Here is a 137,029-nt window from a genome sequence, read left to right as displayed (position 1 = left end):
CAGTAGGTTATTTCATCCATCTCTAAGAAGGCTGTATTTAACTGCAGCAAAAGTTAAAGGGAAGCAAAGCTTTGAGAGATTCAGGATTCTTGGCTCAGTAAGAAGGTGGAAGGAATTTAGTTTTATGCTGATTGTAACAATCCCAAGCACTTGTATGATGCCCTGAAGGCAGTGTAAATTGTCCTTCATTCTCAAAGAGGACCATGGCATCAGGAAGATGATGCCATGACTTGTATTTGAATTGGAATTGAGTGAAGGAGAGCTGTGAAAACTCACCAATCTCACTTTCTCCTCCAGAGCCATTTGAGTCCAGTGGCCAGATGTAGATTAAGATAACTGTAGTAGGGACATCTTGTTTGTTTTTAAGCCAAGGTCTTTTCAGTTTCTCACTTTGACTGAGGAAATGAAGATTCAGTGATTAGGACTGTTTAATTAGTGAGTCAAGTGATGGTCCCTTCAATAAAAAAAAAAAAATCAAACTTTGTTGGGAAGACCTTCAAGTCACTGGCCTGAGGAGAAACCATTGCTATTTACGTTCACTCAGTCATCAGTCACCCCATCCCGTGCCCCCCCCCCAAAACAGAGTGCTGCTTGGACAGAGACTTCTTGTTGACCAATAAATGAGAGCCAGAGTGAATTTAAGGTTGAATGGTTATGGTTTGTCTTTTGTTCTGGAAGAGGACCCTGACATCAGGAAGATGATGCCAAGACTTGCAGCTGAACTGGATTTAAGAGCTGGAAGGATGTACCAGATCACCAGCCTAACATTCTCCTCCAGAGCCATCTGGGTCCAGGGTCCAGATAGACATCAGAAAAACTGAAGATAGCCAAGCACCCTAAAGACTATTTATGAGCCAAAGACCTATCCACCTATGGTACACCTCAACTACTCAGGGCTGATGGAACCACATGCATCAGTGACAAGGACACTTCTCAAATAGATGGTAACTCTATTTATTTGCTACTCTATCTAAACTGTACATCTACTCTGTTCCATTGATCTGCTTTTCTATTCCTAAGCCAGTACCAGAGAGGGTATTGATAATTACTGCCTTATACTACAGCTGAAGATCAGGTTCTGCCAAATTTCTTTCCTTCATATTATTTTTTCTTTATTTCCTTTCATATTCTTGACTCTTTGTTCTTCCAAATGAGTTTTTTATTATTTTTTCTAACTCAGTAAAATTAATAAGTTTTTGGTGATTTCACTGGGATGGCATTGAAGGTATGAATTAGTTGAGACCAAGGTTTGGGAAACTAATCTTCTAGGTCCTTGGGGACTGTGTTTTGACTGCATCCAAATTTTATATTATAAATCCTTTTATTAAGCGGATTTCTTTTGGGAAGTTTGGATCAATGAAAGAGCTGCACTTGAGGGCTCTAGGGCCACAATGGGCCTCAAGATCAGATTCCCTAACTCCTGGTCCAAATTTATTTTAATTAAGGTACCTCTTATTTTATTTGGTGACATAAAGTAATGCTGATCCTTTACAGGAATTAACATCATATTCTGCCACTTTGCTAATGTAATTGTTTCAAATAATTTTTTAATTGAGTCTTTGGGATTTTCCATGGATTTTATCACATCATCTGCAAAGAGATAGTTTTATAATCTCATTGCCTAGTCTCATTCCTTCTATTTCTTTTTTTTTCTTATTGCTATTCTATGATTTTCACTACAATTGTTGACAACGGCCATCCTGGGAAAGCTGCTAACTTCTCCAAATTATAAGTAACTCTTGCTGACAGTTGTAGGTATGTGGGGGTTTTTTAATCAGTGTAAAGAAAAATCCATTTCCCCTATAGTTTCAAGTTTTGCTAATAGAAATGTATATTCTCTTTGATCAAAAGCTTGTCTTCAGCTATTGATATATTCATATGATTTTTGTTATTAATGTAACAGATCATGTATTCCTTGGGTAAAACCATTCCTGCCTTCCTGGTATAAATCCCAGTTGGTCACAATGTAAAATCTCTGCATTTGGCATCCACAGACATTAATGAAATTGTTATACAATGTTCTTTTTTATTTTTCCAGACCTGACTACTAATATCATATTTGTTTCTTAAAAGGAGTTTGGTAGTTCCCTTTCTTCCCCTATTTTTCTAAATCATTTATTAAATACCTGAATTACCTGACTTCTAAAGGTTTGCTTGGATAGAATTCCCTTGAAAATCCTTCTGGTCAGTTGCTTAAACCTTAGGAAGCTCATTTGTAGCCAGTTCAATTTCTTTTTCTAAAACAAGATAATTTAGGTACTTTTTTTCCTGTTAATTTCATGGGAATAAAGTAACAGCATAAGTAGCCACCCCCTCTCATCTGCTCCTTCTATTTTACTTCTTCCTTGCAGGATGTGTTACTGTGTAATAACTTCTCCATTGTACCTGTACCTAGCCAACATTATTTTTTTGGAATCAACCCATCATACTCAACCCACATTAAACTTTTCTTTTAAACTACCCAAGAAATGATGGCATTATTAAAGGTACTCATAACATTTTCACACATAAAAAGTAAACAGTTTGACCTTGTTGAGTACCTTATAATGGATGTTTAATGTTCATCTTATGTTTCTCCTGGACCTTCCATGTTCAATTTTCCATTGAGTTGTGCTCTTTTACTCATAAATACCTGAATGTCTTTAACTTCATTAAATATCCTTTTTTTTAAATTCAGGATTATACTCAGCTTTGCTGAGTGATTTTTAGTTACAACCCCAGCTCCCTTTACCTGTGAAATATAATATGATTAGCCCTATGGTCTTTTAATGTAGAAACTTCTATTCTTATGTTATCTTGATTTTAGCTCCACAGTATTCACATTGTGATTTTCTTGCTGTGTCTAGTATTTTCTATTTAACTTGGGAGCTTTAAAACTTGGCCATAATGTGCCTGTAAGTTTTCATTTTGTTATCTCTTTCAGGAGGTGAATAGTGAGTTTTTTCCTATTTTTATTTTACTTCTTTGTTCTAGAATGAGGTCAATTTTCCTTCATAATGTCTTGAAATATTGTACCTAGACTCTTTAATCATACCATTCAGGTAGTGTAAAAATTCTTATATTATATTTCCTTGAAGTATTCTCTACAGCTTTTGTTTTTCAAATGAGATATTTCATATTCCCTTCTACTTTTTACATTGTTTTGATTTTGAGTATTTCTGGGTATTTTATAATATCAATAGATATTATACCCAATTCTAGTTTTTAAGTTATTCTTTCTCAAGATTTTGGATCTGTCTTTTTAACTGGTTTTTTCAAAATTTTGTTGATTTTCTAGACTGTCTAGCTTTTCCCTTAATTTGTCCTCAGGCCCTCATTAGATTTTTGAAGTCCTTTTAAAGTTCTTCCAAGAACGCTTTTTGGCCTTGTGACCAATTGAAATTTCTCTATTAAGTAGGAGTTTTGTTTTTAAAATTTCACTTTCTTCCAGTGAGAATGAATCCAGATCTGATGGTAAGTCATTTAACTTGGAAATGCTGAAAGTGGATAGAGAACTGGTGTACACAGTTGACTGTGCACTCAAGGCAGCATCTGAGGCTGAGATATAAGAGTATGAATCCATTCTCTGCCATTTGTGCTCAATTTGTCCTGACAACACAAAGAAATGAAAAGTAATGTCCTTACCCAGGGAAAGCAGATTCTGGATATTCTCCAGCATGACCTCCTTGTACAGCTCTTTCTGAGAATGGTCCAAGAGGCACCACTCCTTCTCAGTGAAGACCACAATCACATCCTTCAATGTCACCAGCTCCTAAATCATCAGAAATCACATGATTTAGAACCCAAAGAGGCTTCACAATTCATCTAGTAAAAGCCTTTTCAACTTAGAAGAGGAAACTGCAGCCCAGAGAAGGACTCTGCCTACAACCCATGTAACCTTTATGACTATCAGAGGCAATAGTTGAAACCAATTGAATATTAAGAAAAGCATTTTCTATTTGAAATGAGAATCCTGATGGAATCATGAAAGCTGGAAAATGTCTTGCTATACAATGCTTAGCCCAATGGAATTAGGAAAAAGGCAAGTACTCCATCAGTGAGGTATAAGACTATGTGGAGGAGGTCTGAGCCAAATAGTTGAGTTAAAGCAGGAATTCACCTGAGCTGTCCCCCAAATCCTTCAAAATAACTCTAAAAAGTGATTCTAGGAGGGCGGAGCCAAGATAGGGGAGTAGAAGGACAGATCTGTAGAAGCTCATAGCCCATAGCCCATAAAATACCAGTAAAAAATGACTCTGAACAAATTCTAGAGCAGAAGCCACAAAACACAGCAAAAGTGATTTCCAGCCCAAGGCAGCCTCCAACGCTGACAGGAAAGGTCTATTGCACTGAGTGAGGAGTTGAGGGCAGTCAGGTCTTAGCTAAGCAGCAGGGACAGAACCAGAGCAGGCCTCAGGGCACACAGAATCCGCAGCTGCAGCTGCAGTTCCCTGATCCCTCAATCCACAGATGCCAAAGACAGCTTCAAAGGTCAGTGATAAAGTTCTTTCACCTGGGGGAGAACAGAATGCGATCTGGCCCCACTCAAAGCAGGAAGCCTCGGCTTAAAAACCGTGGGGGAATTGAGCCACTGATCTGGATCTCAGCCCTGAGTGGCGGCCCTGGGGTGAGGAGCACTGGCTGGAGTAGTAGAGCTAATGGAAGCTCTACAGAAGGAATTCCACTCAGATTCTGGGCAGAAAAGCTTGCAGTATCTCCCAGACCAGAGAACAGGCCAGGAGAGGAGTAAACTCCTCCCATTTGGTTGTGCCACCTTGGATGAAGTGAGAACTTACAGGTCCCCTGAGTAGACTCTCCTCTTGACAAAGAACTCAAAAGTCAAGTAACAGGCTGGGAAAATGTCCAAAAAAGGGGAAAAAAATAAGACTATAGAAGGTTACTTTCTTGGTGAACAGGTATTTTCTTCCATCCTTTCAGATGAGGAAGAACAATACATATCATCAGAGGAAGACATAAAAGTCAAGGTTTCTGCATTCAAAATCTCCAAAATGAATATGCAATGATCTCAGGTCATGGAAGACCTCAAAAAGGATTTTGAAAATCAAGTAAGATAGGTGGAGGAAAAATTGGGAAGAGAAATAAGAGCAATGCAAGAAAATTATGAAAAGCAACTCAATAGCTTGCTAAAGGAGACTCAAAAAAAATGCTGAAGAAAATAATACCTTTAAAAATAGGCTAACTCAATTGGCAAGAGGTTCAAAAAGCCACCAAGGAGAATGCTTTAAAAATTAGCCAAATGGAAAAGGAGGTTCAAAAGCTCACTAAAAATTACAATGGAGCAGATGGAAGCTAATGACTTTATGAGAAACCAAGAAATTACAAAACAAAACCAAAAGAATGAAAAAATAGAAGATAATGTGAAATATCTCATTGGAAAAACAACTGACCTGGAAAATAGATCCAGGAGATGCAATTTAAAAATTATGCCATTACCTGAAAGCCATGATCAAAAAAAAGAGCCTTAGATATCATCTTACATGAAATTATGAAGGAAAACTGCCTTGACATTCTAGAACCAGAGGGTAAAATAAATACTGAAAGAAGCCCCGATCACCTCCTGAAAGAGATCCGAAAAGAGATACTTCTAGGAATATTGTAGCCAGAGTTCCCAGGTCAAGGAGAAAATATTTCAAGCAGCTAGAAAGAAACAATTCAAGTACTGTGGAAATACAATCAGGATAACACAAGGTCTGGCAGCTTCTACATTAAGGGATCGAAGGGCATGGAATAGGATATTCCAGAAGTCAAAGGAACTAGGACTAACACCAAGAATCACCTACCCAGCAAAACTGAGTACAATATTTCAGGAGAAAAAGTGGTCATTCTATAGAATAGAGGACTTTCAAGCATTCTTGATGAAAAGACCAGAACTGAATAGAAAATTTGACTTTCAAAGACAAGAATCAAGAGAAGCATGAAAAGGTAAACAGGAAAGAGAAATAAGGGATTTACTAAAGTTGAACTGCTTACATTCCTACATGGAAAGATAGTATTTGTAACTCTTGAAACTTTTCTCAGTATTTGGGTAGTTGGAGGGATCATATACATTAAAGACAGAGAGCACAAGGTGAGCTGAATAGGAAGGGATGATATCTAAAAAAATAAAATTAAGGGGTGAGAAAGGAATATATTGGGAGGAGAAAGGGAGAAATGGAATGGGGCAAATTATCTCATGAAAGAGATAAGATAAAGCTTTTTCAATGGAGGGGAAAAGCGGGAAGGTGAAAGATAAAAAGTGAAGCTTACTCTCATCACATTTGGCTAAAGGAGGGAATAACATGCAGACTCAATTTGGTATGAAAATCTATTTTACACTAGAGTAAAGTTGGATAGAAAGGGATAAGTGGGGTGGGGGGAATGATAAAATAAGGGCAAATGGCATTAGAAGTAAACACTTTTAGGGATGGGCAACATCAAAGGAGCATAGAGTAAATGGGGGCAGGATAGGATGGAGGGAAATATAGTTAGTCTTGAACAACCTATTATGGAAGTCTTCTGCAAAACTACACATATATAGCCTATACTGAATTGCTTGCCTTCTCAGTGGGGATGGGTGGGGAGGGAGGAAGGGAGAGAAGTTGGAATTCAAAGTATTAGAAATGAATGTTGAGAATTGTTCCTACATACAACTGAGAAACAAGAAATACAGGTAATGGGGTATAAAAATCTATCTCTCCCTACAAGAAAAGAAAGAAGATAGGCATAAGAGAAGCGAGGGTGTGACAGAAAGGAGGGCAAATTGAGGGAAGGGATAATCAAAATGCATGGCTTTTGGGGATGGGGGAGGGGAGAGATGGGGAAAAAATTTGGAACTCAAAATTTTGTGGAAATGAATGTTGAAAACTAAAAATAGATAAATAAAATGTAAAAAAAAGAAAGTGATTCTGAACAAATTCTGAAGTAGCAGAACCCACAATGAGACCGAGTACAGTCCAAGACAACCTGGAAGACTGTTGTAGGTTTGTTGTCTGGGGGTCTGTTGTACTGGGCTGAGAGAGGAGAGCAGTCCATAGGAGCATAGAACTGGCCCCAGGAAACCTGGAGCAGACCTTATTTTCCAGCATCACCAACAGCAGTGGCTGTTTCTAGACTTCTCAGCCCACAGATGACAGATGTTACTAGAAGGTCAGCAGGAGGGGTGTACAGGAACTGGGTAAGAAACAAGTGCAATCCAGCACAGGTAGTGCCAGTACACCTGACAGGAGCAGGCCTTGGGAGTGACTGAATCAGCTGTGGTAGCAGCAACAGTGGCTACTCCTGAAGTTATTGACCCACAAATGGCACTTTTGACAGTCACCTTTTTCAACTTCCAGGAACCAAGATGGTGGAGTAAGCAGTAAGTTGCTCTCACCCTCCCTGACTGACCATGAAAAACCCAGAGAAATATTTGCCCCAGGAAAAATCCTGGAATAATGGAGCGAGCAGAAAGATGAGGTGGAGCAGTGCTCCAGAGACTAGAGGGATTAATGGGAAATATCCCTCTTGCTGTGGTTGAAGGGGGACCAGAAAGGGATGGGAAGTGTTCCAACAGCCAGTGGCAAGCCCCACCTCAGGGAAATGGGGAGATCCTGAGCCCCAGGATGGTGGAGCAGGTAAGTGCCAACACCAGGCACATACCAGCCACTACCAGCAGCTATAGCTCAGCACCAGGTAAACTATCAGATTACTAGAGTTTGCAACTGCCAGTACCTGAGGCCCCAGCACACAAAACCTATAACCAGGCCCCTAGCCCCTGACAGAAGAAGCCTGGGTCAGTGCCCTCTGAAAAGAAAAAAAAAAGCAAACAGCATGAGAAAAAGCAACAAGAAAAGCAGTGACCATAAATACATAAGTACCTTGGTGACAGGGAAGATCAAAACACAAATTCAGGAGAGGACAACACTGACAATACACCCACTTCTGAATCCTTAAAGGGGAGTATGAACTGATCTCAAGAACAAAAAGCCTTCTTGGAACAGCTCAGGAAGGATTTCAAAAGTCAAGTATGAGAGGTAGAAAATAACTGAATGATTCCTTTTCAAACACATTTGCCAAAACGGAAAGAAAGTACACTGAAGAAAACAACCCCTTCAAAAAGAGAATTGGTCAAATGGAAAAGGAGGTACTTAAAAGATAGCTGGAGAAAACAATTCATTAAAAATTAGAATTGGGTAAGTGGGAGCTAATGGCTCTATGAATCATCAATAATCAGTTAGCCAAAAAAATTAAAGGAATGAAAAAAATAGAAGAAAATTTATAAATACCTCAGTGGAAAAACAAATGACCATGGAAATGGAAAACAGATCCAGGAGAGATAATTTAAAAATTGTTGGTTTACCTAAAAGTTGTGATAAAAAAAAAAACACTTGGACAGCATCTTTCAAGAAATCAAGGATAGTTTTTCTAATAGTGAACCAGCCCTGCATTCCTGGTATAAATACTACCTGGTCACAATGTATTATTCTTGTGAGAAGTTGCTGTATTCTCTTTGCTAGTATCCTATTTAAAATTTTTGCATCTATATTCATTAGAGAAACTGATCTATAATTTTCTTTCTCTGTTTTGGCTCTTCCTGGTTTACATATCAGAACCACATTTCTATCATAAAAAGAATTTGGTAGGACTCCTTCTTCAGTAGTTTTCTCAAATAGTCTATATAGTATTGGAATTAACTGTTCTTTAAATGTTTGATAAAATTCACTTATAAATCCATCTGGCCCAGGAGATTTTTTCCTAGGGAGTTCACTGATTGCTAATTCAATTTCCTTTTCTGAGATGGGATTATTTAAGTACTCAACTACCTCTCTGGTTAATCTGGGCAATTTCAAAATAATGATCCATCTCATTTAAATTGTCTAATTTATGGGGAAATAGTTGGGCAAAGTAACTGTTGATCATATCAACAACAAAAGTAACAAAAAACCACATGATTATCTCAATAGATGCAGAAAAAGATTCTGACAAAATACAACACCCATTCCTACTGAAAACAATGGAAAGTACAGGAATAAATGGAACTTTCCGGGGGCGGCGGAGCCAAGATGGCGGAGTAGAAAGACGCACATACACATAGCTCTGAACCCACAACCCACAGAACAGCGACAGGGAAGTAACTCACGGCGAATTCTGCACCCAGAGGCCACAGAACATTGGAGCGAGGGAGATTTCTGTTCCAGAGAGACCTGCAGACCTCTCGCAGGGGGTCCTTCGCGCTGCGGACTGGGCGCCGGGACTGGGAGCTGAGTGCAGCCCTGCCACAGCCGCAGCACCGAGAGGAAAAGATCCGAGCGGGCTACAGGGACGGGATCTCCAGCGGCCACGCGGGTTCCTCTACCCACAGAGGGACCTGCAAACCTCTCGCAAAAGGTCTGTCGCGCTGCAGATGCGGAGCCCAGCCCAGACCTGCGGCGGCCGCGGCTCCAAGAGGTACAGACCCGAGCAGGTTTCAGGGACGGGATCTCCAGCGGCGGCACAAGCCCCTCCACCCACAGGTGACGGGGGTTGGTGAGAGAGTCTCTTTGGCGGGTCGAGAGGGGAGTGGGGTGCCCCCATGGCTCGGGCCCCCCCGGGAGATAGAAGCTGAGAGGCGGCTGCAGACAGGGGCTCCCCAAGAGGGCGGAAGCCTGGATCCATTGTGGAAGGTCTGTACATAAACCCCCTGAGGGAACTGAGCCTGAGAGGCGGCCCTGCCCCGACCTGACCATCTGAACTTAATTCTCACACTGAATAGCAGCCCTGCCCCCGCCAAAAGCCCTAAGGTGGGAAGCAGCATTTGAATCTCAGTCCCCAAACGCTGGTTGGGAGGACCAGGAGGCGAGGTGGGTGTGAGGAGAATATCCAGAGGTCAAGTCACTGGCTGGGGAGAATGCCCAGAAAAGGGAAAAGAAATAAGACTATTGAAGGTTACTTTCTGGGAGAACAGACATTTCCTCCCTTCCTTTCTGATGAGGAAGAACAATGCTTACCATCAGGCAAAGACACAGAAATCAAGGCTTCTGTGTCCCAGCCCACCCAATGGGCTCAGGCCATGGAAGAGCTCAAAAAGAATTTTGAAAATCAAGTGAGAGAGGTGGAGGAAAAACTGGGAAGAGAAATGAGAGGGATGAAAGAGAAGCATGAAAAGCAGATCAGCTCCCTGCTAAAGGAGAACCAAAAAAATGTTGAAGAAATTAACACCTTGAAAACTAGCCTAACTCAATTGGCAAAAGAGGTTCAAAAAGCCAATGAGGAGAAGAATGCTTTCAAAAGCAGAATTAGCCAAATGGAAAAGGAGATTCAAAAGCTCACTGAAGAAAATAGTTCTTTCAAAACTAGAATGGCACAGATGGACACTAAGGACTTTATGAGAAAGACAGATATCACAGAACATAGCGAGAAGATTGGAAAAATGGAAGATAATGTGAAATATCTTATTGGAAAAACAACTGACCTGGAAAATAGATTCAGGAGAGACAATGTAAAAATTCTGGGACTACCTGAAAACCATGATCAAAAGAAGAGCCTAGACATCATCTTCCATGAAATTATCAAGGAAAACTGCCCTGAGATTCTAGAACCAGAGGGCAAAATAAATATTCAAGGAATCCACAGAACACTGCCTGAAAGAGATCCAAAAAGAGAAACTCCTAGCAACATTGTGGCCAAATTCCAGAATTCCCAGGTGAAAGAGAAAATATTGCAAGCAGCTAGAAAGAAACAATTCAAGTATTGTAGAAATACAATCAGGATAACACAAGATCTAGCACCCTCTACATTAAGGGATCGAAGGGCATGGAATAGGATATTCCAGAAGTCAAAGGAACTAGGACTAAAACCAAGAATCACCTACCCAGCAAAACTGAGTATAATACTTCAGGAGAAAAAATGGTCTTTCAATGAAATGGAGGATTTTCAGGTTTTCTTGATGAAAAGACCAGAGCTGAAAAGAAAATTTGACTTTCAAACACAAGAATGAAGAGGACCATGAAAAGGTGAACAGCAAAGAGAAGTCATAAGGGACTTACTAAAGTTGAACTGTTTACATTCCTACATGGAAAGACAATATTTGTAACTCTTGAAACATTTCAGTATCTGGGTACTGGGTGGGAGTACACACACACACATGCACACACGCACACATACATAGAGACAGAGTGCACAGAGTGATTTGAAGAGGATGGGATCATATCTTAAAAAAAAAAATGAAATCAAGCAGTGAGAGAGAAATATTGGGAGGAGAAAGGGTGAAATTGAATGGGGCAAATTATCTCTCATAAAAGAGGCAAGCAAAAGACTTATTAGTGGAGGGATAAAGAGGGGAGGCGAGAGAAAAACATGAGGTCTACTCTCATCACATTCCACTAAAGGAAAGAATAAAATGCACACTCATTTTGATAGGAAAACCTATCTCACAATACAGGAGAGTGGGGGACAAGGGCACAAGCAGGGTTGGGGGGAGGATAGAGGGGAGGGCATGGGGAGGAGAATGCAATCCGAGGTCGACAGTCATGGGGAGGGAAAGGATCATAAGAGAATAGAAGTAATGGGGGACAGGATAGGATGGAGGGAAATATAGTTAGTCCTATACAACACAACTAGTATGGAAATCATTTGCAAAACTACACAGATTTGGCCTATATTGAATTGCTTGTCCTCCAAAGGGAAGGGGTGGAGAGGGAGGGAGCTAAAGAAGTTGGAACTCAAAGTGTTAGGATCAACTGTAATGTTCTTACCACTAGGAAATAAAAAATACAGGTTAAGGGGTAAAGAAAGCTATCTGGCCCTACAGGACAGAAGAGAAGACGGAGACAAGGGCAGAGAGGGAGGATAGAAGAGAGAGCAGATTGGTCACAGGGGCAATTAGAATGCTTGGGTTTGGGGGGGGAGGGGATAAAAGGGGAGAAAATTTGTAACCCAAAATTTTGTGAAAATGAATGTTAAAAGCTAAATAAAAATTAAAAAAAAATGAAATCAAGCAGTGAGAGAGAAATATATTGGGAGGAGAAAGGGAGAAATTGAATGGGGCAAATTATCTCTCATAAAAGAGGCAAGCAAAAGACTCATTAGTGGAGGGATAAAGAGAGGAGGTAAGAGAAAAACATGAAGTCTACTCTCATCACATTCCACTAAAGGAAAGAATAAAATGCACACTCATTTTGATAGGAAAACCTATCTCACAATACAGGAAAGTGGGGGATAAGGGGACAAGCAGGGTGGGGGGGATGATAGAAGGGAGAGCATGGGGAGGAGAGTGCAATTCGAGGTCGACACTCATGGGGAGGGATAGGATCAAAAGAGAATAGAAGTAATGGGGGACAGGATAGGATGGAGGGAAATATAGTTAGTCCTATACAACACAACTATTATGGAAGTCATTTGCAAAACTACACAGATTTGGCCTATGTTGAATTGCTTGCTTTCCAAAGGGAAGGGGTGGAGAGGGAGGGAGGTAAAGAAGGTGGAACTCAAAGTGGTAGGATCAACTGTCGAGTAATGTTCTTGCCACTAGGAAATAAGAAATACAGGTAAGGGGGTATAGAAAGCTATCTGGCCCTACAGGACAAAAGAGAAGATGGAGACAAGGGCAGAGAGGGATGATAGAAGAGAGAGCAGATTGGTCATAGGGGCAATTAGAATGCTTGGTGTTTGGGAGGGGGAGGGGATAAAAGGGGAGAAAATTTGTAACCCAAAATTTTGTGAAAATGAATGTTAAAAGCTAAATAAATAAATTTAATTTAAAAAAAAAATGGAACTTTCCATAAAATAATAAGCAGTATCTACCCAAAACCACCAGCAAGCATTATATGCAATGAGGACAAACTAGATGCATTTCCAGTAAGATCAAGGGTGAAACAAGGATGTCCATTATCACCACTGTTATTTAATATGGTATTAAAAATGCTAGCTTTAGCAATAAGAGAAGAAATTGAAGGAATTAGAATAGGCAAAGAAGAAAGTAAGTTAGCACTCTTTGTAGATGATATGATGATATACTTAGAGAATCTCAGAGAATCAAGTAAAAAACTATTTGAAAAAAAACTATTTGCCCAACAGCAAGAGATAGAAAGAGAAATTTCATTTAAAGCTATGGTAGACACTATAAAATATCTGGGAGTTTACCTGCCAAAACAAACTCAAGGACTACATGAACACAATTACAAAACACTTTTTGCACAAATGAAGTCAGATCTAAGTAAGTGGAAAAACATCAGTTGCTCGGGGGAAGGCTGAGCTAATATAATAAAAATGACAATTCTACCTAAAGTAATTTACTTATTCAGTGCCACGCCAATCAAACTACCAGATAATTATTTTCTAGAGCAAGAAAAAATAATATCAAAATTCATCTGGCAGAACAAAAGGTCCAGAATATCAAGGGAAATAAGGAAAAGAAATGCTAGGGAAGGTGGCCTAGCCCTACCAGATCTCAAACTGTATTATAAAACAGCAATCATCAAAACCATTTGGTACTGGCTAAGAAACCAGCAGGGGTAGACCAGTGGAATAGGTTAGGCACTCAAGTCACAGTAGTCCATGAATATATCAATCTACTGTTCGATAAATCCAAGGACCCCAGCTTCTGGGATAAGAATTTTTGTCACTGTTTGACAAAAACTGCTGAGAAAAATGAATAACAGTGTGGCAGAAACTGATCATAGACCAATGCCTGACACCGAACACAAGAATAAAGTTCAAATAGATACACGATCTAGGTATAAAGATTGATACTATTAACAAATTAGCAGAGCAAGGAATAGTGTATTTGTCAGATTTACGGAGAATGGAGAAATTACGACGCAACAAGAAATAGAGAACATTATGAAGTGCAAAATGGATAATTTTGATTACATTAAATTGAAAAGTTTTTGCACAAATAAACCCAATGCAACCAAGATTAGGAAGGGAGCAGAAAACTGGGAAAGAATTTTTGCAACTAGTGTCTGTGATAAAGGCTTCATTTCTAAAATATATAGAGAACTGAGTCAAATGTACAAGAATACAAGTGAATCCCCAATTGATAAATGGTCAAAGGATACGAATAGGCAGTTTTCAGAGGAGGAAATAAAATCTATCTCTAATCATATTAAAAAATGCTCCAAATCACTACTGATTAGAGAGTTGCAAATTCAAACAACTCTGAGGTACCATATCACACCTATCAAATTTGCTAATATGACAAAACAGAAAGATGATAAATGTTGGAGAAGATGTGGGAGAGCTGGAACACTAATTCATTGTTGCTGGAGCTATGAGCTGATCCAACCATTCTGGATAGCAATTTGGAACTATGCCCAAAGGACTCCAAAAATGTGCATACTCTTTGACCCAGTAATATCACTTCTGGGACTCTATCCCAAAGAGATCAAAGAAATGAGAAAGGGTCCCACATGTACAAAAATATTTATAGCACCTCTCTTAGTGTTGGCGAAAAACTGGAAATCAAGGAGATGCCCATCAATTGGAGAATGGCTGAACAAGCTGTGGTATATGAATGTAATGGAATACTACTGTGATATGAGAAATTATGAACAGGAAGACTTCAGAGGAGCCTGAAAAGACTTACATGAACTGATGCTGAGTGAAAGGAGCAGAACCAGGAGAACTTTGTACACCACAGTGTGAGAGGAATTCTTCTGGTAGACTTAGTACTTAGTACTTCATTCAAATGCATGAATTTAAAAATTTCCAATGAACTCTTGAAGCAAAACACCTTCCACATCCAGGGAAAGAACTATGGAATTGGATCACAGATGGAAACAGACCATTTTCTTTTGTATTATGTTCTGTTTTATGGTTTCTCCCATTCCTTTTAATTCTTCTATGCAACATGCATTTAATAGGAACGTACATGTGGAATCTATACAAGGTTGTATGCCATCTCAGGGAGTGAGTGGGGAGGAAGTGGGGACTGAGTGGGAGGGAGAGGAAAAAATCTAAGAAGTATGGAAGTGGTTGTCGAACACTCAAAACAAATAAAAGAATTCAATTAAAAAAAAAGAAATCTGAGGAACGTGGAAAAAAAATCATCAAGGGAAATTGCCCAGAAGTGGAAGGTAAAATTGTCATCAAAAGTATGCATCAATCACCTCTTGAATGGATCCCAAGTTGAAAACCATAAAGAATATGGTATCCAAATTCCCGAGTTAACAGGTCAAGGAGAAAATACTGCAAGCAGCCAAAAAAACAATTCAAATATCATGAAACCACAGTCAGGATTACATAGGACCTAGCACCTTCCACATTAAAAGATAAGAGGAATTGGAACTTGATATTCCATCAGGCAAAAAAGCCTGGATTACAATCAAGAATCAACTACCCAGCAAAACTGAGCATCATTGTTCAGGGGAGGAATTTTGTATATTCAATAAAATAGAGGACTTCCAGACTTTCCTGATCAAATGACAAGGGCTCAATGGAAAATATGATTTTGAAATACAAAACTGAGAGGCATGCAAAGGTAAACAGAAAAGGGGGAAAAAAATCATGTTATTCAATGAGGACAAACTGCATCCTTATATGCAAAGATGATACTTAAAACTCTTGAGAACTATATCTTTATTAAGACATTTAGAAGGGATCTAGATAGATAGATAGATACATAGATAAATACATTGGTAGATAGATAAAGGGGATGAGTTTAGGTTGACTTTGATGTAATGATAAAAACCAAATTAAGGAGTTTTAATGGGAGCAGAGGAAAGGAAAGAGGCAGAAAATGGTAAATTACATCACACGATGAGCCAGCAGTATCTATTACAGTAGAAAAGAAAGGAGGGAGATGAGCATATAGCTCAAGGAAGGAATAACATACTCAGGTATAAAAATCTAACATCCTATAGGCAGTAAAAGAGGAAAGGAGAAAGAGAAAGGAGGAGCAGGAAAAAAGGTAGGGAAGAAATAGGAAAGGAAAAGGGAAAGAAAAGGGAGGGCAGACTGAGGTGGGTTTTGGTCAAAAGCAAAACTCTAGTGAGGAGAATGGAGAAAGGAAAGTGTAAGGGGAGGGAATAGGATGGAGAGACTCAGAAAGTAATCATAACTGTGAATGTGAATGGGATCAACTCTCCCACAAAATGGAAGAGGAAAGCAGAAAAAATTAAAAACTATTATCCCACAATATGTTGTTTGTAAAAAACACATTTGTAACACAGGGATATAAATATTTTTGTACACATGAATCCTTTCCTCATTTTTATGATCTCTTTGGGATGGTATCTCTGAGGTATCCCATTACACCTATCAGATTGGCTAACATGACAAAACAGGAACACGATGTTGGAGATGTCACAAAGCTGGAACACTCATTCATTGTTGGTAGAGCTGTGAGCTGATCAAAGCATTCTGGAAAGCAATTTGGAACTCAGCCCCAAGGGCTATAAAAATGTACATACCCTTTGACCCAGCAATACTGCTTCCTGGACTGTATGCTAAAAAGATCATACAAGTAGGAAAAAGAACAAAATGTACAAAAATATTTATAGCAGCCCTTTTTGTGGGGGCCAACAACTGGAAATTGAGGGGATGCCCCTCACTTGGGGAATGGCTGAACAAGTTGCAGTATATGAAAGCAATGGAATACTATTGTTTTATAAGAAATGATGAGTAGGCGCACTTTAGAAAATCCTGGAAAGACTTATATGAACTGATGCATAGGGAAGTGTGCAGAACTGGGAGAACACTGGACCCAGAAACAGCCACAGTGTGGGATGACTGATTTTGATAGACTTAGCCCTTCTTGGAAATGCAAGGGCCTAAAACAATTCCAAAGGATTCATGATAGTAAATGCCACCCACACCCAGAGAAGGAACTATGGACTCTAAATGTAGATTATAGCACAATACTAGTTCTTTTTTGTTTTGTTTTTTCTTTCTCATGGCTCCTCCCATCCATTTTAATTCTTCTATGCAATATGACTAATGTGAAAATGTGAATAGGAATATGTGTGTGAAACCATACAATATTGCAAGTCGTCTTGAGGACGGAGGGGAAGATAATTTAAAACTTATGGAAGTGCATATAGAAAACTAAAAAAAAAAATTTAATTTTTAAAAAAGAGAAGGTGCTAGTAGCCTTTACCCCTCTTTTGCCCAGCAGAGAAACCGAGGCCCAGGGGGAGGAGGAGGAAGGGGAGGGCAATAGTGTGTCCTGGCCTTGCTTTTGCACTTAGGTCACCCCCATGGACTTTGGTTTGATTGTCCATAAGATGGGGGTCCTCATATCTTACCAGGTTGCGAGCACATGAAAACCAGCCTGACCCGAGCCTGTATTAGGTGGCATGAGAAGCCGACCTCAGGCAAGGGAGCCCTATGTGCCCCGAGCCTCTGAGCTGTGGGCCAATGAAGCTCCACCAACTTGGATGGGAGTTGGCCATGGGGCGTTTAAGGGGGTCAGAGGGCGGTCCCTGCCCAGAGGGTAGAGCTAGCTCCTGCTCTATTCTGCACCCCTAGTGCCAGACTCAGGACCTGGCACACAGTCACACTGGACCCAAATTTGACATTGACCTGCTTGTGTCTCACTTGAAGCAATAAAGTACAAAAGATACTTGTGTGATCCAGGTTTCTCCAGAACTGAAATATACGGAATGCTTTGTGGTAGTGAGTGGAACCTCCCTGAGACACAGGTGTGTTCTCCATTAGAGTCCAAAAGAGAATAAAGAGCTGTGAAGCAACTAGAAGCAGGCAATGTTACCATGGTGTTTTCTGTTTGGATTTAAAGTGAATTAATCCACTAGGACAGTGCAGCCTATGGGCCAAGCACAATGTCACATGCACTTGATGTGAAGAACTCATGGAAAACAGAAACCTTTGGAAACTGTGCAGTGGCAGCACTTCAGAGAATGGCAAGATGGGCCTTTCAGAGAAGTTCCCTCAAACAACAAGCTTCAACATTTCTCCTGCTCCCTAATCAGAGTCTTGTGGAGTCATTAGCCTGGTTTGATTTCTCACCCTGAAGTTTCTCTTATCATGTAAAGATTTCAGCTAAAACGTTTAGCACAGGGCAGAAACATCCTTTAAGGACTGGCTTCCCTGGGGATCTCTACACTGAGTCTTCATTTTTATTTTTATTTCTGGTGAGAAAAGAAAAGTTTATGGACTCTTTCTAGATTTGATATTGAAGGGAAATTTTAAAAATTAACTAAAAAAAGAAACAAAGGGATACACACAGGGTATAGAATATATTGTGCTTCAGCTGAAGAACAAAAAAGGGTAGCATCCTAATCTCAAAGAAAATAAAAGCAAAAATAGATCTAATTAAAAGAGAAAAGTGAGAAAACTCCATCCTGTTAAAAGGCAACATAGACAATGAAGGAATATCATTACTAAACATCAACATTAAACATTAGTAAACATAAACTAAACATTACTAAGCATCAAGTGGTATAGAATCTAGATTCTTAGAGAAGTTAAGAGAGTTACAGGAACACAAAACAAAAATATTCTAGTGGGGTACCTCAATATCCCCCTCTCAGAAGTGGATGCATTTAACCACAAAATAAACTGAAAAGAAGTTAGGGAGGTGAACAGAATTAGCAAAGTTAGACAGGGTAGACCTCCAGAGAAAACTGAATGGGGATACAATGGAATATACTTTTTCTCAGCAGTACTTGGCACCCACACAAAAATTGATCATACACTAGGGGATAAAAGCCTCACAATCCAATGCAGAAAGGCAGAAATATGAATTGCATCTTTTTCTCAGGTCATGAAGGAATAAAAATTATATGTAATGAGACTAAAAATCAATTGGAAATGAAACAATCTAATCCTAAAAAATGAGTGGGTCAAACAACAAAGCATAGAAATGATGAATAACTTCATACAAGAAAATTACAATAATGAGACAATGTAATGCAAAACTGAAGCAGTTCTTAGGAGAAATTTTATATCTCTAAATGCTTACATGATAAATAGAAAAAGAATTCAATGAATTCGGCATGCAACTAAAATAGCCAGAAAAAGAACACATTAAAAATCCCCAATTAAATAACAATTGAGAAATAGTTATGACCAAAAAAGATTACTAAAATTAAAATTAAGAAAACTGTTGAAGTAGTAAATAAAACTAAGAGCTGGCTTTATGGAAAAACCAATAAAATAGATGAAGTTTTGGTTAATTTAATTTAAAAAAAAGAAAACCAAATTGTCAGTATCAAAAATGACTGGCCGTGGAGACAGGAAGACCTGAGTTCAAATCTGGCCTCAGATACTTGATACACTTAGTAGCAGTTTGACCCAGGGCTAGTCACTTAACCCCAATTGCTTTACCTGCCCTCCTGCAAAAAAAAAAAAAAAATTGAAAAGGGTAAATTTATCACCAATGAAGAAGAAATTTAAAAAATAATCAGGAACTATTTTGCCCAACTGTATCCCAGCATTAGAAATATTGCTGTTAGCAATAACATAAGAAAAAGAAAGTAAAAGAATTAGAATAGGTAAAAAAGAAACAAAGCTATCACTCTTTGCAGATGATAGGATGATATACTTAGAGAATCAAGGAAAAAACTACTTGAAATAATAAACAACTTCAGCAAAGTTTCAAGATATAAACCCACATAAATCACTGGCATTTCTATATATTACTAGCAAAACCCAACAGCAAGAGATAGAAAGTAAAATTCCATTGAAAGTTACCACAGACATCATGAAATATTTGGGAATTGACCTGCCAAAACAAACCCAGAACTATATGAACACAATTACAAAACACTTTTCACACAAACAAGTCATTTCTAATAACTGAGAAAATATCACTTCTTATGGGTAGGCTGAACTAATATAACAACAGTGATAATTCTACATAAATTATTTATTCAGTGTCATACCAATCAAATGACCAAAATTTGTTTTGCAGAGCTATTAAAAATATTACAATTCACCTGGAAGAACAAAAGGTTCAAAATATGAAGTGAATTAATGAAAAGAAATGCTAGGGAAGGTGGCCTAGCCATACCAGATCTCAAATTGTATTATAAAGCAGCAATCATCAAAACTACTTGGTACTGGCCAAGAAACAGAGCAGTAGATAAGCAGAATAGGCTAGGTACACAAGACAAAGTAGTCAGTGACTGTAGTAATCTTACTGTTTGATAAACCCAAAGATCCATTTCAGGGATAAAAAATCACTATTTGAAAAAACTGCTGAGAAAACTGGAAAAGAGGATGGCAGGAACTGGGCATAGACTAACATCTTAAAGCATATACCAAAATAAAATCCAAATGGGTACATGATTTAGATACAAAGGCTATTACTATACGCAAATTAAGAGAGCAAGGAATAATTTATCCCTCAGATTTATGGAGAAAGTGATGACCAAACAAGAGATAGAGAAGCCTATGAGACACAAAATGGGCAATTTTGATTACATTAGATTAAAAAGATTTTGCACAAACAAAAGCACCACAGCCAAAGTTAGGAAGGAAGCAGAAAGACAGGAAACAATTTTTACAGTAAGTATTTCTGATAAAGGCCTCATTTCTAAAATACATACTGAGTCAAATTTATCAGAATATAAATCATTTCCCAGTTCATAAATGGTCAAAGGAGATGAACAGGCAGTTTTCAGAGGAAGAAACTAAAACTATCAACAGTCATATGAAAAAATGTTCTAAATCACTGTTGATTAGAGAAATGCAAATTAAAACAACTCAGGTCCCACATCACACCGCTAACATGACAAAACAGGAAAATTGTAAATGCTGGCAATGTTGGAAAATTGGAACACTAATTCATTTTTGGTGGAGTCATGAATTCATGTAATAATTTTGGAGATAAAAAAGTGTATACCCTTTGATTCAGCAATGTCACTTCTAGGGCTGTATCCCAAAGATTTCAGGCAAATGGGAAAAGGCCAGAGATGTACAAACATATTTATAGCAGCCCTTTTTGTGATGGTCAAGAACTGAAAACTGGGGGGATGCCCATCAACTGGGGAATAACTGAACAAGTTGTGGTATATGAATGTAATGAAATACTATTGTACTCTAACAAATGATGAGCAGGAAGACTTCAGAAAAATCTGGAAAGACTTCTATGCACTGATACTGAGTGATGTGAGCAGGACCAGGAGAACATTGGAAACATAAAACGCAATATTGTATAATGGCCAACTTTGGGAGACTTAGCTCTTCTCACCACAGCAAGGAATTAAGACAATTCCAAAAGACTCATGATACAAAATACTATTCATATCCACAGAAAAGAGTATGACTGCAGATCACAGCCTGCTATTTGCTTGTTTTTTCTTTTATTTTGTTTCTTCTTTCTTCTGGTTCCTCCCATTCATTCTAATACTTCTTGTCAACATGACTAATGTAAAAATGTTTAATAAGAATATATATGTAATATATGTAGAGCACATATCATATCCCACAGCATCTTAGGGAAGGAGGAGAGAAGTAGAGAAAAATGACTCAAAAAGTTATGAAAGTGAATGCTGAAAACCAAAAACAAATAAAATAATTAAAAAAAAAGAATCTGTGGAGAAGAGATAAGGTCATCTGAAATTCCTCCCCACAAGTGTCCAGAGTAACACATTAAGAAAATTCAATGAAGACTTTGTGAGAAGCTGGGAAGTAGTGTGTACTCTTGTATACGTGTATGTATGTGGGGGTGGGAGGACAATGGATGGTAATTACTGAGGAAAAACAAAGAAAAAGGAATGATCTAGTAAATTTCCTAGAAGTTTGAAATAAATTTTTAACTAGATAAAAGTATGAATAGGATTCTAAAGAGAGATCACTCACAAACTAGCCTCAAGTGAGTGGAATGAAACTGTTCCCAACCAAGTGAAGAAGAGTTCTCTATTTTCATACCGAGGGGTTCAGAAAACACTGGCTATGATTTGTCAGTCAAAAGCATCTGCTGCCATTGTTTTATCAATGTTTGCAATTGTTCAAGGAATATATTCATTCATTATATTACTTAATTATAGAGAAATAAAAGTAACCATGTGGGGAAGGAGGGTTCCTTGATTCAGTAAAAATATAATGTTTTATGAGCTGGTGTTGGAGACTGAGCTCATGCATAAGAGACACTGACACTATTAATGAAAAATGAATTATTTCAACACGCCACTGGAACGCAAGAACACTGGGGATCAGGAGTCAAGAGACAGACAGAGGGATATCATACAAGAGAGTGTCCATATCTGTAAAGCCTTTGATAGTTGGGAGGGCTCATCTATTTGTCCAATCTGCTACATGTAGAACACATGTTCTGCCAACGAACTTGGCATTCCATGTTCTTCCATCTCATTTTCTTCCATTTCCAGCAGAAGGATGTCACTTTTTCAGTTTTTTTATTATTTTAGACCAATTCTCTCTCATGTGAGTAAAAATCTCTTTTCACTTTTGTCATTTTGATTTTGTTGAATTTACCTTCTATTCATAACCTATATTTTACTTTTATTTCCTTTGTGTCAGTAATTGAACTTTTGAGCAATTATACATAACTGTCTCCTTTTCCTAAAAAGGTACCCTTTCTTCTCTCTGTCCCCTGACCTGATGTTACCCAGCACTTCTTTGTAAGCTTGCCTACAAAACCTCACAGATCCTATCCAAAGGATGGGTCCTAATAGCTCAGGAGGAGAGTGTCTCTGTGTTTAATGTGGAACTGTGAGACACATATGTCCATCACCTACTCCTGGAGTGTCTCACAGTCTTGAGTGGATAAATGAACTACTGTTCATTGTCTGTCTGGGACCTGTGCTCCCTTTATTCTGGCTGTCCCCAGCAAGAGCCCTGACAATTCTCACAACAGGATCATAGGAAGAAATAGTTATATGGCTGCTGGTACATAGCAGACACCATAGAACCAGCCTACTAACCCTTTCCAGTTTTCTTATACCTTGGTCCTCTTCTCCTCTCTGACCCAGGAACACTGGTCCGCTGGGTGATTCCAGACCAAGACCCTCCATCGCCTGACCCTGTGCCTTCCCAAGGGTTATCTCTCATGCAGGGAATGTCCTCCCCCTGACCTGAGCCTCCTGGCTTCCTTCTTAACCCAGGTAACATCTCACCTGAAACAAGCAAGCTTTTCCTAGTTGCTGACTCTGCTTCCTCTCAGAGCACCTCCCACCCATACTGTACAGAGCTTGTTTGGACACAGGTGCTGATATATTCTCTGCCCCATGAGACTGTGAGATCCTTGAGAGCAGGGACTGTTCTTTTGTAAAACTTCCTTTGCATCCCCAGGAAGTTGGCACAGTGGCTGGCACAGAGGAGTCACTTTCTAAATAATTATTGACTTAGCCTAAAAAACGATAAATGAGAGGGGTTCAGAGAGACATAGGAAGATTTGTGTGGCCTGAGGCAGGAGGACATGAGCAGAACCAGGAGGAAAATTTCTGCTCTGCTTACAGCACTGCATAGGACAACCTACATGTAAAAGGATAAGGCTTCCTTGGTTCTCTTGGATTCCAGGTTTGTTGATGCTGGTGAGATCTGTGGACGGACTGCACTCACCTGGGATGAGGGTCTCTGGGTGTCAGGAGCCATTCCCTTTGGTTCTACACTCTGTCGTAGGAAAAGGCTTTGGTCTTTGCAAGCTGCCCTGGGGAGGGTGAAGAAAGTCAGACTGGAAGAAACATAGTCTTTGCCTCCTCTTCCCAGGGTGGATGCTGACCTGTCAGGAATGAAAAAGGGTAAGCTCTCAGAGCAGTTACGAAGGCTCTGCTCTGTCCTCAGGGGAGAGACTCCATCTCAGGAGAAGGGCAGCAGGGAGGCTGAGACTTGGAAGTGACCTTGGTCTGAGCAGGAAGAAGACTTGCCACCTTCTCTCTTTCCCTTTGATCTCATGTCCCTCCCCCATCCTTCTGCAGAAACCAGAAGGGGCTTGGATTCCAGATGAGATGAGACCAGGTAGAGCCTCAAGGACCAGACCAAAAGCTCTGCCTCTAAGTGGTACTATAGGTGAGATATGTTGGTCAGGCAACTGTGACCCATTGGCCAAACTGGGAATCGCACCCTAGAATCTTTGGGATGTGACAGGGAGCCTAGAGAGGTAACAGAAGCAACCCTCAGAGCCAGGATTTGGCGGGGTTTGCCCTGTTCTCCAGCTGAGAAAACTGTACCTAAACAGGGTAAAGTGATTCAGGGTCACACAGCTAGGAGGTGAGTGAGGACAGATTTTAATTCAGGAAGATGTGTCTTCCTGACTTCAGGCCAGGTGCTCTACCTACTAGTACCACCTAATTACCCAGGATTTATTGGTGAATAAATGCATGCACCCAAAGGGTGAATTTCATACTGGTCATTAAGTCATGTCCTTTATGGCACTGGTTGATGGTCCCTATGCACTTTCCAAGGAAAGGACCAGATCAACTGGGCATCCTGACTCACCTTCCAGGGGAACATCAGAGACAGAGACAGGGAGAGGGGGATGGGGGAGAGAAAGAGAGAGAGAGAGGGAGAGAGAGAGAGACAGAGAGAGAGAGAGACAGACAGAGAGAGACAGAGAGAGACAGAGAGAGAGACAGAGACAGAGACATAGAGAGACAGAGACAGAGACAGAGAGAGAGAGACAGAGACAGAGAGAGAGACAGAGAGACAGAGAGAGAGAGAGAAAGAGAGTGTGTATGTGTGTCTGTGTCTGTGTGTGTCTGTGTGTGGAGTGTGGAACAGGGCCAGTGGATGACAGGTCAGGTTTTCTGCCTGTCCCAGGATCTTCATCTCGTTTTCTACCTATCTACTTTCAGTTAACATACTTTCACGGAAGCAGTGCCTTGTAGCAAGGACTGCTCCAGCACACTTATGTAGTATCCTTCCACACAGCCAGTGTTGTTTCTACTTGCTGGGGGCTTTCTGGTGGGGCTGAGGAAACACATTCCTGTTTGACCTTTCCCATAAGCTCCACTGTAGGTCCACTTTGGCCAAAAGGTTACTAGATTGTAACCCTGGTGGCAACTTGGGCAGGCCTCCCTGACAATGAGGACTGTCAAATAGTCATCCCTGGTACACTGTGCCTTCCCTCAGAGGGCACCATGACCCTCAGACCTAGTACCTGGGCTGCAACACCAGCAGTGCTCATGGTAGCTCATCCTCCCTCAGACCAGTTGCCCTCCAGTAAATTAAAACTTTCCTACAAGGAGGATGTCTCCCCCTTCTAGAACCCTGCCTGGTGACCCCCTTGTCTTCTGCTCATCATCTCCCCTCAACAGGTGGCCTCTCCTTAACAGTTTTTGAAGCAGATGCCTGCAGTCACGGTGAACCTACCCCAACTCTCTCTGCATTCCCAAAGCTGTTCACTCCTAACTTCCACCACTCACTGTTATGGCCCCTGGGCTTGGCCTCCCTCCTGCTTCTCTACCCATCAGAATCCTCTTCATGAACTGTGTTGCTATTGAGTGTGAGCCTGGCCTAGACCACCAAAGGAGAAGGCTTCCCTAGCACCTGGGTACAGTGGGCCAGCAGGCCCAGCCTGGGCCTGGTCTGTGGCTCAGGAATCTCAGGGGCAGAATGGAGGGAGGGTTCCCTGTGGCTGAGGCCTGGGGTTCAGACCCTAGCCCTTGCTCTCTTCAGTGACAGCAGGGAGCCCTGACAATTAAGGGATGGCTTCCAGAAGACCTACTCACAGCACTGGTCAGTACTCATGGATCTAAAAGGAATTCCCTGCCTCTGAGGCATGGCCTAAGCTCCTCCACCCTTGAGTTCAAGTCTTGAATCAGTGCCAACTTCTCAGGAAGACTAGGGTAGCTGCCTGGTTTTGGCAACAGAGATCTAAGAGGGAGATGAGTAAGTGTTCCCTCTCATGGAAACAGTGACCTCATGGCTGCCAGCAACCTTAAGGATCAGCTTTGTTCAGTGGCTAAGAACCAAAGGGAGGTACCTGGGGTCTACCTTAGCTTGTTACTAATCCAGCTGGCTCAGTCACATTCTGTCAAGAAGGGACAGTTCTAGGAGTCCTTACAGGAAGCTTGATTAGTGAGTGCATGGCACAGCACTGACACTTGGTGGATAGGATGCTCTGGTCTGGAGGCAGTTGGGGCATAGAAGGAGCAAAACATCAATGGAGACAGGGAAAAGGAAAGGAAGGGTTGAGGCAGAGGCTAGGTGCATCCCATATGGGGGTTAGATGAGCCCTGTAGGACAAAGGAGAAGCTCTCTGAGCATCAGATGGGAGGGGCAGACAGTCCAACAAGGCACAAGTGTTGGTAAACACTGTACCCACTGGGCCCCAGCAAAACCAACTACCTTTCCCCATGACAAGAACAAGATGACTTATGAAGAGATTCTCTTCTAAAAACAGGACTATCTTGTAACCACAGAATTATCATATTCCCAAAGTTATCATATTCAATCCAGAGGTCAAGCTATAGACATCAAATCTCAAAGCTATCTTGCTACAGAGGCAACAGAAGAAAAATACACCCCTGAGAAACCCCTGAGCCTGGTTTCCAGGAGTGAATGACACCCCTGACCAAAGTTGTAAGTTATCATCTATCCCATTCAATCCAGAGGTCAAGCTATAGACATCAAATCTCAAAGCTATCTTGCTACAGAGGCAACAGAAGAAAAATACACTCCTGAGCCTGGTTTCCAGGAGTGAATGACACCTGTGAACAAAGTTGTAAGCTATCACCTAATTAGCATAAGTGCCAGATAATCCACTGCTTTTCCTATATAAGCTTTAGCATCACCTAGTTAACTTGCAAGCTCCTAAAAGAATCCAAGCACCTTAAAGAGCTCTGCCCACTACACTGGTGTTAAAACAAATCTTTGCCGCCTTGACTTAAACAATGTTGAGTCCCTAAATTCATTCCAGAGGATTCTCTCTTGTACTGGAGTGTTTGGGGAGGAGGGGTCCATGAACCTCTTAAACTGCATCAGGGTGATGCCCTCCTGATGTGGACAGAGAAGGCATTCCCACTCAGCCCTGAAGGGAAGATGGGGGATTCCCTCCTGTCTTCAGTGGGGGGAGGGCATTCCCTCCCAAGCATCTGAGCTGAGCTAAGTGGTATCTGCAGATTGACGATGGGTGAAAGCACTGGCCCAATGTTCTAACCTTAGACCATCTTGACAGTGACATCCTGACGCCCAGGGTAAAGCAGGGTACTATATCCAAATACACTGTCAGGGGAGGCTAAGGCATGAAAGACTGCAGCAAGTGATCTAGCAAAATGCCACAACAAATTAAAATTTTCACATAACAGTTGCAAGATGGGCCCCAAAAGCAAACGTGGAGAAAGCAAGGTCCACACAGCAACATGTTTCAACTGTACGTACTCAAACCAGTTTCAGTCTTTTCCACCACTTTGAAAACAGGCAGAATTACAGCAACTGTAATTCAAGGAGGCAAACAACAAAGATCTAGCAAATGCTTGTTGATTTCCTGACCAACTGGGTACCAGGCACTAAGCTAGGCCCTGGTGGTGCTATGTTGTGAACCTGGTTAAGGAAAAGGCTGGTGGTGCCCTTGAAGGCCGCTAGGTGGCAGAGTGGACTTAGCGCTCACCCTGGAATCAGGAAGACTCATCTTCCTGAGTTCAAATATAGCCTCAGACACTCAGCTGTGGGATTACACAGGCAGGTAGTGTCTAAAGCTGGATTTGAACTCGCATCTTCCTGACTCCAAAGCCAGCACTCTGTTCACTGAACCCCCTCATTGCCCCTGACAGCCAAGCATTTTAAGGATAATTGCACAGTCATCGGAGAGAAAAGTTACCCCAGATGGCAATCCTTAGAACTTTAGGAGCATTCCTCAGGAAATTCAAGCTAGACCACCCAGTAGGAAGACTTTCTCATCTCTAATAAAAGAGAGGATCCCAATTAGGACAAACCAAGGGAAGTTCAAATTCCCACAACTTAGAGACCCCCACTCTATTTCCATCTGGCTTCAGGGAGGTAGGTGAGATGGCTTGTCTTCACTAGAGATCACACTTCCTTGTCCAGCCCCCTCCCCCACCCCCAGGAGCCAAAACAAGGGATAGGAGAGCAATGGGGCCTTGAAGGCAGAAGGATGTCTTTCTTGGGAACATCCTAGAAATGGCAACATGGGCATGGATTCCTCAGAACTCACTGCTCCAGGCCCCTCCAACCTCATTTACACTAGTCACCCTATTACACAGGATTCCCAGGAGTATCTGCCAGGTGGGAGGGGGTGTGTGTGTGTGAAGGGTGGTTGTTAAAGAAACTCCTCAGAACTGGTTTCATTTCCTTGCTCTGCAGAAGTTCCCAATTACAACTAATATGAAAGTCCTCTTCATGTTGGCCATTAAATCAGAGAGAGAGACACACACACACACACAGAGGCAGAGAGGGCTTTTTGTGCAGACTGTGTGTGTGTGAGAGACACAGACAGAGAAACAGACAAAGGCACAGACAGAGACACAGAAAAAGACACAGAGAGAGAATTAGAGTCTGTACCTGTGGCAGTCAGGGGAAAACTCTAAAGCAAGTGCTTATAAATCCTAGCTGTTTGACTCTGGAAAAGTCACTAGACCTGTTTGTCTCAGTTTCCTCAATTATAAAGTGGTGAGCATTCAGTCAGGTGGAGACTGAGACACCTCTGGAAGAACCATCGCGATGGCCGCCCAAGGAGACCCCCAAGTGTAATTCAAACTTGTATTAGTTGGAGAGGGAGGTACTGGGAAAACCACATTTGTAAAACATCACTTGACTGGTGAATTTGAGAAGTATGTAGCCACCCTGGGTGTTGAGGTCCATGCTCTTGTGTTTCATACTAACAGAGGTCCTATTAAATTCAACGTATGGGATACAGTTGGCCAAAAGAAATTTGGTGGTCTCCAAGCTCAGGGTGCCAATATAACATTGGATGTAACATCAAGAGTTACTTACAAGAATATACCTAACTGGCATAGAGATCTGGTACTGAGACAATGTCCCTATAATGTTGTGTGGCAACAAAGTGGATATTAAGGACAGAAAAGTCAAGGCGAAATCAATTGTCTTCCATAGGAAGAAGAATCTCCAGTACTATGACATCTCAGTCAAAAATAACTACAACTTTGAGATGCCCTTCCTTAGGCTTGCTAGAAAACTTATTGGAGACCTCAATTTGGAGTTTATTGCCATGCCCACTATTACACCTCCAGAGGTTGTCATGGATCCAGCAGTGGCCGCGCAGTATGAGTAGGACTTACAGATTGCTCAGACAACTGCGCTCCCTGAAGGTGATGACCCGTAAGGGAATGAAGCTAGAGTCCAGTGTCAAGAGGTCCAGTTTTATAGGCACCTGTCCTGTGATGTCACTGGTGTAACGTGTTTGCCACTTTATTAATATACCTGAGCAGAACCTATGCTTAATCTTTGGGATGCTGAAGAAAATGAATGGGCTTCGGAGTGAATGTGGCAGTTTCAAAAATATCTAATTCATATTTTAGTCCGTATTTAGCTGTTTTGAGCCACAATGATCCCCTTGAGTTTCAAATATAAGACTGCTACAGTTCTATCACAATATTCAGTGCTGAATCTCATTCTTTACTGCCATTTTCATTCTTTTCCTGTTTAGATCATAAAGTTGTATTTCAAATATCTAAGCAAGTGAGCTCTTATCCCTTGTTTACAATAAGCATTTTAAAATCTGTTCTGTACGGTCTGTGGTAGATGTGTATCATGTTACTGTTTAAATGGCCTTCACGTTTTTATGTCTGGTTGTTTTAAAAATGCATTTCAAACATGCCAGTAAGATACATCTGAGTCATACCTTTCCCGCAATAAAGCTACAGGCTAGACAGGTTAAAAACTTTGTGCTACTGTTAGATAACTGGTCACTGCCCCGACCTGCAGGGCCAGTATGAATGGGAAGATCGAGGAGAATGCCTACATGAAGGGGATGGGTGAAAAGAGGAGTGAGACCAAAAGGGTGGTAAGCAAGGTCTGATTTTATTATTAGGGCTGCAAGCTTTTATAGGACAGAGAGGGGATAGGTATAGGAGGAACTGGCCCCAGGGGCTTTCCAGGGCGGTACTAAAACATTCTGTAGTCAGGACATCTGCTGGCAGGAACGTCTTGTGGTTCAGCTTGTCCCAGAACAGGCTACTGGGGGTGTGGCTTTCTCATGGGGTGAGGGGGCCCAGGCTAAAGTACTGGTCTCCAACATGTCCCCCGTTTTATTTAAGTAATGCAGGTGAGAGGCCTGTCTTAGGCTATGAGGCCGGCTTCCATGCTCAGGGTGCGTTAAGGCAGCATCCCTGTCTTAGGCCAGGCGAGGGGACCCCGCAGTGGTCATACCACAGCGGCCTCGCTCTACTCCCGTCATGGGGAACCACTGCAGCTGCACCTATCTTCCTGATGCATGGGGCCTCAATATTCCCGTCATGGGCTTTCTCACAGCTGCTGCCCTACGCTTTTCCCTGAAAGCCTTCCACCACTGCATGCAGCGGGACTCCGACTGCACAAGTTTGGAGAACTGAAGTCCGTCCTCCTCGTTGTCCGCAGGGTCCCCCAGAGATGCCAGGCGATGATAATGGATATTGATAGGGCTTTTAAGAGAAGCCTCAATCTGCGTTTTAATGAAAGAGGTTAGTCTACTAAAAGCCCAGGGCCCAAAAGAAAGAAGTAGGAGAAGACCAATCAAGGGTCCAAGGAGAGGGAGGAGGTATGGGAGGACTCCATTCAAGCCACTCCAGAGGGGATTTTCGAAAAGTTCTTTACGTCTTCTAACCAGATCCTCCTGTAGTTTTTTGATTTTATCCCGAACTATCCCAGATTTATTTGCATAGAAGCAACACCTTTCTTGTAAGGCTAAACAAATTCCCCCTTGTTCTGCCGTTAGTAAATCTAGGCCTCTCCTATTTTGAAGAACAACTCCTGCCAGAGAATCAATCTGGTCTTGAAGGTCATTTATAGTCCCTGAGAGGGTATGCACATCATTAATCAATTGATGGGACAATTTTGTATAGGAGTCTACGTCGACACTCAGACCGGCAGTGCCGGTGGCAAGCGCCCCCGTTATTCCAAGTCCCACAAGAAGGGGGATAAATACCACGGCCCTTTTAGGTCTCCCAGCAATGTAATCTAGACTGGGCAGTGGGACAGGTTCATCCCCTGGAATAATGTCAATATCGGGGAGGATTGATATTTGTGCGCAGAGTCCTGTCCAATTCTGGGGGAGGGCAGAGTAGGCCATATTGCCCCCGCAGACAAAGAGTTGACCTGTTAGTGGGCAGAGGGGTTCCTGAGAAGTGTGATTAAGGATTTCAGAGCAGTTGGCAAAGGTCGCGAAGCCAACATCAATATCGAAGGTAGAGTTCCGGAATGGGGCTTGAATACAGGGGGAGGGAAGGAGATCTACGGGCTGAATCCTAAAAGGCGGGCTGAGGGTGCAATTTGTAGAAGTAGTACCATTTTTAGACAAAATAGCTAGGGGCATAGGCATACCAAGGGCCATGCACAGCCAACAATTTGCTGCTAATTTGGGATTAGAATAATTAAGAGCCTTGAGCGTAGCTTTAAGAATTTCCGAGGTCTGGACATCAAGGTCCGTCCCCCTGGATTTTGGCAATGCGAGCGGGTGATAATGAATAGGGGGGTACATGCTTCTAATAATCTCGTTTATACGTTCCCTTACCTCAAATTCTCTAATCTGGTCCGTGGGGCCACCCCCATCAGAAATATGGGTGGGTGCACGGGGGGGCCAACAGACATTCTTTCCAATATTTTCCTTGCCGCAAGAAGCCTGAGCATGTTTGTTAGTGGTACCACGAGAGCTGGGGCTCATCCCTAATTCACCTCCAAAAGTGCCAGCATATTCCCTCTCCTGCAATGCAGTAAGATATACTGTCCCTGAGGCACTACTGCACTGCTGGGTGGAGCTGTAGCATGTAGAGTGCAAGGCCTCAAGGTACTTGCAATCAGTGGGGCAGGGCCCAGGCTGGTCACCATTTGGAGGGATGACTCGGGGTTTTCTTACGCATTTCCAGGTTTGTTTGGAGATGCCTGTGGCCGTATGACGGTAAGCGAGGTAGGCCGTCCTGTCCGTACAATCGATCATTCGCGTATAGGTGTTAGGGCGGACAGTGACCGTACCCCCGCCGCAGTCACAAGGGCTCCCAAAGAGGGTACGGCTAAGAGCTTCTGGGTCAGGAGATTGAAAACCGCCGTGGCTTCCATGGAGCAGGAGGAGAAATGCTAGAATTGTCATCTCCTGAAAAACAGGAAAAGAAAAACAGATGTGTCTCAGGGAGGTGTAGTCCCCTGCACGGTATTGTAAACATCTGGCTTGTCCATCAACTTGATCAGCCTTTCAGGCAACCATCTAGCATTTTGGCACTTTGAATCATAAATACAAGCATGGCCTTTGCCCCAGATTAACATAGGATCAGGGCCCTGCCATTTGCCAAGAAGGGGATCTTTCCATTTTGCCTGAGCGTAGGTTTGGGCCGTAGAGGAATGCCAAAGGCGGTCTGCTGCACTCTTTGCCGCAGCGTCAAGGGTGAGAAAATTTAAAACAAAAAGGGCGTGATTGAGCAACGTTTTGGCATTGCCAGCTCTGGCATAAAGAACTTCCCCCCCTGACTGTAATTTCAGGACCATGTTTTTCAATGTCTGATGGGCCCTTTCCACAATTCCTTGCCCCTGAGGGTTATAGGGTATGCCAGTTACATGCTTAATATGTAGTTGTGTACAAAAGGATCTGAAAGAAGAGCTGGTGTAGCCGGGGCCATTATCTGTCTTAAGAATTTTGGGCTGCGGGAGGACTGCCAAGGCACTAATGAGGTGATTAATGACATGTTTGGTGGCCTCTCCAGGTTGCAAGGTGGCAAAGATGAAACCACTGAAGGTATCAATGGGCACATGAATATATTTAAGCCGACCAAAAGGGAGGTAATGAGTGACATCCATTTGCCAAAGCTCCCCGGGAATGAGACCTCGGGGATTGATGCCAGTATGAGGTTCAGGGAGAAGAGTCAGGCAGCCAGGGCACTGTTTCACGATCTGTCTGGCTTGTTCCCGGGTGATAGGGAACTTGAGACGAAGTGTACGGGCATTAAGGTGATGCAGCTTATGGGCTTGCGTGGCAGCAGCAACAGGAGAGGTAGACAGAGCAAGTAAAATGCGACGAGTTGCCTGATCAACCTGATCATTCCCTTCAGAAAGGGGCCCGGGGAGGTCGGAGTGGGCACGAATATGTCCAATGAAAAAGGGATGCTTACGGGAGAGGATTAGCAGCTGAAGAGTGGCAAAAAGAGGAGACGCATTAGTGGAGGGAAGAATATACGGGACAGTTTCCAATAGAGGGACCGAATGTGCGATGTAGGAGCTATCAGTATAAATATTGAGAGGACCCGGAACAGATTCAAAAACCTTGATGACTGCTGCAAGTTCCACCAGCTGCGCAGAGATGAAGGGTGTGTCAAAAGAGGTGGCCTTCCCATCAACACTGAAGGCTGCCTTCCCTGTGGCGGATCCATCAGTGAACGCCAAATGGGCGCCTCGGATGGGCTCCGCCTTGGTAATCCTTGGGAAGACAACGGGTGTTTTCTGAAAGAACTGGACAAGCTTGTCTGAGGGATAATGATTGTCTATAATCCCTGGGTAGGAAATGCAGTTAACTGCCCAATCGTCATCATTCTGAAGCAGCCATTGAATCTGCCAAGCGGTGTAGGGGCAGACAATATGATCTGGTTCCCGACCAAAAAGCCGAAGGGCTGCCTCTCGCCCTAGGCGCAGGAGGCCAGCCGTTAAATGCGGGTAGGAGGGGAGGATCTTTGTAGGTGTAGCTGACATATGAATCCAAAACAACGGATGCTCCTGCCACAATAATCCAGTGGGGGAAAAGGCGGTAGAAAAAATTAAGAGCCAAAGAGGTTTTAGAGGAGCGTAATACCCAATATGTTGATCATGAATAGCTTGCTCAATTAAGGCAAGGGCCTTACGGGCCTCCGGCGTGAGAGAACGGGGTGAATTTGGGTCGGAGTCTCCTTTTAGAATATCAAACAAGGGTCTCAATTCCCCCGTAGTGAGCTTAAGATAAGGCCTGAGCCAATTCAATTCCCCCAGAAGCTTTTGGAAATCATTAAGGGAGCAAAGGTGACTTACTCGCAAGCGAACCTTCTGGGAGAGAATGCGATTAGCTAAAAGTTCAAACCCCAAGAAGAGCTGCGGGGGGTAGGTTTGTATTTTATCGGGGGAAATTTTAAGGCCCCGATTTTCCAATGCCCTAATGAGCTCCTGTGATACCTGGGTCAATTCCTCATCATCTGAACCTGCAAGGACGATATCATCCATATAATGGATGATATAAAGCTTGGGATACTGCAAGCGAAAAGGGTCAATTATTTGTGCTACATATTTTTGGCACAGCGTAGGGCTATTAGCCATGCCTTGTGGCAAGACTTTCCACTGAAAACGCGGGGAAGGGCCCACACAATTGGTAATTGGAACACTGAAAGCGAAGCGCTGGCAATCGGAGGGGTGGAGGGGAATGGAAAAGAAGCAATCCTTAAGGTCAATTGTAATCTTAGAGAAACCTTGTGGTATGGCTACAGGGGCGGGGAGCCCAGGTTGAAGGGCCCCCATAGGAACCATTGTGATCATGAAAGAGCCGCCACTTACCTGACCTTTTCTGGATAACAAAAATGGGCGTGTTCCACGGGGATGTGGACGGTTCTATGTGCCCTGCAGCTAATTGCTCCTGCACTAAAGCGAATGCTGCTTCCAGTTTTATCTTCGGTAAGGGCCACTGGTCAACCCAGATGGGTAGGTCATTTTTCCACGAGATCCTATCTGCCTGGAGTGCAGGAGGACCCGTGGCCCTCACGAAAAATGGTTCTGATTATCTGGGCATTCAAGGCCAAGGCCTGCTCGCCCTTTCCTTCCTTCAGCAACAATTGGGGACGGTCGTCCTTGCCCTCTTTTGCCTAGCCCTTGCCCTGGGAGAAATCCCTGGGAGAGCATCTGACGGGTCACAACCGTATTTGGACTGCACATAATTACCCCCATCTGAGAAAGAATATCCCTCCCCCATAAGTTGACAGGTAGGCCGGGAACCACAAAAGGCCGGACAGTCCCTTTATTTCCCTCCTTGTCTTGCCAGGGCAACCATTGGGAACTCTGTAGAGTATAATGGGACTGGCCTATGCCCTGCAAGTGCGTCATGGATGGTTGAAGGGGCCAAGAAGGCGGCCAGCTATCTTTTGAAATAACAGTTGAGTCAGCTCCGGAATCTAATATTCCTTCAAAAGATCTGCCTTGAATGGTAAGCGTAAGCATGGGGCGATCCTGGGAAATGGCCTGAACCCAATAGATGTCTGAGGACCCGGGCTTGGAGTGGCCTCTAACGGTGGTGAGGGCAGGGTACGGGGTTTGTAGGGGGAGCGGGAGAGCCTGCGCAAGGCGTTGCCCCTGATAGACAGTGAGGGGTCCCTGTAGGGTTGAAGCAAGTATCTGGATTTCCCCCATATAATCACTGTCAACAATGGAGGGGTGGGTTAGAAGGCCATTAATAGTAGTGGAAGCGCGACCAAGAATAAAAAAATAAAAATTGGGGGGCGGGGGGCCAAAGATGCCTGTAGAAATTACATGCACCCCACCTTCAGGGGTCAATATTGTGGTGGAGGCGGCACACAGGTCCACCCCTGCGCTTCCTGCAGTGGCTCTGTAGAGTTGGGTGTGGGCGGGCTGGTCCCCGAGGCCCGCAGGACGGGCCCGGGGCTGGCCCCTCCGGCCGTTTCCCTGCAGGGGGCGGCCATTGACATCTGTGGCTGAGCGACAGGTGTTCGCCCAGTGCTTCCCTTTCCTGCATCTGGGGCAGAGGGTGGGAGGTTGAGAACCCCTATTTTGGGTTGGAGGAGGAGGGGTATCCGGCGAGCTGGGGCACTGCCGGGCAAAGTGACCGGGTTGCCCACAGCGGAAACACCCCTTCTGGGAGTCCCCCGGCTGGAGAGCCGCCCCGATAGCTAAATGTACAGCCTGGGACATTTTTGTAGTAAAAGGATCTATGTCTCTGCAGAGGCGGATCATCTCCTCTAGGGTTTTATCCCTCCATTTCCCGCGCAAGGCACAGCGACAAGCAGTATTGGAGTTCTCATATGCCAGGCGCCTCACAAGCTGATCATTAGAGGCCTCCTGACCCAGGGTACGCTCAGTGGCCTCCAGGAGCCTGCTAACGTATTCAGAAAAGTCCTCCTGAGTCCCTTGTATTATTTTATTAAGCGGGGCAAGAGGAGAACCAAAGGTTGGTAAAGCGCGCCAAGAGACCTATGGGAAGGCGGCGTTGCTTGGCCTCACCTGCATATTTGCCTTGACCACTCAGCTTTTCATAGGTCCATTTTGAAGCGGGGGAGTTGGGGGACTTTTGATTGGCCGTCGCTGTGGATTGGCAGCGATTGTAAAAATCGGCCTTCCATGTTAAAAATTGCCCCCGTGAGAGAACTGCCTGAACCACATGGAGCCACTCCACCGGCAAAAGATGCCCTCCACGGGACATGGCTTCGAGGGCGGAGAGGGTGAAAGGGGCATTGGGGCCATATGCCTTAACGGCGGCATTGAGATCTTTAAGCCCCTTAAAATGCAATTTCCGTATTCCGGCCGTTCCCGTTCCGCCTTCCTACTGCTCTGCCCTTCTTCTCCCTCCTCTTCCTCCTCCTCCTCCTCCTTCTTTTCCTCTTCCTCCTCCTCTCCCTCACTCGCGGAGGAGTCTGTAAGTTCACCCGCCCCAGGGGTTTGTGGGGGCCCAAGTCGGCGGGACCGAGTTATAACGGGGAACATCATGGGCTGCGCTTGTTTTGAGTTTTTAGTCTTAGCGCCAGTCCTGTTGGACGGGTCCTTGGTCGACTGGGGCTTACTGGGAGAAAGAATGACTGAGCTCTGGAGGGAGTGCTGCAGGGAACTCAACTCCGAAGAGAGCTGTACATATTGCTTTTGTAGGTCTAAGACTTCTCGGAGCTCCTTAACCTGGGTGGAAAGTTGGTGTCTAGCATTAGTAAGGACCGAGGGAGTGGGAACAGGGGGCAAAAGTACAGGGGCGCAGGTTTGGGATAAGTAAGGAGGAGGCAGATGTTGAAGAGCGGGCCAATCGGGATCATTATATCAGGCAGCCTCATCCTCAAGTTCCGCTTCATCCCCGGGATCTAACGTATCAGGGTCAGGCTTCTTTAAGGGAGGGGTCTTGTGTTTAGTAATAATAGGGAAAGTTAGGGACTCGGTTGTAGGGCGGGGCCCTGTAGGGAGGGGAGGATAAATGGGCTTTGGTGGCTCTGGCGGAATGTCAATGACCACAGACGGGGGCCTTGGGGGACTTTTGGCTATTGAAGCTAGTGATTTTACAGAAGCCGCCCATGGTAAGGGGCGCTCTAGTGACTAAACAGAGGCGGCCCGTGACAAAGGGCGCAAGCAAAACTCTGCCAACGAAAGAAGCTGTCGCTCACCCGGATCTCCGGAGGCGGACTCCACTATGTCTCTAATGATTCCCCAATAGGAAAAGGCAGAAGGGGTCCGAGACGGCCTCCGGGCCCTCAGTTTGCAATTTCTTATTAAGCTCTCTCCCAGCCTTTTGCCACTTGCCCGGATGGATGTCCGGCCCGTTAACAATAAACCAGGGACAGACCTCATCGACAAAAAGAAAGAAGTTCACTAAGTCCTTTTTCTTAACCTTAACTCCTCTATCTTTAAGGGCATGCTTAAGGTCATGGATAAAGACCTGTTCCTTGGAAAGGTTGGAACCCATGATTAGAATGAGGCGGACGAAACTCAACTTACCAAAACGCAGGGGCTCTTCATGAGCGATGAGAAGGAAGGGGTCGCGACGAATCGTCTCTCAATGTTGGTCCGCCTGGCAGAAGTCCGGACCTCGAGCCCCACGTCTGGGCGCCACTTGCCCCGACCTGCAGGGCCAGTATGAGTGGGGAGATCGAGGAGAATGCCTACCTGAAGGGGATGGGTGAAAAGAGGAGTGAGACCAAAAGGATGGTAAGCAAGGTCTGATTTTATTATTAGGGCTGCAAGCTTTTATAGGACAGAGGGGGGATAGGTATAGGAGGAACTGGCCCCAGGGGCTTTCCGGGGCGGTACTAAAACATTCTGTAGTCAGGACATCTGCTGGCAGGAACGTCTTGTGGTTCAGCTTGTCCCGGAACAGGCTAATGGGGGTGGGGCTTTCTCGTGGGGTGAGGGGGCCCAGGCTAAAGTACTGGTCTCCAACAGGTCACAACTTGGTAATACAGTTAAAAGGTGTGAGTATATAGAATTTAGACAGTTAAGGTAAAAGTTTTCATATTAGCTAAGTAGTTTACCTTCCTTAAGGTAGCTTGTGGAAGAAGAGGTAAAGCTGAAAAAACAAAATCACATGGAGTGCTGTCCATTTTTTCTGCATATGAGCTGTCAATGGAATAAAATTTGAATTTATGTGAACTGAGGATCAATTCAACGCTGCTTTTAAAAGACTATATTGCTTAACATACATGGGAATGGCAATCATGCTTTAAAAGGGTGGCTTAAATGGATTGTACAAAAAAGCTAGATTCTGTTAATTTCCACTTCGATAAGCTTTTAAATCCACTGTAGGCAAAGTATTCTTGTTGGGAAAAGTCAGTAAGTCAATACTCAGGTAATGCTGTGATGACCACCACCAGAAAGAGTGAGAAAATGGACCACATTCAGGACTGTCAACCTAAATTGAAGCCTTGGAATGAGTTTTCTATTTTGGGTTCTATAATAAAAGTAAACCATTTAAAAATTCAACGAATTAAATAAATTAAGGGGCTAGAATAATGGCACCTCCTCCCAAAGACTGCTCTGAGAATTGCACTGGCCAAGTGCCTAGCAATGCCAGGCACATGGGTGTGATATAAATGCTAGCTTTTATTGTTTTCATTTCTCTCCAGGAGGTTCTTAGGAACTCTGGGCTAAGGATTTCCCGACAGTAACCTCAACTTGCTTCAGGTGAGACACTGCTTCTCCCTTCTGCCCCAGTGCACTGTTTGGAACCCATACAGGAGGAAACTGAAGCTAACAGATCAAGTGACCTGACACAGCTGATGGGTATCTGAGGCAGGGTTTGAATTCGGGTCTAGCTGACTGAGGTCCACGACTACCCACTGCACCACCCAGCTATGTCCCTTCATGGAGATGACAGCGTTAGCTACAAAAAAGCAGGGCCAGGACTGAGGGAGAGTTAACCCCACAGGGAAGGAAGTGGGAGGGGAGAAAAGGAGACCAAGTCAGATCAGAGGAAGGACTTTCTAAGGACCTATGGATCCCTTGGTTATCAGTCCAATAGGCAGGAGGAGATTCAGGAAAAGAGAGAATCTTCCAGAACAAGTGTTTGTTGAACAAGCAGTGATGGCTGAACATAACAATAGCTACAGGGAAGTCAGGAAAAAGCCAAAGAAGGGGCTAGGGTCTTCAGCAATAAGGAAACCATGGCTTTCAGCTGTCTGAATGACACCTGATTTGCAGGAGGTGGAGAAGGGAGGGAAGGGGGTGGGAATAGGAGAGACCATCCATACTGGGACTTGTTCTTTTACTTTTTTTTTGAGGAAAACAATGGTTAAGTCACTAGCTCAAGGTCACAAGTAGTGTCTGAGGCCATCTTTAAACTCAGATGCCCCTGGCACTAAGCCCTTGCTGTGGTCACTGCCCTACCAGCTGCCTCACACAGAGGTCAAGGCTTTCTGGTTAAGTATTTGCCTTTGAAAGGGAGGAAAAAGGATAAGCTTAGGGATGAAAGGGCTAAAGGAAGTGTTTTAAAGATGGGGGAGATGTGGGCATTTCATATTTTGAGTTAGCTCTTCAGTCAACTGAGTGCTACAAACGACCACTTTAACTTTTCTGGGCAGAGACACTGGAGTGCCTTGGCATTTCCTTCTCCAGTTCCTTTTGCAGATGAGGAAACTAAAGAAAACAGAGTTAGGTGACTTGCCCAGGGTCACACAACCAGTAAGTGTTCTTCCACTAGATTTGAACTCAGGATGGTGAGTCTTCCACACAAGGGCCTCTGTCCATTTCTCTATCAACTTGCCCAGCTGGAAAAAAGACCCGAGTTCACATTCGACCAAGGTATTGCACTCCTCTATAGCAATACAGCCTTTGTAACAGAGAACAAGACTTTTGCAAACCCTATGCCCTGTACAAATGAGATAGTATGTCATCTAATCTAAGCCCTTAATTCCTCAGATTGGAAAATGAGAACCCTTGAGATGGAATACAAGTGAGCTGCAGACCTCTCAATCCTTTTATTATTCCCCTTTCAGACACAAGACTCCTAAAATGCCAGCCTTTCTAGCCCTTCTCCACACTGAGACAAAACAGAAAACTATCCCCAGGTTCTGCTCCCTACAGCCAGAAAGGCTCCTCCCTTCCCCCTCAACATTAGCATCCTTCAGGATGGCGCTCAAATCCTCCTTTCTTCAGGCTTGCCCTGGTTTTCTTCCTCCATCCCCAGCTGCTAGAGCCTTCCTCACAGATTACCTTCCATGTGTCTCCTCTGTCTCTACAGGCTTCATTAAAGCAATTCTTCAATTGTTATGAGTGGAGAGCCAGAGTCCAAGTCAGGAGGGCCAGGATCTAAGCCCTGCCTCAGACCCGGCTGGCAGAGACACCTTCAGCAAGTCACTGATGTTGACCTGAAAACTTGGTTAGAGAAAAGGCAACATGGCTAAATGCATACATTTTATGATTTAATTAATTAATTGATCAATTCCCCATAAAGAAAACAGTTACATAGCGCTATGGAGTCAGAGGTGACTCTGACTACCTAGTACAGAAATCATCTGTCTTAAGTACATTTTGCCATGAGAAGGAAACTCTCCTAATTAAGCAAATCATAAATTCAGTAAGGCAGGACAATTAACAAAGCAATGTTAGTCAGGCCTTGAGATTTCAGGCTGGGTAAGCATATGTCTCGGTGATAAGGAAAGAAACCCCACCACTAGTAAGTGGCAGGCTTCCTCCCCTAAACACATAATTGACATAGGAAAGGGTAAACAATGTTCAATAGAAATTACGACCTAAGATGTCTATATTTTCTTTACCATTAATATGCCATAACATAGTATATGTCTACAGATAATAAGATTCAAAGGAAAGTCTCATTATTCAAGATATAGTGTCTTAGGTTAAAGGTCTCCTTAAGGAGTGTAGAGTCGGCCTTGGCTGGCTTTTGCTGACATAGGAAGAGGCACTCTCTGAGTTTGCTTCAGAGAGAACAAAGAGATTATTCCAAAATTTTATATTAAACATTATCACTGAGAAGAGATAAATGATCTGCAATATTTCCAAGATCCAGGCCATCTCTGATATTCAGACATCTGGGATCATCTCCCAGAAGACAGGCACTCCACCCCACAGAGCTCCGAATATGCATAAATTATGTAGCAACCCCCACAGCATTCCTATAGAGGGTAAACTCCCCCAGGACATTTTTCTCTCCCCAGAAATTAACTGGCAGACCAAGGAACTTTGTAAGAAAAGTGGGAGGAGGAACGGATCATGGAGCTATGGACCACACAAAAGAACAAAAACTCAGGGCTGGGGGTGGGTGGGATGCACTCGAGAGAAGGAGGGATTTGGACAAAACTGGGGAGAACCATTAGCATTTCCTTGTCCCAGCAGAACTCCAACAAAGGCCAGAAGGCAACAGGGAGGCTCCAGTGTATTTTACATATGAAAACAAAGAGACCTCAGGGGATCTGGGCTTTCAAAATTAAAAAAACTAGAATGGTAGGGCAGGGGGAGTCTGAATGAACAGCAGCCCCAAGCCCCTTCTAATCAATCCATTCTCAAGAGAAGGGGGGGGTTGAGAAATGTGGATGGATGTGAGGATTCAGTAATGAAGGCCAAGAGAAATGAGGGAGGAGAAAAGGGAATTCCAGAATCTGGGGGAGTGGGAAGGGGGTGTGAATTGTAACAACAATAAAAGCTAATCCAACGGAATGGGGGAAGGGTCTGAGGTGGGAGGAGGGGCGATTCCCCAACCCCCACACTCCCATTCCCTCTGCAGTCCCGGGCTCAGCAAAGGAAAAGACCTGGATTGTCAGGAAAGGCTTTCCAAAGGCCAGCTCCAGTAATGGGGTAGGCTAATGGGGGGCAGATCTTTGCTCTGGTGCTAGAGTCTATATCTGCTACTGCAGATACGGGCGTGGATTAAGGACAAGCTGAATAAATGACTTTTCATTCAGTCAGTCATTCACTGGGAGAGGGAGAGGAATTGAGAGCCAACTTCCAGGTCCACAGTCATTTAAGAGGCAGTCACAGATTCCTTGGCTCTGAGGATCCCAGTCCCTGCCCACTGGGCACTTAGAAGTAAAGCTGAGCTTGGTCAGAAAGGGCTCACAGCACCAAGGCTCCTAAGATCTAAGATAAGGACGACCTTCAGGGATCACCAACTTCCATGCCCCCCTCAGACAATAAGGCTGAACAGCCAATCAATCAAAAAAACATCAATTAAGCACCTATTAGGTGTTAACCTGGACAGAGTGCCTGGTCCAGAGTCAGACTTAAGAAAATATTCCAATCTCAAACGCTAGCTGTGTGACCCTGGGTAAGACCCTTAACCCTATTTGCCTCCGTTTCCTCATGGCAAAGCTCAGAGAGGTCACTGATTTCTCAAGGGTCACAGGGGCATTGAGGAACAGCCAGGAGTCCAGCCTGGGTCATAGATCTATTCGGGAATTTCAAGATCATTTTCTCAAATCCTTCCAATTCTCAACATTCCTCAGTTGGGAGTTTTTTCTGTTTACTTTTTTCCGAGGAAATGCATGTATATCTGACACCTGAAAGGGGCTTAGTTAGAGATCACCAAGTCTACCCCACGTTTTATGGAGGACACTGAGGTTCAGTGACTTACCAGCCAAGGCTAAGTGGAGAGTCTGGAACCAGAACTGAGAGAATCCTCCCTCAGACAGATCCTGGCTAAGACTGATAAAGTCACTGCCCCTCTCAAGCTCAGTGTCCTCATCTGCGAATGGGGAGAACAGCCCGTCTGGCAGGGCTTTTGTGAAGGTCAAAGAGATGTCACATGTAAAGCACTGCCTAGCCTAGTACTGGGACCTGGGAAGCTGGATTCGAACCCAGGTCCTGATCCCAAATGCAGAGCTCTTCCCCAACTCTACCAGGCAGCCTCCCAACCTAGGGATGGGGGCAGACTGCAGGACGGTTCTCTCTAGGGAGAAAGGGTGGATTTCTTGGGGAGGGGGGACCAAAAACTAAATGCTTCAGTTACTGGTCCCGAAGTGGGGGGACAGCGGACCCTGCAGGGCTGCGAATACCAGGGGGTGAGGGGGGGGGCACCTAAACCCCAGACTTACTTTCTCTGGCCAAAGACTCCGGGTTGTTGGACGTCTCCTGGGTCCTGCTACAGAGCGGGGGGAAGGAAGAGACTGGAGTCCCCAGAATTTATATCCCTCCTCCCTCCGCCCCTTTGCCTCCCCAGCCAGGCCAGGTAAATCTTGGCTCCTCCTAGCCCGGGGTTGGGGGGGGGGGTGGATTAAAGGGGGCGGGCGCAACATCCAAGGCTCTCTGGGTCAGTTGAGTGGCCTGGGTTCAGAGCTGCCGTCCCCGCCCCAATAATGCAGAGCTGCCTCCAAGCAAAGACCCCTTCTCCTTTTGAGGTGGGGAATCTGACCCCAGACCCGCCCCCGCCCCTGATGCCTCTTTGTATCCCTGTGCTTAGTACTGTGCCTGGGACCTGGTTCTCCTTCAGTCTCCTTTGACTCTCCCTTACCCTGGGTGGTGCAGCTACAAACAGTGCCCTGAGGGCTAAAAAGAATATTAAGAGTGGCTTTTCCAGTACTTTGTGTAGCCCCTAGTTTATTCTGTAACCTGAAGGAGCCCTAAAATCCTTCCCCCATTATGTTGAACCAGTATCAAAAGACATGCCTTTGTCTCCCATATCCTGTGTCCCCTGCCTCCTTTATTCTTTAACCTGTATCCTCCTGCCTTGTCCTTAAATCCTTAAACCATAATATTTCCCCTGATAACATTTAATATCATTTTTGACTTTTAATAAGGGTCAAAGCCTGAACTAATCAATCAGATTGCTTTGTTTTGCTTTAAAAATGCCCTTTCCTGTGTCAGCAACTTCAAAGACCTGTTTATGACAGGATGCCTACAACCAGAATGGTGGGATTTTTATTATCTAGATATGCTGAGATGGAGGAAAACAGATATCCTAGAATATAAATTTCCCACTGACTATACCTTGTTAATTGTCTGCTCTCATTGAATGTATAACTTATACAACTAAGAAAATCCCTGTCTCATGGAAAAGCGTATTTAAGCCTGCTCATTCTTCCATTTGGCAGTCAGAGGGGTTCCTTCTGACTGCATGGCCATGTAACCGCTAGCTTTAAGGGAATAAACTATATGTATTTGCCTGTTGCCTCTTCTAACCAAATTTTCAGTTCAACATGCCTTATTCTGACCTTGGCTCCTCTTATCCTGGGTCATAAAATTTCCTTTGGTTCCCTTATTTTGCCTCTCCTATCCAGTCATCCATATTCCTCATCCTGTGCCTCAGCTTTAACCTCCATGAAAATCTCTAGAGTTCCATCCCCTCTCTGAAACCTCTATAAAAGCATAACCCCCCCAAATATCAGGGTCTCACTTAGCTTTCTTGCTGGGAGACCAGTGCTGCTTTCTCACCTAAAATAAACCCCTCAATGGCGCCACACAGAGGAGGTCTAAGTGAATCCTTTCACACCTGCACCTGCTCTATCGACTCTAAACGTTGTCAAGGGGAACCACAGCACCCCAAGATTGTATACAGGGTTTACCAGGTAACTATTACAAGTGAATTCTCTCAAACATTTAAAGAATCGTCATCAAACTATAAATGAAAACTAGATGCACCCTCCAAAAGAAAGGGGTATTCAAAACATTCCTAGAAAGAAAACCAGGCTGAGAGAAATTCTTTGCTTCTCAAACCACTGAGACAACAGAAGCACAGAACACAAGAGAAACCAAGTACAAGAAAACCAACAAAATAAAAGAGTAGGGATTAGGAGAATTGTTTCTCAATGCATATGTGGACACCAAGGTGAAAGCCACAATGAAAAAGAGAAAGTGGGAGAAAGAGAATCCTTTTAGATGGATATTGCGTATCCTCCAGATGAACTGAGGTTTTTCTGGAACTAAATTACAGAAAGTGAAGAGGCATGAATAAGAGGGAAAGAAACTCAGAGGGGGATATGGGATGTACCTGAATCAAGCCAAAGGCTAACAAGGAAAAGAAATTTGATCCTATAGTCTGCTAGGAATAAGAGGACCTAAAGGAGAATAGAAAAAGTGAAAAAGGGAAGGATGGAAAATGGGAAACGAGATAAATCTTGCTTCAGTGTTTGAATGGGATGCCACTGATTAATGCACCCATGGAACAAGATAGCTCTTATTTACTTTTAAATAGTATTGTTTTTCCCCAAAACATGTAGACAGTTTCTTTTTACAACAGATCAGGAATTTATTTATCATTTTATCCCCAAAAAAGGTTCCAATTGAAACTGAACACACACACCTCCCAATCAATACGCATGCATGCATACCTATGTCTGTTCCACAATCCCTCTCTTTATGCCCTCCCTCCCACCCTTTCTCCTTCCTGTTGTTTCTTTCTGAATTTAAAAGACTTTCATAGCCCTCCAAATGGTATTCCCCCTTCATCCCACGGTTGTTTATCTAGAAACCCTTCTATACATCCCCCATCTTATTCCCTTATCTTGTTTTTATACAAATTGAGACTTGTATTCCTTTCTAAATGTATGTATATTGGTCTTTCCTTACCCCAGACAGGCTGTGTAGGGTTCCCTCTAAAATTTCCTCCTTTATCCTCTCCCTCCTCCTCATCCCCTTAGCCTCCTATTTCTTTCTGAACTTAAAAGACCCTTCTGGATAGGTATCCATTGTTCTCTCTTTAATGCATTCCCAATAAGTGAGGCTGGTGACCTTGCATAGACCTCCCATCATTTCTCGATGTCATGGTCCTCCTTGAAAAGGAAGGAGGAACACAACCTGTGAGTAAACAAAGCTGCCTAAATGGGGACCGAGCTAGCAGGGTAACTCCCTTTTCCTCCCCTCCCTTCCCTTCCCTTCTTGTCTCCCCTAAAGCCTTGCACCCCATGCACTCTGAAGCTCCTGGACTGAACAGGGAAGGATCGCTCCCCAACCTCCACTCAACAGCTGGTTTTGGACCCAACTGGCTTAGAGTGAATGTCAATAGTAACAGTTTCTCTTCCAAACAACAACCCTCAGGCACCAGCCCTCCCAGAGTGATTTATCTATTTATTTCTTCTTTTCTATTAAAGGGGCCACCCCCTACTCCTTTTTAAAGAGGCCTATTAAATGAATGGGCTTTACCTCACTTTAAGTGACTACCTGAAGAGGCCTTAGCCTAAAAGGCCAAGCACTCCCATTGCATCCTGGGCCATCTCCAGTCATCCTGATGTCTATCAGGCCACTGGACCCAGATGACTCTGGAGGAGAGAGTGAGGCTGGTGAAGTTGCACAGCCCTCCCTCACTCAAAACCAACTCAAGTGCAAGTCATGTCATCCTATCTCTGATGTCATGGTCCTCTTCAAAAATGAAGGATGAACACAAGGCTAACACATGTAAGTGACATGCCTGGGGTCACACAGCTAGTAAGGATGGGAAAGAAAAGAGATGTGCAAGGACTTCTGAGAAGAGCAAGTTAGGGATCCAAGACATAAATTATCAGTGAAGAAAAGCATGGCCTTCCTCTAGTGACTCTTCATCCCATGAATACATGCGGTGCAGTCAAGAATCCTGACTCAGAACACCTATTGAAGAGATAATTTTGTAAATTCTGGGGAATCTAAAACATCAGGGAAAGTCTAATAGATTCTGTAATTGGCCCCAAAGTTCAATATCAGAAAAAAGGAAGCTAAAACTGAGACACAAATTATGAAAAGATAAATCAGGTCTTAAAATGACAAATGAGATTTTTATCTACATGAGACTCTAAAATAATAGAACTTCTAAAGAAGTCAAGGTGAAAAGAATTTAAATATGGTGGTGCCACAATTAGACTCACACAAGACCTAGCAGGACATTAAAGGACTGCATGTCTTGGAACATAATACATGAAAAAGAAAAAGAACTGGGGTTCTGACCAAAAATATCATACCCTGCAAGGTTAAGTATTATTCTGAATGGAAAGAAAATGGACATTTGACAAATTCTCAGACTTACAAGAGTTTCTTTTTTAAAAATTCCAAACTTAATAGAAGATTTGACATACAAGACCCAAGAGAAATATAAGGTACATATCAAAGACTGATTATAAGGGATCCATTAGGACAGTTTATTTTTTATGTATATAAAATCTATGTCTAAGATTCTTATTAATAATTGGGTAGCTGATAAGATTGGGGAAAACCTAATTGGATAGGAATTTGAAAAGTAAAACCTTTTAGGAAAAGCTAAAAAGAGTATTTTATACCAATGATGTTTAAGAGGAAGAAACGATACAGAAGAATTGGATGGGGGATGAGGGCTAATACTTGTGGGAACACACACACACACGGAAGAGTATAAAAATCTTCAAAATTCAGAAAAAATAGAATGGTAGGGTCATAGGGAAGGGAGAGAGGCCAAGGGAGGGATCTATAGAGGGGAAGGGAATAGGTAAAAGGAGTGTTTAGATTTATGTGAATGCGAGGATAGGGGAGGGAATCCATGGAGGGGCTAGGCAAGTAATAGGAGGGCAACCTAGTGGGAAGAAGTAAAATACAGGAGGCAGGAGGGATAGAAAGCAAAGATATCCACAAATATAAAAAACAAAGATCAGGAGTATAATATATTTTGGAAAGTATACGTCTCTATATATGTATATATCTACAGCTATAAACATATCTAAACTTGATTGTGGGTTCCTGGAAGGTTAGGGGGAGGGGAAGAGGAACACAATTTTAAACGTGCACAGCAGAGAACCAAAGAACTCACAAGGAAGCAAAGAAAAGATGGAGAATTTTCAACACAAGGATTATTTATTTATAATACCGGCTTTCTCGAAATGAAAATTTTGTACATAACTCAATCCTCTTTTGTGTTCTGTTAGGCCCATGACATGCTTTTTTTTCTTAACGTTGTATTTAAGTTCCCATATTTAAGTTTGATATGTTTTTGGTTATTTTTTTCTAATCTGTATTTGTATTCTGGCATTTGGGCCTAAAATAAAATTTACAATAAAATTAAAAAAGAATGCAAAATAATTAACCAAATAAAATGAGAACTTTCCTGGTTTCACAACAAATATCGTTCTGTGTAAAGTGGGTATGGTTCTCATAGTGTGTGTCTATGTGTGTATATATATGTATGTATTATGTATGTATATACATATATATATTCCTTCTTTTGCCTTCATTTTCACCCCCAAACTTTCCTTCTCCTTTCTAATTCAGCTAACAAAAATCAAGATCAATACAAACTCTGCTCCAGGACCTGGTTGATGGGTGTCAAACTGTGCTCTAAGGCCCCAGTGCCCAAGTAAATTTTAATGAAGATACTAATGATAATGATAAGTAACTGTGGGGAGAAAAGCAGAGAAAAATCCTCTGAAGAAGTTTCTGTCTGTGAGGTTCCTTTGGCCTTCTTACTTAACCTCTGAAAAGATCTCCTCAGGCCTGCTGACAGTGTTCAGAGATTCTGTGAGAGGGCCTGTGCCAGCCAAAGTAATGAAACTTATGCATTAAATTTTAAAGAAGTGAGTTTCATCTGCCAATATTTAGGAAATCATGAAATTTTATCTGTTAATAATTAGCAAATAGTGAAGTTACATTTTTGAAGCAACTATTCACTGGTTGTAAACTAGAGCTCACTGTATTCACGTAAGCCTCCAGAATGTAGTATTTGTGCTGACTGTCAACCTTACCCAACATTCCACCAGCTTGCCTCCCCAACATTTCCTGGTAGTTGCTCTGTTCTACTTAGTGGATTAAAGCTTTTTAATTCCTATTAGCAATCTGTCCTCTAAATCCCACCTACAAGTGGCCAGATGTACTGCCCCTTCCTCTGGCCTCCCTATAGACAAGACCAAGGGGAAGGTTGAAAACCTATCAAATACATATTTGGATATAATTGAGAACATATGTGCATGTGATGAATTTTGATTCCAATGACTGTATTGAATGAATGGAAAGGTTAATGAATACTGCATAAAATTGAACCAATTCTGTTGAATATTATTGTCACATAAACACATTAAGCATACTCTGCCATAATATGTGATGAAGGAAGTTCCTAGGGTTTCTCCCCAGTATGAATTCTCTGATGTTTAGCAAGACTGATGCTCTGTATAAAAGCCTTTCCACATTGATTACATCCATAAGGCTTCTCTCCAGTGTGGATTCTCTGATGTTTAACAAGATGGAAGTGCATTACGAAAGTCTTTCTGCACTGATTACATCTATAAGGTTTCTCTCCAGAATGGAATTTTTGATGTGCAGCAAGATGGCCCTTGTATGTAAAAGCCTTTTCACATTGATTACATCTATAAAGTTTCTCTCCAGAATGGACTTTCTGATGTGTGGCAAGATGGCCCTTCTGTGTAAAAGCCTTTCCACATTGATTACATCTATAAGGCTTCTCTCCAGTATGGATTCTGTGATGTCTGGCAAGACTGCCGCTCTGGGTGAAAGCCTTTCCACATTGATTACATCTATAAGGTTTCTCTCCAGAATGGACTCTGTGATGTGAAGCAGCATGGACCTTCTGTGCAAAAGTCTTTCCACACTGATTACATCCATAAGGCTTCTCTCCACTGTGGATACTCTGATGTGCAATAAGCAAGTAGTTCTGTGTGAAAGCCTTTCCACATTGATTACATCTATAAGGCTTCTCTCCAGTGTGGATTCTCTGATGTACAGTGAGATAGGAGCTCACTGTGAAAGCCTTCCCACATTGATTACATCTATAAGGCTTCTCTCCAGTGTGGATTCTCTGATGTACAGTGAGATTGGAGCTCACTGTGAAAGCCTTCCCACATTGATTACATCTATAAGGCTTCTCTCCACTGTGGATTCTTTGATGTGTAATAAGTAAGGAGTTCTGTGTGAAAGCCCTTCCACATTGGTTACATTGATAAGGATTCTCTCCACTGTGGATTCTCTGATGTGCAATAAGCAAGTAGTTCTGTGTGAAAGCCTTTCTACACTGATTACATCTATAAGGTTTCTCTCCAGTGTGGAGTTTTTGATGTGCAACAAGCGAGCACTTCTGTGTGAAAGCCCTTCCACACTGGTTACATTGATAAGGATTCTCTCCACTGTGGATTCTCTGATGTGCAATAAGCAAGTAGTTCTGTGTGAAAGCCTTTCCACACTGATTACATCTATAAGGTTTCTCTCCAGTGTGCAGTTTTTGATGTGTAGCCAGATGGCCCTTCTGTGTGAAAGTCTTTCCACATTGATTACATTCATAAGGCTTCTCTCCAGTGTGGATTCTCTGATGTGCAATAAGCAAGGAGTTGTGTGTGAAAGCCCTTCCACACTGATTACATCTATAAGGTTTCTCTACAGTGTGGATTTTTTGATGTGGAGCAAGAAGGCCCTTCTGTGTGAAAATCTTTCCACACTGATTATATCCATAAGGTTTCACTCCAGTGTGGATTCCCTTCCCATGGGACTGAAAAAGCTTTCCCTCTTCAGGAAGGCATTTGCTATAATCACTATCTGGAACACAGTGATTTCCTGAGGTCATTTTCTTACAGTGATACAGCATGCAAGACTCTCTGAATTTCTTTGCAATTTCAAATTCACAGTCACTCTTTGGATTTTTAGCTAGTTTGAGAATAAAATCATGAATGTCACTCCAACTGAAGTCCCTGGGACCATCACTCATGAATCTTTGCTGGTCATGTTCTTTCAAAAAAATTCCCAGCATTGTAGTTATTTCATTTGCTTCAAAACTGGTCTCTACAACCAAAGAAAACAATTAGACACATGAAGAGGAAAAAGATATACACACATAAATACATGTAATAGCAATGGTTACTGAAAATGTTAACAGCTCATGACCCCATCACCAACAAAAATGCAACAGAACTTCATGGATGTACTCTTGGAGTAAACATGGGCGTTACATAGACTATGTCACTTTAAGGAGAAGAAACAGACAGGATGTGAAAGTGACAAAGGTGATGTGCACCACTGAGTGCTGGGCCCATCAGAGCCTAAACATTCACATTCAAGGTACGGTCACTATCAGAAGACTTGATGGCAACAGCTAAGAGTGACTATCCATAGGAGAACACTTTCTAGCTAACTTGGGAGAGAAGGCTGAGCCAAAACATAGTTTGTAACATTCCAGCATGGAAGGAGTGGTCATCTTTCAGGGACTTATCGTATAATACCATATAAACTCATCTGGGTTCTCAGAACACAAATTAAAATCAAAATTGGTTTTGATGAAAGCGGTGGGAAAATTCAGAAGGTAGTAAATAAAAAATGAGAACTTGACAGGCCTATCAGTAGGTTATTTCATCCATCTCTAAGAAGGCTGTATTTAACTCCAGCAAAAGTTAAAGGCAAGCAAAGCTTTGAGAGATTCAGGATTCCTGGCTCACTAAGAAGGCAGAAGGAATTTAGTTTTATGCTGATTCTAACAATCCAAAGCACTTTTATCATGCCCTAAAGGTAGTGTGAATTGTCCTTCATTCTCAAAGAAGACCATGCCATCAGGAAGATGACACCAAGATGTGAATTGGATTTAAGAGCTGGAAGGATGTGCCACGTCACCAGTCTGACCAGCCTCTTTCTCCTCCAGAACCATCTGGGTCCAGGGGCCAGACAGAGATCAGGACAAATGGAGATGGCTAAGACCCCTAAAGGCTATTTATGGATCAAAGACCTATCCACCTATGGTGCACCTCAACTACTCAGGGCTGATGGAACCACATGGATAAGTGATAAGGACATGATCCTGGAAAGCTGGGCTGAACATTTCCATAGCATACCCAAGAGAACATCTTTAAACCCTGCTGAAGCCACAGACCATCTACTCCATGGTTCTCAAGCTATTCCCCAACTGATGGGAAGTCCAAAAATTTACATTTCTTGTTAACAAAAAGAGAGCTACTCTATTTTAAAACAGGCATTTTTTTTTCTGTTTTCCTTAATCATCTTGCAGAACAGACCTAAGAACAGTATTACTGGACCAATGGGTAGACAGAATTTAACATCTCTTGGGGCATAATTACAGGTTGTTCTGCAAAATAGATAGATCAGGTTCTGCCAAGAATGACTAATTGTCCCAGATTTTTAATATCTCCTCCAAGATTTGTCCCTTCCCCCATCTATCTTTGTAGCCTGACAGGTATAAGAAGATATCTCAAGATTATTTTAATTAGCATTTTTATGATGAATGATTTTGAGAATTTTTCTCATATGACTGTAAATAGTGATTTCTTCAGTAAGAAACTGTCTGTTCCTAGCCCTTGACCAATTAGAGTTGGGGAATGACTCTTATTTTTTTAGATTTGACCAAATTCTTTACATATGAGATATGTAAAGACCTTTATATGAGTAACTATCCATAAATTCCCCCTCCCCCACGTGCCAAAATTTCTTCTTTCTTTCTGATTTTGGCTACATTGGTTTTGATTGTACTAAACCTTTGTAATTTAATGTAATTGAAAATTATTCATTTTGCACCTCACCATGCTATCTCGTTTATTCATAGTTTATCTCTTCCTAAGTCTGAATGGTAAGATAAGCCATCACGATCTTTAAATTTCCTGTATCTTCCTTTATATTTGGATTATATACACATTTAGGCCTTATTTTGGTAAGTGGAGTATGATATTCATCTCTGTCCAATTTCTGACAGACTACTTTCCAGCTCTCCTCCCAATTTTCACCAAATCAGTGATACTTATCACAAAAATTTATCTTCACATTTTTAAACACAAAGTTAATAATCTATTCTACTCAACGACCTTTCTATCTCCTAGGCAGCACCAGGCACTTTTAAAAATTGTCAATAATTTTTTAAAATTTCTTTCTTTTGTTTTTAACTCATGGAATAAAATAAGCATTTCTGTAACATGATATAATAAAAAAAAAAAGATCATTGCACATGAAGGAGCAAATCAATTATGTAAAACTTCCTATTCCAATAATCATTATCATGTAAATTTCTTTTTATTTCATTTCCCTCCTTCCTTTGCACTAAAGATGGCTACCATCAGATACAAACATGTACATACATGTAAAATCATTCCAAACATACTTCTATTCATCAGTTCTTTCTCTAGAGGCAGATAGCATCTTCCTTCATATGTCCTCTGTATTTTGAAGGTGTTTATAATAGCCAAAATGGCTAATTCACTCAAAGTTGTTGTTAAAAAACATTTTACTGTTACTGTATATAACATTCTCTTGGTACTGCTTTCTGTCTTCAATATTTTGTTCAAGTCTTTCCATGTTTCTTCTAAAATCATCAAGGTTATCATTTTTTGTAGCACAGTATTACTTCATCACAAATATCTACTACAACTTGGTCAGTCATTCCCCAAATGAAGGGGATCCAGTTCATTGCCAAGACAAAAAGAGCTGCTATAAATATTTGAGAATATATAGGTTTTTCACCTTTTTCCCTAATCATCTACGTAAATACAGACCCAGCAGGGGTATTGCTGGGTCACAGGATATAGGCAGTTTAATCACATTTTGGGCATAATTCCAGATTACTCTGCAAAATGGTTAAGTTCACAATTCCACCAACAATTAATTAGTATCCCAAATCCTCTCCAACATTTATCAGTGTCCCTTTCAATCATTTTAGCCAATTTGGTAGGTATAAAATGATAACTTAAGATTCCTTTAATTTATATTTCTCTACTCAATACTGATTTAGAGTATTTTTTTTTGTATGACTATAAATTATTTGAATTTTTCCATTAGAAAACTGCTTGTCCAAACACTTTGACCATTGATCAATTAGGGAATGACTTAAAATCTTATAGATTTTTACCAAGATCTTTGTATATTTTGTATATTTGAGATATGAAAACATTTTCTGAGAAACCTTACCTAATATTCTCCCCTCACCCCATTTTTCTATTATCCTTCTGATCTTGGTTACACTGCTCTTATGTGTACAAAACATTTTTAATTTATTGTAATCATATATCCATGTCACATCTAATTATCTTTTAGTTCTCATTTATTCATAAATTGTTCACCTGTCCAATAAGGCTGATAGGTAACATGTTCCATGATCTTCAAATTTCCTTACAATATCTCTCTTGCAATTTAGATCATGTATCCATTTTGACCTTATCTTGATAAATTCTAAAATGTTAGTGGGTGCCCAATTTCTGTCACACTTCTTTCCAGCTTTCCCAACAAATTTCCCTAAATAATGAATTCTTGCTTCAAAATCTTGTCTTTACACTTCTCAAATAGATGGTAACTATTTATTTCCTACTGTATGTAAATTGTACATCTCCTCTGTTCTAATACACTACTTTTCTAGAGAGCTTTGATAATTACTGCCTTATAATACAGTTGAAGATCAAGTTCTACCAAATTTCTTTCCTTCACATTATTTTTTCTTCCTTTCATAGTTTTGACTTTTTGTTGTTTCAAATGAGTTTTTTTTAATTATCTTTTCTAACTAAGTAAAATAAGGTTTTGGTCATTTCACTGGGATGGCACTGAAGGGTATGAATTAATTTAGAGCAGGGGTGGAGAACCTATGGTCTTCTAGGTATTTGAGTAAATTTGACTGCATCCAAATTTTATATAAATCCTTTAATTAAGGATATTTGTTTTGTGAAGTTGGATCAGTGAAAGGGCTACACTCGAGGGAGGACCCCAGGGACACATTGGGCCTTAAGGTCACAGATTCCTTACTCCTGGTCTAGATTTATTTTAATTAAGGTATCTTTTACTTTGCTAATATAATTGTTTCAACTAATTTTTTAATTGAGTCTTCAGGATTTTCCATGGATTTCACCATATCATCTACAAAGAGATATTTTTATTATCTCATTGCCTAATCTCATTCCATCTGTTTCTTTTCTTATTTCTATTCAAGGATTTTCAATATAATATTGGTGACAATGGCCATTCTCATTGATCACTGGATCTTACTGGGAAAGCTGCTAACTTCTCCAAATTATAAGTAACTCTTGCTGACAGTTAATATGTGAGTTTTTTAAATCAATTTAAGGAAAAAAATCCATTTCCCCTAATAGAAATGAACACTTCCTTTGATCAAAAGCTTATTCTTCAGCTATTGATATATTCATGATTCTTATTAATGATGTAACAGATCATGTGTATAATTTTCCTTAGGTAAAACCATTCCTGCCTTCCCTGTATAAGTTCCAGTTGGTAACAATGTAAATTCTTTGCGTTTGGCATCCATAGACGTTAATGAAATTGCTCTATAACGATCTCTTTTTTATTCTTCCAGATTTGATTATTAATATCATATTTGTTTCATGAAATGAGTTTGGTAGTTTTTTTCCAAATCATTTATTTAATACCTGAATTACCTGACTTTTAAAGGTTTGGTTGGATAGAATTCCCTTGCAAATCCTTCTGCTCTGCTTCTTAAATCTTAGGAAGCTCATTTGTGACCAGTTCAATCTCTTTTTCTAAAAGAAGATGATTTAGATATTTTATTTTTTTCCTGTTAATTCCATGAGAATAAAGTTGCAGCATGAGTAGCCATCCCCTCTCATCTGCTCCCTCTGTCTTACATCTTCCCTTTAGGACTTGTTAGTATGTACTAACTTCTCCATTTTACCTGTACCTAGCCAACTTTGTTTTTTAGAATCAACCCATCATACTCAACACAGATGAAACTTTTCTTTCAAACTCCCTAAGGAATGATGGCATTATTAAAGTTACTGATAACATTTTCACATGTAAAAAGTAAACAGTTTGACCTTGCTGAGAGCCTTATAATGGATCTTTAAAGTTTATCTTATGTTTCTCCTGGATTTTCCACGTCCAATAATCCACTGACTTCTGCTCTTCTACTCAAATACCTGAATGTCTTTTACTTCATTAAATGTCCTTTTTTTTTCCATTCAGGATTATATTCAGCTGTGCTGTGCTTTTGGTTACTACTCCAGCTCCCTTACTCTATGAAATACAACGTGCCTAGCCCTATGGTCTTTTAATGTAGAAAATCTATTCTTGTGTTATCTAGCTGTTGATAACTAGTGTTGATTCTAGCTCCACAGTACCTACATTGTGATTTTCTTGTTGCTTCTAGCATTTTCTATTTAACTTGGGAGCTTTGAAACTTGGCTATAATGTGCCTGTAAGTTTTCATTTTGGTATCTCTTTCAGGGGGTGAACAGTAAATTTCTTCCTGTTTTTACTTTATTTCTTATTCTTTAACTTGAGGTGCATTTTCCTTAAATGTCACTTTTTTCCAGTAAAAATAAATTCAAATCTTAATCTACAGGTATCTGACTGATAGTAAGTAATTTAACTTGAAAATGCTGAAAGCCATGTATGAACTATAGAGAACTGGTATACACAGATGACTATGTACTCAAGGCAGCTTCTGAGGCTGAGATGTAAGAGTATGAATCCATTCTCTGCCACTTGTTGCTCATTTTGTACTGACAACACCAAGAAAAGAAAGAAAATGTCCTCACCCAGGGACAGCTGGTTCTGGATATTCTCCAGCATGACCTCCTTGTATAGCTCTTTCTGAGACTGGTCCAAGAGGCACCACTCCTCCTCAGTGAAGTCCACAACCACATCCTTGAATGTCACCAGCTCCTAAATCATCAGAAGTCACATGATTAAGAGCTCAAAGAAAGACTCAACAATTCATCTAGCCCAAACCTCCTCAACTTGGAAGAGGAAAATGCAGCCCAGAGAAGGACTTTGCCAGAAAAGGACAATTCATGTAACCCTTATGATTGTCAGAGACAATATTTGAGACCAGTCATTAAGAGCCCAATTAAATATTAAGAAAAGCATTTTCTATTTGAAATAAGAATCATGATGGAATCATAAAAGCTAGAAAATCTCTTGCTATACAATTCTTAGCCCAATGGAATTAGGAAAAAGGCAAGTACTCCATCAGTGAGGTATAAGATTATGTGGAGAAGGTCTGAGCCAAATAATTGAGTCAAATCAGAAATTCACCTGAGCTCTCCCCCAAACCCTTTAAATACCTCTAAAAAGTGACTGAACAAATTCTAGAGCAGCAGCACCCACAAAGAGACAGAGTGAAGCAGATGTCCAGCCCAAGACAACATGGAAGATCAACAGGAAGGGTCTGTTGTACTGGACTAAGAGAGGAGAGCAGCCTATCCTAGGCCATACCAGCACAAAACTGGCCTCAGGAAAGCTGGAACAGGCCTTGGTTACCTGCATCACTGGGAGCAGTGACAATTTCTTGACTTACCAGCCCAGGTTCCAGAGACGAGTAGAAGGTCAGCAGAAGGCATGTGTGGGAACTGGGTCAGAGAGAAGTGCAATCCAGCACAGGTTGTCCAGTATACCTGGTAGGAGCAAGCCTTGGGAGTGACTGAATCAGCTGTGGAAGCAGCAACAGTGGCTACTCCTTTAGTTATCAGCCCATAGATGGAATGTTTGAAAGTCACTTTTTTCAGCTTCCAAGAGCCAAGATGATGGAGTAAGCAATAAGATGCTCTCACCCTCCCTGACTGAACATGAAAAGCCCAGAGAATATTGCCCCAGGAAAGATCGTGGAATAGTGGAGCCAGCAGAAAGATGAGGTGCAGCAGGCTTTTTGTACCGTAGACTAGGGGGATTAATGGGAAATATCCCTCCTGCTGTGGGTGAAGAGAACCAAAAAAGGATGGGAAGTGTCCCAGCAGACAGTGGCAAGCCCTCCTTAGGGAAACAGGGGAGAGATCCTAAGCCCCAGGATTGTGGAACAAGTAAGTGCCAACACCAGGCACACACCAGCCACTACCAGCAGCTCCAACTTAGCACCAGGTAAACTATCAAATCACTAGAGTTTGCAACTACCAGCACCTGAGACCCCAGCACACAAAACCTGTAACCAGGCCCCTAGCCCCTGACAGAAGAAGCCTGGGACAGTGCCCCCTATGCCGCAAAAGCAGAGGTGAACTTACCAAGCCAGAAAAAGGCAAACAACATGAACAAAAAGCAACAAGAAAAGCAATGATTGTAAATAAAGAAGTACCTTGGTGACAGGGAAGATCAAAGAATAAATTTAGGAGAGGACAACACTGATAATTCACCCACATCTGAACCTTTAAAGGGGAGTATGTACTGATCTCAAGACCAAAAAGCCTTCTTGGAACAACTCAGGAAGGATTTCAAAAGTCAACTAAGAGAGGTAGAAAATAACTGAATGATTCCATTTACAATACAGTTGACAAAATGGAAAGAAAGTACACTGAAGATAACAACCCCTTCAAAAGGAGAACTGGCCAAATGGAAAAGGAGGTACTTAAACACTAGCTGGAGAAAACAATTCATTAAAAATTAGAATTGGGTAAGTGGGAGCTAATGGCTCTATGAGTCATCAATAATCAGTCAGCCAAAAAAATTAAAGGAATGAAAAAAGTAGAAGAAAATGTAAAATTTCTCATTGGAAAAACAATGGACCTGGAAAATAGATCCGGGAGAGATAATTTAAGAATTGTTGGTCTACCTAAAAGTCATGATTAAAAAAAAAAAGGCCTGGACAGCATCTTTCAAGAAATGGAGAAGGAAAACTGTCCTGTGGTCTGAGAAGTAGAAGGTAAAATCATCATCAAAAGAATGCATCAATTGCCTCCTGAAGGAGATCCCAGGCTGAAAATCACAAAGAATATTGTACCCAAATTCCAGAATTAACAGGTCAAGTAGAAAATATTGCAAGCAGCCAGAAACAATTCAAATATCATGCAAACACAGTCAGGATTACACAGGACCTAGCACCTTCTACATTGAAAGATAAGAGGAATTGGAATATGGTATTCCATCAGGCAAAAGAGCTTGGATTACAACCAAGAATCAACTACCCAGCAAAAATGAGCATACTGGTTTAAGGGAGTAATTTTGCAAATTCAATAAAATAGAGGACTTCCAGACTTTCCTGGTGAAATGACCAGAGCTCAATGGAAAATATGACACTCAAATACAAAACTAAAGAGAGACACCAAAAGTACACAGAAAAGGAAGAAGAAAACATGTTATCCAATGAGGACAAACTGCATCCTTCCATGGAAAGATGATACATAAAACTCTTGAGAACTGTATCTTTATTAAGACATTTAGAAGGGATACATATAGATAGAGGGGATGGGTTTAAGTTGACTTTAAACTAATGATAAAAAATCAAATTAAGGAGTTTTAATGGGAGAAGAGGAAAGGAAAGAGACAAAAAAAGGATAAATTACATCACACGATGAGGCAGGAAGGGAGATGCGCATTGTTTGAACCATACTCTGATCAGATACGACTCAAGGAGGGAATAACATACTCAGATATAGAAATCTAACTTATCCTATAGGCAGTAAGAGGGGAAAGGGAAGGAAAGTGAGGAAAAAGTTAGGGAAGAAATAGTGAAGGAAAAGGGAAAGAAATGGGAGGGGGACTGACAGAAGGAAGGAGATTGAAGTGGGTGAGATTAATATATTGGGAGGAGAAAGGGAGAGATGGAATGGGGCAAATTATCTCTCAAAAAAGAGGCAGGAAAAAGTTTTTCAATGGAGGGGAAAAAGGGGAGGGTGGGAGGGAAAAAGTGAAGCTTACTCTCATCACATTTGGTTTAAGGAGGGAATAACATGCACACTCAATTTGGTATGGAAATGTATTTCAGAGTACAGGAAAGTAGGGGAGAACATGGTAAGTGGGGTGGGGGGGTGACAGAAGGGAGGGCAAATGGGATGAGGGAGTAATTAGAAGTAAACATTTTTGGGGAGAGGTAAGATCTAAAGAGAGAACAGAATAAATAGGGGGCAGAATAAGATGGAGGGAAATATAATTAATCTTTCATAACATGACTATTATGGAAGTCTTTTGCAAAACTACACATGTATAGCCTATGTTGAATTGCTTGCCTTCTCAGTGGAGAAGGATGGGGAGAGAGGAAGGGAGAGAAGTTGGAACTCAAAAGTTTTGGGAATAAGTGTTGAGAATTTTATTTGCATGCAACTGGGAAATAAGAAATACAGGTAATGGGGTACAGAAATCTATCTTGCCCTACAAGAAAAGACAGAAGATGGGGATAAGGAAGGAAGGGGTGTGATAGAAGGGAGGGCAGATTGGGGAAAGGGGTAATCAATGCATGGTGCTGTGGGGTGGGGGCAGGGGAAAGATAGGGAGAAAATTTGGAACTCAAAATCTTGTGGAAAGGAATGTGGAAAACAAAAAATAAATAAATTAGAAAAAAAAATTGTGCCCATAAGCACAAAGCTTTGAGTCAACTGTGTGGTATCTACAGTAGCTATTATTATGATGAAGTATCTAAGAATGTACTGCATATCCAGGTACGCCACAGTTTTTGAAATGTAACACATTGATTCAGTATTCACTTACCTTCCTAAAGGCATCAAAAATGAACACATCCAATTGTAAAAATATTTGTTGCATCTGTAACTTTCTTTCTTTACAAATATTAAGATTTCTCTGATGATAAAAATAGAAAAGTAGGCCTCATGTCATACAAATTTATTTTCTGTATTTCTCACTATGATCATAGAACAAAGAAATGTGCTCTACATTGTTTTCAAATATTTTGTCCACATGGAAACTTACAAGGGATGAGGAGAATAGGAGAATCAGGTAAAATTAGAAATGAAAGGTGTTAACAACAATGAAATGGCCTTATTTTGCTGTAGCAATATAATTACCAAGTGCAATGATTTGGTTTAATAAAACCATCTTCCAAAAACTGGTGATGTGTATTTTTAGCCATAATATGTCCTAAACTAATGCATTCCTCCCTTTTCTGCTGTTGTGTATTGCATTGGGTCAGATAAGGATTCCAACATTTCAAAATGTACCAATCAGTATAAACATATTGATGTCTTAACAGATAATAAAAAATGCATTTTTCCCTGAAAAGAAAAAAAAATTCAAATTAAATTAAAGTACTGCTGTAAACAAAAAAAAGAAGGTAAGGAGGTGAACAGAATTTTAGAAAAGTTAGGTATGTCAGACCTCTGGAGAAAATTGAATGGGGATATAATGCAATATAATTTTCCTCAGCAGTATTTGGCACCTACACAAAAACTGATCATATAGTACAGAATAAAAACCTCACAATCCAATGAAGAAAGGCAGAAATATGAAATGCACCTTTCTCAGGTCATGATGGAATAAAAATTATATGTAATGAGACTAAAAATTAATGGGAAACTAAATAATCTAATCAAAAAATGAGTGGATCAATCAACAAAGCATAGAAACAATGAATAATTTCATACAAGAAAATTACAATAATGAGACAATGTAGCAAAACTTAAGGGATACAGTGAAAGGAGTTCTTAGAACTTCTTTTATATCTCTAAATGCTTACAAAACTAAAATAGAAAAAGAATTCTATAGCCAGAAAAAGAACAAATTAAAAATCTCCAACTAAATACCAATTGAGAAATATTTATAACCCAAAGAGATGACTAAAATTAAAATCAAGAAAACTGTTGAACCAGTAATAAAACTAAGAGCTGGTTTTATGGAAAAATCAATAAAATACAAGAACCTTTGGTGAATTTGATTTAAAAAAAGATACCTAGGTGACACAATGAACAGAGCACTGGCCCTGGAGTCAGGAAGACCTGAATTCAAACGTGGCCTCAGACACTTGACACACTTACTAGCAGTGTGACCCTGAGCAAGTCACTTAACCCCATTTGCCTTGCCTGCCCCCCTCCAAAAAAAAAAAGGAAAAGGATAAATTTAACACTAATGAAGAGGAAATTAAAAAAATAATTAGGAACTATTTTGCTCAACTGCAAGCCAGCACTAGAAATACTAGTTTTAGCAATAAGACAAGAATTAGTTGAATTAATTGAAGGAATTAGAATAGGCAAAGAAACAAAGCTATCACTCTTTGCAGATGATAGGATGATATACTTAGAGAAGCATAGGGAATCAAGTACAAAACTACTTGAAATAATAAACAGCTTTAGCAAAGTTTCAAGATATAAACCGACATAAATCAATGGCATTTCTGTATATTACTAGCAAAACCCAAGAGCAAGAGATAGAAAGAAAAATTCCATTGAAAGTTACCATAGACATCATGAAATATTTGGGAGTCGACCTGCCAAACCCAGAACTATATGAACACAATTACAAAACACTTTTCACGCAAACAAGTCATTTCTAATAACTGAGAAAATATCACTTCTTATGGGTAGGCTGAACTAATATAACAACAATGATAATTCTATGTAATTTATTTATTCAGTGTCATACCAATCAAATGACCAAAACTTATTTTACAGAGCTATCAAAAATATTACAATTCACCTGGAAGAACAAAAGGTTCAGAACATGAAGTGAATTAATGAAAAGAAATGCTAAGGAAGGTGGCCTAGCCATACCAGATATGAAATTGTATTATAAAGCAGCAACCATCAAAACTACTTGGTACTGGCCAAGAAATAGAGCGGTAGATAAGCAGAATAGGTTAGGTACACAAGACAAAGTAGTCAGTGACTGTAGTAATCTACTGTTTGATAAACCCAAAGATCCATTTCAGGGATAAAAAAATCACTATTTGACAAAAAACTGCTGAGAAAACTGGAAAAGAGGATGGCAGGAACTGGGCATAGACTAACATCTTAAAGCATATACCAAAATAAAATCCAAATGGGTACATGATTTCGATGTAAAGGCTCATACTATAAGCAAATTAGGAGAGCATGGAATAGTTTATGTGTCAGACTTATGGAGAATGGAGAAAGTGATGACCAAACAAGAAATAGAGAAGATTATGAAATGCAAAATGGATAATTTTGATTACATTAAATTAAAAAGGTTTTGCACAAACAAAAGCACCACAGACAAAATTAGGAGGGAAGCAGAAAGGGAAACAATTTTTACAATAAGTATTTCTGATAAAGGCCTCATTTCTAAAATATATACTAAAGTGAGTCAAATTTATCAGAATACAAGTCATTCCCCAATTCATAAATGGTCAAAGGTATGAAGAGGCAGTTTTTGGAGGAAGAAATTAAAACTATCTACAGTCATATGAAAAAATGCTCTAAATCACTATTGATTAGAGAAATGCAAATTAAAACAACTCTTAGGTACTACATCCCACCTCTCACATTGCTAACATGACAAAACAGGAAAACTGTAAATACTAGCAATGTTGGAAAATGGTAACACTAATGCATTTTTGGTGGAGTTGTTAACTGATGCCACAATTCTGGATCTAAAAAAGTGCACATCCTTTGACCTAGCAATGCCACTTCTAGAGCTGTATCCCAAAAATATCAGCCTAATGGGAAAAGGCCTAACATACTGAAAATTGAAGGGATGCCCATCAACTGGGGAATAACTGAACAAGTTGTGGTATATGAATGTAATGAAATACTATTGTGCTCTAACAAATGATAAGCAGGCAGACTTCAGAAAAATCTGGAAAGACTTCTATGCACTGATACTGAGTGATATGAGCAGAACCAGGAGAACACTGGAAACATTACAAGCAATATTGTATAATAGCTAGCTTTGGGAGACTTAACTCTTCTCACCACAGCAAAGAACTAAGACAATCCCCAAAGACTCATGATGCAAAATGCTTTTCATATCCATAGAAAGAACTATGGAGTCTGACTGCAGATGGAAGCAGACTATTTGCTCCTTTTTTCTTTTGTTGTTTTGTTTCTTCTTTCTTCTGGTTCCTCCCATTCATTCTAATACATCTTGTTAACATAACTAATGTAAAAATGTTTAATATGAATATGTATGTAGTATATGTAGAGGATACATCAGATCCCACAGCATCTTAGGGAAGGAGGAGAGGAGGGAAGTAGAGAAAAATAACTCAAAAAGTTATGAAAGGGAATGGTGAAGACCAAAAATAAATAAAATAATTTAAAAAAAGAATCTGGAGAAGAGATAATGTCATCTGAAATTCCTCCCCACAAGTGTCCATACCAACACATCAAGAAAATTCAATGAAGACTTTGTGAGAAGCTGGGAAGTAGTGTGTATTCTTGTGTACGTGTGTGTATGTGGGGGTGGACAATGGACAGCAATTACTGAGGAAAAACAAGGAAAAAGGAATGATCTGGTAAATTTCCTAACTGAAAAACATTCTTAACTAGATGAAAGTATGAATAGGATTCTAAAGAGAGATCACTCACAAACTAGCCTCAAGTGAGTGGAATGAAACTGTTCCCAACCAAGTGAAGAAGAGTTCTCTATTTTTATACTGAGGGGTTGAGAGGACACTGGCTATGACTTGTCAGTCAAAAGCATCTGCTGCCATTGCTTTATCAATGCTTGCAATTGTTCAAGGAATATATTCATTCATTATATTATTTAATTATAGAGAAATAAAAGTAACCATGTGGGGAAGGAGGCTTCCTTGATTCAGTAAAAATATAATGTTTTATGAGCTGGTGTTGGAGACTGAGCTCATGCATAAGAGACACTGACACTATTAATGAAAAATGATTTCAACACACCACTGGAATGCAAGAACGCTGGGGAACAAGAGTCAAGAGGCAGACAGAGGGATATCATACAAGAGAGTGGCCATATCTGTAAAGCCTTTGATAGTTGGGAGGGCTCATCTATTTGTCCCATCTGTTACATGTAAAACACATGTTCAGCCAATGAACATGGCATTCCACGTTCTTCCATCTCACTTCCATTTCCAGCAGAAGGATGAGTCACTTTTTCAGCTTTTCTATTATTTTAGACCAATTCTCTCTCATGTGGATAAAAATCTCTTTTCACTTTTGTCATTTTGATTTTGTTGAAAACATTTACCTTCTATTCATAACCTATATTTTACTTTTATTTCCTTTGTGTCAATAATTGAACTTTTGAGCCATTAAAGATAAACTGTCTCCTTTTCCTAAAAAGGTACCCTTTCCTCTCTCTGTTCCCTGACCTGATCTTACCCAGCACTTCTTTGTAAGCCTGCTCACAAGACCCCACAGATTCTACCCAAAGGATGAGTCCTACAGCTCAGGAGAAGTGTATCTCCATGTCCTCTGTGGAACTCTTGAGACACACATGTCCATCACCTACTCCTGGAGTGTCTCACAGTCTTGAGTGGATAAATGAACCACTGTTCACTGTCTGTCTGTGACCTGTGCTCCCTTATTCTGTCTATCCCTAGCAAGAACCCGGACAATTCTCACAACAGGATCTAAGGAGATAAAATTTATATCACATAGCACACACCATAGAACCAGCCTCTTAACGCTTTCCAGTCTTCTTATACCTTGGTCCTCTTCTCCTCTCTGACCCAGGAACACTGGTCTGCTGGGTGATTCCAGACCATGACCCTCCATCCCCTGACCCTGCGTCTTCCCAAGGGATGTCTCTCCCCCTGACCTGAGCCTCCTGGCTTCCTTCTTAACTCAGGTAACATCTCACCTGAAAACAAGGAAGCTTTTCCTAGTCACTGACTCTGTGAGAACTTTCCCTCTCAGGGTGCCTCCCACTCATACTGTACAGAGCTTGTTTGGACACAGGTGCTGATATATTCTCTGCCCCATGAGACTGTGAGATCCTTGAGAGCAGGGACTGTGATTTTGTAAAACTTCCTTTGCATCCCCAGGAAGCTGGCACAGTGGCTGGCACAGAGGATCCACTTCCTAAATAATTATTGACTTGACCTAAGAAATGATAAATGGGAGGGATTCAGAGAGACCTGGGAAGATTTGCGTAGCCTGAGGCAGGAGGTCATGAGCAAAACCAGGAGGACAATTTCTCCTCTGTTGACAGCACTGCCAAGGACAACCTGTGTCTAACAGGATAAAGCTTCCTTGACTCTCTTGGATTCCAGGTTTGTTGATGCTGGTCAGGTCTCTGGAAGGACTGTACTCACCTGGGATGAAGATCTCTGGGTGCCAGGAGCCATTTCCTCTGGGTCTGGGCTCAGTCCTAGGAAAAGGCTTTGGTGTCTGCAAGCTGACCTAAGGAGGAAGAAGAATCTCAGAGGAGGATAGGCAGTGTCTTTGCCTTCTCTTCCCAGGGTGGATGCTGACCTGCCAGGAATGACACAGGGTGAGCTCCCAGAGCAGTTACAAAGGCCCTGCTCTGCCCTCAGGGGAGAGACTCCACCTCAGGAGGAGGGCAGCAGGGAGGCTGAGGCTTGGAAATGACCTTGGTCTGAGCAGAAAGAAGACTTGCCACCCTCTCTTTCCCTTTGCCATCCTTCTTATGTCCCTCTGCCATCCTTCTGCAGAGACTAGAAGGGGCTTGGGATCCCAGATGGGATGAGACCAGGCAGAGCTTCAGTGATCCGTGTAAGAGCTTTGCCTCTAAATGATACTATAGGTCAGATATGGGGTCAGACAACTGTAACCCATTGGTGTAACTGGGGATCGCACCCTAGAATCTTTGGGATGTGACAGGGAGCCTGGAGAAGTAGCAGAGGCAACCCTCAGAGCCAGGATTTTGAGGGTTTTCTTAGAAGAAATACTGAAGGGGTTTGCCCTGTTCTCCAGCTGAGGAAACTACACCTAAACAGGGTGAAGTGACTCCTCCATGATCATCCAGCGAGGAGGTATTTGAAGACAGATTTGAATTCAGGAAGATGTGTCTTCCTGACTTCAGGCTAGGTGCTCTATCTACTAGTACCACCTAATTACCCAGGATTTATTGGTGAATAAATGCATGCAGCCAAAGGATGAATTTCATACTAGCCATGGGTACAAGTCATGTCCTTTATGGCACTGGCTGATGGTCTCTATCTCCTTTACAAGGAGAGGACCATAATACCAGAAGGTTCTGAAGAAGATCAACTAGGCAACCTGACTGACCTTCCCAGGGACCTCCCTTTTGTCACTCTAGTGACACTGCCATCAGTGTGTGTGTGTGGGGGGGGTCTGAGACCCCAGACTCAAAACTCTTGTCCCGCAAGAGTCTCGATCTAGTGAGTAATGAATGAGGTGGGAGGCAAGGTGGCAATCAACTCCATTTATTCCAGCTAGCTCACACAGTTTTATAGCCTTGGTTACACAAGTATACATTGCAAGCCTATTACATAACTGATTCCCTTATACGGATAGCTTCTTCACTCTATACCTGGAACTGCCACATTGTCAACACGGGCAAGACCCTTCCTCCTAGCACCATCCTGTTCCACCCCTACCGACAAGCCCCTAGTTCACCTAGGCAGGCTCGCAGTGTGGCATCCAGAAATGGGCAGTGGTCGGCTCTAACTCGCCGTGTCACGTGCGTGTCACAGAATTAGAGAGAATGAGATAGACAGAGTTACAGTCTGTGCCTGGGCCTTCTGACAGTCTGTTGAAGACTGTAAATCAAGTGCTCATAAATCCTGCCTGTGTGACTCTGGACATGTCGCTAGACTTACTGGTCTCACTTTCCTCAGATATCAAGTGGGGAGAATAATGGCACCTCCCCCCAAAGGTTGCTGTGACGATTCCATTGGTCAAGTGCTTGGTAGTGCCAGGCCCATGAGTATAATCTAAATGCTACCTTTTATTATTTGTATTTCTCTCCAGGAGGTTCATGGGAACTCTGAGCTAAAGAATTCCCCAACACTAACCTCAACTTGCATCTCCTTTCCACCCCAGTGCAGTGTTTGGAACCTACACAGGAAGACACTGAGGCTAAAAGATCAAGTGACCAAGGTATCTGAGGAAGTGTTTGAACTCAGGTCTAGCTGACTAAGGTCCAGCACTACCCACTGCACCACGTGGCTACTTCCCTTCATGGAGATGACAGAGTAGGTTACAAAAAAGCAGGGCCAGGGAGGGAGAGTTAACTCCATGTGGAAGGAGGTGGGAGAGGAGAAAAGGAGACCAGATCAGACCACAGGAAGGACTTTCTAAGGACATATGGATCCCTTAGTTATCAAACAGGCAGGAGGAGATTCAGGAAAAGAGAATCTCCCAGAACAAGTGTTTATTCAACGTAGTGATGGCTGAGCATAACAATAGCTACAGGGAAGTCAGGAAAAAGCCAAAGAAAGGGAGAGGGTCTTTAGTAATAAGGAGACCATGACTTTCAGAAGAGTGAATGAGACCTGATTTGCAGGAGGTGGAGAAGGGAGGGAAGGGGGTGGGAAAAGGAGAGACCATCCATACTAGGAACTTGTTCTTTTACTTTTTTTGAGGAACACAATGGTTAAGTCACTAGCTCAAGGTCACAAGTAGTGTCTGAGGCCATCTTTGAACTCAGATGCCCCTGGCACTAAGCCCTTGCTGTGGTCACTGCCCTACCAGCTGCCTCACACACGGAGGTTGAGGCTTTCTGGTTAAGCATTTGCCAGTGAAAGGAAGGAAAAAGCATAAGCTTAGGGATGAGAGGGCTAAAGGAAGTGTTTTAAAGATGGGGGAGATGTGGGCATTTCATATTTTGAGTTAGCTCTTCAGTCAACTGAGTGCTACAAACCACCACTTTAACTTTTCTGGGCAGAGACACTGGAGTGCCTTGGCATTTCCTTCTCCAGTTCCTTTTGCAGATGAGGAAACTAAAGAAAACAGAGTTAGGTGACTTGCCCAGGGTCACACAACCAGTAAGTGTTCTTCCACTAGATTTGAACTCAGGACAGTGAGTCTTCCACACAAGGGCCTCTGTCCATTTCTCTATCAACTTGCCCAGCAGGAAAAAAGACCCGAGTTCAAATTCCACCAAGGTATTGCACTCCTCTATAGCAATACAGCCTTTGTAACAGAGAACAAGACTTTTGCAAACCCTATGCCCTGTACAAATGAGATAGTATGTCATCTAATCTAAGCCCTTAATTCCTCAGATTGGAAAATGAGAACCCTTGAGATGGAATACAAGTGAGCTGCAGACCTCTCAATCCTTTTATTATTCCCCTTTCAGACACAAGACTCCTAAAACGCCAGCCTTTCTAGCCCTTCTCCACACTAAGACAAAACAGAAAACTATCCCCAGGTTCTGCTCCCTACAGCCAGAAAGGCTCCTCCCTTCCCCCTCAACATTAGCATCCTTCAGGATGGCGCTCAAATCCTCCTTTCTTCAGGCTTGCCCTGGTTTTCTTCCTCCATCCCCAGCTGCTAGAGCCTTCCTCAGAGATTACCTTCCATGTGTCTCCTCTGTCTCTACAGGCTTCATTAAAGCAATTCTTCAATTGTTATGAGTGGAGCCAGAGTCCAAGTCAGGAGGGCCAGGATCCAAGCCCTGCCTCAGCCCAGGCTGGCAGAGACACCTTCAGCAAGTCACTGAGAAGAGATTAATGACCTGCAATATTTCCAAGATCCAGGCCAGTTCTGATATTCAGACATCTGGGATCATCTCCCAGAAGACAGGCACTCCACCCCCAGAGATCTCCCAATATTCATAAATTATGTAGCAACCCCCACAGCATTCCTATAGAGGGTTAACTCCCCCAGGGCATTTTTCTCTCCCCAGAAATTAACTGGCAGACCAAGGAACTTTGTAAGAAAAGTGGGAGGAGGAACGGATCATGGAGCTATGGACCACACAAAAGAGCAAAAACTCAGGGCTGGGGGTGGGTGGGATGCACTCAGAGAGAAGGAGGGATTTGGACAAAACTGGGGAGAACCATTAGCATTTCCTTGTCCCAGCAGATCTCCAACAAAGGCCAGAAGGCAACAGGGAGGCTCCAATGTATTTTACATATGAAAACAAAGAGACCTCAGCGGATCTGGGCTTTCAAAACTAAAAAAACTAGAATGGTAGGGCAGGGGGAGTCTGAATGAACGGCAGCCCCAAGCTCCTCCTAATCAATCCATTCTCAAGAGAAGGGGGGGTTGAGAAATGTGGATGGATGTGAGGATTCAGTAATGAAGGCCAAGAGAAATGAGGGAGGAGAAAAGGGAATTCCAGAATCTGGGGGAGTGGGAAGGGGTGTGAATTGTAACAACAATAAAAGCTAATCCAACGGAATGGGGGAAGGGTCTGAGGTGGGAGATGGGGCGATTCCCCAACCCCCACACTCCCATTCCCTCTGCAGTCCAAGGTTCAGCAAAGGAAAACATGTGGATTGTCAGGAAAGGCTTTCCAAAGGCCAGCTCCTGTAATGGGGTAGGCTAATGGGGGGCAGATCTTTGCTCTGGTGCTAGAGTCTATATCTCCTACTGCAGATACGGGCGTGGATTAAGGACAAGCTGAATAAATGACTTTTCATTCAGTCAGTCATTCACTGGGAGAGGGAGAGGAATTGAGAGCCAACTTCCAGGTCCACAGTCATTTAAGAGGCAGTCACAGATTCCTTGGCTCTGAGGATCCCAGTCCCTGCCCACTGGGCACTTAGAAGTAAAGCTGAGCTTGGTCAGAAAGGGCTCACAGCACCAAGGCTCCTAAGATCTAAGATAAGGAGGACCTTCAGGGATCACCAACTTCCATGCCCCCCTCAGACAATAAGGCTGAACAGCCAATCAATCAAAAAACATCAATTAAGCACCTATTAGGTGTTAACCTGGACAGAGTGCCTGGTCCAGAGTCAGACTTAAGAAAATATTCCAACCTCAAATACTAGCTGTGTGACCCTGGGTAAGTCCCTTAACGCTATTTGCCTCAGTTTCCTCACGGCAAAGCTCAGAGAGGTCATTGATCTCTCAAGGGTCACAGGGGCATTGAGGAACAGCCAGGAGTCCAACCTGGGTCATAGATCTATTCGGGAATTCCAAGATCATTTTCTCAAATCCTTCCAATTCTCAACATTCCTCAGTTGGGAGTTTTTTCTGTTTACTTTTTTCCGAGGAAATGCATGTATATCTGACACCTGAAAGGGGCTTAGTTAGAGATCACCAAGTCTACCCCACGTTTTATGGAGGACACTGAGGTTCAGTGACTTACCAGCCAAGGCTAAGTGGAGAGTCTGGAACCAGAACTGAGAGAATCCTCCCTCAGACAGGTCCTGGCTAAGACTGATAAAGTCACTGCCCCTCTCAAGCTCAGTGTCCTCATCTGTGAATGGGGAGAACAGCCCCTGTCTGGCAGGGCTTTTGTGAAGGTCAAAGAGATGTCACATGTAAAGCACTGCCTACCCTAGTACTGGGACCTGGGAAGCTGGATTCGAACCCAGGTCCTGATCCCAAATGCAGAGCTCTTCCCCAACTCTACCAGGCAGCCTCCCAACCTAGGGATGGGGGCAGATTGCCGGACAGTTCACTCTAGGGAGAAAGGGCGGATTTCTTGGGGAGGGGGGACCAAAAACTAAATGCTTCAGTTCCTGGTCCCGAAGTGGGGGGACAGCAGACCCTGTAGGGCTGCAAAAACCAGGGGGTGAGGGGGGGGGCACTTGAGCCCCAGACTTACTTTCTCTGGCCAAAGACTCCGGGTTGTTGGACGTCTCCTGGGTCTTGCTACGGAGCGGGGGGAAGGGAGAGACTGGCGTCCCCAGAATTTATATCCCTCCTCCCTCCGCCCCTTTGCCTCCCCAGCCAGGCCAGGTAAATATTGGCTCCTCCTAGCCCGGGGTTGGGGGGGGTGGATTAAAGGGGGAGGGCGCAAGGTCCAAGGCTCTCTGGGTCAGTTGAGTGGCCTGGGTTCAGAGCTGCCGTCCCCGCCCCAATAATGCAGAGCTGCCTCCAAGCAAAGACCCCTTCTCCTTTTGAGGTGGGGAATCTGACCCCAGACCCGCCCCCGCCCCCGACTGAGTCAGATTGAGGACTCCCCGGACCTCGGTCTGCCTCCAGCCCCTCGCCCATCTGGTCCGGCCCCAAAGGTCTGACTATGTCCTCCGCCCCACACTCAGTAAACTCCAGTGGCTCCCTATTGCTTCCAGGAACAAACACAAAATGCTCTGCTTGGCATCCAGGGCCCAGCCTAGCTTGGCTCTCTCCCACCTTACCGGTCTTCTTACACCTTTCTCCCCCACATTTCCTCCTGCAGGTTTCACTCCCAAGACCTCCCAGCTCCCGGCATTCTCTCTGGCTGTCCCCCAAAGCCTGGGACACTCTCCCTCCTCTGCTCTGACCACTGACCTCCCTGGCTCCCTTTAAGTCCCACCTTAAAATCCCTCCATCTACAGGAACCTTCTCCAACCCTCTTCTTTCCAATGTTAGTTACGTCCTATTTATCCTCTAAATAGTTCACATTGTAACCATTTGCACGTGGTTTCTCCTCCTGCTAGTGAGCTGCCTGGGGGCAGGGACGGTCTTTTGCCTCTTTGTATCCCTGTGCTTAGCACTGTGCCTGGGACCTGGTTATCCTTCAGTCTCCTTTGACTCTCCCTTACCCTGGGTGGTGCAGCTACAAACAGTGCCCTGAGGGCTAAAAAGAATATTAAGAATGGCTTTTCCAGTACTTTGTGTAGCCCCTAGTTTATTCTGTAACCTGAAGGTGCCCTAAAGTCCTTCCCCCATTATGTTGAACCAGTATCAAAAGAATTGCTTTTAACTCCCTTATCCTGTGTCCCCTGCCTCCTTTGTTCTTTCACCTGTATCCTCCTGCCCTGTCCTTAAATCCTTAAACTGTAACACTTCTCCTTTATCCTCATCCTGGGTCATAAAATTTCCCTTGTTTCCCTTATCTTGCCTCTCCTATCCAGTCATCCATATTCCTCATCCTGTGCCTCAGTTTTAACATCCATAAAAATCTCTGGCGTTCCATCCCTTTCTGAAATTTCCATAAAAGCATAACCCCCCCCCCCCCCCAAATATCAGGGTCTCACTTACCTTTCTTGCTGGGAGACCCTTACTGCTTTTGCATGTAAAATAAAGCTCCCAATGGCTACAGAGGAGGTCTAAGTGAATTCTTTTACACCTAGACCCACTGTACCAACTCTACACCTTGTCAGGGGGACCACAGCAGCCAATATTGTACATGGGGTTTACCAGGCAGTTATTCTCCTGTGGTTTGCCATTTGGATTAAGGCCAACACACTTAACCGACCTGCCCAAGGTCACACAGCTATTATGGATGGGAAAGGAAAAAGATGTGCAAGGGCTTCTGAAAACAAGTTAGGGATTCTGTTGAGGTCTGAGGAACCATATGAGGTTTGGAGTGCTCAGGATCCCTACCAGCACTTGGTGTCCTGCCGACTGAATTCGACTCAAGACTTCTTCCAGCCAAAGTAAAACAAAGTTTATTAAAGAATCGCCATATTCGGTTGACTCTTAAGGAGCCTAAGCATTTGTGATGCTTTGGCTGACAAGCCTGGATTTAATCTGAGCACCTTCATGGAGGAGAGATGGAACTTATATACAGATAGTCCATGGGAAAGATGTAGAGGTGGTCTAGTAGTCTGGGAGGAGGATCTAAGGAGGATCTTCATGAGACTGGGGTAACTAGTAATGTAATCAAGGGTGGGAAACAGTTGGAGCCAATTGGGAGTATCAGGCAATGCAGGGCTTGGGTGGGAAGCAAGAGATAACAGACAATGGAAGGCCAGGCCAGGCCATGGGCAACAGGTTTGAGTATGAAAGGCCAGATTAAAGGGGGAAGATTCAAGGTGAGTTCAGGGAGGTTCCCAGAGTCTGAACCCCCTCAATCCAAGACAGAAATTATCAGTGAAGAAAAGCATGGTCTTCCTCTAATGATTGTTCATCCTAAGAATAAATACAGTGCCGTCAAGAATCATGACTCAGAACACCTAATGAAAAAGTTTTGTAAATTCTTGGGAATTTAAAAAATCAGGAAAAGTTTAATAAATACTTTAATTGCTCCAAAGTTCAATACCAGAAAAAAGGAAACTAAACTGAAATGCAAATTATAAATAGAAGATAAATCAGGAGTTTTAAATCAAAATGACAAATAAGTGAAATGAGATTTTTATCTACGTAAGAGACTTTAAATCAATACAATTTCTAAAAAAAGTCAATCATGTCATTCTGCTCAAAATGGAAAAAATGAAATGGAAGAGCACTGAATGCCAAGTGCATTGGCTGAATATCTGTTCTTCACGTATTAGGTGAATAAATAGATGAGCCCTCCCATGTATCCAAATATTTAGAGATGTCTCCCCTCTCTTGTATATCCATCAGTCTGCCTCCTGACCCCTGATGCTCAGTGTTCTCAGATTCTAGCAGCACGTTGAAATCATTGATTTTTCATTAATAGTGTCAGTATCTCTCTTATGCATTAGCTCAACCTCCAACCCCAGGTCATAAAATGTGACATTTTTGCTGAACAAAGATCCCTCCTTTCCCTACATAATTACTTTTGTATTTCTATCATTAAATAATACAGTGAAGGAATTTGCAAGCAATCATAAAGCAATGGTAGCAGCTGTTTTTAACCATAATACTTGTCAACCTGGAAGTTTGGTTAAAAATGGCAAACAGGCTAAATGTATATTGTTTATTCCCTTAAAGCTAGTGTTTACATGGCCATGGAGCCAGAAGGAAAACCTCTGACTGTCTGATGGAAGAATGACCAGGCTTAAATACACTTTACTATGAGAAAGGAATTTCCTTTCACTTTATATTATTTGCTGTTTCCATCTTTACCTAGATCCTGTACCTGGAATTTAGAATCTTTTCAAATATGAGGGTTCAACCATAAAATGAACTCATCTCCCCTTTAAAATTATTGGACAGTTTGATTGATATGGCACTAAGTAAGTAAATTAATTTAGGTGGAATTGTCATTTTTGTTATATTAGCTCAGCCTACCCATGAGCAACTGATGTTTTTCTACTTTCTTAGATCTGACTATATTTGTGCAAGAAGTGTTTTGTAATTGTGTTCATACAGTCCCTGGATTTATTTTGGCAGGTAGGCTCTCAAATATTTTATAATCTAGATTAAATGGGATTTCTCTTTATTTCTCTTGCTGTTGGGCTTTGTTAGTAATATATAGAAATGTAGAAGATTTGTGTGGGTTTATTTTGTTTTATGGGAGTTCATCCCATTCACATTCAGTTATGATTACAATTTGTCTTTCACTCCATTCCCTTTCCTACTCCTCCTCGTTTCTCCCTTTTCCCTTCCCCTTTCCCCTCCACAAGTTTTAATTGACCACTGCCTCCCTCAGTCTTCCCTCCCTTCTTTCAGCTCCCCTCCCTTTTAATTCCTTTTCCTTTACTACTTCATACCTCCCCTTTTGTCCTCCCCTCCCTTTTCTTTCCCCCTTCCCCTCCTACTGCCTATTGAACTAGTTGTATTTCTATATTAACTGAGTTTGCTGTTCCCTCCTTGAACCCAGTCAGATGAGAGTAACTTTCAAACAATGCTTATGTCCCTCCCCTCTTTCCCTCAACTGTAAGATATTTTGTGATCAGGTAGGATTTATCCCAGGAATGCAGGGCTGGTTCAATATTAAGAAAACTATTAGCATGATTGATCATATCAACAACAAAACTAACAGAAACCACATGATTATCTCAATAGATGCAGAAAAAGATTTTGACAAAATACAGTACCCATTCCTATTGGAAACAATGGAGAACATAGAATAAATGGAATCTTCCATAAAATAATAAGCAGTATCTACCTAAAACCTTCAGCAAGCATTACATGCAATGGAGATAAGCTAGATGAATTTCCAATAAGATCAGGGGTGAAACAAGGGTGTCCATTATCACCACTGTTATTCAATATGGTACTACAAATGTTAGCTACAGCAATAAGGGAAGAAAAAGAAATGGAAGGAATTAGAATAGGCAAAGAAGACACTAAGTTATCACTCTGCAGATGATATGATGATATACTTAGAGAATCACAGAGAATCAAATAAAAAACTACTTGAAATAATAAACAACTTTGGCAAAGTTGCAGGTTACAAAATAAACCCACACAAATCTTCTGCATTTCTATATATTACTAACAAAGCCCAACAGCAAGAGATAGAAAGAGAAATGGCCATTTAAAGATAGGGTAGACACTATAAAATATTTGGGAGTCTACCTGCCAAAACAAACCCAGGGACTATACAAACACAACTATAAAACACTTTTCACACAAATCAAGTCAGATCTAACTAAGTGGAAAAACATCAGTTGCTTGTAGGTGGGCTGAGCCAATATAATAAAAAAGACAATTCTACCTAAATTAATTTACTTATTCAGTACCATACCAAACTATCAGATATTTATTTTGTAGAGCTAGAAAAAATAGTATTAAAATTCATCCGCAACAACAAAAGTCTAGAATATCAAGGGAACTTATGAAAAGAAATGAAATGCTAGGGAAGGTGGTCTAGCTCTACCAGATCTCAAATTGTATTATAAAGTGGCAATTATCAAAACCACTTGATACTGGCTGAGAAACAGAAGGGTAGACCAATGGAATAGGTTAGGCACTCAAGACACAGTAATCCATGAATACATCAATTTGCTGTTTGATAAACCCAAGGATCCCAGCTTCTGGGACAAGAACTCACTGCTTGACAAAAATTGCTGGGAAAATTGGTTGAGTGTGGCAGAAACTAGGCATAGACCAACTCCTGACACTATACACAAGAATAAAGTCCAAATGGGTACATGGCCTAGGTATCAAGATTGTTACTATAAACAAATTAGTGGAGCAAGTGTATCTATCACAGTTATGGAGAAGGGAAGAACTTTTGACTAAAGAAGAGATAGAAGGCATTATGAACTGCAAAACAGATAATTTTGATTGCATTAAATTGAAAAGTTTTTGCACAAACAAATCCAAATGCAATCATAATTAGCAGGGAAGCAGAAAACTGGGAAAGAATTTTTGCAACATGTCTGTGATAAAGGCCTCATTTCTAAAATATATAGAGAACTGAGTCAAACGTACAAGAATACAAGTCATCCCCCAACTGATAAATGATCCAAAGATATGTATGAACAGTTTTCAGGGGAAGAAATTAAAGCTATCTAGAATCAAATGAAAAAATGTTCTAAATCACAATTAGAGAGATGCAAATCAAAAGAACTCTGGGATACCACATCATACCTATCAGATTGGCTAACATGACAAAACAGAAAGATAATAAATATTGCATATATGTGGGTGAGCTGGAACACTAATTTCTTTGTTGGTGGAGCTGTGAGCTCATCCAACCATTCTGGAAAGCAATTTGGAACTATGCCCAAAGGGTTACAAAAATGTGAATACCCTTTGACCCAGCTATACCACTTCCAGGACTGTATCCCCAAGAGATCATAAAAATGGGAAAGGTTCCACAGGTACAAAAATATTTATAGCAGCTCTCTTTGTGGTGACCAAAAACTGGAAATCAAGGGGATGCCCATCAATTGGAGAATGGTTGAATAAATTGTGGTACATGAATGTAATAGAATACTATTGTGCTCTAAGAAATGATGAACAGGAAGACTTCAGAGAGGTCTGGGAAGACTTATACGAACTGATGCTGGGTGAAAGGATCAGAACCAGGAGAACTTTGTACACAGAAACAACCATAGTGTGCAAAAAATTTTTTCTGGTAAATTTAGTACTTCATTGCAATGCAAGGACTTAAAAAATTTCCAATGGTCTTGGAAGGCAAAATGCCTTCCACATTCAGAGAAAGAACTATGGAATTCAATTTGGAAGAGTATAAAAGTCTTCAAAATTCAGAAGAAATAAAATGTTTGGGCCAAGGGAGGGAGGAAGAGGACAAGGGAGGGATCCATAGAGGGGAAGGGAACAGGTAAAAGGGGGATATAGAAGGATATTTAGATTTATGGGAGGACAGGGGAGGGATCCATGGAAGGGGTAGGCAAGTAACAGGAGTTCAAGTTAGAACAGTTAGTTCAAGTTAGTCAAGTTAGTGGGTAGAAGTACCGTAGAGGTGGCAGTAGGGATAGGAAGCAAAGATATGCACATATAAAAAAACAAAGATCAGGAGTAGAGTCTAAGTCTCTCTACATGTATATATGTGTGTATATATCTACAGCTATAAGCATATCTAAATTTGATTGTGGGCTCTTGGGAAGCTGGGGGGAACGGAAAAAGAACAAAATTTAAAAAGTGTACAGCAAAGAACAAAAGAACTCAAAAGGAAGCAAAGAAAAGATGGACAATTTTCAACACAAGGATTATTTATTTATCATACCAGCTTTCTTGAAATGAAAATTTTATACATAACTTCAATCATCTCTTATGTTCTGTTATGCACATGACATGTTTTCTTTTTCTTAACTTTGTGTTTAAGTTCCAATACTTAAGTTTATGATATGTTTTTGGTTATTTTTTTCAAGTCTGTATTTGTGTTCTGGCATTTCAGCTCCCCCCAAAATTTAATAAAATAAAAAAATGCAAAATAATTAACCAAATAAAGTAAGAGCTTTCCTGATGTCACAACAAATATTGTTCTGTTTAAAGTGAGAATGGTTCTCATAGTGTGAATCTACATAAGCGTGTATGTATATACATATATATTCCTTATTTTGCCTTCATTTTCATCCCCAAACTTTCCCTGTCCTCTGTAATTCAGCTAACAAGAACCAAGATCCATACCCACTCTGCTCCAGGACCTGGTTGATGAGTGTTATCTGTGCCCTAAGACCCCAATACCCAGTCAGTTTTAATGAAGAAACTAATGATAATGATAAGAAATTAACTGTAGGGAGAGAAGCAGAGAAAAATCCTCTGACGAGGTTTCTGTCTGTGAGGTTCCTTTGGCTCTCTTACTTAACCTCTGAAAAGATCTCCTCAGTCCTGCTGACAAGTGTTCAGAGATTCTGTGTGGTTACAGTTTAAGGAACTAGCACCTGTCCCAGTCAAAGTAAAGAAATTTATGCATTAAATTTTAAATAAGGAGTTTTATCTGCCATCATTTAGAAAATCATGAAATTTTATCTGTTAATAATTAGCAAATAGTGAAGTTACATTTTTGAACCAATTATTCACTGGATGTAAACTAGTGCTCACTGTATTTGTGTAAGCCTCCAGAATGTAGTATTCATGCTGATTGTCCACCTTACCCAACATTCCACCAGCTTGCCTCCCCAACATTTCCTGTGATAGTTGCTCCCTTCTACTTACTGGATTAAAGCTTTTTAACTCCGACTGGCAATCTGTCCTCTAAATCCCACCTACAAGTGGCCAGATGTACTGCCCCTTCCTCTGGCCTACCTATAGACAAGACCAAGGGGAAGGTTGAAAACCTATCAAATACTTATTTGGATATAATTGAGAACATATGTGCATGTGATGAATTTTGTCTCCAATGACTGTATTGAATGAATGGAAAGGTTAATGAATACTGCATAAAATTGAACCAATTCTGTTGAATATTATTGTCACATAAACACATTAAGCATACTCTGCCATAATATGTGATGAAGGAAGTTCCTAGGGTTTCTCCCCAGTATGAATTCTCTGATGTTTAGCAAGGTTGATGTTCCGTGTGAAAGCCTTTCCACATTGATTACATTCATAAGGCTTCTCTCCAGTGTGGATTCTCTGATGCGTAGTGAGATGACAGCGCATTGTGAAAGCATTTCCACACTGATTACATCTATAAGGCTTCTCTCCAGTATGGATTCTTTGATGGCCAGCAAGATTAGACCTCTGTGTAAAAGTTTTTGCACATAGATTACATTGGAAAGATTTCTCTCCAGTATGGATTCTCTGATGTGTAGTGAGTTGGGAGCTCACTCTGAAAGCCTTTCCACATTCATTACATGTATAAGGTTTCTCTCCAGTGTGGATTCTCTGATGTGCAGAAAAACTATAACTATGTGTGAAAGCCTTTCCACATTGATTACATCTATAAGGCTTCTCTCCAGTATAGATTCTGTAATGTGTGGCAAGACTGAAGCTCTGTGTGAAAGCCTTTCCACATTGATTACATATATAAGGTTTCTCTTTCTCTCCAGAATGGACTTTTTGATGTGTGGCAAGATGGCCCTTCTGTTTAAAAGTCTTTCCACACTGATTACATTCATAAGGCTTCTCTCCAGTGTGGATTCTTTGATGTGTAATAAGTAAGGAGTTCTGTGTGAAAGCTTTTCCACAATGGTTACATTGATAAGGATTCTCTCCACTGTGGATTCTCTGATGTGCAATAAGCAAGTACTTCTGTGTGAAAGCCTTTCCACACTGATTACATCTATAAGGTTTCTCTCCAGTGTGCAGTTTTTGATGTGTAGCAAGATGGCCCTTCTGTGTGAAAGTCTTTCCACATTGATTACATTCATAAGGCTTCTCTCCAGTGTGGATTCTCTGATGCGCAATAAGCAAGGAGTTATGTGTGAAAGCCCTTCCACTCTGATTACATCTATAAGGTTTCTCTACAGTGTGGATTTTTTGATGTGGAGCAAGATGGCCCTTCTGTGTGAAAATCTTTCCACACTGATTATATCCATAAGGTTTCACTCCAGTGTGGCTTCCCTTTCCATGGGACTGAAAAAGCTTTCCTTCTTCTGTAAGGCATTTGCTATAATCACTATCTGGAACACAGTGATTCCCTGAGGTCTTTTTCTTCCACTGATGTAGCATGGAAGACTGTCTCATCTTTTTTGCAATTTCAAATTCATAGTCACTCTTTGGATTTTTGCTACTTTGAGAATAAAGTCATGAATGTCACTTGAACTGAAGTCCCTGGGACCATCACTCATGAATCTTTGCTGGTCATGCTCTTCCAAAAAAATTCCCAGCTTTCTAGTTACTTTATTTGCTTCAAAACTGGTCTCCACAATCAAAAAAAACAAACATATAAACATGAAAAAGATACATACAAATAAATGTAACAGCAATGGTTACTGACAATGTTAATAGCTCATGACCCCATTCACTGACAGAAAGGCAACAGAACTTCATGGATATACTCTTGGAGCAAATGTTGGCATTACATGGAGTATGTTACTTTAAGGAAAAGAAACAGAAGATGTGAGAGTGCAAAGGTGATGTGCACCATCAATGCCTAAATATTCACATTCAACAAATGCAGCAGCCCCAAAGTAAGATCACTACCAGAAGATTTAATGGCAACAGCTAAAAGTGACTCTTTATGGGAGAACACTTTCTGGCTAAGTTGGAAGAGAAGGCTGAGACAAAACATAGTATGTAACATTCCAGCAGGAAAAGAGTGGCCAGCTTTCAGAGTTTTATCATATAATACCACATAAACTCATCTGGGCTCTCAGAACACAAGTAAAATCAAAATTGGTTTTGATGAAAACGATGAAGAAATTCAGAAGGTACTAAATAAAAAATGAGAACTTGATAGACCCACCAGTAGGTTATTTCATCCATCTCTAAGAAGGCTGTATTTAACTGCAGCAAAAGTTAAAGGGAAGCAAAGCTTTGAGAGATTCAGGATTCTTGGCTCAGTAAGAAGGTGGAAGGAATTTAGTTTTATGCTGATTGTAACAATCCCAAGCACTTGTATGATGCCCTGAAGGCAGTGTGAATTGTCCTTCATTCTCAAAGAGGACCATGGCATCAGGAAGATGATGCCATGACTTGTATTTGAATTGGAATTGAGTGAAGGAGAGCTGTGAAAACTCACCAATCTCACTTTCTCCTCCAGAGCCATTTGAGTCCAGTGGCCAGATGTAGATTAAGATAACTGTAGTAGGGACATCTTGTTTGTTTTTAAGCCAAGGTCTTTTCAGTTTCTCACTTTGACTGAGGAAATGAAGATTCAGTGATTAGGACTGTTTAATTAGTGAGTCAAGTGATGGTCCCTTCAATAAAAAAAAAAAAAATCAAACTTTGTTGGGAAGACCTTCAAGTCACTGGCCTGAGGAGAAACCATTGCTATTTACATTCACTCAGTCATCAGTCACCCCATCCCGTGCCCCCCCCCCCCAAAACAGAGTGCTGCTTGGACAGAGACTTCTTGTTGACCAATAAATGAGAGCCAGAGTGAATTTAAGGTTGAATGGTTATGGTTTGTCTTTTGTTCTGGAAGAGGACCCTGACATCAGGAAGATGATGCCAAGACTTGCAGCTGAACTGGATTTAAGAGCTGGAAGGATGTACCAGATCACCAGCCTAACATTCTCCTCCAGAGCCATCTGGGTCCAGGGTCCAGATAGACATCAGAAAAACTGAAGATAGCCAAGCACCCTAAAGACTATTTATGAGCCAAAGACCTATCCACCTATGGTACACCTCAACTACTCAGGGCTGATGGAACCACATGCATCAGTGACAAGGACACTTCTCAAATAGATGGTAACTCTATTTATTTGCTACTCTATCTAAACTGTACATCTACTCTGTTCCATTGATCTGCTTTTCTATTCCTAAGCCAGTACCAGAGAGGGTATTGATAATTACTGCCTTATACTACAGCTGAAGATCAGGTTCTGCCAAATTTCTTTCCTTCATATTATTTTTTCTTTATTTCCTTTCATATTCTTGACTCTTTGTTCTTCCAATGAGTTTTTTATTATTTTTTCTAACTCAGTAAAATTAATAAGTTTTTGGTGATTTCACTGGGATGGCATTGAAGGTATGAATTAGTTGAGACCAAGGTTTGGGAAACTAATCTTCTAGGTCCTTGGGGACTGTGTTTTGACTGCATCCAAATTTTATATTATAAATCCTTTTATTAAGCGGATTTCTTTTGGGAAGTTTGGATCAATGAAAGAGCTGCACTTGAGGGCTCTAGGGCCACAATGGGCCTCAAGATCAGATTCCCTAACTCCTGGTCCAAATTTATTTTAATTAAGGTACCTCTTATTTTATTTGGTGACATAAAGTAATGCTGATCCTTTACATGAGTTAACATCATATTCTGCCACTTTGCTAATGTAATTGTTTCAAATAATTTTTTAATTGAGTCTTTGGGATTTTCCATGGATTTTATCACATCATCTGCAAAGAGATAGTTTTATAATCTCATTGCCTAGTCTCATTCCTTCTATTTCTTTTTTTTTCTTATTGCTATTCTATGATTTTTACTACAATTGTTGACAACGGCCATCCTGGGAAAGCTGCTAACTTCTCCAAATTATAAGTAACTCTTGCTGACAGTTGTAGGTATGTGGGGGTTTTTTAATCAGTGTAAAGAAAAATCCATTTCCCCTATAGTTTCAAGTTTGGCTAATAGAAATGTATATTCTCTTTGATCAAAAGCTTATCTTCAGCTATTGATATATTCATATGATTTTTGTTATTAATGTAACAGATCATGTATTCCTTGGGTAAAACCATTCCTGCCTTCCTGGTATAAATCCCAGTTGGTCACAATGTAAAATCTCTGCATTTGGCATCCACAGACATTAATGAAATTGTTATACAATGTTTTTTTTTATTTTTCCAGACCTGACTACTAATATCATATTTGTTTCTTAAAAGGAGTTTGGTAGTTCCCTTTCTTCCCCTATTTTTCTAAATCATTTATTAAATACCTGAATTACCTGACTTCTAAAGGTTTGCTTGGATAGAATTCCCTTGAAAATCCTTCTGGTCAGTTGCTTAAACCTTAGGAAGCTCATTTGTAGCCAGTTCAATTTCTTTTTCTAAAACAAGATAATTTAGGTACTTTTTTTCCTGTTAATTTCATGGGAATAAAGTAGCAGCATAAGTAGCCACCCCCTCTCATCTGCTCCTTCTATTTTACTTCTTCCTTGCAGGATGTGTTACTGTGTAATAACTTCTCCATTGTACCTGTACCTAGCCAACATTATTTTTTTGGAATCAACCCATCATACTCAACCCACATTAAACTTTTCTTTTAAACTACCCAAGAAATGATGGCATTATTAAAGGTACTCATAACATTTTCACACATAAAAAGTAAACAGTTTGACCTTGTTGAGTACCTTATAATGGATGTTTAATGTTCATCTTATGTTTCTCCTGGACCTTCCATGTTCAATTTTCCATTGAGTTGTGCTCTTTTACTCATAAATACCTGAATGTCTTTAACTTCATTAAATATCCTTTTTTTTTAATTCAGGATTATACTCAGCTTTGCTGAGTGATTTTTAGTTACAACCCCAGCTCCCTTTACCTGTGAAATATAATATGATTAGCCCTATGGTCTTTTAATGTAGAAACTTCTATTCTTATGTTATCTTGATTTTAGCTCCACAGTATTCACATTGTGATTTTCTTGCTGTGTCTAGTATTTTCTATTTAACTTGGGAGCTTTAAAACTTGGCCATAATGTGCCTGTAAGTTTTCATTTTGTTATCTCTTTCAGGAGGTGAATAGTGAGTTTTTTCCTATTTTTATTTTACTTCTTTGTTCTAGAATGAGGTCAATTTTCCTTCATAATGTCTTGAAATATTGTACCTAGACTCTTTAATCATACCATTCAGGTAGTGTAAAAATTCTTATATTATATTTCCTTGAAGTATTCTCTACAGCTTTTGTTTTTCAAATGAGATATTTCATATTCCCTTCTACTTTTTACATTGTTTTGATTTTGAGTATTTCTGGGTATTTTATAATATCAATAGATATTATACCCAATTCTAGTTTTTAAGTTATTCTTTCTCAAGATTTTGGATCTGTCTTTTTAACTGGTTTTTTCAAAATTTTGTTGATTTTCTAGACTGTCTAGCTTTTCCCTTAATTTGTCCTCAGGCCCTCATTAGATTTTTGAAGTCCTTTTAAAGTTCTTCCAAGAACGCTTTTTGGCCTTGTGACCATTTGAAATTTCTCTATTAAGTAGGAGTTTTGTTTTTAAAATTTCACTTTCTTCCAGTGAGAATGAATCCAGATCTGATGGTAAGTCATTTAACTTGGAAATGCTGAAAGTGGATAGAGAACTGGTGTACACAGTTGACTGTGCACTCAAGGCAGCATCTGAGGCTGAGATATAAGAGTATGAATCCATTCTCTGCCATTTGTGCTCAATTTGTCCTGACAACACAAAGAAATGAAAAGTAATGTCCTTACCCAGGGAAAGCAGATTCTGGATATTCTCCAGCATGACCTCCTTGTACAGCTCTTTCTGAGAATGGTCCAAGAGGCACCACTCCTTCTCAGTGAAGACCACAATCACATCCTTCAATGTCACCAGCTCCTAAATCATCAGAAATCACATGATTTAGAACCCAAAGAGACTTCACAATTCATCTAGTAAAAGCCTTTTCAACTTAGAAGAGGAAACTGCAGCCCAGAGAAGGACTCTGCCTACAACCCATGTAACCTTTATGACTATCAGAGGCAATAGTTGAAACCAATTGAATATTAAGAAAAGCATTTTCTATTTGAAATGAGAATCCTGATGGAATCATGAAAGCTGGAAAATGTCTTGCTATACAATGCTTAGCCCAATGGAATTAGGAAAAAGGCAAGTACTCCATCAGTGAGGTATAAGACTATGTGGAGGAGGTCTGAGCCAAATAGTTGAGTTAAAGCAGGAATTCACCTGAGCTGTCCCCCAAATCCTTCAAAATAACTCTAAAAAGTGATTCTAGGAGGGCGGAGCCAAGATAGGGGAGTAGAAGGACAGATCTGTAGAAGCTCATAGACCATAGCCCATAAAATACCAGTAAAAAATGACTCTGAACAAATTCTAGAGCAGAAGCCACAAAACACAGCAAAAGTGATTTCCAGCCCAAGGCAGCCTCCAACGCTGACAGGAAAGGTCTATTGCACTGAGTGAGGACTTGAGGGCAGTCAGGTCTTAGCTAAGCAGCAGGGACAGAACCAGAGCAGGCCTCAGGGCACACAGAATCCACAGCTGCAGCTGCAGTTCCCTGATCCCTCAATCCACAGATGCCAAAGACAGCTTCAAAGGTCAGTGATAAAGTTCTTTCACCTGGGGGAGAACAGAATGCGATCTGGCCCCACTCAAAGCAGGAAGCCTCGGCTTAAAAACCGTGGGGGAATTGAGCCACTGATCTGGATCTCAGCCCTGAGTGGCGGCCCTGGGGTGAGGAGCACTGGCTGGAGTAGTAGAGCTAATGGAAGCTCTACAGAAGGAATTCCACTCAGATTCTGGGCAGAAAAGCTTGCAGTATCTCCCAGACCAGAGAACAGGCCAGGAGAGGAGTAAACTCCTCCCATTTGGTTGTGCCACCTTGGACGAAGTGAGAACTTACAGGTCCCCTGAGTAGACTCTCCTCTTGACAAAGAACTCAAAAGTCAAGTAACAGGCTGGGAAAATGTCCAAAAAAGGGGAAAAAAATAAGACTATAGAAGGTACTTTCTTGGTGAACAGGTATTTTCTTCCATCCTTTCAGATGAGGAAGAACAATACATATCATCAGAGGAAGACATAAAAGTCAAGGTTTCTGCATTCAAAATCTCCAAAATGAATATGCAATGATCTCAGGTCATGGAAGACCTCAAAAAGGATTTTGAAAATCAAGTAAGATAGGTGGAGGAAAAATTGGGAAGAGAAATAAGAGCAATGCAAGAAAATTATGAAAAGCAACTCAATAGCTTGCTAAAGGAGACTCAAAAAAATGCTGAAGAAAATAATACCTTTAAAAATAGGCTAACTCAATTGGCAAGAGGTTCAAAAAGCCACCAAGGAGAATGCTTTAAAAATTAGCCAAATGGAAAAGGAGGTTCAAAAGCTCACTAAAAATTACAATGGAGCAGATGGAAGCTAATGACTTTATGAGAAACCAAGAAATTACAAAACAAAACCAAAAGAATGAAAAAATAGAAGATAATGTGAAATATCTCATTGGAAAAACAACTGACCTGGAAAATAGATCCAGGAGATGCAATTTAAAAATTATGCCATTACCTGAAAGCCATGATCAAAAAAAAGAGCCTTAGATATCATCTTACATGAAATTATGAAGGAAAACTGCCTTGATGTTCTAGAACCAGAGGGTAAAATAAATACTGGAAGAAGCCCCGATCACCTCCTGAAAGAGATCCGAAAAGAGATACTTCTAGGAATATTGTAGCCAGAGTTCCCAGGTCAAGGAGAAAATATTTCAAGCAGCTAGAAAGAAACAATTCAAGTATTGTGGAAATACAATCAGGATAACACAAGGTCTGGCAGCTTCTACATTAAGGGATCGAAGGGCATGGAATAGGATATTCCAGAAGTCAAAGGAACTAGGACTAACACCAAGAATCACCTACCCAGCAAAACTGAGTACAATATTTCAGGAGAAAAAGTGGTCATTCTATAGAATAGAGGACTTTCAAGCATTCTTGATGAAAAGACCAGAACTGAATAGAAAATTTGACTTTCAAAGACAAGAATCAAGAGAAGCATGAAAAGGTAAACAGGAAAGAGAAATAAGGGATTTACTAAAGTTGAACTGCTTACATTCCTACATGGAAAGATAGTATTTGTAACTCTTGAAACTTTTCTCAGTATTTGGGTAGTTGGAGGGATCATATACATTAAAGACAGAGAGCACAAGGTGAGCTGAATAGGAAGGGATGATATCTAAAAAAATAAAATTAAGGGGTGAGAAAGGAATATATTGGGAGGAGAAAGGGAGAAATGGAATGGGGCAAATTATCTCATGAAAGAGATAAGATAAAGCTTTTTCAATGGAGGGGAAAAGCGGGAAGGTGAAAGATAAAAAGTGAAGCTTACTCTCATCACATTTGGCTAAAGGAGGGAATAACATGTAGACTCAATTTGGTATGAAAATCTATTTTACACTAGAGTAAAGTTGGATAGAAAGGGATAAGTGGGGTGGGGGGAATGATAAAATAAGGGCAAATGGCATTAGAAGTAAACACTTTTAGGGAAGGGCAACATCAAAGGAGCATAGAGTAAATGGGGGCAGGATAGGATGGAGGGAAATATAGTTAGTCTTGAACAACCTATTATGGAAGTCTTCTGCAAAACTACACATATATAGCCTATACTGAATTGCTTGCCTTCTCAGTGGGGATGGGTGGGGAGGGAGGAAGGGAGAGAAGTTGGAAATCAAAGTATTAGAAATGAATGTTGAGAATTGTTCCTGCATACAACTGAGAAACAAGAAATACAGGTAATGGGGTATAAAAATCTATCTCTCCCTACAAGAAAAGAAAGAAGATAGGCATAAGAGAAGCGAGGGTGTGACAGAAAGGAGGGCAAATTGAGGGAAGGGATAATCAAAATGCATGGCTTTTGGGGATGGGGGAGGGGAGAGATGGGGAAAAAATTTGGAACTCAAAATTTTGTGGAAATGAATGTTGAAAACTAAAAATAGATAAATAAAATGTAAAAAAAAGAAAGTGATTCTGAACAAATTCTGAAGTAGCAGAACCCACAATGAGACCGAGTACAGTCCAAGACAACCTGGAAGACTGTTGTAGGTTTGTTGTCTGGGGGTCTGTTGTACTGGGCTGAGAGAGGAGAGCAGTCCATAGGAGCATAGAACTGGCCCCAGGAAACCTGGAGCAGACCTTATTTTCCAGCATCACCAACAGCAGTGGCTATTTCTAGACTTCTCAGCCCACAGATGACAGATGTTACTAGAAGGTCAGCAGGAGGGGTGTACAGGAACTGGGTAAGAAACAAGTGCAATCCAGCACAGGTAGTGCCAGTACACCTGACAGGAGCAGGCCTTGGGAGTGACTGAATCAGCTGTGGTAGCAGCAACAGTGGCTACTCCTGAAGTTATTGACCCACAAATGGCACTTTTGACAGTCACCCTTTTCAACTTCCAGGAACCAAGATGGTGGAGTAAGCAGTAAGTTGCTCTCACCCTCCCTGACTGACCATGAAAAACCCAGAGAAATATTTGCCCCAGGAAAAATCCTGGAATAATGGAGCGAGCAGAAAGATGAGGTGGAGCAGTGCTCCAGAGACTAGGGGGATTAATGGGAAATATCCCTCTTGCTGTGGTTGAAGGGGGACCAGAAAGGGATGGGAAGTGTTCCAACAGCCAGTGGCAAGCCCCACCTCAGGGAAATGGGGAGATCCTTAGCCCCAGGATGGTGGAGCAGGTAAGTGTCAACACCAGGCACATACCAGCCACTACCAGCAGCTATAGCTCAGCACCAGGTAAACTATCAGATTACTAGAGTTTGCAACTGCCAGTACCTGAGGCCCCAGCACACAAAACCTATAACCAGGCCCCTAGCCCCTGACAGAAGAAGCCTGGGTCAGTGCCCTCTGAAAAGAAAAAAAAAAGCAAACAGCATGAGAAAAAGCAACAAGAAAAGCAGTGACCATAAATACATAAGTACCTTGGTGACAGGGAAGATCAAAACACAAATTCAGGAGAGGACAACACTGACAATACACCCACTTCTGAATCCTTAAAGGGGAGTATGAACTGATCTCAAGAACAAAAAGCCTTCTTGGAACAGCTCAGGAAGGATTTCAAAAGTCAAGTATGAGAGGTAGAAAATAACTGAATGATTCCTTTTCAAACACATTTGCCAAAACGGAAAGAAAGTACACTGAAGAAAACAACCCCTTCAAAAAGAGAATTGGTCAAATGGAAAAGGAGGTACTTAAAAGATAGCTGGAGAAAACAATTCATTAAAAATTAGAATTGGGTAAGTGGGAGCTAATGGCTCTATGAATCATCAATAATCAGTTAGCCAAAAAAATTAAAGGAATGAAAAAAATAGAAGAAAATTTATAAATACCTCAGTGGAAAAACAAATGACCATGGAAATGGAAAACAGATCCAGGAGAGATAATTTAAAAATTGTTGGTTTACCTAAAAGTTGTGATAAAAAAAAAAACACTTGGACAGCATCTTTCAAGAAATCAAGGATAGTTTTTCTAATAGTGAACCAGCCCTGCATTCCTGGTATAAATACTACCTGGTCACAATGTATTATTCTCGTGAGAAGTTGCTGTATTCTCTTTGCTAGTATCCTATTTAAAATTTTTGCATCTATATTCATAAGAGAAACTGATCTATAATTTTCTTTCTCTGTTTTGGCTCTTCCTGGTTTACATATCAGAACCACATTTCTATCATAAAAAGAATTTGGTAGGACTCCTTCTTCAGTAGTTTTCTCAAATAGTCTATATAGTATTGGAATTAACTGTTCTTTAAATGTTTGATAAAATTTACTTATAAATACATCTGGCCCAGGAGATTTTTTCCTAGGGAGTTCACTGATTGCTAATTCAATTTCCTTTTCTGAGATGGGATTATTTAAGTACTCAACTACCTCTCTGGTTAATCTGGGCAATTTCAAAATAATGATCCATCTCATTTAAATTGTCTAATTTATGGGGAAATAGTTGGGCAAAGTAACTGTTGATCATATCAACAACAAAAGTAACAAAAAACCACATGATTATCTCAATAGATGCAGAAAAAGATTCTGACAAAATACAACACCCATTCCTACTGAAAACAATGGAAAGTACAGGAATAAATGGAACTTTCCGGGGGCGGCGGAGCCAAGATGGCGGAGTAGAAAGACGCACATACACATAGCTCTGAACCCACAACCCACAGAACAGCGACAGGGAAGTAACTCACGGCGAATTCTGCACCCAGAGGCCACAGAACATTGGAGCGAGGGAGATTTCTGTTCCAGAGAGACCTGCAGACCTCTCGCAGGGGGTCCTTCGTGCTGCGGACTGGGCGCCGGGACTGGGAGCTGAGTGCAGCCCTGCCACAGCCGCAGCACCGAGAGGAAAAGATCCGAGCGGGCTACAGGGACGGGATCTCCAGCGGCCACGCAGGTTCCTCCACCCACAGAGGGACCTGCAAACCTCTCGCAAAAGGTCTGTCGTGCTGCAGATGCGGAGCCCAGCCCAGCCCTGCGGCGGCCACGGCTCCGAGAGGTACAGACCTGAGCAGGCTTCAGGGACGGGATCTCCAGCGGCGGCACAAGCCCCTCCACCCACAGGTGACGGGGGTTGGTGAGAGAGTCTCTTTGGTGGGTCGAGAGGGGAGTGGGGTGCCCCCATGGCTCGGGCCCCCCCGGGAGATAGAAGCTGAGAGGCGGCTGCAGACAGGGGCTCCCCAAGAGGGCGGAAGCCTGGATCCATTGTGGAAGGTCTGTACATAAACCCCCTGAGGGAACTGAGCCTGAGAGGCGGCCCTGCCCTGACCTGACCATCTGAACTTAATTCTCACACTGAATAGCAGCCCTGCCCCCGCCAAAAGCCCTAAGGCGGGAAGCAGCATTTGAATCTCAGTCCCCAAACGCTGGTTGGGAGGACCAGGAGGCGAGGTGGGTGTGAGGAGAATATCCAGAGGTCAAGTCACTGGCTGGGGAGAATGCCCAGAAAAGGGAAAAGAAATAAAACTATTGAAGGTTACTTTCTGGGAGAACAGACATTTCCTCCCTTCCTTTCTGATGAGGAAGAACAATGCTTACCATCAGGCAAAGACACAGAAATCAAGGATTCTGTGTCCCAGCCCACCCAATGGGCTCAGGCCATGGAAGAGCTCAAAAAGAATTTTGAAAATCAAGTTAGAGAGGTGGAGGAAAAACTGGGAAGAGAAATGAGAGGGATGAAAGAGAAGCATGAAAAGCAGATCAGCTCCCTGCTAAAGGAGAACCAAAAAAATGTTGAAGAAATTAACACCTTGAAAACTAGCCTAACTCAATTGGCAAAAGAGGTTCAAAAAGCCAATGAGGAGAAGAATGCTTTCAAAAGCAGAATTAGCCAAATGGAAAAGGAGATTCAAAAGCTCACTGAAGAAAATAGTTCTTTCAAAACTAGAATGGCACAGATGGACACTAAGGACTTTATGAGAAAGACAGATATCACAGAACATAGCGAGAAGATTGGAAAAATGGAAGATAATGTGAAATATCTTATTGGAAAAACAACTGACCTGGAAAATAGATTCAGGAGAGACAATGTAAAAATTCTGGGACTACCTGAAAACCATGATCAAAAGAAGAGCCTAGACATCATCTTCCATGAAATTATCAAGGAAAACTGCCCTGAGATTCTAGAACCAGAGGGCAAAATAAATATTCAAGGAATCCACAGAACACTGCCTGAAAGAGATCCAAAAAGAGAAACTCCTAGCAACATTGTGGCCAAATTCCAGAATTCCCAGGTGAAAGAGAAAATATTGCAAGCAGCTAGAAAGAAACAATTCAAGTATTGTAGAAATACAATCAGGATAACACAAGATCTAGCAGCTTCTATATTAAGGGATCGAAGGGTGTGGAATAGGATATTCCAGAAGTCAAAGGAACTAGGACTAAAACCAAGAATCACCTACCCAGCAAAACTGAGTATAATACTTCAGGAGAAAAAATGGTCTTTCAATGAAATGGAGGATTTTCAGGTTTTCTTGATGAAAAGACCAGAGCTGAAAAGAAAATTTGACTTTCAAACACAAGAATGAAGAGGACCATGAAAAGGTGAACAGCAAAGAGAAGTCATAAGGGACTTACTAAAGTTGAACTGTTTACATTCCTACATGGAAAGACAATATTTGTAACTCTTGAAACATTTCAGTATCTGGGTACTGGGTGGGAGTACACACACACACATGCACACACGCACACATACATAGAGACAGAGTGCACAGAGTGATTTGAAGAGGATGGGATCATATCTTAAAAAAAAAATGAAATCAAGCAGTGAGAGAGAAATATTGGGAGGAGAAAGGGTGAAATTGAATGGGGCAAATTATCTCTCATAAAAGAGGCAAGCAAAAGACTTATTAGTGGAGGGATAAAGAGGGGAGGCGAGAGAAAAACATGAGGTCTACTCTCATCACATTCCACTAAAGGAAAGAATAAAATGCACACTCATTTTGATAGGAAAACCTATCTCACAATACAGGAGAGTGGGGGACAAGGGCACAAGCAGGGTCGGGGGGAGGATAGAGGGGAGGGCATGGGGAGGAGAATGCAATCCGAGGTCGACACTCATGGGGAGGGAAAGGATCATAAGAGAATAGAAGTAATGGGGGACAGGATAGGATGGAGGGAAATATAGTTAGTCCTATACAACACAACTAGTATGGAAATCATTTGCAAAACTACACAGATTTGGCCTATATTGAATTGCTTGTCCTCCAAAGGGAAGGGGTGGAGAGGGAGGGAGCTAAAGAAGTTGGAACTCAAAGTGTTAGGATCAACTGTAATGTTCTTACCACTAGGAAATAATAAATACAGGTTAAGGGGTAAAGAAAGCTATCTGGCCCTACAGGACAAAAGAGAAGACGGAGACAAGGGCAGAGAGGGAGGATAGAAGAGAGAGCAGATTGGTCACAGGGGCAATTAGAATGCTTGGGTTTGGGAGGGGGAGGGGATAAAAGGGGAGAAAATTTGTAACCCAAAATTTTGTGAAAATGAATGTTAAAAGCTAAATAAAAATTAAAAAAAAATGAAATCAAGCAGTGAGAGAGAAATATATTGGGAGGAGAAAGGGAGAAATTGAATGGGGCAAATTATCTCTCATAAAAGAGGCAAGCAAAAGACTCATTAGTGGAGGGATAAAGAGAGGAGGTAAGAGAAAAACATGAAGTCTACTCTCATCACATTCCACTAAAGGAAAGAATAAAATGCACACTCATTTTGGTAGGAAAACCTATCTCACAATATAGGAAAGTGGGGGATAAGGGGACAAGCAGGGTGGGGGGGATGATAGAAGGGAGGGCATGGGGAGGAGGGAGCAATTTGAGGTCGACACTCATGGGGAGGGACAGGATCAAAAGAGAATAGAAGTAATGGGGGACAGGATAGGATGGAGGGAAATATAGTTAGTCCTATACAACATAACTATTATGGAAGTCATTTGCAAAACTACACAGATTTGGCCTATATTGAATTGCTTGCCTTCCAAAGGGAAGGGGTGGAGAGGGAGGGAGGTAAAGAAGGTGGAACTCAAAGTGGTAGGATCAACTGTCGAGTAATGTTCTTGCCACTAGGAAATAAGAAATACAGGTAAGGGGGTATAGAAAGCTATCTGGCCCTACAGGACAAAAGAGAAGATGGAGACAAGGGCAGAGAGGGATGATAGAAGAGAGGGCAGATTGGTCATAGGGGCAATTAGAATGCTTGGTGTTTGGGAGGGGGAGGGGATAAAAGGGGAGAAAATTTGTAACCCAAAATTTTGTGAAAATGAATGTTAAAAGCTAAATAAATAAATTTAATTTTAAAAAAAATGGAACTTTCCATAAAATAATAAGCAGTATCTACCCAAAACCACCAGCAAGCATTATATGCAATGAGGACAAACTAGATGCATTTCCAGTAAGATCAAGGGTGAAACAAGGATGTCCATTATCACCAATGTTATTTAATATGGTATTAAAAATGCTAGCTTTAGCAATAAGAGAAGAAATTGAAGGAATTAGAATAGGCAAAGAAGAAAGTAAGTTAGCACTCTTTGTAGATGATATGATGATATACTTAGAGAATCTCAGAGAATCAAGTAAAAAACTATTTGAAAAAAACTATTTGCCCAACAGCAAGAGATAGAAAGAGAAATTTCATTTAAAGCTATGGTAGACACTATAAAATATCTGGGAGTTTACCTGCCAAAACAAACTCAAGGACTACATGAACACAATTACAAAACACTTTTTGCGCAAATGAAGTCAGATCTAAGTAAGTGGAAAAACATCAGTTGCTCGGGGGAAGGCTGAGCTAATATAATAAAAATGACAATTCTACCTAAAGTAATTTACTTATTCAGTGCCATGCCAATCAAACTACCAGATAATTATTTTCTAGAGCAAGAAAAAATAATATCAAAATTCATCTGGCAGAACAAAAGGTCCAGAATATCAAGGGAAATAAGGAAAAGAAATGCTAGGGAAGGTGGCCTAGCCCTACCAGATCTCAAACTGTATTATAAAACAGCAATCATCAAAACCATTTGGTACTGGCTAAGAAACCAGCAGGGGTAGACCAGTGGAATAGGTTAGGCACTCAAGTCACAGTAGTCCATGAATATATCCATCTACTGTTCGATAAATCCAAGGACCCCAGCTTCTGGGATAAGAATTTTTGTCACTGTTTGACAAAAACTGCTGAGAAAATTGAATAACGGTGTGGCAGAAACTGATCATAGACCAATGCCTGACACCGAACACAAGAATAAAGTCCAAATAGATACACGATCTAGGTATAAAGATTGATACTATTAACAAATTAGCAGAGCAAGGAATAGTGTATTTGTCAGATTTACGGAGAATGGAGAAATTACGACGCAACAAGAAATAGAGAACATTATGAAGTGCAAAATGGATAATTTTGATTACATTAAATTGAAAAGTTTTTGCACAAATAAACCCAATGCAACCAAGATTAGGAAGGAGGCAGAAAACTGGGAAAGAATTTTTGCAACTAGTGTCTGTGATAAAGGCTGCATTTCTAAAATATATAGAGAACTGAGTCAAATGTACAAGAATACAAGTGAATCCCCAATTGATAAATGGTCAAAGGATACGAATAGGCAGTTTTCAGAGGAGGAAATAAAATCTATCTCTAATCATATTAAAAAATGCTCCAAATCACTACTGATTAGAGAGTTGCAAATTCAAACAACTCTGAGGTACCATATCACACCTATCAAATTTGCTAATATGACAAAACAGAAAGATGATAAATGTTGGAGAAGATGTGGGAGAGCTGGAACACTAATTCATTGTTGCTGGAGCTATGAGCTGATCCAACCATTCTGGATAGCAATTTGGAACTATGCCCAAAGGACTCCAAAAATGTGCATACTCTTTGACCCAGTAATATCACTTCTGGGACTCTATGCCAAAGAGATCAAAGAAATGAGAAAGGGTCCCACATGTACAAAAATATTTATAGCACCTCTCTTAGTGTTGGCGAAAAACTGGAAATCAAGGAGATGCCCATCAATTGGAGAATGGCTGAACAAGCTGTGGTATATGAATGTAATGGAATACTACTGTGATATGAGAAATTATGAACAGGAAGACTTCAGAGGAGCCTGAAAAGACTTACATGAACTGATGCTGAGTGAAAGGAGCAGAACCAGGAGAACTTTGTACACAGCAACAACCACAGTGTGAGAGGAATTCTTCTGGTAGACTTAGTACTTCATTCAAATGCATGAATTTAAAAATTTCCAATGAACTCTTGAAGCAAAACACCTTCCACATCCAGGGAAAGAATCATGGAATTGGATCACAGATGGAAACAGACCATTTTCTTTTGTATTATGTTCTGTTTTATGGTTTCTCCCATTCCTTTTAATTCTTCTATGCAACATGCATTTAATAGGAACATACATGTGGAATCTATACAAGGTTGGACGCCATCTCAGGGAGTGAGTGGGGAGGAAGTGGGGACTGAGTGGGAGGGAGAGGAAAAAATCTAAGAAGTATGGAAGTGGTTGTCGAACACTCAAAACAAATAAAATAATTCAATTAAAAAAAAAGAAATCTGAGGAACGTGGAAAAAAAATCATCAAGGGAAATTGCCCTGTGGTCCCAGAAGTGGAAGGTAAAATTGTCATCAAAAGAATGCATCAATCACCTCTTGAATGGATCCCAAGTTGAAAACCATAAAGAATATGGTATCCAAATTCCCGAGTTAACAGGTCAAGGAGAAAATACTGCAAGCAGCCAAAAAAACAATTCAAATATCATGAAACCACAGTCAGGATTACATAGGACCTAGCACCTTCCACATTAAAAGATAAGAGGAATTGGAACTTGATATTCCATCAGGCAAAAAAGCCTGGATTACAATCAAGAATCAACTACCCAGCAAAACTGAGCATCATTGTTCAGGGGAGGAATTTTGTATATTCAATAAAATAGAGGACTTCCAGACTTTCCTGATCAAATGACAAGGGCTCAATGGAAAATATGATTTTGAAATACAAAACTGAGAGGCATGCAAAGGTAAACAGAAAAGGGGAAAAAAAATCATGTTATTCAATGAGGACAAACTGCATCCTTATATGCAAAGATGATACTTAAAACTCTTGAGAACTATATCTTTATTAAGACATTTAGAAGGGATCTAGATAGATAGATAGATACATAGATAAATACATTGGTAGATAGATAAAGGGGATGAGTTTAGGTTGACTTTGATGTAATGATAAAAACCAAATTAAGGAGTTTTAATGGGAGCAGAGGAAAGGAAAGAGGCAGAAAATGGTAAATTACATCACACGATGAGCCAGCAGTATCTATTACAGTAGAAAAGAAAGGAGGGAGATGAGCATATAGCTCAAGGAAGGAATAACATACTCAGGTATAAAAATCTAACATCCTATAGGCAGTAAAAGAGGAAAGGAGAAAGAGAAAGGAGGAGCAGGAAAAAAGTTAGGGAAGAAATAGGAAAGGAAAAGGGAAAGAAAAGGGAGGGCAGACTGAGGTGGGTTTTGGTCAAAAGCAAAACTCTAGTGAGGAGAATGGAGAAAGGAAAGTGTAAGGGGAGGGAATAGGATGGAGAGACTCAGAAAGTAATCATAACTGTGAATGTGAATGGGATCAACTCTCCCACAAAATGGAAGAGGAAAGCAGAAAAAATTAAAAACTATTATCCCACAATATGTTGTTTGTAAAAAACACATTTGTAACACAGGGATATAAATATTTTTGTACACATGAATCCTTTCCTCATTTTTATGATCTCTTTGGGATGGTATCTCTGAGGTATCCCATTACACCTATCAGATTGGCTAACATGACAAAACAGGAACACGATGTTGGAGATGTCACAAAGCTGGAACACTCATTCATTGTTGGTAGAGCTGTGAGTTGATCAAAGCATTCTGGAAAGCAATTTGGAACTCAGCCCCAAGGGCTATAAAAATGTGCATACCCTTTGACCCAGCAATACTGCTTCCTGGACTGTATGCTAAAAAGATCATACAAGTAGGAAAAAGAACAAAATGTACAAAAATATTTATAGCAGCCCTTTTTGTGGGGGCCAACAACTGGAAATTGAGGGGATGCCCCTCACTTGGGGAATGGCTGAACAAGTTGCAGTATATGAAAGCAATGGAATACTATTGTTTTATAAGAAATGATGAGTAGGCGCACTTTAGAAAATCCTGGAAAGACTTATATGAACTGATGCATAGGGAAGTGTGCAGAACTGGGAGAACACTGGACCCAGAAACAGCCACAGGGTGGGATGACTGATTTTGATAGACTTAGCCCTTCTTGGAAATGCAAGGGCCTAAAACAATTCCAAAGGATTCATGATAGTAAATGCCACCCACACCCAGAGAAGGAACTATGGACTCTAAATGTAGATTATAGCACAATACTAGTTCTTTTTTGTTTTGTTTTTTCTTTCTCATGGCTCCTCCCATCCATTTTAATTCTTCTATGCAATATGACTAATGTGAAAATGTGAATAGGAATATGTGTGTGAAACCATACAATATTGCAAGTCGTCTTGAGGACGGAGGGGAAGATAATTTAAAACTTATGGAAGTGCATATAGAAAACTAAAAAAAAAATTTAATTTTTAAAAAAAAGAAGGTGCTAGTAGCCTTTACCCCTCTTTTGCGCAGCAGAGAAACCGAGGCCCAGGGGGAGGAGGAGGAAGGGGAGGGCAATAGTGTGTCCTGGCCTTGCTCTTGCACTTAGGTCACCCCCATGGACCTTGGTTTGATTGTCCATAAGATGGGGGTCCTCATATCCTACCAGGTTGCGAGCACATGAAAACCAGCCTGACCCGAGCCTGTATTAGGTGGCATGAGAAGCCGACCTCAGGCAAGGGAGCCCTATGTGCCCCGAGCCTCTGAGCTGTGGGCCAATGAAGCTCCACCAACCTGGATGGGAGTTGGCCATGGGGCGTTTAAGGGGGTCAGAGGGCGGTCCCTGCCCAGAGGGCAGAGCTAGCTCCTGCTCTATTCTGCACCCCTAGTGCCAGACTCAGGACCTGGCACACAGTCACACTGGACCCAAATTTGACATTGACCTGCTTGTGTCTCACTTGAAGCAATAAAGTACAAAAGATACTTGTGTGATCCAGGTTTCTCCAGAACTGAAATATACGGAATGCTTTGTGGTAGTGAGTGGAACCTCCCTGAGACACAGGTGTGTTCTCCATTAGAGTCCAAAAGAGAATAAAGAGCTGTGAAGCAACTAGAAGCAGGCAATGTTACCATGGTGTTTTCTGTTTGGATTTAAAGTGAATTAATCCACTAGGACAGTGCAGCCTATGGGCCAAGCACAATGTCACATGCACTTGATGTGAAGAACTCATGGAAAACAGAAACCTTTGGAAACTGTGCAGTGGCAGCACTTCAGAGAATGGCAGGATGGGCCTTTCAGAGAAGTTCCCTCAAACAACAAGCTTCAACATTTCTCCTGCTCCCTAATCAGAGTCTTGTGGAGTCATTAGCCTGGTTTGATTTCTCACCCTGAAGTTTCTCTTATCATGTAAAGATTTCAGCTAAAACGTTTAGCACAGGGCAGAAACATCCTTTAAGGACTGGCTTCCCTGGGGATCTCTACACTGAGTCTTCATTTTTATTTTTATTTCTGGTGAGAAAAGAAAAGTTTATGGACTCTTTCTAGATTTGATATTGAAGGGAAATTTTAAAAATTAACTAAAAAAAAGAAACAAAGGGATACACACAGGGTATAGAATATATTGTGCTTCAGCTGAAGAACAAAAAAGGGTAGCATCCTAATCTCAAAGAAAATAAAAGCAAAAATAGATCTAATTAAAAGAGAAAAGTGAGAAAACTCCATCCTGTTAAAAGGCAACATAGACAATGAAGGAATATCATTACTAAACATCAACGTTAAACATTACTAAACATAAACTAAACATTACTAAGCATCAAGTGGTATAGAATCTAGATTCTTAGAGAAGTTAAGAGAGTTACAGGAACACAAAACAAAAATATTCTAGTGGGGTACCTCAATATCCCCCTCTCAGAAGTGGATGCATTTAACCACAAAATAAACTGGAAAGAAGTTAGGGAGGTGAACAGAATTAGCAAAGTTAGACAGGGTAGACCTCCAGAGAAAACTGAATGGGGATACAATGGAATATACTTTTTCTCAGCAGTACTTGGCACACACACAAAAATTGATCATACACTAGGGGATAAAAGCCTCACAATTCAATGCAGAAAGGCAGAAATATGAATTGCATCTTTTTCTCAGGTCATGAAGGAATAAAAATTATATGTAATGAGACTAAAAATCAATTGGAAATGAAACAATCTAATCCTAAAAAATGAGTGGGTCAAACAACAAAGCATAGAAATGATGAATAACTTCATACAAGAAAATTACAATAATGAGACAATGTAATGCAAAACTGAAGCAGTTCTTAGGAGAAATTTTATATCTCTAAATGCTTACATGATAAATAGAAAAAGAATTCAATGAATTCGGCATGCAACTAAAATAGCCAGAAAAAGAACACATTAAAAATCCCCAATTAAATAACAATTGAGAAATAGTTATAACCAAAAAAGATTACTAAAATTAAAATTAAGAAAACTGTTGAACTAGTAAATAAAACTAAGAGCTGGCTTTATGGAAAAACCAATAAAATAGATGAAGTTTTGGTTAATTTAATTTAAAAAAAAGAAAACCAAATTGTCAGTATCAAAAATGACTGGCCGTGGAGACAGGAAGACCTGAGTTCAAATCTGGACTCAGATACTTGATACACTTAGTAGCAGTTTGACCCAGGGCTAGTCACTTAACCCCAATTGCTTTACCTGCCCTCTTGCAAAAAAAAAAAAAATTGAAAAGGGTAAATTTATCACCAATGAAGAAGAAATTTAAAAAATAATCAGGAACTATTTTGCCCAACTGTATCCCAGCATTAGAAATATTGCTGTTAGCAATAACATAAGAAAAAGAAAGTAAAAGAATTAGAATAGGTAAAGAAGAAACAAAGCTATCACTCTTTGCAGATGATAGGATGATATACTTAGAGAATCAAGGAAAAAACTACTTGAAATAATAAACAACTTCAGCAAAGTTTCAAGATATAAACCCACATAAATCACTGGCATTTCTATATATTACTAGCAAAACCCAACAGCAAGAGATAGAAAGTAAAATTCCATTGAAAGTTACCACAGACATCATGAAATATTTGGGAATCGACCTGCCAAAACAAACCCAGAACTATATGAACACAATTACAAAACACTTTTCACACAAACAAGTCATTTCTAATAACTGAGAAAATATCACTTCTTATGGGTAGGCTGAACTAATATAACAACAGTGATAATTCTACATAAATTATTTATTCAGTGTCATACCAATCAAATGACCAAAATTTGTTTTGCAGAGCTATTAAAAATATTACAATTCACCTGGAAGAACAAAAGGTTCAGAATATGAAGTGAATTAATGAAAAGAAATGCTAGGGAAGGTGGCCTAGCCATACCAGATCTCAAATTGTATTATAAAGCAGCAATCATCAAAACTACTTGGTACTGGCCAAGAAACAGAGCAGTAGATAAGCAGAATAGGCTAGGTACACAAGACAAAGTAGTCAGTGACTGTAGTAATCTTACTGTTTGATAAACCCAAAGATCCATTTCAGGGATAAAAAATCACTATTTGAAAAAACTGCTGAGAAAACTGGAAAAGAGGAAGGCAGGAACTGGGCATAGACTAACATCTTAAAGCATATACCAAAATAAAATCCAAATGGGTACATGATTTAGATACAAAGGCTATTACTATACGCAAATTAAGAGAGCAAGGAATAGTTTACCCCTCAGATTTATGGAGAAAGTGATGACCAAACAAGAGATAGAGAAGCCTATGAGACACAAAATGGGCAATTTTTATTACATTAGATTAAAAAGATTTTGCACAAACAAAAGCACCACAGCCAAGATTAGGAAGGAAGCAGAAAGACAGGAAACAATTTTTACAGTAAGTATTTCTGATAAAGGCCTCATTTCTAAAATACATACTGAGTCAAATTTATCAGAATATAAATCATTTCCCAGTTCATAAATGGTCAAAGGAGATGAACAGGCAGTTTTCAGAGGAAGAAACTAAAACTATCAACAGTCATATGAAAAAATGTTCTAAATCACTGTTGATTAGAGAAATGCAAATTAAAACAACTCAGGTCCCACATCACACCTATCACACCGCTAACACGACAAAACAGGAAAATTGTAAATGCTGGCAATGTTGGAAAATTGGAACACTAATTCATTTTTGGTGGAGTCATGAATTCATGTAATAATTTTGGAGATAAAAAAGTGTATACCCTTTGATTCAGCAATGTCACTTCTAGGGCTGTATCCCAAAGATTTCAGGCAAATGGGAAAAGGCCAGAGATGTACAAACATATTTATAGCAGCCCTTTTTGTGATGGTCAAGAACTGAAAACTGGGGGGATGCCCATCAACTGGGGAATAACTGAACAAGTTGTGGTATATGAATGTAATGAAATACTATTGTACTCTAACAAATGATGAGCAGGCAGACTTCAGAAAAATCTGGAAAGACTTCTATGCACTGATACTGAGTGATGTGAGCAGGACCAGGAGAACATTGGAAACATAAAACGCAATATTGTATAATGGCCAACTTTGGGAGACTTAGCTCTTCTCACCACAGCAAGGAATTAAGACAATTCCAAAAGACTCATGATACAAAATACTATTCATATCCACAGAAAAGAGTATGACTGCGGATCACAGCCTGCTATTTGCTTGTTTTTTCTTTTATTTTGTTTCTTCTTTCTTCTGGTTCCTCCCATTCATTCTAATACTTCTTGTCAACATGACTAATGTAAAAATGTTTAATAAGAATATATATGTAATATATGTAGAGCACATATCATATCCCACAGCATCTTAGGGAAGGAGGAGAGAAGTAGAGAAAAATGACTCAAAAAGTTATGAAAGTGAATGCTGAAAACCAAAAACAAATAAAATAATTAAAAAAAAAGAATCTGTGGAGAAGAGATAAGGTCATCTGAAATTCCTCCCCACAAGTGTCCAGAGTAACACATTAAGAAAATTCAATGAAGACTTTGTGAGAAGCTGGGAAGTCGTGTGTACTCTTGTATACATGTATGTATGTGGGGGTGGGAGGACAATGGATGGTAATTACTGAGGAAAAACAAAGAAAAAGGAATGATCTAGTAAATTTCCTAGAAGTTTGAAATAAATTTTTAACTAGATAAAAGTATGAATAGGATTCTAAAGAGAGATCACTCACAAACTAGCCTCAAGTGAGTGGAATGAAACTGTTCCCAACCAAGTGAAGAAGAGTTCTCTATTTTTATACTGAGGGGTTGAGAGGACACTGGCTATGACTTGTCAGTCAAAAGCATCTGCTGCCATTGCTTTATCAATGCTTGCAATTGTTCAAGGAATATATTCATTCATTATATTATTTAATTATAGAGAAATAAAAGTAACCATGTAGGGAAGGAGGGTTCCTTGATTCAGTAAAAATATAATGTTTTATGAGCTGGTGTTGGAGACTGAGCTCATGCATAAGAGACACTGACACTATTAATGAAAAATGAATTATTTCAACACGCCACTGGAACGCAAGAACACTGGGGATCAGGAGTCAAGAGACAGACAGAGGGATATCATACAAGAGAGTGGCCATATCTGTAAAGCCTTTGATAGTTGGGAGGGCTCATCTATTTGTCCAATCTGCTACATGTAGAACACATGTTCTGCCAATGAACTTGGCATTCCATGTTCTTCCATCTCATTTTCTTCCATTTCCAGCAGAAGGATGTCACTTTTTCAGTTTTTTTTATTATTTTAGACCAATTCTCTCTCATGTGAGTAAAAATCTCTTTTCACTTTTGTCATTTTGATTTTGTTGAATTTACCTTCTATTCATAACCTATATTTTACTTTTATTTCCTTTGTGTCAGTAATTGAACTTTTGAGCAATTATACATAACTGTCTCCTTTTCCTAAAAAGGTACCCTTTCTTCTCTCTGTCCCCTGACCTGATGTTACCCAGCACTTCTTTGTAAGCTTGCCTACAAAACCTCACAGATCCTATCCAAAGGATGGGTCCTAATAGCTCAGGAGGAGAGTGTCTCTGTGTTTAATGTGGAACTGTGAGACACATATGTCCATCACCTACTCCTGGAGTGTCTCACAGTCTTGAGTGGATAAATGAACTACTGTTCATTGTCTGTCTGGGACCTGCGCTCCCTCTATTCTGGCTGTCCCCAGCAAGAGCCCTGACAATTCTCACAACAGGATCATAGGAAGAAATAGTTATATGGCTGCTGGTACATAGCAGACACCATAGAACCAGCCTACTAACCCTTTCCAGTCTTCTTATACCTTGGTCCTCTTCTCCTCTCTGACCCAGGAACACTGGTCCGCTGGGTGATTCCAGACCAAGACCCTCCATCGCCTGACCCTGTGCCTTCCCAAGGGTTATCTCTCATGCAGGGAATGTCCTCCCCCTGACCTGAGCCTCCTGGCTTCCTTCTTAACCCAGGTAACATCTCACCTGAAACAAGCAAGCTTTTCCTAGTTGCTGACTCTGCTCCCTCTCAGAGCGCCTCCCACCCATACTGTACAGAGCTTGTTTGGACACAGGTGCTGATATATTCTCTGCCCCATGAGACTGTGAGATCCTTGAGAGCAGGGACTGTTCTTTTGTAAAACTTCCTTTGCATCCCCAGGAAGTTGGCACAGTGGCTGGCACAGAGGAGTCACTTTCTAAATAATTATTGACTTAGCCTAAAAAACGATAAATGAGAGGGGTTCAGAGAGACATAGGAAGATTTGTGTGGCCTGAGGCAGGAGGACATGAGCAGAACCAGGAGGAAAATTTCTGCTCTGCTTACAGCACTGCATAGGACAACCTACATGTAAAAGGATAAGGCTTCCTTGGTTCTCTCGGATTCCAGGTTTGTTGATGCTGGTGAGATCTGTGGACGGACTGCACTCACCTGGGATGAGGGTCTCTGGGTGTCAGGAGCCATTCCCTTTGGTTCTACACTCTGTCGTAGGAAAAGGCTTTGGTCTCTGCAAGCTGCCCTGGGGAGGGTGAAGAAAGTCAGACTGGAAGAGACATAGTCTTTGCCTCCTCTTCCCAGGGTGGATGCTGACCTGTCAGGAATGAAAAAGGGTAAGCTCTCAGAGCAGTTACGAAGGCTCTGCTCTGTCCTCAGGGGAGAGACTCCATCTCAGGAGAAGGGCAGCAGGGAGGCTGAGACTTGGAAGTGACCTTGGTCTGAGCAGGAAGAAGACTTGCCACCTTCTCTCTTTCCCTTTGATCTCATGTCCCTCCCCCATCCTTCTGCAGAAACCAGAAGGGGCTTGGATTCCAGATGAGATGAGACCAGGTAGAGCCTCAAGGACCAGACCAAAAGCTCTGCCTCTAAGTGGTACTATAGGTGAGATATGTTGGTCAGGCAACTGTGACCCATTGGCCAAACTGGGAATCGCACCCTAGAATCTTTGGGATGTGACAGGGAGCCTAGAGAGGTAACAGAAGCAACCCTCAGAGCCAGGATTTGGCGGGGTTTGCCCTGTTCTCCAGCTGAGAAAACTGTACCTAAACAGGGTAAAGTGATTCAGGGTCACACAGCTAGGAGGTGAGTGAGGACAGATTTTAATTCAGGAAGATGTGTCTTCCTGACTTCAGGCCAGGTGCTCTACCTACTAGTACTACCTAATTACCCAGGATTTATTGGTGAATAAATGCATGCACCCAAAGGGTGAATTTCATACTGGTCATTAAGTCATGTCCTTTATGGCACTGGTTGATGGTCCCTATGCACTTTCCAAGGAAAGGACCAGATCAACTGGGCATCCTGACTCACCTTCCAGGGGAACATCAGAGACAGAGACAGGGAGAGGGGGATGGGGGAGAGAAAGAGAGAGAGAGAGGGAGAGAGAAAGAGACAGAGAGAGAGAGAGAGAGACAGAGAGAGACAGAGAGAGAGACAGAGACAGAGACATAGAGAGAGAGACAGAGACAGAGAGAGAGACAGAGAGAGAGAGAGAAAGAGAGTGTGTATGTGTGTCTGTGTCTGTGTGTGTCTGTGTGTGGAGTGTGGAACAGGGCCAGTGGATGACAGGTCAGGTTTTCTGCCTGTCCCAGGATCTTCATCTCGTTTTCTACCTATCTACTTTCAGTTAACATACTTTCACGGAAGCAGTGCCTTGTAGCAAGGACTGCTCCAGCACATTTATGTAGTATCCTTCCACACAGCCAGTGTTGTTTCTACTTGCTGGGGGCTTTCTGGTGGGGCTGAGGAAACACATTCCTGTTTGACCTTTCCCATAAGCTCCACTGTAGGTCCACTTTGGCCAAAAGGTTACTAGATTGTAACCCTGGTGGCAACTTGGGCAGGCCTCCCTGACAACGAGGACTGTCAAATGGTCATCCCTGGTACACTGTGCCTTCCCTCAGAGGGCACCATGACCCTCAGACCTAGCACCTGGGCTGCAACACCAGCAGTGCTCATGGTAGCTCATCCTCCCTCAGACCAGTTGCCCTCCAGTAAATTAAAACTTTCCTACAAGGAGGATGTCTCCCCCTTCTAGAACCCTGCCTGGTGACCCCCTTGTCTTCTGCTCATCATCTCCCCTCAACAGGTGGCCTCTCCTTAACAGTTTTTGAAGCAGATGCCTGGAGTCATGGTGAACCTACCCCAACTCTCTCTGCATTCCCAAAGCTGTTCACTCCTAACTTCCACCACTCACTGTTATGGTCCCTGGGCTTGGCCTCCCTCCTGCTTTTCTACCCATCAGAATCCTCTTCATGAACTGTGTTGCTATTGAGTGTGAGCCTGGCCTAGACCACCAAAGGAGAAGGCTTCCCTAGCACCTGGGTACAGTGGGCCAGCAGGCCCAGCCTGGGCCTGGTCTGTGGCTCAGGAATCTCAGGGGCAGAATGGAGGGAGGGCTCCCTGTGGCTGAGGCCTGGGGTTCAGACCCTAGCCCTTGCTCTCTTCAGTGACAGCAGGGAGCCCTGACAATTAAGGGATGGCTTCCAGAAGACCTACTCACAGCACTGGTCAGTACTCATGGATCTAAAAGGAGTTCCCTGCCTCTGAGGCATGGCCTAAGCTCCTCCACCCTTGAGTTCAAGTCTTGAATCAGTGCCAACTTCTCAGGATGACTAGGGTAGCTGCCTGGTTTTGGCAACAGAGATCTAAGAGGGAGATGAGTAAGTGTTCCCTCTCATGGAAACAGTGACCTCATGGCTGCCAGCAACCTTAAGGATCAGCTTTGTTCAGTGGCTAAGAACCAAAGGGAGGTACCTGGGGTCTACCTTAGCTTGTTACTAATCCAGCTGGCTCAGTCACATTCTGTCAAGAAGGGACAGTTCCAGGAGTCCTTACAGGAAGCTTGATTAGTGAGTGCATGGCACAGCACTGACACTTGGTGGATAGGATGCTCTGGTCTGGAGGCAGTTGGGGCATAGAAGGAGCAAAACATCAATGGAGACAGGGAAAAGGAAAGGAAGGGTTGAGGCAGAGGCTAGGTGCATCCCATATGGGGGTTAGATGAGCCCTGTAGGACAAAGGAGAAGCTCTCTGAGCATCAGATGGGAGGGGCAGACAGTCCAACAAGGCACAAGTGTTGGTGAACACTGTACCCACTGGGCCCCAGCAAAACCAACTACCTTTCCCCATGACAAGAACAAGATGACCTATGAAGAGATTCTCTTCTAAAAACAGGACTATCTTGTAACCACAGAATTATCATATTCCCAAAGTTATCATATTCAATCCAGAGGTCAAGCTATAGACATCAAATCTCAAAGCTATCTTGCTACAGAGGCAACAGAAGAAAAATACACTCCTGAACCTGGTTTCCAGGAGTGAATGACACCTGTGAACAAAGTTGTAAGCTATCACCTAATTAGCATAACTGCCAGATAATCCACTACTTTTCCTACATAAGCTTTAGCATCACCTAGTTAACTTGCAAGTTCCTAAAGGAACCCAAGCTACTTAAAGAGCTCTGCCCACTACATGTTAAAACAAATCTTTGCCACCTTGACTTAAACAATGTTGAGTCCCTAAATTCATTCCAGAGGATTCTCTCTTGTACTGGAGTGTTTGGGGAGGAGGGGTCCATGAACCTCTTAAATTGCATAAGGGTGATGCCCTCCTGATGTGGACAGAGAAGGCATTCTCACTCAGCCCTGAAGGGAAGATGGGGGATTCCCTCCTGTCTTCAGTGGGGGGAGGGCATTCCCTCCCAAGCATCTGAGCTGAGCTAAGTGGTATCTGCAGATTGACGATGGGTGAAAGCACTGGCCCAATGTTCTAACCTTAGACCATCTTGACAGTGACATCCTGATGCCCAGGGTAAAGCAGGGTACTATATCCAAATACACTGTCAGGGGAGGCTAAGGCATGAAAGACTGCAGCAAGTGATCTAGCAAAATGCCACAACAAATTAAAATTTTCACAAAACAGTTGCAAGATGGGCCCCAAAAGCAAACGTGGAGAAAGCAAGGTCCACACAGCAACATGTTTCAACTGTACGTGCTCAAACCAGTTTCAGTCTTTTCCACCACTTTGAAAACAGGCAGAATTACAGCAACTGTAATTCAAGGAGGCAAACAACAAAGATCTAGCAAATGCTTGTTGATTTCCTGACCAACTGGGTACCAGGCACTAAGCTAGGCCCTGGTGGTGCTATGTTGTGAACCTGGTTAAGGAAAAGGCTGGTGGTGCCCTTGAAGGCCGCTAGGTGGCAGAGTGGAATTAGCTCTCACCCTGGAATCAGGAAGACTCATCTTCCTGAGTTCAAATCTAGCCTCAGACACTCAGCTGTGGGATTACACAGGTAGGTAGTGTCTAAAGCTGGATTTGAACTCGCGTCTTCCTGACTCCAAAGCCAGCACTCTGTTCACTGAACCCCCTCATTGCCCCTGACAGCCAAGCATTTTAAGGATAATTGCACAGTCATCGGAGAGAAAAGTTACCCCAGATGGCAATCCTTAGAACTTTAGGAGCATTCCTCAGGAAATTCAAGCTAGACCACCCAGTAGGAAGACTTTCTCATCTCTAATAAAAGAGAGGATCCCAATTAGGACAAACCAAGGGAAGTTCAAATTCCCACAACTTAGAGACCCCCACTCTATTTCCATCTGGCTTCAGGGAGGTAGGTGAGATGGCTTGTCTTCACTAGAGATCACACTTCCTTGTCCAGCCCCCTCCCCCACCCCCAGGAGCCAAAACAAGGGATGGGAGAGCAATGGGGCCTTGAAGGCAGAAGGATGTCTTTCTTGGGAACATCCTAGAAATGGCAACATGGGCATGGATTCCTCAGAACTCACTGCTCCAGGCCCCTCCAACCTCATTTACACTAGTCACCCTATTACACAGGATTCCCAGGAGTATCTGCCAGGTGGGAGGGGGTGTGTGTGTGTGAAGGGTGGTTGTTAAAGAAACTCCTCAGAACTGGTTTCATTTCCTTGCTCTGCAGAAGTTCCCAATTACAACTAATATGAAAGTCCTCTTCATGTTGGCCATTAAATCAGAGAGAGAGACACACACACACACAGAGAGGCAGAGAGGGCTTTTTGTGCAGACTGTGTGTGTGTGAGAGACACAGACAGAGAAACAGACAAAGGCACAGACAGAGACACAGAAAAAGACACAGAGAGAGAATTAGAGTCTGTACCTGTGGCAGTCAGGGGAAAACTCTAAAGCAAGTGCTTATAAATCCTAGCTGTTTGACTCTGGAAAAGTCACTAGACCTGTTTGTCTCAGTTTCCTCAATTATAAAGTGGTGAGCAGTCAGGTGGAGACTGAGACACCTCTAGAAGAACCATCGCGATGGCCACCCAAGGAGACCCCCAAGTGTAATTCAAACTTGTATTAGTTGGAGAGGGAGGTACTGGGAAAACCACATTTGTAAAACATCACTTGACTGGTGAATTTGAGAAGTATGTAGCCACCCTGGGTGTTGAGGTCCATGCTCTTGTGTTTCATACTAACAGAGGTCCTATTAAATTCAACGTATGGGATACAGTTGGCCAAAAGAAATTTGGTGGTCTCCAAGCTCAGGGTGCCAATGTAACACTGGATGTAACATCAAGAGTTACTTACAAGAATATACCTAACTGGCATAGAGATCTGGTACTGAGACAATGTCCCTATAATGTTGTGTGGCAACAAAGTGGATATTAAGGACAGAAAAGTCAAGGCGAAATCAATTGTCTTCCATAGGAAGAAGAATCTCCAGTACTATGACATCTCAGTCAAAAATAACTACAACTTTGAGATGCCCTTCCTTAGGCTTGCTAGAAAACTTATTGGAGACCTCAATTTGGAGTTTATTGCCATGCCCACTATTACACCTCCAGAGGTTGTCATGGATCCAGCAGTGGCCGCGCAGTATGAGTAGGACTTACAGATTGCTCAGACAACTGCGCTCCCTGAAGGTGATGACCCGTAAGGGAATGAAGCTAGAGTCCAGTGTCAAGAGGTCCAGTTTTATAGGCACCTGTCCTGTGATGTCACTGGTGTAACGTGTTTGCCACTTTATTAATATACCTGAGCAGAACCTATGCTTAATCTTTGGGATGCTGAAGAAAATGAATGGGCTTCGGAGTGAATGTGGCAGTTTCAAAAATATCTAATTCATATTTTAGTCCGTATTTAGCTGTTTTGAGCCACAATGATCCCCTTGAGTTTCAAATATAAGACTGCTACAGTTCCATCACAATATTCAGTGCTGAATCTCATTCTTTACTGCCATTTTCATTCTTTTCCTGTTTAGATCATAAAGTTGTATTTCAAATATCTAAGCAAGTGAGCTCTTATCCCTTGTTTACAATAAGCATTTTAAAATCTGTTCTGTACGGTCTGTGGTAGATGTGTATCATGTTACTGTTTAAATGGCCTTCACGTTTTTATGTCTGGTTGTTTTAAAAATGCATTTCAAACATGCCAGTAAGATACATCTGAGTCATACCTTTCCCGCAATAAAGCTACAGGCTAGACAGGTTAAAAACTTTGTGCTACTGTTAGATAACTGGTCACTGCCCCGACCTGCAGGGCCAGTATGAGTGGGAAGATCGAGGAGAATGCCTACCTGAAGGGGATGGGTGAAAAGAGGAGTGAGACCAAAAGGGTGGTAAGCAAGGTCTGATTTTATTATTAGGGCTGCAAGCTTTTATAGGACAGAGAGGGGATAGGTATAGGAGGAACTGGCCCCAGGGGCTTTCCGGGGCGGTACTAAAACATTCTGTAGTCAGGACATCTGCTGGCAGGAACGTCTTGTGGTTCAGCTTGTCCCAGAACAGGCTACTGGGGGTGTGGCTTTCTCATGGGGTGAGGGGGCCCAGGCTAAAGTACTGGTCTCCAACATGTCCCCCGTTTTATTTAAGTAATGCAGGTGAGAGGCCTGTCTTAGGCTATGAGGCCGGCTTCCATGCTCATGGTGCGTTAAGGCAGCATCCCTGTCTTAGGCTAGGCGAGGGGACCCCGCAGTGGTCATACCACAGCGGCCTCGCTCTACTCCCGTCATGGGGAACCACTGCAGCTGCACCTATCTTCCTGATGCATGGGGCCTCAATATTCCCGTCATGGGCTTTCTCACAGCTGCTGCCCTACGCTTTTCCCTGAAAGCCTTCCACCACTGCATGCAGCGGGACTCCGACTGCACAAGCTTGGAGAACTGAAGTCCGTCCTCCTCGTTGTCCGCAGGGTCCCCCAGAGATGCCAGGCGATGATAATGGATATTGATAGGGCTTTTAAGAGAAGCCTCAATCTGCGTTTTAATGAAAGAGGTTAGTCTACTAAAAGCCCAGGGCCCAAAAGAAAGAAGTAGGAGAAGACCAATCAAGGGTCCAAGGAGAGGGAGGAGGTATGGGAGGACTCCATTCAAGCCACTCCAGAGGGGATTTTCGAAAAGTTCTTTCCGTCTTCTAACCAGATCCTCCTGTAGTTTTTTGATTTTATCCCGAACTATCCCAGATTTATTTGCATAGAAGCAACACCTTTCTTGTAAGGCTAAACAAATTCCCCCTTGTTCTGCCGTTAGTAAATCTAGGCCTCTCCTATTTTGAAGAACAACTCCTGCCAGAGAATCAATCTGGTCTTGAAGGTCATTTATAGTCCCTGAGAGGGTTTGCACATCATTAATCAATTGATGGGACAATTTTGTATAGGAGTCTACGTCGACACTCAGACCGGCAGTGCCGGTGGCAAGCGCCCCCGTTATTCCAAGTCCCACAAGAAGGGGGATAAATACCACGGCCCTTTTAGGTCTCCCAGCAATGTAATCTAGACTGGGCAGTGGGACAGGTTCATCCCCTGGAATAATGTCAATATCGGGGAGGATTGATATTTGTGCGCAGAGTCCTGTCCAATTCTGGGGGAGGGCAGAGTAGGCCATATTGCCCCCGCAGACAAAGAGTTGACCTGTTAGTGGGCAGAGGGGTTCCTGAGAAGTGTGATTAAGGATTTCAGAGCAGTTGGCAAAGGTCGCGAAGCCAACATCAATATCGAAGGTAGAGTTCCGGAATGGGGCTTGAATACAGGGGGAGGGAAGGAGATCTACGGGCTGAATCCTAAAAGGCGGGCTGAGGGTGCAATTTGTAGAAGTAGTACCATTTTTAGACAAAATAGCTAGGGGCATAGGCATACCAAGGGCCATGCACAGCCAACAATTTGCTGCTAATTTGGGATTAGAATAATTAAGAGCCTTGAGCGTAGCTTTAAGAATTTCCGAGGTCTGGACATCAAGGTCCGTCCCCCTGGATTTTGGCAATGCGAGCGGGTGATAATGAATAGGGGGGTACATGCTTCTAATAATCTCGTTTATACGTTCCCTTACCTCAAATTCTCTAATCTGGTCCGTGGGGCCACCCCCATCAGAAATATGGGTGGGTGCACGGGGGGGCCAACAGACATTCTTTCCAATATTTTCCTTGCCGCAAGAAGCCTGAGCATGTTTGTTAGTGGTACCACGAGAGCTGGGGCTCATCCCTAATTCACCTCCAAAAGTGCCAGCATATTCCCTCTCCTGCAATGCAGTAAGATATACTGTCCCTGAGGCACTACTGCACTGCTGGGTGGAGCTGTAGCATGTAGAGTGCAAGGCCTCAAGGTACTTGCAATCAGTGGGGCAGGGCCCAGGTTGGTCACCATTTGGAGGGATGACTCGGGGTTTTCTTACGCATTTCCAGGTTTGTTTGGAGATGCCTGTGGCCGTATGACGGTAAGCGAGGTAGGCCGTCCTGTCCGTACAATCGATCATTCGCGTATAGGTCTTAGGGCGGGCAGTGACCGTACCCCCGCCGCAGTCACAAGGGCTCCCAAAGAGGGTCCGGCTAAGCGCTTCTGGGTCGGGAGATTGAAAACCGCCGTGGCTTCCATGGAGCAGGAGGAGAAATGCTAGAATTGTCATCTCCTGAAAAACAGGAAAAGAAAAACAGATGTGTCTCAGGGAGGTGTAGTCCCCTGCACGGTATTGTAAACATCTGGCTTTTCCATCAACTTGATCAGCCTTTCAGGCAACCATCTAGCATTTTGGCACTTTGAATCATAAATACAAGCATGGCCTTTGCCCCAGATTAACATAGGATCAGGGCCCTGACATTTGCCAAGAAGGGGATCTTTCCATTTTGCCTGAGCGTAGGTTTGGGCCGTAGAGGAATGCCAAAGGCGGTCTGCTGCACTCTTTGGCGCAGCGTCAAGGGTGAGAAAATTTAAAACAAAAAGGGCGTGATTGAGCAACGTTTTGGCATTGCCAGCTCTGGCATAAAGAACTTCCCCCCCTGACCGTAATTTCAGGACCATGTTTTTCAATGTCTGATGGGCCCTTTCCACAATTCCTTGCCCCTGAGGGTTATAGGGTATGCCAGTTACATGCTTAATATGTAGTTGTGTACAAAAGGATCTGAAAGAAGAGCTGGTGTAGCCGGGGCCATTATCTGTCTTAAGAATTTTGGGCTGTGGGAGGACTGCCAAGGCACTAATGAGGTGATTAATGACATGTTTGGTGGCCTCTCCAGGTTGCAAGGTGGCAAAGATGAAACCACTGAAGGTATCAATGGGCACATGAATATATTTAAGCCGACCAAAAGGGAGGTAATGAGTGACATCCATTTGCCAAAGCTCCCCGGGAATGAGACCTCGGGGATTGATGCCAGTATGAGGTTCAGGGAGAAGAGTCAGGCAGCCAGGGCACTGTTTCACGATCTGTCTGGCTTGTTCCCGGGTGATAGGGAACTTGAGACGAAGTGTACGGGCATTAAGGTGATGCAGCTTATGGGCTTGCGTGGCAGCAGCAACAGGAGAGGTAGACAGAGCAAGTAAAATGCGACGAGTTGCCTGATCAACCTGATCATTCCCTTCAGAAAGGGGCCCGGGGAGGTCGGAGTGGGCACGAATATGTCCAATGAAAAAGGGATGCTTACGGGAGAGGATTAGCAGCTGAAGAGTGGCAAAAAGAGGAGACGCATTAGTGGAGGGACGAATATACGGGACAGTTTCCAATAGAGGGACCGAATGTGTGATGTAGGAGCTATCAGTATAAATATTGAGAGGACCCGGAACAGATTCAAAAACCTTGATGACCGCTGCAAGTTCCACCAGCTGCGCAGAGATGAAGGGTGTGTCAAAAGAGGTGGCCTTCCCATCAACACTGAAGGCTGCCTTCCCTGTGGCGGATCCATCAGTGAACGCCAAATGGGCGCCTCGGATGGGCTCCGCCTTGGTAATCCTTGGGAAGACAACGGGTGTTTTCTGAAAGAACTGGACAAGCTTGTCTGAGGGATAATGATTGTCTATAATCCCTGGGTAGGAAATGCAGTTAACTGCCCAATCGTCATCATTCTGAAGCAGCCATTGAATCTGCCAAGCGGTGTAGGGGCAGACAATATGATCTGGTTCCCGACCAAAAAGCCGAAGGGCTGCCTCTCGCCCTAGGCGCAGGAGGCCAGCCGTTAAATGCGGGTAGGAGGGGAGGATCTTTGTAGGTGTAGCTGACATATGAATCCAAAACAACGGATGCTCCTGCCACAATAATCCAGTGGGGGAAAAGGCGGTAGAAAAAATTAAGAGCCAAAGAGGTTTTAGAGGAGCGTAATACCCAATATGTTGATCATGAATAGCTTGCTCAATTAAGGCAAGGGCCTTACGGGCCTCCGGCGTGAGAGAACGGGGTGAATTTGGGTCGGAGTCTCCTTTTAGAATATCAAACAAGGGTCTCAATTCCCCCGTAGTGAGCTTAAGATAAGGCCTGAGCCAATTCAATTCCCCCAGAAGCTTTTGGAAATCATTAAGGGAGCAAAGGTGACTTACTCGCAAGCGAACCTTCTGGGAGAGAATGCGATTAGCTAAAAGTTCAAACCCCAAGAAGAGCTGCGGGGGGTAGGTTTGTATTTTATCAGGGGAAATTTTAAGGCCCCGATTTTCCAATGCCCTAATGAGCTCCTGTGATACCTGGGTCAATTCCTCATCATCTGAACCTGAAAGGACGATATCATCCATATAATGGATGATATAAAGCTTGGGATACTGCAAGCGAAAAGGGTCAATTATTTGTGCTACATATTTTTGGCACAGCGTAGGGCTATTAGCCATGCCTTGTGGCAAGACTTTCCACTGAAAACGCGGGGAAGGGCCCACACAATTGGTAATTGGAACACTAAAAGCGAAGCGCTGGCAATCGGAGGGGTGGAGGGGAATGGAAAAGAAGCAATCCTTAAGGTCAACTGTAATCTTAGAGAAACCTTGTGGTATGGCTACAGGGGCGGGGAGCCCAGGTTGAAGGGCCCCCATAGGAACCATTGTGATCATGTAAGAGCCGCCACTTACCTGACCTTTTCTGGATAACAAAAATGGGCGTGTTCCACGGGGATGTGGACGGTTCTATGTGCCCTGCAGCTAATTGCTCCTGCACTAAAGCGAATGCTGCTTCCAGTTTTATCTTCAGTAAGGGCCACTGGTCAACCCAGACGGGTAGGTCATTTTTCCACGAGATCCTTTCTGCCTGGAGTGCAGGAGGACCCGTGGCCCTCACGAAAAATGGTTCTGATTATCTGGGCATTCAAGGCCAAGGCCTGCTCGCCCTTTCCTTCCTTCAGCAACAATTGGGGACGGTCGTCCTTGCCCTCTTTTGCCTAGCCCTTGCCCTGGGAGAAATCCCTGGGAGAGCATCTGACGGGTCACAACCGTATTTGGACTGCACATAATTACCCCCATCTGAGAAAGAATATCCCTCCCCCATAAGTTGACAGGTAGGCCGGGAACCACAAAAGGCCGGACAGTCCCTTTATTTCCCTCCTTGTCTTGCCAGGGCAACCATTGGGAACTCTGTAGAGTATAATGGGACTGGCCTATGCCCTGCAAGTGCGTCATGGATGGTTGAAGGGGCCAAGAAGGCGGCCAGCTATCTTTTGAAATAACAGCTGAGTCAGCTCCTGAATCTAATATTCCTTCAAAAGATCTGCCTTGAATGGTAAGCGTAAGCATGGGGCGATCCTGGGAAATGGCCTGAACCCAATAGATGTCTGAGGACCCGGGCTTGGAGTGGCCTCTAACGGTGGTGAGGGCAGGGTACGGGGTTTGTAGGGGGAGCGGGAGAGCCTGCGCAAGGCGTTGCCCCTGATAGACAGTGAGGGGTCCCTGTAGGGTTGAAGCAAGTATCTGGATTTCCCCCATATAATCACTGTCAACAATGGAGGGGTGGGTTAGAAGGCCATTAATAGTAGTGGAAGCGCGACCAAGAATAAAAAAATAAAAATTGGGGGGCGGGGGGCCAAAGATGCCTGTAGAAATTACATGCACCCCACCTTCAGGGGTCAATATTGTGGTGGAGGCGGCACACAGGTCCACCCCTGCGCTTCCTGCAGTGGCTCTGTAGAGTTGGGTGTGGGTGGGCTGGTCCCCGAGGCCCGCGGGACCGGCTGGGGGGCCCGGGCCTGGCCCCTCCGGCCGTTTCCCTGCAGGGGGCGGCCATTGACATCTGTGGCGGAGCGACAGGTGTTCGCCCAGTGCTTCCCTTTCCTGCATCTGGGGCAGAGGGTGGGAGGTTGAGAACCCCTATTTTGGGTTGGAGGAGGAGGGGTATCCGGCGAGCTGGGGCACTGCCGGGCAAAGTGACCGGGTTGCCCACAGCGGAAACACCCCTTCTGGGAGTCCCCCGGCTGGAGAGCCGCCCCGATAGCTAAATGTACAGCCTGGGACATTTTTGTAGTAAAAGGATCTATGTCTCTGCAGAGGCGGATCATCTCCTCTAGGGTTTTATCCCTCCATTTCCCGCGCAAGGCAGAGCGACAAGCAGTATTTGAGTTCTCATATGCCAGGCGCCTCACAAGCTGATCATTAGAGGCCTCCTGACCCAGGGTACGCTCAGTGGCCTCCAGGAGCCTGCTAACGTATTCAGAAAAGTCCTCCTGAGTCCCTTGTATTATTTTATTAAGCGGGGCAAGAGGAGAACCAAAGGTTGGTAAAGCGCGCCAAGAGACCTATGGGAAGGCGGCGTTGCTTGGCCTCACCTGCATATTTGCCTTGACCACTCAGCTTTTCATAGGTCCATTTTGAAGCGGGGGAGTTGGGGGACTTTTGATTGGCCGTCGCTGTGGATTGGCAGCGATCGTAAAAATCGGCCTTCCATGTTAAAAATTGCCCCCGTGAGAGAACTGCCTGAACCACGCGGAGCCACTCCACCGGCAAAAGATGCCCTCCACGGGACATGGCTTCGAGGGCGGAGAGGGTGAAAGGGGCGTTGGGGCCATATGCCTTAACGGCGGCATTGAGATCTTTAAGCCCCTTAAAATGCAATTTCCGTATTCCGGCCGTTCCCGTTCCGCCTTCCTACTGCTCTGCCCTTCTTCTCCCTCCTCTTCCTCCTCCTCCTCCTCCTTCTTTTCCTCTTCCTCCTCCTCTCCCTCACTCGCGGAGGAGTCTGTAAGTTCACCCGCCCCAGGGGTTTGGGGGAGCCCAAGTCGGCAGGACCGAGTTATAACAGGGAACATCATGGGCTGCGCTTGTTTTGAGTTTTTAGTCTTAGCGCCAGTCCTGTTGGACGGGTCCTTGGTCGACTGGGACTTACTGGGAGAAAGAATGACTGAGCTCTGGAGGGAGTGCTGCAGGGAACTCAACTCCGAAGAGAGCTGTACATATTGCTTTTGTAGGTCTAAGACTTCTCGGAGCTCCTTAACCTGGGTGGAAAGTTGGTGTCTAGCATTAGTAAGGACCGAGGGAGTGGGAACAGGGGGCAAAAGTACAGGGGCGCAGGTTTGGGATAAGTAAGGAGGAGGCAGATGTTGAAGAGCGGGCCAATCGGGATCATTATATCGGGCGGCCTCATCCTCAAGTTCCGCTTCATCCCCGGGATCTAACGTATCAGGGTCAGGCTTCTTTAAGGGAGGGGTCTTGTGTTTAGTAATAATAGGGAAAATTAGGGACTCGGTTGTAGGGCGGAGCCCTGTAGGGAGGGGAGGATAAATGGGCTTTGGTGGCTCTGGCGGAATGTCAATGACCACGGACGGGGGCCTTGGGGGACTTTTGGCTATTGAAGCTAGTGATTTTACAGAAGCCGCCCGTGGTAAGGGGCGCTCTAGTGACTAAACAGAGGCGGCCCGTGACAAAGGGCGCAAGCAAAACTCTGCCAACGAAAGAAGCTGTCGCTCACCCGGATCTCCGGAGGCGGACTCCACTATGTCTCTAATGATTCCCCAATAGGAAAAGGCAGAAGGGGTCCGGGACAGCCTCCGGGCCCTCAGTTTGCAATTTCTTATTAAGCTCTCTCCCAGCCTTTTGCCACTTGCCCGGATGGATGTCCGGCCCGTTAACAATAAACCAGGGACAGACCTCATCGACAAAAAGAAAGAAGTTCACTAAGTCCTTTTTCTTAACCTTAACTCCTCTATCTTTAAGGGCATGCTTAAGGTCATGGATAAAGACCTGTTCCTTGGAAAGGTTGGAACCCATGATTAGAATGAGGCGGACGAAACTCAACTTACCAAAACGCAGGGGCTCTTCATGAGCGATGAGAAGGAAGGGGTCGCGACGAATCGTCTCTCAATGTTGGTCCGCCTGGCAGAAGTCCGGACCTCGAGCCCCACGTCTGGGCGCCACTTGCCCCGACCTGCAGGGCCAGTATGAGTGGGGAGATCGAGGAGAATGCCTACCTGAAGGGGATGGGTGAAAAGAGGAGTGAGACCAAAAGGATGGTAAGCAAGGTCTGATTTTATTATTAGGGCTGCAAGCTTTTATAGGACAGAGGGGGGATAGGTATAGGAGGAACTGGCCCCAGGGGCTTTCCGGGGCGGTACTAAAACATTCTGTAGTCAGGACATCTGCTGGCAGGAACGTCTTGTGGTTCAGCTTGTCCCGGAACAGGCTAATGGGGGTGGGGCTTTCTCGTGGGGTGAGGGGGCCCAGGCTAAAGTACTGGTCTCCAACAGGTCACAACTTGGTAATACAGTTAAAAGGTGTGAGTATATAGAATTTAGACAGTTAAGGTAAAAGTTTTCATATTAGCTAAGTAGTTTACCTTCCTTAAGGTAGCTTGTGGAAGAAGAGGTAAAGCTGAAAAAACAAAATCACATGGAGTGCTGTCCATTTTTTCTGCATATGAGCTGTCAATGGAATAAAATTTGAATTTATGTGAACTGAGGATCAATTCAACGCTGCTTTTAAAAGACTATATTGCTTAACATACATGGGAATGGCAATCATGCTTTAAAAGGGTGGCTTAAATGGATTGTACAAAAAAGCTAGATTCTGTTAATTTCCACTTCGATAAGCTTTTAAATCCACTGTAGGCAAAGTATTCTTGTTGGGAAAAGTCAGTAAGTCAATACTCAGGTAATGCTGTGATGACCACCACCAGAAAGAGTGAGAAAATGGACCACATTCAGGACTGTCAACCTAAATTGAAGCCTTGGAATGAGTTTTCTATTTTGGGTTCTATAATAAAAGTAAACCATTTAAAAATTCAACGAATTAAATAAATTAAGGGGCTAGAATAATGGCACCTCCTCCCAAAGACTGCTCTGAGAATTGCACTGGCCAAGTGCCTAGCAATGCCAGGCACATGGGTGTGATATAAATGCTAGCTTTTATTGTTTTCATTTCTCTCCAGGAGGTTCTTAGGAACTCTGGGCTAAGGATTTCCCGACAGTAACCTCAACTTGCTTCAGGTGAGACACTGCTTCTCCCTTCTGCCCCAGTGCACTGTTTGGAACCCATACAGGAGGAAACTGAAGCTAACAGATCAAGTGACCTGACACAGCTGATGGGTATCTGAGGCAGGGTTTGAATTCGGGTCTAGCTGACTGAGGTCCACGACTACCCACTGCACCACCCAGCTATGTCCCTTCATGGAGATGACAGAGTTAGCTACAAAAAAGCAGGACCAGGACTGAGGGAGAGTTAACCCCACAGGGAAGGAAGTGGGAGGGGAGAAAAGGAGACCAAGTCAGATCAGAGGAAGGACTTTCTAAGGACCTATGGATCCCTTGGTTATCAGTCCAATAGGCAGGAGGAGATTCAGGAAAAGAGAGAATCTTCCAGAACAAGTGTTTGTTGAACAAGCAGTGATGGCTGAACATAACAATAGCTACAGGGAAGTCAGGAAAAAGCCAAAGAAGGGGCTAGGGTCTTCAGCAATAAGGAAACCATGGCTTTCAGCTGTCTGAATGACACCTGATTTGCAGGAGGTGGAGAAGGGAGGGAAGGGGGTGGGAAAAGGAGAGACCATCCATACTGGGACTTGTTCTTTTACTTTTTTTTTGAGGAAAACAATGGTTAAGTCACTAGCTCAAGGTCACAAGTAGTGTCTGAGGCCATCTTTAAACTCAGATGCCCCTGGCACTAAGCCCTTGCTGTGGTCACTGCCCTACCAGCTGCCTCACACAGAGGTCAAGGCTTTCTGGTTAAGTATTTGCCTTTGAAAGGGAGGAAAAAGGATAAGCTTAGGGATGAAAGGGCTAAAGGAAGTGTTTTAAAGATGGGGGAGATGTGGGCATTTCATATTTTGAGTTAGCTCTTCAGTCAACTGAGTGCTACAAACCACCACTTTAACTTTTCTGGGCAGAGACACTGGAGTGCCTTGGCATTTCCTTCTCCAGTTCCTTTTGCAGATGAGGAAACTAAAGAAAACAGAGTTAGGTGACTTGCCCAGGGTCACACAACCAGTAAGTGTTCTTCCACTAGATTTGAACTCAGGATGGTGAGTCTTCCACACAAGGGCCTCTGTCCATTTCTCTATCAACTTGCCCAGCTGGAAAAAAGACCCGAGTTCACATTCCACCAAGGTATTGCACTCCTCTATAGCAATACAGCCTTTGTAACAGAGAACAAGACTTTTGCAAACCCTATGCCCTGTACAAATGAGATAGTATGTCATCTAATCTAAGCCCTTAATTCCTCAGATTGGAAAATGAGAACCCTTGAGATGGAATACAAGTGAGCTGCAGACCTCTCAATCCTTTTATTATTCCCCTTTCAGACACAAGACTCCTAAAATGCCAGCCTTTCTAGCCCTTCTCCACACTGAGACAAAACAGAAAACTATCCCCAGGTTCTGCTCCCTACAGCCAGAAAGGCTCCTCCCTTCCCCCTCAACATTAGCATCCTTCAGGATGGCGCTCAAATCCTCCTTTCTTCAGGCTTGCCCTGGTTTTCTTCCTCCATCCCCAGCTGCTAGAGCCTTCCTCAGAGATTACCTTCCATGTGTCTCCTCTGTCTCTACAGGCTTCATTAAAGCAATTCTTCAATTGTTATGAGTGGAGAGCCAGAGTCCAAGTCAGGAGGGCCAGGATCTAAGCCCTGCCTCAGCCCAGGCTGGCAGAGACACCTTCAGCAAGTCACTGATGTTGACCTGAAAACTTGGAGAAAAGGCAACATGGCTAAATGCATACATTTTATGATTTAATTAATTAATTGATCAATTCCCCATAAAGAAAACAGTTACATAGCGCTATGGAGTCAGAGGTGACTCTGACTACCTAGCACAGAAATCATCTGTCTTAAGTACATTTTGCCATGAGAAAGAAACTCTCCTAATTAAGCAAATCATAAATTCAGTAAGACAGGACAATTAACAAAGCAATGTTAGTCAGGCCTTGAGATTTCAGGCTGGGTAAGCATATGTCTCGGTGATAAGGAAAGAAACCCCACCACTAGTAAGTGGCAGGCTTCCTCCCCTAAACACATAATTGACATAGGAAAGGGTAAACAATGTTCAATAGAAATTATGACCTAAGATGTCTATATTTTCTTTACCATTAATATGCCATAACATAGTATGTGTCTATAGATAATAAGATACAAAGGAAAGTTCCCATTATTCAAGATATAGTGTCTTAGGTTAAAGGTCTCCTTAAGGAATGTAGAGTCGGCCTTGGCTGGCTTTTGCTGACATAGGAAGAGGCACTCTCTGAGTTTACTTCAGAGAGAACAAAGAGATTATTCCAAAATTTTATATTAAACATTATCACTGAGAAGAGATAAATGATCTGCAATATTTCCAAAATCCAGGCCATCTCTGATATTCAGACGTCTGGGATCATCTCCCAGAAGACAGGCACTCCACCCCACAGAGCTTCGAATATGCATAAATTATGTAGCAACCCCATAGCATTCCTATAGAGTGTAAACTCCCCCAGGACATTTTTCTCTCCCCAGAAATTAACTGGCAGACCAAGGAACTTTGTAAGAAAAGTGGGAGGAGGAACGGATCATGGAGCTATGGACCACACAAAAGAGCAAAAACTCAGGGCTGGGGGTGGGTGGGATGCACTCAAGAGAGAAGGAGGGATTTGGACAAAACTGGGGAGAACCATTAGCATTTCCTTGTCCCAGCAGAACTCCAACAAAGGCCAGAAGGCAACAGGGAGGCTCCAATGTATTTTACATATGAAAACAAAGAGACCTCAGGGGATCTGGGCTTTCAAAACTAAAAAAACTAGAATGGTAAGGCAGGGGGAGTCTGAACGAACAGCAGCCCCAAGCCCCTTCTAATCAATCCATTCTCAAGAGAAGGGGGGGTTGAGAAATGTGGATGGATGTGAGGATTCAGTAATGAAGGCCAAGAGAAATGAGGGAGGAGAAAAGGGAATTCCAGAATCTGGGGGAGTGGGAAGGGGGTGTGAATTGTAAAAACAATAAAAGCTAATCCAACGGAATGGGGGAAGGGTCTGAGGTGGGAGGAGGGGCGATTCCCCAACCCCCACACTCCCATTCCCTCTGCAGTCCAGGGTTCAGCAAAGGAAAAGACTTGGATTGTCAGGAAAGGCTTTCCAAAGGCCAGCTCCTGTAATGGGGTAGGCTAATGAGGGGCAGATCTTTGCTCTGGTGCTAGAGTCTATATCTCCTACTGCAGATACGGGCGTGGATTAAGGACAAGCTGAATAAATGACTTTTCATTCAGTCAGTCATTCACTGGGAGAGGATCCCAGTCCCTGCCCACTGGGCACTTAGAAGTAAAGCTGAGCTTGGTCAGAAAGGGCTCACAGCACCAAGGCTCCTAAGATCTAAGATAAGGAGGACCTTCAGGGATCACCAACTTCCATGCCCCCCTCAGACAATAAGGCTGAACAGCCAATCAATCAAAAAACATCAATTAAGCACCTATTAGGTGTTAACCTGGACAGAGTGCCTGGTCCAGAGTCAGACTTAAGAGAATATTCCAATCTCAAACGCTAGATGTGTGACCATGGGTAAGACCCTTAACGCTATTTGCCTCAGTTTCCTCATGGCAAAGCTCAGAGAGGTCACTGATTTCTCAAGGGTCACAAGGGCATTGAGGAACAGCCAGGAGACCAGCCTGGGTCATAGATCTATTCGGGAATTCCAAGATCATTTTCTCAAATCCTTCCAATTCTCAACATTCCTCAGTTGGGAGTTTTTTCTGTTTACTTTTTTCCGAGGAAATGCATGTATATCTGACACCTGAAAGGGGCTTAGTTAGAGATCACCAAGTCTACCCCACGTTTTATGGAGGACACTGAGGTTCAGTGACTTACCAGCCAAGGCTAAGTGGAGAGTCTGGAACCAGAACTGAGAGAATCCTCCCTCAGACAGGTCCTGGCTAAGACTGATAAAGTCACTGCCCCTCTCAAGCTCAGTGTCCTCATCTGTGAATGGGGAGAACAGCCCCTGTCTGGCAGGGCTTTTGTGAAGGTCAAAGAGATGTCACATGTAAAGCACTGCCTACCCTAGTACTGGGACCTGGGAAGCTGGATTCGAACCCAGGTCCTGATCCCAAATGCAGAGCTCTTCCCCAACTCTACCAGGCAGCCTCCCAACCTGGGGTTGGGGGCAGACTGCCGGACAGTTCTCTCTAGGGAGAAAGGGCGGATTTCTTGAGGAGGGGGGACCTAAAACTAAATGCTTCAGTTACTGGTCCCGAAGTGGGGGGACAGCAGACCCTGTAGGGCTGCGGAAACCAGGGGGTGAGGGGGGGGGGCACCTAAACCCCAGACTTACTTTCTCTGGCCAAAGACTCCGGGTTGTTGGACGTCTCCTGGGTCCTGCTACAGAGCGGGGGGAAGGGAGAGACTGGAGTCCCCAGGATTTATATCCCTCCTCCCTCCGCCCCTTTGCCTCCCCAGCCAGGCCAGGTAAATATTGGCTCCTCCCAGCCCGGGGTTGGGGGGGTGGATTAAAGGGGGCGGGCGCAACATCCAAGGCTCTCTGGGTCAGTTGAGTGGCCTGGGTTCAGAGCTGCCGTCCCCGCCCCAATAATGCAGAGCTGCCTCCAAGCAAAGACCCCTTCTCCTTTTGAGGTGGGGAATCTGACCCCAGACCCGCCCCCGCCCCCGACTGAGTCAGATTGAGGACTCCCCGGACCTCGGTCTGCCTCCAGCCCCTCGCCCATCTGGTCCGGCCCCAAAGGTCTGACTATGTCCTCCGCCCCCCACTCAGTAAACTCCTGTGGCTCCCTATTGCTTCCAGGAACAAACACAAAATGCTCTGCTTGGCATCCAGGGCCCAGCCTAGCTTGGCTCTCTCCCACCTTTCTGGCCTTCTTACACCTTTCTCCCCCACATTTCCTCCTGCAGGTTTCACTCCCAAGACCTCCCAGCTCCCGGCATTCTCTCTGGCTGTCCCCCAAAGCCTGGGACACTCTCCCTCCTCTGCTCTGACCACTGACCTCCCTGGCTCCCTTTAAGTCCCACCTTAAAATCCCTCCATCTACAGGAACCTTCTCCAACCCTCTTCTTTCCAATGTTAGATATGTCCTGTTTATCCTCTAAATAGTTCACATTGTAACCACTTGCACGTGGTTTCTCCTCCTGCTAGTGACCTGTCTGGGGGCAGGGACGGTCTTTTGCCTCTTTGTATCCCTGTGCTTAGCACTGTGCCTGGGACCTGGTTATCCTTCAGTCTCCTTTGACTGTCCCTTACCCTGGGTGGTGCAGCTACAAACAGTGCCCTGAGGGCTAAAAAGAATATTAAGAGTTGCTTTTCCAGTACTTTGTGTAGCCCCTAGTTTATTCTGTAACCGGAAGGAGCCCTAAAGTCCTTCCCCCATTATGTTGAACCAGTATCAAAAGACATGCCTTTGTCTCCCATATCCTGTGTCCCCTGCCTCCTTTATTCTTTAACCTGTATCCTCCTGCCTTGTCCTTAAATCCTTAAACCATAATATTTCCCCTGATAACATTTAATATCATTTTTGACTTTTAATAAGGGTCAAAGCCTGAACTAATCAATCAGATTACTTTGTTTTGCTTTAAAAATGCCCTTTCCTGTGTCAGCAACTTCAAAGACCTGTTTATGACAGGATGCCTACAACCAGAATGGTGGGATTTTTATTATCTAGATATGCTGAGATGGAGGAAAACAGATATCCTAGAATATAAATTTCCCATTGACTATACCTTGTTAATTGTCTGCTCTCATTGAATGTATAACTTATACAACTAAGAAAATCCCTGTCTCATGGAAAAGTGTATTTAAGCCTGCTCATTCTTCCATTTGGCAGTCAGAGGGGTTCCTTCTGACTGCATGGCCATGTAACCGCTAGCTTTAAGGGAATAAACTATATGTATTTGCCTGTTGCCTCTTCTAACCAAATTTTCAGTTCAACATGCCTTATTCTGACCTTGGCTCCTCTTATCCTGGGTCATAAAATTTCCTTTGGTTCCCTTATTTTGCCTCTCCTATCCAGTCATCCATATTCCTCATCCTGTGCCTCAGCTTTAACCTCCATGAAAATCTCTAGAGTTCCATCCCCTCTCTGAAACCTCTATAAAAGCATAACCCCCCCAAATATCAGGGTCTCACTTAGCTTTCTTGCTGGGAGACCAGTGCTGCTTTCTCACCTAAAATAAACCCCTCAATGGCGCCACACAGAGGAGGTCTAAGTGAATCCTTTCACACCTGCACCTGCTCTATCGACTCTAAACCTTGTCAAGGGGAACCACAGCACCCCAAGATTGTATACAGGGTTTACCAGGTAACTATTACAAGTGAATTCTCTCAAACATTTAAAGAATCGTCATCAAACTATAAATGAAAACTAGATGCACCCTCCAAAAGAAAGGGGTATTCAAAACATTCCTAGAAAGAAAACCAGGCTGAGAGAAATTCTTTGCTTCTCAAACCACTGAGACAACAGAAGCACAGAACACAAGAGAAACCAAGTACAAGAAAACCAACAAAATAAAAGAGTAGGGATTAGGAGAATTGTTTCTCAATGCATATGTGGACACCAAGGTGAAAGCCACAATGAAAAAGACAAAGTGGGAGAAAGAGAATCCTTTTAGATGGATATTGCGTATCCTCTAGATGAACTGAGGTTTTTCTGGAACTAAATTACAGAAAGTGAAGAGGCATGAACAAGAGGGAAAGAAACTCAGAGGGGGATATGGGATGTACCTGAATCAAGCCAAAGGCTAACAAGGAAAAGAAATTTGATCCTATAGTCTGCTAGGAATAAGAGGACCTAAAGGAGAATAGAAAAAGTGAAAAAGGGAAGGATGGAAAATGGGAAACGAGATAAATCTTGCTTCAGTGTTTGAATGGGATGCCACTGATTAATGCACCCATGGAACAAGATAGCTCTTATTTACTTTTAAATAGTATTGTTTTTCCCCAAAACATGTAGACAGTTTCTTTTTACAACAGATCAGGAATTTATTTATCATTTTATCCCCAAAAAAGGTTCCAATTGAAACTGAACACACACACCTCCCAATCAATACGCATGCATGCATACCTATGTCTGTTCCACAATCCCTCTCTTTATGCCCTCCCTCCCACCCTTTCTCCTTCCTGTTGTTTCTTTCTGAATTTAAAAGACTTTCATAGCCCTCCAAATGGTATTCCCCCTTCATCCCACGGTTGTTTATCTAGAAACCCTTCTATACATCCCCCATCTTATTCCCTTATCTTGTTTTTATACAAATTGAGACTTGTATTCCTTTCTAAATGTATGTATATTGGTCTTTCCTTACCCCAGACAGGCTGTGTAGGGTTCCCTCTAAAATTTCCTCCTTTATCCTCTCCCTCCTCCTCATCCCCTTAGCCTCCTATTTCTTTCTGAACTTAAAAGACCCTTCTGGATAGGTATCCATTGTTCTCTCTTTAATGCATTCCCAATAAGTGAGGCTGGTGACCTTGCATAGACCTCCCATCATTTCTCGATGTCATGGTCCTCCTTGAAAAGGAAGGAGGAACACAACCTGTGAGTAAACAAAGCTGCCTAAATGGGGACCGAGCTAGCAGGGTAACTCCCTTTTCCTCCCCTCCCTTCCCTTCCCTTCTTGTCTCCCCTAAAGCCTTGCACCCCATGCACTCTGAAGCTCCTGGACTGAACAGGGAAAGATCGCTCCCCAACCTCCACTCAACAGCTGGTTTTGGACCCAACTGGCTTAGAGTGAATGTCAATAGTAACAGTTTCTCTTCCAAACAACAACCCTCAGGCACCAGCCCTCCCAGAGTGATTTATCTATTTATTTCTTCTTTTCTATTAAAGGGGCCACCCCCTACTCCTTTTTAAAGAGGCCTATTAAATGAATGGGCTTTACCTCACTTTAAGTGACTACCTGAAGAGGCCTTAGCCTAAAAGGCCAAGCACTCCCATTGCATCCTGGGCCATCTCCAGTCATCCTGATGTCTATCAGGCCACTGGACCCAGATGACTCTGGAGGAGAGAGTGAGGCTGGTGAAGTTGCACAGCCCTCCCTCACTCAAAACCAACTCAAGTGCAAGTCATGTCATCCTATCTCTGATGTCATGGTCCTCTTCAAAAATGAAGGATGAACACAAGGCTAACACATGTAAGTGACATGCCTGGGGTCACACAGCTAGTAAGGATGGGAAAGAAAAGAGATGTGCAAGGACTTCTGAGAAGAGCAAGTTAGGGATCCAAGACATAAACTATCAGTGAAGAAAAGCATGGCCTTCCTCTAGTGACTCTTCATCCCATGAATACATGCGGTGCAGTCAAGAATCCTGACTCAGAACACCTATTGAAGAGATAATTTTGTAAATTCTGGGGAATCTAAAACATCAGGGAAAGTCTAATAAATTCTGTAATTGGCCCCAAAGTTCAATATCAGAAAAAAGGAAGCTAAAACTGAGACACAAATTATGAAAAGATAAATCAGGTCTTAAAATGACAAATGAGATTTTTATCTACATGAGACTCTAAAATAATAGAACTTCTAAAGAAGTCAAGGTGAAAAGAATTTAAATATGGTGGTGCCACAATTAGACTCACACAAGACCTAGCAGGACATTAAAGGACTGCATGTCTTGGAACATAATACATGAAAAAGAAAAAGAACTGGGGTTCTGACCAAAAATATCATACCCTGCAAGGTTAAGTATTATTCTGAATGGAAAGAAAATGGACATTTGACAAATTCTCAGACTTACAAGAGTTTCTTTTTTAAAAATTCCAAACTTAATAGAAGATTTGACATACAAGACCCAAGAGAAATATAAGGTACATATCAAAGACTGATTATAAGGGATCCATTAGGACAGTTTATTTTTTATGTATATAAAATCTATGTCTAAGATTCTTATTAATAATTGGGTAGCTGATAAGATTGGGGAAAACCTAATTGGATAGGAATTTGAAAAGTAAAACCTTTTAGGAAAAGCTAAAAAGAGTATTTTATACCAATGATGTTTAAGAGGAAGAAACGATACAGAAGAATTGGATGGGGGATGAGGGCTAATACTTGTGGGAACACACACACACACGGAAGAGTATAAAAATCTTCAAAATTCAGAAAAAATAGAATGGTAGGGTCATAGGGAAGGGAGAGAGGCCAAGGGAGGGATCTATAGAGGGGAAGGGAATAGGTAAAAGGAGTGTTTAGATTTATGTGAATGCGAGGATAGGGGAGGGAATCCATGGAGGGGCTAGGCAAATAATAGGAGGGCAACCTAGTGGGAAGAAGTAAAATACAGGAGGCAGGAGGGATAGAAAGCAAAGATATCCACAAATATAAAAAACAAAGATCAGGAGTATAATATATTTTGGAAAGTATACGTCTCTATATATGTATATATCTACAGCTATAAACATATCTAAACTTGATTGTGGGTTCCTGGAAGGTTAGGGGGAGGGGAAGAGGAACACAATTTTAAACGTGCACAGCAGAGAACCAAAGAACTCACAAGGAAGCAAAGAAAAGATGGAGAATTTTCAACACAAGGATTATTTATTTATAATACCGGCTTTCTCGAAATGAAAATTTTGTACATAACTCAATCCTCTTTTGTGTTCTGTTAGGCCCATGACATGCTTTTTTTTCTTAACGTTGTATTTAAGTTCCCATATTTAAGTTTGATATGTTTTTGGTTATTTTTTTCTAATCTGTATTTGTATTCTGGCATTTGGGCCTAAAATAAAATTTACAATAAAATTAAAAAAGAATGCAAAATAATTAACCAAATAAAATGAGAACTTTCCTGGTTTCACAACAAATATCGTTCTGTGTAAAGTGGGTATGGTTCTCATAGTGTGTGTCTATGTGTGTATATATATGTATGTATTATGTATGTATATACATATATATATTCCTTCTTTTGCCTTCATTTTCACCCCCAAACTTTCCTTCTCCTTTCTAATTCAGCTAACAAAAATCAAGATCAATACAAACTCTGCTCCAGGACCTGGTTGATGGGTGTCAAACTGTGCTCTAAGGCCCCAGTGCCCAAGTAAATTTTAATGAAGATACTAATGATAATGATAAGTAACTGTGGGGAGAAAAGCAGAGAAAAATCCTCTGAAGAAGTTTCTGTCTGTGAGGTTCCTTTGGCCTTCTTACTTAACCTCTGAAAAGATCTCCTCAGGCCTGCTGACAGTGTTCAGAGATTCTGTGAGAGGGCCTGTGCCAGCCAAAGTAATGAAACTTATGCATTAAATTTTAAAGAAGTGAGTTTCATCTGCCAATATTTAGGAAATCATGAAATTTTATCTGTTAATAATTAGCAAATAGTGAAGTTACATTTTTGAAGCAACTATTCACTGGTTGTAAACTAGAGCTCACTGTATTCACGTAAGCCTCCAGAATGTAGTATTTGTGCTGACTGTCAACCTTACCCAACATTCCACCAGCTTGCCTCCCCAACATTTCCTGGTAGTTGCTCTGTTCTACTTAGTGGATTAAAGCTTTTTAATTCCTATTAGCAATCTGTCCTCTAAATCCCACCTACAAGTGGCCAGATGTACTGCCCCTTCCTCTGGCCTCCCTATAGACAAGACCAAGGGGAAGGTTGAAAACCTATCAAATACATATTTGGATATAATTGAGAACATATGTGCATGTGATGAATTTTGATTCCAATGACTGTATTGAATGAATGGAAAGGTTAATGAATACTGCATAAAATTGAACCAATTCTGTTGAATATTATTGTCACATAAACACATTAAGCATACTCTGCCATAATATGTGATGAAGGAAGTTCCTAGGGTTTCTCCCCAGTATGAATTCTCTGATGTTTAGCAAGACTGATGCTCTGTATAAAAGCCTTTCCACATTGATTACATCCATAAGGCTTCTCTCCAGTGTGGATTCTCTGATGTTTAACAAGATGGAAGTGCATTACGAAAGTCTTTCTGCACTGATTACATCTATAAGGTTTCTCTCCAGAATGGAATTTTTGATGTGCAGCAAGATGGCCCTTGTATGTAAAAGCCTTTTCACATTGATTACATCTATAAAGTTTCTCTCCAGAATGGACTTTCTGATGTGTGGCAAGATGGCCCTTCTGTGTAAAAGCCTTTCCACATTGATTACATCTATAAGGCTTCTCTCCAGTATGGATTCTGTGATGTCTGGCAAGACTGCCGCTCTGGGTGAAAGCCTTTCCACATTGATTACATCTATAAGGTTTCTCTCCAGAATGGACTCTGTGATGTGAAGCAGCATGGACCTTCTGTGCAAAAGTCTTTCCACACTGATTACATCCATAAGGCTTCTCTCCACTGTGGATACTCTGATGTGCAATAAGCAAGTAGTTCTGTGTGAAAGCCTTTCCACATTGATTACATCTATAAGGCTTCTCTCCAGTGTGGATTCTCTGATGTACAGTGAGATAGGAGCTCACTGTGAAAGCCTTCCCACATTGATTACATCTATAAGGCTTCTCTCCAGTGTGGATTCTCTGATGTACAGTGAGATTGGAGCTCACTGTGAAAGCCTTCCCACATTGATTACATCTATAAGGCTTCTCTCCACTGTGGATTCTTTGATGTGTAATAAGTAAGGAGTTCTGTGTGAAAGCCCTTCCACATTGGTTACATTGATAAGGATTCTCTCCACTGTGGATTCTCTGATGTGCAATAAGCAAGTAGTTCTGTGTGAAAGCCTTTCTACACTGATTACATCTATAAGGTTTCTCTCCAGTGTGGAGTTTTTGATGTGCAACAAGCGAGCACTTCTGTGTGAAAGCCCTTCCACACTGGTTACATTGATAAGGATTCTCTCCACTGTGGATTCTCTGATGTGCAATAAGCAAGTAGTTCTGTGTGAAAGCCTTTCCACACTGATTACATCTATAAGGTTTCTCTCCAGTGTGCAGTTTTTGATGTGTAGCCAGATGGCCCTTCTGTGTGAAAGTCTTTCCACATTGATTACATTCATAAGGCTTCTCTCCAGTGTGGATTCTCTGATGTGCAATAAGCAAGGAGTTGTGTGTGAAAGCCCTTCCACACTGATTACATCTATAAGGTTTCTCTACAGTGTGGATTTTTTGATGTGGAGCAAGAAGGCCCTTCTGTGTGAAAATCTTTCCACACTGATTATATCCATAAGGTTTCACTCCAGTGTGGATTCCCTTCCCATGGGACTGAAAAAGCTTTCCCTCTTCAGGAAGGCATTTGCTATAATCACTATCTGGAACACAGTGATTTCCTGAGGTCATTTTCTTACAGTGATACAGCATGCAAGACTCTCTGAATTTCTTTGCAATTTCAAATTCACAGTCACTCTTTGGATTTTTAGCTAGTTTGAGAATAAAATCATGAATGTCACTCCAACTGAAGTCCCTGGGACCATCACTCATGAATCTTTGCTGGTCATGTTCTTTCAAAAAAATTCCCAGCATTGTAGTTATTTCATTTGCTTCAAAACTGGTCTCTACAACCAAAGAAAACAATTAGACACATGAAGAGGAAAAAGATATACACACATAAATACATGTAATAGCAATGGTTACTGAAAATGTTAACAGCTCATGACCCCATCACCAACAAAAATGCAACAGAACTTCATGGATGTACTCTTGGAGTAAACATGGGCGTTACATAGACTATGTCACTTTAAGGAGAAGAAACAGACAGGATGTGAAAGTGACAAAGGTGATGTGCACCACTGAGTGCTGGGCCCATCAGAGCCTAAACATTCACATTCAAGGTACGGTCACTATCAGAAGACTTGATGGCAACAGCTAAGAGTGACTATCCATAGGAGAACACTTTCTAGCTAACTTGGGAGAGAAGGCTGAGCCAAAACATAGTTTGTAACATTCCAGCATGGAAGGAGTGGTCATCTTTCAGGGACTTATCGTATAATACCATATAAACTCATCTGGGTTCTCAGAACACAAATTAAAATCAAAATTGGTTTTGATGAAAGCGGTGGGAAAATTCAGAAGGTAGTAAATAAAAAATGAGAACTTGACAGGCCTATCAGTAGGTTATTTCATCCATCTCTAAGAAGGCTGTATTTAACTCCAGCAAAAGTTAAAGGCAAGCAAAGCTTTGAGAGATTCAGGATTCCTGGCTCACTAAGAAGGCAGAAGGAATTTAGTTTTATGCTGATTCTAACAATCCAAAGCACTTTTATCATGCCCTAAAGGTAGTGTGAATTGTCCTTCATTCTCAAAGAAGACCATGCCATCAGGAAGATGACACCAAGATGTGAATTGGATTTAAGAGCTGGAAGGATGTGCCACGTCACCAGTCTGACCAGCCTCTTTCTCCTCCAGAACCATCTGGGTCCAGGGGCCAGACAGAGATCAGGACAAATGGAGATGGCTAAGACCCCTAAAGGCTATTTATGGATCAAAGACCTATCCACCTATGGTGCACCTCAACTACTCAGGGCTGATGGAACCACATGGATAAGTGATAAGGACATGATCCTGGAAAGCTGGGCTGAACATTTCCATAGCATACCCAAGAGAACATCTTTAAACCCTGCTGAAGCCACAGACCATCTACTCCATGGTTCTCAAGCTATTCCCCAACTGATGGGAAGTCCAAAAATTTACATTTCTTGTTAACAAAAAGAGAGCTACTCTATTTTAAAACAGGCATTTTTTTTTCTGTTTTCCTTAATCATCTTGCAGAACAGACCTAAGAACAGTATTACTGGACCAATGGGTAGACAGAATTTAACATCTCTTGGGGCATAATTACAGGTTGTTCTGCAAAATAGATAGATCAGGTTCTGCCAAGAATGACTAATTGTCCCAGATTTTTAATATCTCCTCCAAGATTTGTCCCTTCCCCCATCTATCTTTGTAGCCTGACAGGTATAAGAAGATATCTCAAGATTATTTTAATTAGCATTTTTATGATGAATGATTTTGAGAATTTTTCTCATATGACTGTAAATAGTGATTTCTTCAGTAAGAAACTGTCTGTTCCTAGCCCTTGACCAATTAGAGTTGGGGAATGACTCTTATTTTTTTAGATTTGACCAAATTCTTTACATATGAGATATGTAAAGACCTTTATATGAGTAACTATCCATAAATTCCCCCTCCCCCACGTGCCAAAATTTCTTCTTTCTTTCTGATTTTGGCTACATTGGTTTTGATTGTACTAAACCTTTGTAATTTAATGTAATTGAAAATTATTCATTTTGCACCTCACCATGCTATCTCGTTTATTCATAGTTTATCTCTTCCTAAGTCTGAATGGTAAGATAAGCCATCACGATCTTTAAATTTCCTGTATCTTCCTTTATATTTGGATTATATACACATTTAGGCCTTATTTTGGTAAGTGGAGTATGATATTCATCTCTGTCCAATTTCTGACAGACTACTTTCCAGCTCTCCTCCCAATTTTCACCAAATCAGTGATACTTATCACAAAAATTTATCTTCACATTTTTAAACACAAAGTTAATAATCTATTCTACTCAACGACCTTTCTATCTCCTAGGCAGCACCAGGCACTTTTAAAAATTGTCAATAATTTTTTAAAATTTCTTTCTTTTGTTTTTAACTCATGGAATAAAATAAGCATTTCTGTAACATGATATAATAAAAAAAAAAAGATCATTGCACATGAAGGAGCAAATCAATTATGTAAAACTTCCTATTCCAATAATCATTATCATGTAAATTTCTTTTTATTTCATTTCCCTCCTTCCTTTGCACTAAAGATGGCTACCATCAGATACAAACATGTACATACATGTAAAATCATTCCAAACATACTTCTATTCATCAGTTCTTTCTCTAGAGGCAGATAGCATCTTCCTTCATATGTCCTCTGTATTTTGAAGGTGTTTATAATAGCCAAAATGGCTAATTCACTCAAAGTTGTTGTTAAAAAACATTTTACTGTTACTGTATATAACATTCTCTTGGTACTGCTTTCTGTCTTCAATATTTTGTTCAAGTCTTTCCATGTTTCTTCTAAAATCATCAAGGTTATCATTTTTTGTAGCACAGTATTACTTCATCACAAATATCTACTACAACTTGGTCAGTCATTCCCCAAATGAAGGGGATCCAGTTCATTGCCAAGACAAAAAGAGCTGCTATAAATATTTGAGAATATATAGGTTTTTCACCTTTTTCCCTAATCATCTACGTAAATACAGACCCAGCAGGGGTATTGCTGGGTCACAGGATATAGGCAGTTTAATCACATTTTGGGCATAATTCCAGATTACTCTGCAAAATGGTTAAGTTCACAATTCCACCAACAATTAATTAGTATCCCAAATCCTCTCCAACATTTATCAGTGTCCCTTTCAATCATTTTAGCCAATTTGGTAGGTATAAAATGATAACTTAAGATTCCTTTAATTTATATTTCTCTACTCAATACTGATTTAGAGTATTTTTTTTTGTATGACTATAAATTATTTGAATTTTTCCATTAGAAAACTGCTTGTCCAAACACTTTGACCATTGATCAATTAGGGAATGACTTAAAATCTTATAGATTTTTACCAAGATCTTTGTATATTTTGTATATTTGAGATATGAAAACATTTTCTGAGAAACCTTACCTAATATTCTCCCCTCACCCCATTTTTCTATTCTCCTTCTGATCTTGGTTACACTGCTCTTATGTGTACAAAACATTTTTAATTTATTGTAATCATATATCCATGTCACATCTAATTATCTTTTAGTTCTCATTTATTCATAAATTGTTCACCTGTCCAATAAGGCTGATAGGTAACATGTTCCATGATCTTCAAATTTCCTTACAATATCTCTCTTGCAATTTAGATCATGTATCCATTTTGACCTTATCTTGATAAATTCTAAAATGTTAGTGGGTGCCCAATTTCTGTCACACTTCTTTCCAGCTTTCCCAACAATTTTCCCTAAATAATGAATTCTTGCTTCAAAATCTTGTCTTTACACTTCTCAAATAGATGGTAACTATTTATTTCCTACTGTATGTAAATTGTACATCTCCTCTGTTCTAATACACTACTTTTCTAGAGAGCTTTGATAATTACTGCCTTATAATACAGTTGAAGATCAAGTTCTACCAAATTTCTTTCCTTCACATTATTTTTTCTTCCTTTCATAGTTTTGACTTTTTGTTGTTTCAAATGAGTTTTTTTTAATTATCTTTTCTAACTAAGTAAAATAAGGTTTTGGTCATTTCACTGGGATGGCACTGAAGGGTATGAATTAATTTAGAGCAGGGGTGGAGAACCTATGGTCTTCTAGGTATTTGAGTAAATTTGACTGCATCCAAATTTTATATAAATCCTTTAATTAAGGATATTTGTTTTGTGAAGTTGGATCAGTGAAAGGGCTACACTCGAGGGAGGACCCCAGGGACACATTGGGCCTTAAGGTCACAGATTCCTTACTCCTGGTCTAGATTTATTTTAATTAAGGTATCTTTTACTTTGCTAATATAATTGTTTCAACTAATTTTTTAATTGAGTCTTCAGGATTTTCCATGGATTTCACCATATCATCTACAAAGAGATATTTTTATTATCTCATTGCCTAATCTCATTCCATCTGTTTCTTTTCTTATTTCTATTCAAGGATTTTCAATATAATATTGGTGACAATGGCCATTCTCATTGATCACTGGATCTTACTGGGAAAGCTGCTAACTTCTCCAAATTATAAGTAACTCTTGCTGACAGTTAATATGTGAGTTTTTTAAATCAATTTAAGGAAAAAAATCCATTTCCCCTAATAGAAATGAACACTTCCTTTGATCAAAAGCTTATTCTTCAGCTATTGATATATTCATGATTCTTATTAATGATGTAACAGATCATGTGTATAATTTTCCTTAGGTAAAACCATTCCTGCCTTCCCTGTATAAGTTCCAGTTGGTAACAATGTAAATTCTTTGCGTTTGGCATCCATAGACGTTAATGAAATTGCTCTATAACGATCTCTTTTTTATTCTTCCAGATTTGATTATTAATATCATATTTGTTTCATGAAATGAGTTTGGTAGTTTTTTTCCAAATCATTTATTTAATACCTGAATTACCTGACTTTTAAAGGTTTGGTTGGATAGAATTCCCTTGCAAATCCTTCTGCTCTGCTTCTTAAATCTTAGGAAGCTCATTTGTGACCAGTTCAATCTCTTTTTCTAAAAGAAGATGATTTAGATATTTTATTTTTTTCCTGTTAATTCCATGAGAATAAAGTTGCAGCATGAGTAGCCATCCCCTCTCATCTGCTCCCTCTGTCTTACATCTTCCCTTTAGGACTTGTTAGTATGTACTAACTTCTCCATTTTACCTGTACCTAGCCAACTTTGTTTTTTAGAATCAACCCATCATACTCAACACAGATGAAACTTTTCTTTCAAACTCCCTAAGGAATGATGGCATTATTAAAGTTACTGATAACATTTTCACATGTAAAAAGTAAAC

The 137,029-nt window shown here is 42.0% G+C and overlaps 4 protein-coding genes and 2 pseudogenes across 6 annotated transcripts; 2 read left to right on the top strand and 4 right to left on the bottom strand.

Moving 5' to 3' along the window:
• The first annotated feature begins 28,473 nt into the window (after window positions 1-28,473).
• On the top strand, window positions 28,474-29,098 carry LOC140507388 (GTP-binding nuclear protein Ran pseudogene; annotated as a pseudogene).
• A 677-nt stretch (window positions 29,099-29,775) lies between these two features.
• On the bottom strand, window positions 29,776-40,438 carry LOC140508342 (syncytin-1-like). 3 transcript variants are annotated; one of them, XM_072616187.1, is made up of 5 exons: window positions 40,324-40,438; window positions 38,148-38,232; window positions 37,615-37,782; window positions 31,826-32,059; window positions 29,776-30,415 (listed from the first exon to the last, which is right to left on the bottom strand). In XM_072616187.1, the coding sequence occupies exons 1-5, from the start codon at window positions 40,356-40,358 to the stop codon at window positions 30,194-30,196; spliced, it is 744 nt and encodes a 247-aa protein (XP_072472288.1). In that variant the 5' UTR covers window positions 40,359-40,438; the 3' UTR covers window positions 29,776-30,193. The 3 variants fall into 3 exon arrangements, with proteins under 3 accessions (XP_072472288.1, XP_072472287.1, XP_072472286.1); XM_072616186.1 differs by having other exon boundaries at window positions 31,484-32,059; window positions 40,324-40,436; XM_072616185.1 differs by having other exon boundaries at window positions 29,776-32,059.
• A 7,349-nt stretch (window positions 40,439-47,787) lies between these two features.
• Window positions 47,788-71,353, bottom strand: LOC140508349 (uncharacterized). Its single transcript, XM_072616196.1, has 5 exons — window positions 71,242-71,353; window positions 65,849-65,936; window positions 56,487-56,613; window positions 53,837-53,842; window positions 47,788-50,778 (listed from the first exon to the last, which is right to left on the bottom strand). Exons 2-5 carry the CDS (start codon window positions 65,879-65,881, stop codon window positions 49,106-49,108), a joined length of 1,839 nt encoding a protein of 612 aa, XP_072472297.1. The 5' UTR covers window positions 65,882-65,936; window positions 71,242-71,353; the 3' UTR covers window positions 47,788-49,105.
• Window positions 71,354-77,901: 6,548 nt separating this feature from the next.
• Window positions 77,902-132,107, bottom strand: LOC140507387 (uncharacterized). The gene is made up of 3 exons (XM_072615488.1): window positions 130,386-132,107; window positions 84,645-84,771; window positions 77,902-80,353 (listed from the first exon to the last, which is right to left on the bottom strand). The coding sequence occupies exons 1-3, from the start codon at window positions 132,018-132,020 to the stop codon at window positions 79,134-79,136; spliced, it is 2,982 nt and encodes a 993-aa protein (XP_072471589.1). The 5' UTR covers window positions 132,021-132,107; the 3' UTR covers window positions 77,902-79,133.
• On the top strand, window positions 109,311-109,916 carry LOC140508348 (GTP-binding nuclear protein Ran-like; annotated as a pseudogene).
• LOC140508347 (uncharacterized) lies at window positions 110,610-125,000 on the bottom strand. The gene is made up of 6 exons (XM_072616195.1): window positions 123,930-125,000; window positions 121,166-121,327; window positions 118,990-119,074; window positions 118,457-118,624; window positions 112,660-112,893; window positions 110,610-111,249 (listed from the first exon to the last, which is right to left on the bottom strand). Exons 2-6 carry the CDS (start codon window positions 121,198-121,200, stop codon window positions 111,028-111,030), a joined length of 744 nt encoding a protein of 247 aa, XP_072472296.1. The 5' UTR covers window positions 121,201-121,327; window positions 123,930-125,000; the 3' UTR covers window positions 110,610-111,027.
• Window positions 132,108-137,029: the final 4,922 nt, after the last annotated feature.

The sequence above is a fragment of the Notamacropus eugenii genome, chromosome 5 (genome assembly GCF_028372415.1).
Source record: "Notamacropus eugenii isolate mMacEug1 chromosome 5, mMacEug1.pri_v2, whole genome shotgun sequence".
NCBI classification, from domain to species: domain Eukaryota; kingdom Metazoa; phylum Chordata; class Mammalia; order Diprotodontia; family Macropodidae; genus Notamacropus; species Notamacropus eugenii.
This window is presented reverse-complemented; position numbering and strand designations above follow the sequence as displayed.

Bases quoted from the DNA above. Each gene is read 5' to 3' on its own strand.
- LOC140508342 (XM_072616185.1), bottom strand. From the start codon at position 40,358: ATGAAGCCTGTAGAGACAGAGGAGACACATGGAAG. The intron at 37,783-38,147 runs GTAAACTACTTA...CATCCCCTTCAG, and splicing joins CACAAGCTACCTTAAGGAAG to GTAGGCATTCTCCTCGATCT. The intron at 32,060-37,614 runs GTAAGTTGAGTT...CCTGTTTTTCAG, and splicing joins TGAAGAGCCCCTGCGTTTTG to GAGATGACAATTCTAGCATT.
- LOC140508349 (XM_072616196.1), bottom strand. From the start codon at position 65,881: ATGGCTCCTGGCACCCAGAGATCTTCATCCCAG. The intron at 56,614-65,848 runs GTGAGTACAGTC...CTGATGATTTAG, and splicing joins CCCAGAGATCTTCATCCCAG to GAGCTGGTGACATTCAAGGA.
- LOC140508347 (XM_072616195.1), bottom strand. From the start codon at position 121,200: ATGAAGCCTGTAGAGACAGAGGAGACACATGGAAG. The intron at 112,894-118,456 runs GTAAGTTGAGTT...CCTGTTTTTCAG, and splicing joins TGAAGAGCCCCTGCGTTTTG to GAGATGACAATTCTAGCATT. The intron at 111,250-112,659 runs GTAAGAAAACCC...ATTAAAACGCAG, and splicing joins CCAAACAAACCTGGAAATGC to ATTGAGGCTTCTCTTAAAAG.
- LOC140507387 (XM_072615488.1), bottom strand. From the start codon at position 132,020: ATGCTGGGAATTTTTTTGAAAGAACATGACCAGCAAAGATTCATGAGT. The intron at 84,772-130,385 runs CCCTAGGAACTT...CTGATGATTTAG, and splicing joins GAATTCATACTGGGGAGAAA to GAGCTGGTGACATTGAAGGA. The intron at 80,354-84,644 runs GTAAGGACATTA...ATTCATGACTTT, and splicing joins CCAGAATCTGCTTTCCCTGG to ATTCTCAAAGTAGCAAAAAT.